The sequence below is a fragment of the Diceros bicornis genome, chromosome 10 (genome assembly GCF_020826845.1).
Source record: "Diceros bicornis minor isolate mBicDic1 chromosome 10, mDicBic1.mat.cur, whole genome shotgun sequence".
NCBI classification, from domain to species: Eukaryota; Metazoa; Chordata; class Mammalia; order Perissodactyla; family Rhinocerotidae; genus Diceros; species Diceros bicornis.
In genome coordinates, this window is record NC_080749.1 from 61,959,800 (window position 1) to 62,081,695 (window position 121,896).

Consider the following 121,896-nt stretch of genomic DNA (forward strand, 5'->3'; position numbering starts at 1 on the left):
CTTATATAATAGTAGCCATCGTGATTAAAGCCCAGGCTCTAAGCAAAACTGTCTGCATTTGAATCCTGGGCTCTGTCAATATTAGCTATATGACCTTGGCCACGTTACCCAAACACTCTGATTCTCAGTTACTTTTTTATTTGGTGAGGAAGACTAGCCCCTGAGCTAACATCTGTTGCTAATTCCCCTCTTTTTGTTGGGAAGATTGGCCCTGGGCTAACATCCATGCCCCTCTTCCCCCACTTTATATGTGGGACACCTGCCACAGCCTGGTTTGATAAGTGGTGTGTAAGTCTGTGCCGGGGATCCTAACCCGCAAACCCCAGGCCACTGAAGCAGAGTGTGCGAACTTAACCACTACACCACAGGGCCAGCCCCTGATTCTCAGTTTCTTCATTTTAAGGTAGGGATGGGGGCAGCAATAGCATCTACCTCAAAGGGTTGTTATGAGTATTAAATAAATTAATGCAGATAAAACACTTAGAAGAATGCCTGGTATGTATTAAGTGTCATATAAGGGTTAGCTATTACTATTATCTCTAACAGGGAGAAAAAATGTACGCCTAATATTTAGTATAACTATACTCCCCATATAAACCCATTAAAAATTTTACATTATTTCAAATTTAAGTTGCATTTTAAATGATTCTTGGAATAACAATTTAGTTTTAAAAGGACCTCAAACACCTTTTAATACAATCTCTCCTCTAATGCCATAGCAAAGGGCCTGGCAGGGAGTGGACTGTAGTATCTACTCAGCCAATATTTTCTATATGAATGAGTGGCATTGCTAAACGCTAAACGGTTAAAAGACAAACTGGTAGTTATTGTACTAAGTAGAGGTATGCTGGGTGCTTTGGGAACACAGAAGAGGTGGGTCTAAATCCAATGGAGGTAGGAGTAAATCTATAAAAGCTACCCAGAGGCGATGATACTCAGCTGAGTTCTGAAGGATGTATAGGACTTGCCCTGCTGAAGAAGCAGCTTAAAGCGTTTAGATAGTCCCTTTGTGATACTGTTTCTGGTCAAACAATTCAAAATAGGGCAATTAGTCAATCAGAATAATTTTATTGATATTTATACCATAATGTGTACACGGAATTTCACTTTATCATCTATTGTTCTGACTGGTATAAAATTATTCCAAATAGGCAGACATTCCTATTAGATTAAAAATATGCATCTTCAAGCTTTTTGAAAAATCTAGTAGAAAGGAAAATAATAGGTTTTATCCAGTAGTTATCACGTGCTGGCCTCATAATGAGCTCTTTTAAAGAATTAACTCATCTAAACCTCACAAGAAGAAAGTTCTCTTATTGCCCAAGTTGATAAACTGAGTAAGTAGCAGAGCCAGGGTTTGAATTCAAGGCTGCCAAATGCATGCTCTTAATTACTACAGTAAATGAAGTTTTGGATTAATTACTCACTAGAAATACTGTCTTGTTTTCCTTTTATATAATTTGAAGATATATTCCCAAAAATAACTTCATTAATGATATTAATTCAGATTTTCATTCTGAGAACTTTTGTAAACTGTTACACAAAATGTAATTTATAAGTTTCCCTTCAACACTACAAGGATGAACCCATCACAAGATTTCTTGCTGGTCAGCACTGTTCTCCAGCTGAAAGTGCTGTCACAACCACATCTTCATTTGTTTTTTCCCCTAGTGGGTGTAGAAAACTACTTGAATAGTGCATATTCCTTTCTATATTCTTTCAACAGAACATTGCATATTTAAATCATTAAGATGGATTCCTGGTATGGACGCAGAATTTTATAAAAAGGAAGAACAGTTTATTCGTAAATACCTGGAATAGTAGTCAATGACTGAGTGTATCATAGAAACCCCAAAACATAAAAAAACTGATATTCATCAAACAATATCTTTCAAATAAGGAAGTAGAGAACTCAAGTTCTTTCTCTCCGTAAAGCAGCTTCATTTTCAGGCTTCCTTCACAAAAGGAGTTGAATGCATGAGGGCCATCTGGCTATGCGATAGCCTCCCCTTAGACATTAATAGATGTAGAGATCAGGCCAGCGACTGCCTCTACCACTAGGCAATGTGACCATCATCCTCTATCATTTCAGAGATTACTCCTTTTACACTTTTTTTCAAGTCCTTTTCTTTGCCTATGTCCCTACTGTTGACAACAAACCACAATGTTGAATACCATTGGGTTTCCACTAATGTTTTCTAGACACTTCTGTATTTTTCCAAATCAGAGGATATAACTGTTTCCACCAGGAAATAAAATAGAGGTCATTGCAGCAGCAGTGACTTTCAAGCTGTTTGCTAAATTTAGCTGTCCAATACTTTCCACTCTAATGAAAACTGTGAACTACAATTATAGAATGTTGGGACAGAACAGGCGCTTAAGGTCATGGAGTCCAATCCCTTTGTTTTTCTGATGAAAGTATGGGGGCCTAGACATAGCCTGTGATTTGGTCGAGGCCACAGAGCTTGTTAATGGTAGCGATGGAACTTGCTCAGCCCAGAGCAATGTTGTCCTCACTACACCACAGACGCTCTGCCTCCCATGATCAGTCTTGCTTAACCAGATCTCACAGCATAAATGTAGCTGATGTTATTGGTTGTGGCTTACCCTCCGTGCCCATTCATCAGTTTGGTGGCTGAATGTGAAATAGCGAAGGTGTCTGACTTATAAGTTGCTACAAGAGAAATGAAATGATTCCATACCCAAACCCTGCCCCCAACTCTAAAAATTTCCTGCTTTATGTTCATCAATAATGAATAGCCTATCCCTGCAATGCTCAGAGGGAGCTTACATTGCACTTTTGAGCAGCCGGTTAGTAATGTACAGTGGATAGAGCCTTTCTTTCAAATCCCAGGACGGCGGGTCCTTCAAGGCTAGTATTGCATTATCAATTAGCTGCTGAGTGAATGCTTGGCATGTGTACTAGTGAAGAGGCACACAATTAGCTTATTGTTCCTGTCTGTGTTGTGCTGAGAGGATCCAAGGGATTGGTAGGGGAACAGGCGAGACAGGCATCACTGTGGATGTTGAAGAAGGGAGTTACTCAGACCTCAGCATCTTCACTTGCTTGCTCTGGTATTACAGCTATTTATTACTAAGCACTCTGTGTGGCTGGGTGGAGTGTGCCTGAGGAAACACATCCCAGACACCACCTGGGGTTAGTCTTGCTGAGCCCTCCACGTCTCTGACTAATTCTCGTCATTATCATGGAACCCAACAGTCCCAAAAAGATACAATTTGCTGTGCCTTTATTCCAGAGTCAGATTGCACCCGAAGCAGCAGAGCAGGTAAGTGGAATTGGGTGGGGACCAATCCTGCATATAAGGTCATAGGGACATACACTCTTGGTATTAATTGAAAGCTTCTCCACGTTTTAAATTTGCCTAAACTTTGTGACTTGTGTGATATGTGAATGAGAAATAAGTTGGTTTCCACATGACCTTGTATTTGAGTTGCATTGGGGGAACTATTGGCTGAAATGAGCATTTTATGTGATACAAAATTAGCACTCATTAGGGAAAAATGGTTATATTAGCAATTCAGATTTGGATCCAAAAATCTGTTTGCTTTTGCTTATTAAAATAACAGGTTCAAGATTTAGAGAAACTTAAAAAAAATTCTCAAAATTAGCAACATTTTATTTCATTATTTATAAAATAAAAAGATTCATTTAACAATGAAAGCATTAAATCTTGGAATAATTTCAGATTACAGGCTTAATATTTTAAAGTTTTCATTGTATACCCAAAGCAGTAATTATAAGTATATGTAATACATGGTGGATAGGTTTTGTAGTTGTATATGTAATTTAGAAAACATTTTATTCAGATATTGAAAATAGTATTTGAACATTTCTTGGATTCCTTTTCTATGTCTGATATATCTATATATCTGTTTTTCTCTGTCTTTGTCTCTCTGTCTCATGTGAGATTGGTTTACATCTGTATCACCTTTCATATTCAGATTTACTTAGATTCTTGATGCAATGGAACCACTTGAAAGATCATTTGTGGTAAAATTACAACAGTGGGGAGGTAAAAGCAAAGAAATGTATGTATTCATCAACCTAATTCATTAATTTCTTAAAACCTAAATTATCCCCGAATCCTTTTCCAAATATTATATACAAAGTCTTAAAAATACTTATTGAATCTGAGGCTCATAATTTCCTAGGATGTTTTGATAATCTAAAGTAGATCCACCCGACTCAGGCCAGGTAAATACAACCTTGAACATGTATCTATGTTGAGTGGGGCATTGGTTCTATCTCGGACAAGATGTCACTGGTAAATTTTATCCTCTATCCTACTGACATATACTTGAGGAATTTACCTATATATTTAAGAAATCAAAGACACATTAGAGATTCTAATCATAATACACTCCTGTAACTCTTAAAATAAGAAAAAGCCCCACATCGAACCTATTAGCTTTAAATGAATTATATACTCTCACAAGACCCATATTCATTCTTTTTTTTGTTGATTTGTTCTAAACATTACAGTAGAAAATAAGAAAAGCTTATGATATTAATTGAAATTTAAGACTTATGCTGTTAAATTTAACCTGCTAGAAATTTGAGTTCTCTAAGTTTTTCTTACCCTGTTTAGAAATAAGGGTAATGGATCTTGAAAGCATCCTCAATATTATAAGGCTCCAAGAGAGCCATTAAAATTAGCAAGTCATCCTCATACCTTCACTGCATATTAATTTTTAGTGTCACTATTTTATTATATTCAACTGTTTCTTTTCTGTGGAAATGTAGCTTTTTGGTCAAAGAAGGTGATACTGATATGTGACAGTTGTACTGTCTGGCTTTTTACTATTCAAAATAAAATTACTGAGCACCTGCTGTGTGCCCTCCAGAAATTTGTTTTTGTGTGTTGGGAAAAGATGAGAATGGGACAGCTTTGCAAACTGTAGAGTAACCTAGCACAGTGTCTGACTCTCGCTGACCTTAGCCGGGCCTTTGTCATTCACAGATCAGGAAAAGAAGACCTACACCAGCATCGCTTGTGATTCTCAATGAACATAATCCCCCAGGTAAGGAAGCATGATGTCTTTCTTGCTAATGGAACAGAACAGAATTATTTGAAGAACGTCAAAGAGCATGACATTGCCAAAAGATTTCAATTCAGGATTTCAGTTAGCAATAATCTAACAAGCTAGTTTATAAAACGGATCATAAACAAAATCAGAAATAAATATTATAGAAATTGTCTCAGCCAACAGCCTGCTTTTCTTCTAGAATGACACATTGGTGATGATACGCTATGAAATGTTTTGTTAGCATTCACTGTCAAGTCTTCGGGTGTTTGCATAGAATCTGGTTCGGTGCTTACTGATGAGGCCGGTGGAAAGTTGTTTAATTAGGTTCCAAAGTTCAAATTACAGCCCTAGAGATGCTTATATCTTTACAGAGTAGGTTTTTTATTATGAAAAGCTGTCATGGGGTGGGCAATGAGCCAGCATTGGCTACAGCTTTGCTGCTAATGTCATCTCTGAATAATGCAATTGACAAGTAACCAGATCAATTTTCAGCACTGCCCATTTGAGAGCCGTTCTAAAGGGCTGTATCCATTTGTTGAGGTTTTATTTTCCGTTTCCTGTAAAAAGTAAAGCTGCATTATTATTCCTGATAAAGGACTATGATCTGCAATACGCAAACATTATTTACTTATTGAATGGGGGTGATTTTAATCTCACATTTAAGTGCTGTTTCTAGAAATACAAGTAAGACAGCAAAGGTCATGGCATTAATTTGTAACTAGCCAGGACTTGGAGTTGGATTTTTGGTAGGTATAAACAATAAGAGTAGACAAAAGGAATTTGAATGGTGGAAACATAATAAGTCTAAGTATAGGTTGTAGTGAATGATCTGTTTTAAGAATGCCAGGGCAAAATAGTCTTGGACTTTTTCAGATTCCATTCTAGTTAGAGAAACATACATGAGATAAGAAAGCAAAATTCTAATACAATATTCACCATTGAACCCAAGTATAGGAAGGTGTTTAGCCGATGGGAAACAAATAAGCAAATTTATTCCTGCTGAAAACAAAAAATTATGATTTGGTCCTATACCTTTAAAGTGCTATAGAATTTTAAAATCATTTTCAAATATATCTCAGAATAAATGTTAACTTAATTCTATTTGGTTGAATAAGAGGTGCAAATGGTATGAACTTATAGTTTGCAAATAAGTACAAGTAAATAAACATAATAAAATCTCCTTAGATAGGAGGTAATTTTATAGCAATTTCCAGTCACTACTTTTGCCCATAGTGACAGACTTTTCCACAATCTCCTAGAGCTTACCTCTCTATGCCAACCTTTAAAAGTGTTGCCCAACTTGATTTCTAGGTGTCCTTCTGCCTTCTAAAGAGCAGAGTTCTGCAGGCATTGTGACTGAACATAGTGAAACCATGTAACCAACCTTTGTGGCTCTCGTTTGAGCCATTTCTTGAGTGCCAAATATGTGCTATTGATGACGAAAGTGAGCATCAGAGAGATGAAGTGACTTTTGTTTAAGACATTCCACTAGAAGTGACAGACGACACTCAGATAATTACACTCAGACAATGACAGACAAACTGAGATAGTCCTAATTCTAAAGCCCACACATTTTCTACGGCGTGATGTTACCCCTGCAAATTTCAGTTTGCATTACATAGTGAAGGAATGTGATTAGACGTTCAGGCCCTATCGACAAGCAAACCCAAACTTCAAATAAATCCTTTCTCTAAACCACTTAGCTTAGTGGATTAGGAATTATATTTAAATATCCCTGTGAACCAAACTTAGGTTTTGTCTAGTAACCTTTTTCTTACCAGATCTCCTAATCATTAGATGGCATTGTCCTATTTCCCTTATTGACTCCATCTGTCTCTCTGTTTACAAGCACCACTGGAGAGAACTTAGATGCAAATAGCATCTCACAGAGAACTATGTTATTTTAGTAATGTCACCTCTCTGCATCTTCATCCTTCTTTTGGAAATGAAAATACTTTACAAGGGACAGATCACCCTTTGGCTGTGTATATAGCAAGGTTTATGGCAACCAGAAGTTTTTGGACTAGCGATGGATTCTTGAAGCAAAAAAATCTCATGCCTGTATAGCTTTCCCAGTAAAAATGATCTAGAACCACGATTATTGGGGAAATAATCTAAGGACCCAACAAACAAACAGCAACAAAAGAACACCTCACCAAACCAAACCAGACCTAGAGACTGGTCTTTATTAGCCAGGTGGTCTTGGGTAAGGGACAACATCTCCAAGCTTTATCTTCTCATCTATAAAATACAGATTACAATAGCCATCCTTTCTACTTCACAGAGTTGTTGTAACAATTGAAACAGTTAATGTGAATACATCTTAAAATTTGCAAAGTGCAACAAATGTTAGGTCTCATTAGCTGACGTTGTGGAATACAAACTTTGCAGGTGATATTAAAGAGTTAAGATATAACAAGAAGAACAGAATCTTCATAATCTCATCTGCACTAAATATTTCTGCCCTACTCAACAATTCTTTATGTTCCGAATATTATCTGAGCACTTTCTCTCAAACAAAACAAAACAAAACAGCAACAACAACAAAAACCTCGTTAAGTGTTAGATTATCTTCAAGCAATTGCTTCTTCTAGCCCTCAAAAGCCATGTGTTCTTTGACAAATAAAAATTGGGTGCAGCTTTAAATTCTGGTAAACTAAACAGATCTCTTCAATTTATTGAAATCGCCCAGGAAACAACTGAGTGTTCTTGGAATTACCTGTCATTATGCTGTTTAAAATTCAAATCCCTGAAAAATCTTTCTTTATTGTCAATTAATGAAGCAAAGAAAATTAAATTTTCCATTATAGAGACATAATTAACAAACCCTTCCAATTCACATGATGAGATTGGTGTATTGTAATCATTGTTAAATGAATTAGACATAGCTCCTTTTTTTTTTTTTTTGCCTTTGCAGAAGTTTGCAGAAATAGTCAATTATATAGCATATTAGAAAGAATGATTTGATTTTAGATTTAGAAGTACATATGCATTCTGTTTATATTTGATAGAAGGGAAATAGAATAGAAAGATATTGCATCACGTAAATCCAGATTGCTTGATTGCTAGTTCATCGATGCTGGTCTAAACATATAGATGAGGTAAGCACCCGACTAATGGATTCCAGGGACAGCAAAATGTCCCATCAGCCCCTTTCTAACCAATGGCCTAGAATTCTCAGCAGTAAGGGCATTACGTAAACAGATATATAACCTGTTAAGGATATGTCACTCTCTCGCACAGATTAACCAGTTTAACTCAAAATAATGGGAAACAGGACTAAAAATTTTGAATTGAAGGCATATTGTCTGAAAAAATTTAATAGCAAAGGACGTATTTTTATGGTAGAGAGAGCAGAAACTGTGTTTGCTTCCAGGAATGACTCTAAACAGCCAGATGGCTAAGATACTGGAAGCTTGAGATGTGGGAGTAGAGAAGCACCAAAGACAAATTTCATCTTTTTCAAATGTTTTCTGGGGCTGCCAACGTGAGTGACCTTGTAGCAATCTGCTTATCTGTCTGTATTTTCAGTTCGTCTTCTGATTAAGGGCCTGTTTATGATAAGGTCTCTGAGACTATGCAGTAGAGCCTCATTGTCTATCCTTTACTGCGTGCTGTTTACTTTTACTCTTGTATAATCTGTAGTTAACTGGTTTGGTTACCTGTATTTTTATTTAAAGGGATGACTACACAGAAATTCTCTCTATTTAGAAATAAATGGTAATGCCACTTTCTGCAGTTTATTTCATCACATTTCTGGATTTACTTAAACATTGCTTGTCTTTAAGTAGACGTATAAGAAGACTGTACATTTGGCTACCAGTATTAGAAATCTAGAATTGGAAAAGAACTTCAAGAAATATCTAATCCAACCACACATCTTCATGAAAGATACATAAATCAACCCAAGTCCCTGAGAATCACTGCATTTTATATATCTCAGAGAAGAATCCCTAACTACCCCTAGTTTTCAATTCCAGATCCAATAATTTTAGATGCTAGAAAATATAATTTCTTAAGCCAAATTTGAATAATGTCCCATTTTATTCTAAAATAACTCTTCATTTTCTCTCTTCAATAAAAATTCGTTTATTCACCTTTTTAAATACATAAAAGAATTTTTTATTATTTTCTTTTCTGGATTGAGTATTCCCAGTCCCTTATAAGGACCTTAATGAACTCTATCCAAATTCTCCTTGTCTCGTGGCGTTTGGAGCCCAGGACTAGACACAGTCTTCCGGTAAAAAGCCAGCCTAGACCAGGCCGTCTGAATATTAATGTTCGTGGCATCCATTCTTCTCCACTTACTGTTAAGCAGAGAAAATATGGTTACAATTAGATTTAATGGACCTGAGGCCTATTAAACATGAGTGAACTGTAAGAGGCCTAGAACATAGTGAAGATTTGGCTAAGTACCCAGGAGTTTTGGCGTCGTTTAAAAGTTTGTTATACATCTAAAAAATGGAACCAGAAACATAATGTAAAATGATTTGGGGGGATATTTATTGAACTTCCTATCACAGCTGAATTTGCAGGAGATTGATTTTATCTTTGACACTTTTAGCTCCAAATATTCTTAGAGATAAGGAATAAAAACAAAACCATTTTCTCACATGGGTCAGGATTCTAAAAATTAGTTGGTATGAGACATATGTATTAAATATCACACTATCTCCTTTCAACCTTGATAGTAAGTCTAGTCAGTAGAGACAACTGGGAATCTAATTGATTGGGCCATTCAACTCTCAAACTGAAAATGAAGCCACAGTCCATTCTCGACGTGGTATATGACATTCTAAATGAGGCTTGCATTTCAGGACTCTGATACTAAGTTACTAATGACATTTTGAAGGCTCTGGATTTATAATCCTGAGACATTGGATGCTAGCTAGAGAATATTGCTGAACTCAGACTGAGTCGTTCCAAACAGAGGGGCTCTAGGAATTTCTAACGATCAGAGGTTTTGCAGGGCCAACAAAGTTGAAGTGGAGATTTATTTCCAGTGTTAGAGCAATCATGTTCACACAATCTCTTTTCATGGACACCCTGTGTTTTACAAAATTAACGATTTGTGTTCAAAAGGCAATGGGGAGCACTTTGAGTGCAAGCTTCAGGAATCACACAGAGGATTTTTCTGGGACTCTTAAGGATGAGTAAGACATCATCAGCCACAGAGCTGGAGGTGCCTGTCACCCCCACGGACCTCCAATCAAAGGTATTCAAGTAAAAGCTGTACTGGACCCATAGTCCATACAGTTTTGTTTTCTTCCAAGTTTTCTCATCTTCTTTGGGAATGTGGTTCTTATTAATTTTGACCCGTAATCCTTGTTAATTGTTCAGCATTTATTTTGCTTTCTCAGTATTAATGACAGTACAAAACAAAGAAAGGTCCAATGTTTGAAGACCATTCAACAGTTAACTGGTATTAATTTCTAAAGAATTGTCAGAGAAGCCTATTTTTTTCTCCTCATCATTTATTTGAAGAGTTATTGAATGCCAAACCATGCTGAATGATTTAAAGACAAGTGACTCATATGGCTTTCAGAGATGCATGTACTGTACAATTGATTGACTTATTTTCCCATAACTATTCCGTCTCTGCAGCCAAATAGCCCAATCAATTGGAATAATTGTGAGCCAAAGATGAGGTTCTAGTTCTCAGTAATGCCAAGGTTTGCATACTGTAAGTGTTCAAAGGAACTAGTATAATCTTCAAATTAAATGAAAGGGCAAATCATAAAACTATGAAATAGTTCTACTTCATTGCAGCAAATTACTACTTTTGCTCATTTTGAACGATAGCATATATTGCTCACCTTTTATGCTGATTTTAGTTACAAATGGTTTAGTGAAATATGACTGAATGGTGGTAGGGTCAATGCATTTCATTTTTCTCACTGTTTCCCTACTTGTGGAGATACAGAAGATGAAAATAACTCTAAGGTACTTTTGCATGACATAGCAAGGCAGTATTTGTAGTAGGTAAAGCACTGGCTTTGGGGTAAGACCTGGCTTTGAATCCCAGCTTTGCCAGTTACTTGCAGTGAGACATTGAGTGTGTACTTAACCTCTAAGGGCTGGATTTCCTCCTTTCTTAAATAAGATACTGAGGTGTGAGAAAACGCATAGCACGATACCTGGAACCAAGTAGATACTGAAGATGTGTGATCCAGCTGCGTCATACTCAAGCTGAGAAAAGCCGAGTACTCCTAAAAGCTACATTTCTTATCAGAAGATATCCCAGCTCTTTTCCAAACCTGACTTCATGAGGCATTGTCAGTGTCCCCAGAGTAGCGGGTTCTTGATAAGAGAAAAGATGTACCATACCTCTAATTCATCAGGATAAGAATATACAATTATGGAATTGTTATGTATCTTATACTGTGGCATTTGTTCAACTGAGCGTGACTTGTTTACAAATATAATTTTCATGAAATATGAGTTTTTTAGAATTTTCTTTAAAATAAGCATGTTACTGATGTCTATAAAGTTGTGAAAAAGCTATTGTAAGCAATAGAGATCTTTGTGGCAGATTTGTATTTGACCAAAAATGAAACTCATATTCTAAGTGTGTGGAGAGAAAAATGGTTGAATAGGTTTCAAAAATATAAAAATCCTTTAGAGTTGTCTATCAAACACTCATTTAGTTACTCACATTTGATTCCACTCCATTTGTTCTCACTTCCTTCCATACACCATCCCTGTGCTGTATTCTGGGTAGAGCTTTCTTTCTTGGTTCCTTCTTTTGGTTCCTTTGCCAGCTCCTAGGCTTAGTCTAGACTGATTCATTTGTATATGTCAGTCTCCATCTTTTCCACCAATTTCTCTTATTTAAATTGTAGCGCCAGACTCACTTAAATTTCAAAAATTTTCCCTGAGTAATCCGATTCATTGTTTGGCTTCGTTATTCCAACACTCTCCTCCCAACTCCAACTCTTGAAGCTATTTCTGACATTCAATTCAATTTAATAAATATTTCCTAGTCTTTATTCTAAATCCTCCATGAGCACGTGGTCTAGGTAACAGAGAATAATACAACTAGATGAACTAGGATACAATTGTAATAATAGAAATCTCAATTGCTCAGACCATGGTAAAGATTAACTCTGGCCAAGACATAGAGACACTTATTTGTCATGCTCATTATTCTGTAAAACATTTGTATGACTTATTTTGATCTTTTGGCTTTAAGTTCTTAAGGATGGGAATCAGAGTAAAAAAATTTTACTATTTAGTCCAAATTATTAGAGTAGATATATCTAGTAGAGTAGATATTAGATGCCCATGGGCTATTAAATTTAAATGGATAAAAAATAGATCGTCGAATCCAATGGCACTCCATCAAACTTTTTGGGCACCTACTCTGATTAAGGCACATTGTTAGCTGCTCTGGGGGATAAAATAGGTAAGTCATCATTCTTGCTTTCATGGAGACAACTACCTGAGACATATTTATAAGTTGACACATGTATATTGATAGCAAAGCCAACAGCATGTGGCACAAATATAAAACATATTTTAATTCAATACAGAAATGTCTACTGTAGGACATTTTTGAGGATTAGATTATAATGTTGTAAAGTACGGTATAAAGACTGGATGCTTGATTAATGACGACTATGATTTTGGGGAGGCAGGCACCTAGAACTTAGGAGTAGAGGAGTTGGAATCACTCGGGTCTGGATGTGGATCTCAGATGGCCGCTTACTGCCTGGGTTACCCCAGGGAAGGTGCTCATCCACCTAATGCTCATTGAGTAAGGAAGCTGGGTTCAGGTGGCTCTAAAATGCATGTTTTTTTTTTTTTCAACACTACTATATTTCACTAACTATAAAACATTCATTACAAAGAAGGCTATTCTGCATCCATTGAATAAATAGACGTGGGTTTTTGTGTCTGCATAGTAATAGAAATGGATCACATCATCATTAGCTGTTCTGAGGAGTTTAAGGACACGTGCAGTTTCAAATTTAAGACCGAAAAAGTTACTAACAGTTCTTTCTAATTGTTTCTAGTTTATAGTCATATTTAAGAAAAACAGTGAATTAGTGGTACTTGGTGACCTCTAACAAAAAATTTGGCCAAGCTACATAATTAACGTAGAAGAGTAATTTCCATATTTCTTTATTTTAGAACTGCTCAGGAACTAGCCTTCAAGCTTTGGGATTTTCTACCCTTCTCCCACCATTTTCTAGTCATGACTTTGATCAAGTAGTGATCTGACACTGGGTCAGCAATTCCAGACACCATTTGGTAGCAGAATTTACCAGAGTCTTAAACTGAAATGCTCCTAGGGCCCAGGCAGGCGACATAGATGAGTGTCTGGGCACTGTATAGGACATTGTGATAGGGACTATGGTTTACTTGGAGGATGCAAGCCTCATTCAAAGCTTTCAAATTAAACAGACAGACAAAACTACAACGAAAGAAAAAAACACTGTGAGGGATGGAGGCGCCTACATGGTAGGATTTTTAGAGATGCTGGAAAATATCTCCCTAAATCAGTTTCCATACTACCTGAAATTTTACCTTTTGAAGTTATTACTATTACTAAACTCCATCTTCTAGAAGACAAGAACTCTGACCAGATGTGACACTGTCCCTGACACTTTAGAGAAGTGGTCTACCTGGAGCTCAGAAGGGATCTGTGAAAGTCGGAGGTGGAGGGAGAGGAAGCTCCTGGAGCAAATGTCCCAGCTGCAAAGATTAGGGATCTCAGAATTCGTCTCCTCCCTCCCAGTCTGTTTGCTGTCCCTGCCTTCTCCATACTCTGTCCCCTTCAGATCTTCGCTAATATTCCAGGGCCCCCCACCACATGTTGGGAAGTTACATCTGAATCTATAAATCTTCTCTGTGCTATGGGTGGAAGACTGTCTCTGAATTTAACTCAATGACTTTGTATCACTTAGAGTAATTTGATATAGTGACAACTGTAGTGCTTAACAAAGCTGTTTGTGAAATAAGTTGCCAAAATCTGCATCATCAAAGGGAGATATATCGACAGTCTGGTTAGAGTACAATTACAGTTCAACCTTGGCAATAACGCTGAGGGAAAAGTACTGTGTGAACTAAGAAAAGCTAGGAAACTTCTTTTTTTTTTTTTTTCGTTCTGTGGGAGCAATTTTCCATCATTATGGGACACAATTTTCAGAATCACACTCTCTAAATATAAATACATATTGACTTGCTTGTAAAAATAGAACTGAAAGCACAAAATGGAAGAATGAGAACAACAGTTATCTTGGAATCCAATTTTTAGAATAATTTGCCTCAATGAGGCAACATCATTTTATGCTTTTGTTCCCTATCTGATGAAGAATAGACAATTAGAAAACATATACACAGATATCTACATGCACAAACACATGTACACATGCCCATCTGTGTGTAAAAATATCACAGGCTATTTATCCATGTAATAAAATCTGTCCCCACTAAGTGAGTTGACTTACAAAAAGGCCAGGACCTACCAAAGTATCTAGAAAAGCTTTGTGAATTCAGGTTATAAAAGGAATAAAACTAATAATAATTATTTAAGTGTCTAACCCTTTGAATTAAAACCAATAGATCAAAAACTAATCACATTATTTGAAAAACCATGAATAAAAAACATTGAAATTACTGGCATAGATTGAAAGGGTGAAATTTATTGAATTATTATTTTTTTAAATCAGAAGAGTATTTTAGAAAATAAGTTACATTTATGAAGTGTTAATTGCTTTAAGACTATCTTCTCATTTGGGTAGATTTCCTATGCCCATTGTCATAATTCATGAATACAAGGAGAAGTATTATAATTAGACATAGAAACTGAGCCCCTCCTGCTACCACTTGCAAGTCAATATCTAACTGAAATATGTCATCTAATTTGAAATCAATATTTAAACTCTTGACCTCAGCATTTCCATTAATGATATCCCTATTCTTCTAATTGCTTATCCACACCACCTTGGAATCATCTCTGACTCCTCTCTTTCTCCCTTACCCCCTAAACCTAGCAATGGCTTTTCTGCTGATTCTACTGTATAAGTTGAATCTATCCCTCTATATTTTTATTGCCTCTGCTCAGTCTAGGGCACTTATTGCTTTATTCCAAAATCATACAGTAACTTCTAACCTGCTTTTCCATGACTTTAACAATGGGAGGTGGTTTTGTGTAGCACTAAGAGCCCTAACCTGAGAATCAGTGAACATGGCATGACTTAGAATCAAATCATGGAGTGACTCTGAATCTCGGAGTCTTAGTTTCCAATTTCATGCAGCACAAACCACGGTAACTCCAACACTGGTTGTGCTGCTGGAATCAAGCAAGATGATGTATGCCAGCAAGACTACTGATGGTAGATTTATTCTTTCCCCACTCTGGCTGTGTGACAGGTTTTTCACAGACAATTATATAATGGGTAATTGAGTAGGGCAGCTTTACTTTTCATAATTGATTTATTATGAAGTCTAATTTGTATCCTATAATTTACCTGTCCTAGCTTTTAATTAGCTATGATAAGGTACATGAGGTCTTCTCAAAAGGAGCTCGTATATTTTATCATAATCTGTACATGATTCCTATTTCTTGCTTTAAATAAGTCAATCACTTCCTCCATAGTCTATGGAATATTTATTACACAAACTGTTGATAATTGTACTAAAGCTGAGATTTAATTAAAGGAAAGAAATGAACAGAGGAAAGGAAAATAATTGTGTTAGATTATGGTTAACATTATTGCTTTATAATTTCTTTTCCATTTCATCCTTTATTATTGGCTGAGGGCTCTAAAGCTGAATACAGGAACCTTGCTCATTTGCCATAGGTACCTTCCTATTGAAAACAACTTTTCCATATGTGCAGGGATTTCAGATCAAGCAGGATAGACTCAGACTGGATTTGCTTTCCAAAGCACTGTAAAGATTATCCACTCTTCTTTCATGGATCCTAAGCTCTGACCACTTGCCCCCAGTGATTAAAAGTTTTTCAAGAAATGATGCCAGAGATCCACTCACCATCACATTTCAGTGAAGTAAAATGTCATGAATGATTGAGCTAAAGTGGCTCATCTCAAATTATACCACAGGTAATTTTACTTGATGAATAGCCCAGAATTCTTGCTTTACTCAGCCAGCAAAGAGCACCTTTTTGCTTAAGATTTTGGAGACAGCTGAAGACATGTTCATACCCTAGTTCCCCAGTTCACAGCCGTCATTGGAATCAAGGCAAACACCAGCTGTACTGTTTATGTGGACAGTTATAGTATAAGGAACTTCAAGATATACTTTGAAATACATTTAGGACATAAAAGACAAAACATACCTCTAAGCTATAAATAAAATACTTTTAAAAACCATATAAGCTCAGAGGCAAATTTAAAGAGGTTAATAGTAATGTATCTTACTTTTGGTCATTTTATAGTTTGCAAACTTATTTCACCTATAATATATATCCTCAACAACTCTGTAAGATGAATATAATAACCTCCATTTTACAGAAGGAGGGTGATAAGGGAGCTGCTCAAGGTCAGAGAAGGTAGTAAGTTAGTAGTTTTGAAATTTAAACATGGGTCGTCTAGCCAAGGTCAATGTGCTTCCCGCTACATTAATAACACTTTTCTTTCTACAATAAACAACATCATACTCTTGTTATTTTATTTCTGTCTTCCTCATGGAAGTAATTATAAGCAAGTTCCTCATTGCAGCTTGGCCAAGTGAGATTCTATTTGATGTGATACCAGAACCTCTTTCTAGTTCAATGTAAGTAAGTTTGTTTTGGAGTGGTAATTCTACACTTTTTTCTTTTTCTTTTCTTTGATAATTTATTAGATAAGAGGACTTTAGAGTTGTTAATACTAGATTTTTTATTATATAAGCAGAAACACAAGAAATCAGATAACCAAACAGAAAAATAAGTCTCACGCATTATCCTAGTCTTAGAGTTAGATCCTGTTATTTACTCATGTCTCTCTTTGCCTACCTATATATCTACACTTATGAGAAAAATCATTGTCTTGACTTAAAACATTAGTTGGAAGGCTAACAGTTTACATTTGGATTTTAGTTGGCTCAGAACACGACCAATTTGTATACATACTGGGATGTCATCTTCCCTTCCCATCTACTGTAGTTCTTTTTATCCTCCTAGACTCAGATTAAATCCCCCTTCCTCCATGAAACCTTCATCGACACTCCAGCTGGAAATGCTTTACTTAAGTTGAAGTAACTCATTTGCTCCAACTGATTGTCTACGACTTTCTGTCACCTAGTAAAGCCCTGAAGGAATGGATTACAGAATTAATATATTTTGATATGAGTTGGAAGAAGAAAAAGATTGTCACGAGGCCCTTGCATATGTATTAGGCTTTAGTTAAGTCCTTTCTGGGTAGCAGGGCTGCAGAACAGGGCTCTGAAGATCTGGGGAAATGAGGAGGAACCCTTACTGTGGAAGGAAAATAGAGACCTCTTCAAACTAACCTGATTATTTCATAAGGTTTCCTCATCCTCACATTTCATAAGTACCTACAAATGATAACCCATTGGATCATCACCATTGTGAGCTCTTACATTAAATATTTATGAGAGTAATTTAAAGTGGCCTTTGCACACAACACACAGGATGAACAAAGTTCTTGGAATCATCTCAGCAAGGATAAATTTTAGCAGTAGAGGACCTGAGCTGGTTGGTTCGTTGTTTTAGTACAGACTTGTTCTGAAGCAAGCACCACAGGCAACTAGTGACTGCGGATACACAGCTAATTTTCCATAATGATGATTTGGGGACTTCTTATGTTCTATAGGACAATTTAAAGCCTTAGTAGGTTTTGTCTAATGACCAATTTTAGTCTTTTCGTTGTTTTTAAATTACTTGAATCTGATTTTAAAATGTCAGTAAAATGATGATGGTGGAAAACTGAATATATAATCAATTTGGTCATTGAATTGGTCAAGAACTCAATTCAATGTGACCAAATAGTTGCCATCCCTATCCCACTGAATGGCCATATACTTTCCTTCCATGGTGACTAGCATATGGCCCTGGATAAATAGGGGCTAGGTTTTCTTTTCATTTCTTTTGAATTGTGAAATAAACATTTCACCTAGTAATTCTCCTTAAACTATTTCCCTTTCTTAGAAATAAGCTATCAGGGAATAATTAGTAACCTGTAGTCAATACTGAAAATCAAACAGTTCATTACTTATCAAAAACATTTAAAATTACACAGCTTCATCCAAAATCCATTTGATTGATTTGCGGGTAAGAGTTCTACGTAAGCAGAGCTTAATGACTGCAAGAAAAATAATTTTAGAGTGGACCTTGTACCTTATCCTTCCTTTCTCTCAGTTTTTACACAAGAAAATTGTAGAAACAACTTACTTTGGCCCCAGTGAATTATTTGCAATCATATGTATATACAGCCTCACATTACAACATTCCAGCTGCTTTATTACTTTCTGACTGAGTCAGATAAGATTGTGTTCTGTGTATTTTTATTATCTGGGTACTTATTAGCATGTTTATCATTATGGGCATAGTGCTGGTATATTACATAAAAATGAGCTCATTGCAGGCATCAGCTCCCTTTCCTTATTGCTAACTTAGTTTGACATTCTTCTTGGCAGTTTTTCCAGACATACCAAAACCCACTTTCTATTGAGATTTTTTTTCCCTTTTAATATTAAAATTTTCTGTGCAGCAGCTAGAATTTGGAATTGACTTCACTGTTTTTAGAGCCATGGGCCTACATTTCACTTCAGTGAAAAGTCTGAAAGACTTTAGCATCAAACTATTTATGAGAAAATAGCCTTCTTAGATATGAAATAAACTTGAAACTTTGACATAGAATAAATTAAGAAGAAATGGAATATGACTTCCTACCTCAAATCTTACTCTGTAAGGAATATATGCAAACTGAAACAAAATAAGACAAAACAAAAAAATAAAAACAACTTAAAACATCATTTGTTCATAAGCCATCAGATTTATATTTTTATTAATAATGTAATTATTATGTAATAATGAGCAAGACTCCTTGTTCTTAAAGTAGAATACTCAGATTGTGCTTTTTATTAACAATTTTGATTGAATGTTTTAATGAAGGAAAAAAAGAAAGTGACTAAGACAAAAAGCATCAAAACAATATTTCAAAGAACTGAAAAATAAAATATTTTAACTTTTAATGTTGTTTATTATTATGCTTTATGATCTAGACTGATTCATGTGCTTTAAACACTCCAAATCCAAATTAGAAACATAGTAATATCCATACTAATTGCCACCAAACATTTGGTAGCAGAAAGCATATATGAAAAAAAGTGTGTTTATAAGATCACCCCAAATATCTGTACGTTATAAGTCTCACCTTTTTTGTCTGTAATTTGTAGAACTATTCCATGCAGGGCCATGGTAAAAAACGAAACAACAAAAAAAACCCCCAAAAAACTGCCATCGACCATTCTATTGGGACAGGATTGATCTGTATTTCTCCTAGAGCCAAGCAAATAGCAAGGAGCTTCCTTTGGTGAGGAGCAGTGGTTAATAATATCGTGACAACTATCAGCATGTTGGAATTATAAAGGAGTTAGTTATTGAACAGTTGTTGAACATCTACAGGTAGTGTGCTAAGAGCATGGACTCACAATGAAAGGTGATGAGATTTGCAGTACAGAAATATAGAATACTTCAGAAGCACACAGTAGGAGCACATAACCCAGTCAGTAAAGGCTTAATTGAGGAAGGAAGTTTGTGCTGAAAGCTGCAGGAAAAGGCAGGGAAGACTATCCAGGACAAAGGGGAAAACAGGGACACAGTCTCAGAAGTAGGGCAAGGCATTACAGACTCAAGGAATGATGCAGCATGGAGTGACATCAGGTGGGGTGGAGATTAGGAAAGGCATCACATTGGGGGCATTGTAAACATTTTTAAGGAGTCATGATTAGGAACCACCAAGTGGTTTCAAGCAGAAAGGTGCTCAGATTTTATTCTAAATAGGTCCCTGTGGCTGCAGATAAAGAATAGATAGGAGGGAGAATGTCTGAGTGCATGGAGAGTCAGTGGACTTGATTAATTGGATGGCAGAGGGGGAGACGGTAACCAAAAAGAGGTTTGAGTTTAGGCTATAGATGCTAGGGCCCTTCCTAAGAAGGCAGAGCACATTTGGAGAGAGTGGGGAATGGTGACGAGTTCAGAATGGAACATTTAGATATAGTGGATAAAATAGCTCTCACTCTAATTCCATATGAAATATTCATAATGTTCCTGGAAGTAATGACCCAATAATGGAGCCACTGGTATTAAAAACCAATTTACTAGAGCCTTTTAAGAGAAGGCACAATGTGCTTATAAAAAGGAAATGTTTACCTAGTAATAATTACCTTAATAATGTTGGCAATATATCTACTATAGACTCAGTATAACTACCTGAAAAACAATTATTGCTCTTAATCATTAAAGAACTCCAATTAGACACATACATAATTAGCCAAGCAATTAAGATTAGCTACCCACATCTCCTTATCTGCTGAGTCACTAACGTGCTGCCAAACAATCGGGGGCATGGGTGTTAATCCTACCTCTGACAGCTGTTCCATACACAGGGGCTCCATGGAGTAGGTAATTCTAAATTGTATGACCTCAGTTCAACACATCCATTTAAATTCATAGTCCAATTGGAGCAAAATAGTTTATTCTTCTTTGATGATTTGTATCCTTCTCATCTTCAGTGTTTAGCAAAGTGAGCAAGTGTGGCTGAACAAGTTGTCTGAGTATGGATCTTGGAAGTTTTGAAGATTTGTAACATCAGAGGAAGCAAATTGTTTCATTTTATAACTGAGGGCATTTGACACATCCCATATAAACACAGATATTTTCTGTCATTTATGTTATTTATACCATTATTTTCAGGTCTCAGATAAATGCCTGACTACACTATCTACTACGTCATTCTCTTGTTCTCAGCCCCTTCCACCAAATTTTAGAAAAATTATATTTCTAGAAGTATGGTACAATCAAAAGATGTAAACTTTGGAACCAGAAAGACCTAGGCCTGAATCCCAATTCGACCATTTACTAGTTCTGTGACTTTAAGCAAGTCACCCATCCTCTTTGAGCTTCAGTTTGCTCCCATATAAAGTATAATTAGTAATATTTACCTCAAGGAGTTTTTGAAGATGAAAATAATGAATGAAAATGTTTGGTATTATAGCATCATAGTATTAGAACCAGTAACAATAAAACGTTAATATTTTGGAACTTGTTGAAGCGAAGAGTATGTGCTTTTTTCTTTCCTCGACTGGAAATCCTGCCAGTCTAGTCATTGAACTTGTTGGTTATCTTTGATGGTGATTTTATGAATTGGAGGATGAAGTGTCCCCAAAGACCACTGGTTGAAATTAAGGTCCTGGCAACTTAAAAATCATTGAAAGGGAATTTAGACTAATATCTGTCATTATTACCTAGGATTTTACTAAACAAAATAAAAACCATGATATTTGGAAGTAAGTCTTTGGTTATGAAAGATCAAAGACATTTACTTTGATCTTCCCTGGAATCTTCGGAAGACTCTTAAAAAATATTCTCTTTTAATTTCTTAGTCAGAAAATAAGGATTAGATAAGAGAGACTAAAAGTAGATTTTAAGTTAATCAGATCTGCACAAATGGTCTAGAGCATTATTGGAACAAAAAGAAGGCCTAAAAAAAGTGATATTTAGGCACTTTGTCTATATCTGGTGGTGACATCCATTGGTTCTCAGGACTGAAGGATAAATGTTATTGTTGAACAAGGTTACAATTTTGAACACAATTGCATGGACTAATTTAAAAATTGTCTTTGACATGTCCTGACATCTTTTCTGTCTAATCTTTTCTTTTGTTAACGGTGGTCTTGAGTTTTAAGCAATTTCCTCTTGTAGGGCAGATGTGTTGAAACGTGCATATGCAGCCATGTGCCATTATGAGTAAAACACAAAGAAGTTGAAACCCAACCCCATACATGAGCCATTATTGAAATATTTGAGGTCTTACAAAAAAAGCAAGAAGCTTAAAGTTTTGAGCAATGATCAAAGTGAAAACCATGGACTGAAGAATCATTGCAATATCAGGACTTGAACTGGTTAACCTGGCTTCTCACTGCTTGTTAATGGTTTTCAGAGTACTCATCATATTGCTCTCCAAAATGAGGATGTAGGGTAGGAATTTGCTTATTTAAAAGGAATACTGCTTAGGGTATTGCCTATATTATCATGTTTTATCTATAGAAATTGTTTGCTTTTTATTACCTTATTTATGCAGCAGCAGCATGGGAATAGTTAAAAACAATAACAATAACCTGTGTACTGGGAATCAGGAAATCTGGATTTTAATGTCAAGTCTGCCATGATCTAGCTATATGAAAGGGTTAATCACCTGTGTCTTTGAGTGTCGTTTTCTATACCTGTGAAATGAAAAGATTTGATGAGATGACATCTTCAATCCTTTCCCTGTATTGAAATGTAACAATTTTATAGTTATTGTTGGATATATACACATATACACACACACAGTCTATCTACATAGACGTTAACACATTCCTTAACTGATTTCTCATGGTGTTCCATCATCCTATGACTGTTCATTATAGCTTATTTATTTTAGAAAATACCAGTCCCAGTACTGATGCTATTAAAACCTTAGCTATATTTTCTTTCAAATCTAAATGTCATTTAATAATCCAGTTGAAATTTCACTCAAAGCCTGAGCTTTGTAGAAGAGACCAATTGAATGCAGATCCCCAAATCTGCCTTGTATGGAATTCTATGGTTTTGAGAATAATGCCGTATTGAGGCATGTGATAGTGAAATAAAAGAATACTGGACAATAGGGGCTTTTGTCTTGACTTCTGCTAACCAAGTGACCTTGGTAAGGTACTTTGACTTTTTTGTTCCCAGTGCCAATTTTTTTCCTCAATAGTCAATAAAGGCATAGTGCCTGGGGACTATGAGTTTATCTGGACCTATTGAAAAACATAGGGCCTGAAAATTTTAAGTGGATTTAGTGTATTTAAAAATATTTCAAAATATAAATCAATGTATTTGCATAAATGTCTATAAAATATAATGTCAGCTGGTTATTTGCAACTCAAAGCATATAGTTATAAACAGATTGTATTTAATGTGAGCTATAAATGCATGGTGATATACTTGATAAGATATAGGATAGGCCCCTCCAAGTCACTGCCCGTGCCTTTGGGAAAGGTACATTGGTGAAGAGGGACGGACTCAATGCTTTCAAAGGACACTCTCATCTCTAACATTTTACAATTACATTTACTGTTTTTTAAAAAATGCTTTCATTATAATTCTTGATAGTTTTAAATCAAAGGAATTTTAGAAAATATGCTTTTGAGATAACTTTACCTTTTAAGGTGGTAGGGAAAGCACAAGGATTTTGGAGTAAGATAGATGTGGGTTGGTATCTCAGTTTTACCACTCAGTGGTTAAGGGATCCTACAAAAGTGACAATTTTCTTGAAACCCAGTTTTTTCATCTGGAGAATAGTACAGGGTATTCATCTCATGTGAATATTGAATGAGAGTTAAATGAAATAATACGGTTATTGGCACATGGTAGTTTCTTAAAATGTTAGTTTCCTTTTCTTTTTCTTTTAAACATAAAATTTGATTGACTTGGAATTTTTAAAGAAATAATTATTATGCATTTGAAAGAGAAACTGATTCTTATTCTTTATAGCTAAAACATGTTAACATTCCAGGTTCTTTAAACCGCAGGCATCATTTACTCAGACTAAGTATCTAATTTTGTCTTTATTTCTGATAAGTAACTGTAAGAGTCTCAGTTCCTGATTATATGGTCAATTGCACTTATCCCTCTATTAACTACTTAGAAGTGGTTAGACATCTGTTTAATTTTTGTGTCGTTTTATAAGCTAGGCCCTAAAATATTGTTTGTGTGATTCATAGCCAAATTTCCAATTACAGAACTAAAGTTTTAATCTCACTTTCATCCATGATCCTAAAAGAATCTTTCCTGTCATCACAAATAAAGGATAGTATATAGTTTACCCATCTTTGAAGAGCTTTAGCCATCTTTGAAGTCTTTGCCAGATACTTGGTAGGCCAACAGATTTTATAAGTTTCCACTAAAGGTAGATGTTACAGGTGGATTGACTGCATCTTTAGAGTATTTATTTATTTACTCATTTAGTATGAATTTAGCCATAAATTAATAATAAACTGAGAAAAAAGATACATTTCTGGGAGCACATATATATATATAAATACATGTATACATACATATTATATATATAAATATATATGTATGCACATACATAGATACATGTAATCAAGATATGTCGAAACACTTTGAAGTTAATAATATTATTTTGTGGACAATACAGCAATAGAGTCCTAGTCGAGGTCTGTTTCCAATTTGCTGTGGTGCTTAGCAGGTTGATAACCCTTTCTAGGCATTTGGTTTGCTCATACATAAAATGAAGCCATGTCTCATCTATTCTCCTTGACCAGTGTGGGCTTTCAGAATCAAGACCAAGTCCAAATTTGGGTCTGGCTAGGGTTTAGATGCCAGCTGAGTGTGAGGAAGATACTGGAAGCTTGTTCAACAGAGCAGATTTGAGGTATGACTGAAGTCAGATAGGAGAAAAAGCAAGACTTTTGGGCAAATGTGGAATCAAGGATAAAATATTTATGTCTGCCTGTATACGTGAGTGTGTGTGCACACGTGATCACTCATATTCAGGGGAGGACAGGATGGGAGTAAAGAAATTTTATTTGTCAATTATATCTCAATAAAGCTGGGGGAAAAAAAGAAAAAAACAACTGAAAAAAAGAAGAAAAAGGGGCGTGGTGGAGGTTTCTAGAAGGCTAAGGTAGACCTAAAGTGGAAATTGCTTACAGCTTTATTGAAGCACTTCTTAGGAAATGTCCTGCTGAGCTATAGGTGGAAATAGCAGAAATTCTTTAAATCAACTCTCAGAGTTGTGCCAAAATACTCTTGCATTTTTGACAGAACTATACGTCTTAACTCTTTAACCATCATCCTGTTACTTTTTCATATTGCTGAAATCAGTATCATCAGAATATTTTTCTCATTTCACTCTAATTTTTTTATATTACTTACTACAACATTCATACTAATTTCTCCTTGCTCGCTGTTTTTGCCCATATGGCTTCAGATTTAAGTGGTGTTAGAATGAGGTAGGATAAAAGTCTTTCTGTTGTTGAAACCTCATGACTCTAAAACAGACCTCAGTTAATTCAACTTGACTGTAAACTGCCAAAAAACAGTTTCGTGTCTTGTTCATCTTTGCATCTATTCTTCACAGAGTCCAGCTCTGCACTTGCTCATTAGAGTGTTAACATTTAAAGACTATAGGATTGAATTGAGATAATTTTTCATTCTCTCATTTATTCAATAAATTAATAGGCTTTGAGCACTGTCTGCATGTTCTCGGCACTTGGAGATGCAGTGGTGAAGAAAACGAAGTCCCCGTTCTTTTGGTACACGTTCTACCGGCAACTGGTGGGAGGAGGAGTCATTAATCACTCGATTGATATCTCCAATATGAAAGTCTCTGTGAACTTGTGTTCTGTCAAATAATAGAAGTAAGATAAAATGTATGACTTGTGTTGTATTTGGCAAAACATATTCATTCATTTCCACGTATTTAATCATAGTTTACTACAGAACACATTGTTTTCATCAAAACTATCATACTGCAAACCTTTGTAGTCTCAAAATAAATGTGTGATGCTAAAGTTCTAGATTTCTGGAATAAGTCAACAGAGGGAGAAAAATCATTCTCTTTTGTTTTGCACTGTAAAACAATGTGCTGTTTATATTGATTAATGGTCATTATTCTAAATTGATGTCCGTTAAAAGAACATGGCTATGGTTCAAGTTTTTTGAGACTTTATGTCCATTCAGACTAATCAATAATAAACATTTCTATTGATTTCCCTTAGAGTTTATCTTTGTGATACTATCTTCTTAAATATTTAAAGAAAAATTGGACAATAAGGTGAAAAAATGACTTCACAACATATAGCTCTTGGCTGTAATGATCTATCTAAATTACGCCAAAATAAAAATATTGAGAATGTAATTACTGAGTCCATGTTCTGTTTTAGGTGTGCTAGATAAAATAGATTGCAAGGATCTGATTTGTGAGCTTATAAACTAGTTTTAGGAAACAAAACAAGAAAATCAGGACAATTAATAGAGGCAAGAAATAATATAAAAGAGTTACAATAAGATAGAAGATGATTCATTATTTAATGATGTCAACAGTAAATGCTATAAGAGTTCAGAAGAATTAGAACTCTCAGAATATTGATGTTTTTAGAGTTGACTTTATGGAGGAATTGGAGTTTTATTCCAAGCATAGCTTGTGGAAGGTCACCAGAGGTAGAACATGTGAAGTTGATTGCTCAGGTCTGGACTGGAGCAGGTGGTTAACATAGGAAACCAATGAGAATTTAGGTATGAGACCAATGTGTGGAGGGGCCAGGGTGAGTAATTATGAATTTATTTGCAAAGTGGAAATTATTGGCATTATATGAGCTAGAGCCTGATGTGATCGAATGAAGACTCAGTCTTGCAGCATGCAGTGTGGAATGAGGAATGGCAGGAAGGTCAGTTGGGAGACCAGTGGAATAGTCTAGGAATGAGTGATAAGGATCTAAACAAGGGATGGCAGAGTAATGGATTGTAAAAGACAAATTTGTGAGGCATTGAGAAAAATGAATCAACGGATTGCCTGAATGGGTATGAGATGAGGAAGCTAAGAGAGAAAGCAGGACTCCCAGTATAGGAAATAGTGGGATTGGGAGACCTAGAGGAGGGAAATAATTTTGTGGTGGAAATGAAGTTAGTCATAAACGTAAAAGTAATGGTTATGTAGCTGCATTAGAACACATTAAACAAATTCGTATGGTGTATGCAACATACACATTACTGCTATTATTTTATATATACATTATAGTTATAACCATACTTATGCCATGACAACATGTTTATACACAAAAACCCAACTTCAAAAATAAAACCAGGGGCCAGCCCAGTGGCGTAGCGGTTAAGTTCTCACGTTCTGCTTTGGTGGCCCGGGGTTCACCGGTTCGGATCCTGGGTGCAGGCCTACTCACTGCTCATCAAGCCATGCTGAGGTGGCGTCCCATACAGAAGAGCTACAACTCTACAACTATGATACACAACTATGTGCTGAGGCTTTGGGGAGAAAAAAGAAAAAATAGAAAGATTGGCAACAGATGTTAGTGCAGGGCCAATCTTCCTAAAAAAACAAACAAACAAACAAAGAACAAATGATAAACTCTATTTAAAAAGGAGATTCTTTAAAAGAGTAGAGGTTTATATCATCGTAGATACAGCTTGAATTTTCCTAGGTCTTGCCAACCTAAGGATATAGGACCTTATTTATAAATATCCTAAAGTTCCCTTGTGTGGTAGCCGTTACCTGCTATGTGGGCCCTCCAGACCCGTGGAAAGTGCTTTCCCTAATCAAATATTTTCCTGGATCCCTTCGGTGAAGTGTCACATGTGTATCACTTCTCATTATTTTTACCGCTCCATTGGGCACAGCAGCTACTACTTTGAGCTGTTTCAATCACCAGGCACATCTTTCTTCAGTTTGTAGCCACCCTCAACCCTAAGCCTCTGGTAATTCAATGCATCACGCTTTGTTTGGTCAAAAATGTGTCTCTCTTCTTGGTATTAATCCACTGGTGGGGCTCTGAAATGCTTAAAAAGCAAGTTTATTAAACAGTATGGTAAAGTGTGTCTTTCAGGTTTCACTTTCAGCTCCTTGCCATTTTTTTTTTTTTTTGCTTGAGGAAGGTTCACCCTGAGCTAACATCTGTGCCAATCTTCCTCTATTGTGTATGTGGGTCACCGCCACAGCATGGCCACTGATGAGTGGTGTAGGTTGGGGCCAGGGAACTGAACCTGGGCTGCCAAAACGGAGTGTGCCAGGCTTAACCACTAGGCCATTGGGCCAGCCCCTCCTTACCCCATTTTTGGATGACAAAATGAGTTCAGAGAGATTAAGTAATGCGGCAGACACCGTATGACACATCAGTGGCAGAGCTGGGATTCAAACTCAAATCTGTCTGATGGCAAACCCTGTATTCTAAACGACAGAGTTTTTAATAATTGTGAATGTCATGTAGTCTTATAAGATGGTATTGAAATAAGCTCTGGGGGGCCAGCCCCGTGGCTTAACAGTTAAGTGTGCGCACTCCGCTACTGGCGGCCCAGGGTTCAGATCCCGGGCGCGCACTGACGCACTGCTTCTCCTGCCATGCTGAGGCCGTGTCCCACATACAGCAACTAGAAGGATGTGCAACTACGACATACAACTATCTACTGGGGCTTTGGGGAAAAAAAAGCAAGGAGGAGGATTGGCAATAGATGTTAGCTCAGAGCCGGTCTTCCTCAGCAAAAAGAGGAGGATTAGCATGGATGTTAGCTAAGGGCTGATCTCCCTCACAAAAAAAAAAAAAAAAAAGAAATAAGCTCTGGGGATCAGAACCAGAAGCTTATCAAATCATCAAGACAGAAACAGAAATCCCTGAACTGAAGCCAAGCTTAGTACTAATTTGGTGAAGTTTTCTTCCAAGTAGACAGTGACATATAGATACATCTCTGTAATAGCAGCTTGAGAATATCAGATATATTACATAATTGAGCTGCTTACTAAATCAGTTCCCTGAAAATACGAACCTGTTAGAACTGGTTTAAATAAGTTAGATGTTGTTTGATGTTTAATATTGAAGACTCATTAGAAACATAATTAGTTCTCAGATTAGAGCGTGAGATTACAGACAACCAAAGGAAAGATCAAAAGGACTACAATGCTCTATATGTATTTAAATTAAAGTAGTATTATTTTGATTTTTGATTTGGTAAATTGTTTTAATGGATTCATAAATATTGGTACTGTGAGTCTTGATAGGAAAATCTGACGTAAGTAGATTATATGTTTTAATTTCCATATTTTTATTGCATAGAATTAGAATAAAGAAGAATAATATCTTACATAATAAAAAATTATTAGTACATGAGTTCTGCATTTGGGGGATAAAGAACAAGAAAGACTCCACAACTTGTACTTTTCTCTCTCTTTTTCTCTCTGAGAACCACATGTGGGTTCTTCTTGACCACGAGGGACCTAAGGGTAAAGGTAACGTTTGAAGAAAGCTAAAGTAGAATCTGTAGTCCCTTGAGGTCCCTCCCACCCTGAACACTATTTGGCATCGTTTCCCTGACAGCCTCGGAAGAAATCACAACTCCTCCTCAACAGGTAGTTTCTCCATCTATTCCCGGGTTCTTGACTTCTCTTTCCATAAGTGTTCTTAGTGCTGATCCTCTCCCGTATCTTTATCCTCTTCCTTTCTTTGGCCTGGTAACATGAATAGGAGCCTATATCTTAAGAAGAAGAAGAAAACTCTTGTCCTGACCTTCGCCAACACTTTCTATCTGCTACTTGATTTCTCTCTGGCTGTTTACGACTCAACTTTTCAAAAGCTAGTCTGCTCTTGCTTTTAGATTCTCATTTTAGTCACTCAACCCACTTCAATTTGGCTTCACTAAATCTCCTCTCTCTAAGGTAACTATCCAAACACACTTGTTTCTTTTCTATGCTTATCATTTGATCTCTTTACTGCTTTTGTAACTGCTAACAATTCCCTTCTTGAAATTCTCTTCACCTTTGGCTTTTGTGATTCCATGCCCTCCTATTCTCTCAGCCAAGGTGACTTCTCTTTCTCAGTATTGTTGCCTCATGGCTCCCTGTCCCCTCTATCCTCAATAAGTGGTGGTTTTCCGGGGCTCAAATGTTTACTCCTTACTCTACTTCAGCATTACTCTCACAAACTACATGTCTGTCAGCTATCTCTTTATAGTTACTTTGCATCCTTTCAGGATTTACCGATTTAAATAACAGTTATCTTTAATATTGTAATACAAACAACTATATATGTTTTTGCATTTATTAAACTCACACCAATTCCCCGAGGTATTTTAATACCTGTTTTGCAGATTTATATACTGAAGTTTAGAGAGGATAGTTCAAGGTCTGTGACTTGAACTTAGATTTATCTGACTCCACATCTTATACTTCTCTTACTTTACCAAGATGCTTCCTTTGATTTGCACTTGCATGCAGAGCACCTCTACATATATTATCTCATTTGCTTTTCTTAACAGTGCTGTCAGATAGGTAAATCATGTGTTCTTATAATTTCTGTTTTAAAGATAATGAAACCTGTTCTTAGAGACCTAAATGACTTTCCTTATTGCTAGACACCAGAGTTGCTTCTCGAACCTGAGTGTTCTGATTCTAAATCAACTTTCCTTTCTATTTATCACTCTGGGACAAGGAAATATTGCTTTACGATTTTCCACGAGTTGTTTCATGATATGCTTTGTATAAGCTAATAAATATATTTATAGGATGAGATTGTTTTACACATGGCAGAGAGCTAATCACTGCTTGCTGACTGTATTTTCACTTTAAAATAATTTTAGTTATTGAGAAATCTGAACTTTCTAAATATATTTTGAATTTAAAGTTTTGTAAATGGAAATTTATAATTCTAATTGTTTTTATTACTTCTAAAATTTTTCTGGGATATTTCTGGCCAAGAGATATGCCTGAACTTGAATGATGCCCCAAAATTCATAAACACAAAATATTTTTGAAATGAATTAAAAAAAAGCCTCCTTAGTATATTTACATTGTAGACGTAATAGAATTGTATTTTTTTTTGACAATTTTCTGACAACGGCAGTAAAGATTTTGTTCTAATAAGATCAGTACAATCTCACAATTTTCCATGTGGTGAAAGTCAAATGTCTTAAGGAAAGAGCACAGTAAAAACTAGCAGTGTGCCTGTAAAGAGAAAACAAATGAAGTTTTAAAAATGCTAAAGGGAGCTCTTCTAATAATCTAAAATATGTATAATTTATAATAGCGTAAGCAAAGTATGTAATTGTGATGCGGACTGATATGGGTAGAGGTCATAGGGTCACATATTTTAATACAATATGAAGCATTTCTTCTTGTTGTTGTCAGTGCCCTTAAGTCAATTCCAACTCTTAGTGACCCTGTGTACAGCAGAGAGGAGCCCTGCCCAGTCTTTCTGGGCCATGCTCTCCTCTTCCAACACTATATCAGACAACGCTTTGCTGCTATTCATAGAGTTTTCATGGCCTATTTTTTCAGAAGTGGGTGGCCAGGTCCTTCTTCCTAATCTGTCTTAATCTAGAAGTTCCACTAAAACATATCCACCACGGGTGACCCTGTTGGTATTTGAAATATGATTGGCATAGCTTTCAGCATCACAGCAACATTATAACAATCAAAGTTTCTACCATGAAAAAGATGAACTGGAACGTAAACGAATCTTCTATAACTCAAGCAGAATCTAGATGATCATCTCTCAGAGATGTGGTAGAAAGAGTCTTCCATTGTTTAAGGAGGAGGTGAGGAGTAGACCCTTGAAAGTTTTCTTCTAACTGTAAGATTCTATTAATACAGTCCAAGTCATCGAACCTTGTCTATAGAATGAATGTTAGTTATTTTCCTAAGATTTTAGAATCTCTAATATAGGAAAGCAAATGTTAGTCATTTCTCTTTGCCTTTTTTAAACTTCTCCTGGAAAGAAGAATAATTAGGCAGACAGGAGCTAATAAGGTAAAAGGAAGTCAAATAAAGGGACAATTAGTAAGCTCTATAAAGAATCAAGAAGATATTTACCCTTTTCCAGAAAAAACAGAAAATGATCATTGCAAACAAATGGACCAACACTTCCGACATCAAAGCTACTCACCTGTGCATTGCAAGTGATCAATAATTATCTGTAAGTGAGATAGTCAGAAATAGCAAGAGGAAGAGAGACCATAGTTGAAAAGCTGTAAGTTAATATGGGTTACAATGAGGTTTAAATGATAACACAGACTCTAGAATGTGTTGTCAATGAATAACTTGTGAGTAGACATTTCTCTCAGTCTTAATCTGAATTAAATGTTTTCTTAAGAAATGTGAAACAAACTTTGTAGGCAGTGTTTAGTTAATTTATACTATTATTTAAATGAAACAAATAATTTAATTAAAGAAATCTCCACCACAATTTGTTGTAAGAAAGAAATTGATAAAAATTTTTTGGTTAATACAATCTTCACACTCAAGTTAATTTACATTTTCAATTAAATTCAAAAGTATTTTGAACCGCTGTGCTACATAACTCATAAATCTGGGTAATGACAATTTAATGAAGCTGTGTTACAGACTCTCCCTCCTCAGTTTTTCATAAAATTAAAAAAAAAAGTAAAACCAGCAAGAAATAAGATAAAAAAAAAAGCAGAACAAAAGGAATAAAAGAGTAAAATCACATGTCATGAACTTTAAAAAGTGGCAGCCAAGGAAAGAAATAGATGATTCTGTCCCAACTCAGAGCAGCTCCTTATTCCTCCTCCACCCCCAACCCCACCTCCATCCCCATAAGTAGTACGACATATCCTGTGAATTTTTATTTAAAACTTCCCACTTGAAGAAACCTCTATTCAGGGGCATCCAGTAAAAATCTTAGGGTAGAAAATAAAACTCTGAAGAGTATAAGCTGTCATCCACTACTATAAAATCTCAGGATCTCTGTAGAAGCTTGAAAATCTGTTCAAGATCATCATATCCAGGCTTCCATACTTACTGGGAAGAATGGGGTTATCTTTCTTTTGAATAATATACATTGCTAACAGGTGGAGTGAACCCTAACATAGGGAATTTAATAAGAAGTTGAAGAAATAGCAGAGCCAACACCAGTGAAGCTCTCCTTCCCTACTCCTCCCCTATGAAATCCTTAGGTTATGCCAAAGAGGCCATAAAAATACCTCTCCAATTGTAACTTGGCAAGAAGGTAAATAAGTCAAATATAAAGTGGTAATTGTATCAAGAGAAATGATCATAGTTAATTATATGGAAAAAAGAATGGCAATTTTGTAAACATAACACAGAAAAAATAAAAGCTATAATGCAGCTTGCTAAATACAGATGAAGAAGCCAGTGTGGAAGAACATACTATGCAAGGAACAGAAGAAAATTTACTCACCAGTGCTTAATGATACAAAAATACTTAGCAACAACATGAATATCATGGTGCCATAGCTAAAACTTGAGATGATAAGAATAGAAAATGAAATAAAAGGGAGACTAGAGACCAAAATGACATCACTATAGGATTGATGAATAAGTTACAAACAAATGAAACATAATAGGCAAGCTAAAAAGGGAACTACTGATATGGAAGACTAGCTTGAGATACTTAAGGTTAATGTAAAGGGAAAAGACATATTGAAACAGTTATAAACAAGATAGAGAGGGCAAAGACAATGCAGTCTAAGGACAATTGCTCTCACCTCCCCCCCTTCACCAAAGGAAAACAAAAAAAGAAACCCAAAATTATAGTAGCAAATTTTTAATTATAATAATGGAAGAAATGAATGAAGATAGAAAGGGTATCTGATGATCCAATAAATAAGATAAAATGTTAGGATTAAATTATTAAAATTCAATAATAAATGATTTTTCAGATATGAGGCCATAAAAAGCAAATTGTTCCTTCTCACAACACCACTAAATTACAGAAGATGGTAGAGGCAATATCTACATGGTCCTAAAGGAAGGTGTAACCCAACATATTTGCACCAGCCGAATTACGTTTGTGTATCAATGTACAGATATTCTCAAACATATAAGACTTCAGAAAAGAGTTTCTATGAGGTCTTCCCCCCAAAATTAATAATGGTACTAATTAACTCAAAGGGAAATTAAAACAAAAAATATTCAGGATGAAGAAACTGTGATACATTTGTGAGCATCCATATATGCTTACAATTAAGGTTAAACAACTATGTTTTGGGAGAGAATGTAAATGTTACAAATCCTGGAATATAAGAATTAGAACCCAAAATTCAGGACTTAGGGAAGAAGAAGTTTGAGGAAAGATAGAAGTACTAATTTCTTCATTTTTCATAGTACAGTCAATTGATAATAACTATACTTGAAATGTTAATTAAAATAATGTTCTCTATTACTTTTATTTCATAATGTTAGAGTGATCTTTAGAAAGGTGTTATCTCTGGTGTAAAAAAATCTATTTGAACTTTACTAACTTCTAAAATTTTACCTCAGTATTTTTTCCTCCCATTACATTAAAGAAATATTACAGTACTTTTTAAAACTAGAAAACTGTCAAACATATACTGATGACTTCCAAATCAGTGTCTTGAGCGAAAAATATTCCCTGATCTTTAGACGCCTATGTTTAAAAATTGTCTGGACATTTTATTTTGGGTGTCCCAGAGGCATATCAAAATTAATATGTCAAAATACAAATTTATCACTTCCTTTCACTTCCCCAAATCTGCCCCTTCTCATGTAATCTTTAACATCCAACCAATGCCCAATTACTGCCAATTTTATTTTCAAATGTTTCTCAGATGTAGCCCACATATCCATTGCGACCACCACTTCTTAACTTAGGCCCTTATCACCTTTGTTCTTTTGCAATAACCTTGCATGACTTGTGCCAATTTCAGTTTTATCCTTCTCTTTTCCAACAGAGTGATAGTCCTAAAATACACATCTGGCTAGATCCATGCCCTACATAAATACTTTTAAAAATCCCCCCAAGAAATGAAGAAAAATGCCCAAGGTCATTTGCATGACCTTAGAGGCTCTGTAGGACAAGACCTCTACTTATCTTTTCATTCTCATCCCCACTCTAAACTATTCTGAACCGCTTCTAGGTACGAGGCCACAGCATACTACTTTGTAAATGTGTGCTTTTATTCATGCTGTTCTCTGTTCCTGCAAGGCTCCTCTGATCTTCTTCCAGTGGCCCACTCCTTCTCCTTTGTCTAGATTCAGATTCGGAATCAGGAAGCTATTTTTTGACTCCAGGCTAGACTGTGTCTTTTTCAGGTTTTCTTTGACTCTGTGTACACATCGTATATACTTAATCATTGATTTATTCATTCAATGAAAAATTCTTGAGAGCCTACTATGTCAAGGAAACTGTCCTACTTGGGATAGAGGCAAAGTCCCTTCCCTGATAGAGTGTGCTATGTAGGAAAGACAAATATTAAATAAATTAGCACCCAAATGATTAATTTATGATAATCATGATAAATGCTATAAAGGAAGATTAAAATGTGCCATCAGAGTATATAACAAGACATATCATTTGAAGTGTAAAATGGGAGGGAAGTAGAGTGTAAAGTTTTTTAAGTAGAAGGAAGTACATGTACAAAATCAAATGCCTGAGTAAAATATTTTCACAAGGTTTCATCAGCTTTCAATAACTGCTTAACGTATTCTTATTTTTTGAAGAATAATCCTCTAAATAGTCACGTAAGTGTCTTAGTTATAAAAATAATTGCCATGAGGAATTATGTATAATTTTTTTCCGCATAGAGTTTACTTCTTGGCATTCTTGCTGCCAACTCTAAATACCCTAGGAGAAGAAAAGAAGTTTTGTTTCTGACTAGTTCTACAGTGGTTTTGCTATTATAGAGACCTATGCCATACTCATTTCATTATGCTTTTAAACACATCTCTTTTTTCACTTATTCATATGCAAGGAGTGTCCCTAAGTGGTGGAAGGGAAAATAGAGTCTCTAAAACAAGTCTTTTTAAGAAAAAGAGTTAGAAAGCTAGAGCTATAAATTCAATGCAAATTGGGTTTAAATTTGTTTGGTAGCACAAGAGCTCCTTTACCCTTCTTACAGTCTCTGTAACTCTAGACAATTTCTGCTCTTAAGGATTCAATGGGTCTGCTCAGACCTGGCTTCAAATCCTGATTTCACCATTTATTATTTGATTTGTCTCTTTTATTGCTTATAAATTGAGGATAATGAAAACTACCCAATAGTGTTGTTAAAAGGACCAAATAGGATAACATGTTAAAAGGCGTAGCACAGTCCTGATACAAAATAAGTACTCATTAAATAATAGTTATCAGATTATTATTATTTAGTGCTCATTTCCATATGTATATTTAAAATTCACTAACATTTTAAAAATGAAATTGCACAGGCATACTAATATTTAATTCTGCTTCTCATTATAAATATAATTTTTAGTATTTGGACAGTTGTAATAATTGAGTAGAATATATTTATCTAGAAGATGATCTCTAAGGTATTTCTATGCAGGCCACTATCAACATTTCATAATTCTAAATTTATTGAGAACAAAGACAATGTAATAATTATAACTTATACTGCCTGATAAAGTATTTGACATAGAATCATATACGATCTTCAGGAAATTGAATGTTTAAATCTCTCCCCAGATTTGGGAAGTCCTCCAGCATTTTTTTAAAATAAGCTTTCTGTCCATTTCTCTTTCTCTTCTCCTGGGATGTGTAGATTGTTTCTCTTAATGATATCCCATAATTCACATAGGCTTTCTTCACTCTTTTTCATTATTTGTCTTTTGTTCTCCTCTGACAGGATGTTTTCAAATGTACTACCTTCTACTTCACAGATTCTTTCTACTTCTTGATCAAGTCTGTTGTTGATCCTCTCTATTGCATTTTTCATTTCATTCATTGTGTTCTTCAGCTCTAGAATTTCTATTTGGTTCTTTTTTATGATTTCTACCTCTCTCTTAAACTTCTCTTTTTGTTCATGTATTTCTGTTCCTGATTCTGTTGAATTGTCTCTCTGTTTTCTTGTAGCTCACTGAGCTTCCTTAAAACAGCTATTTTGAATTCTTTATTGGGCATAATGCAGATCTCCATTTTTGGGGGGTCAGTTACTGGAAAATTATTGTGTTCCTTTGATGGTGTCATACCCTTGATTTTTCATGTTCCTTGGAGTCTTGCACTGCTATCTTCACATTTGAAGAAGTAGTCACCTCCTCCAGTCTTTACTGGCTGGCTTCAGGAAAGAAATTCCTTCTATCAGCCCTGTTAGAGACCCTGAGGCTTTCTCAAACCTTTTCTATGGATATGCCTGCTCTACAATTCTTGTTGCATCTTGGCAGGGTGGGGGGTTGGGGGGGTGGCGGAAGTGAAGGGGTGGGGTGGGGGTGGCGGTTGGGGGTGCTGGGGTGGGATTCTTAAGATTGTATACCTTCTCTAGATCCTGCAAACCAGGCTGGGTGCTGACAGTCTCCTATTTGCTTTCCCTAGGGCAATGATGAATGCTCAAATTTGTGTGCTTTCTCCTAATCCCACAGAGTTGGGTAGGCTTTCTGTGTTTGCTCACTAGCTATCTGCAAAATCTTGCTCTTGCTGTCCTTCAGGGCAAGCCCAGGGATCTGGCCATGAGGTGGGGGTGTGTATGGGTGAGATGTGTGGAGTGCTGGGGGTGCTCATGGGCCAGTTTGGAGGATCCACAGGGGGGAGGTGCTCCCAGTAGCTTGTGGGCAGGCTTCCTAGTGGAATCCATGACATGGTTGGTAGGATCCGCATACCTTTGATGCCCTCTGAGAACCCTGGTTGCTGTTCTCTCAACTGTTTCCCATCCCTGAGTTATGCAGCACACCTCAGTATTCTGGATGAGATGAGAAAAAAGTGGGTCTCTTTGGCAGCATCCCACATAGCTGGGGACTTACTCACAGGCTCTCACTTTCCTCTATGGGAGAAATTGTGGCTGAGAATGTCTCTCTTGGCACTGAGCTATGCTGCCTTGGGAGAGGGGTGATGTGGGTAAAGTAAACCACTCCTCTTATCCTCTTCAACGTGTCTGTTCTCAGATTTATTTTTGCTCCAACAGCACACTGGATCTTCTCTGCCAGACTCCTGGACTTTCACAAAGGCACTCTCATCTGTGTGTGATTGTCAAAATTGGAGTTCTCTGAGGGGAAGACAGTAGAAAACGCCTATATTGCCGTTTTGATGATGCAACTCTCCTTGAGTAGGAATGTGGAGTAGATATTAACTTCTCCCAAATAATTCTAAATTTCTATGTTCTTTATTTGTCCATAATATTGAAAAATTTACTTTTCTGTCTATAGAAGTATTGATCTACTTTTCTATTGTTCCTATTGAGTGGAATAAATATTACCACTAAGATTGGAAACATCAACTAGCTACTAGCCTACTTTGAATTCCTTTCTTATGTTGGTATCTTGCATTATTTCATCATAATTTTGGTTGAGAGTGTCCCAGAGGCGATCTGCAAGTGATACTGCTCAAACTAGCCCTCTGTTAGAGATTTCTTGTTTTTCCTGAATTGGTTATTTCAATCTTGCAGCAAGTTGGCAGTCTGTCATATTTTGAAATGTTTACAGCACATGTGCAGTATTTAAATAGTAGTACAGTGACACACTAAAGATTTAAAAAAGTATATAGCTACTTTTTATCTAAAGCTTTCCAAAATTTCTAAAAATAGAATGTTAATCATCAACATTAGATAAGAACTTTATACAAAACTCTTATCTTATTAACAATTTTTCCTAATGTAGACATTTGTGGTAAATAAAATATATGAGCCAAGAAAAAGTAATAAAAGGAGGTTAGAAGAAAAAGAAAAAATTTATCATAAGTAGACCATACTGGACGTGTGACATATGTTTATTCATGTGTTAATATACAAAATCTGTCTTGATATTTGCTCCTCCCTCAAATTGATAACATCTGACTATGTTTATTTCTGTCTTTGGCAGCTTCATAGTGCTTATAGTTTAGTTTACAGTATATTTATCTACATTCCTTTGATATTATGTATAGTTATTTCATATGTGTTTGTATTCCATTTTTCCAACTATTTTGTGAACGTCTGGTAGTCCATGTCAGTGCTACTCTTTCCTTTTCTATATATGTGACTCTCCCACTTACCTGTCAGCATACACTATACTTAACACAATATTTTACTGATGTCCAATTGGACTATGTATCGTATTCACTGACAACAAATTGATGGACTAGAATAAAAAGTTATGACTTTTTTCCCTACAAATTTGGTAAAATTTCAATGAAAAAATAGGAATGAATACTTTTTTATTTTTGTTCAATGAAGTCCAAGTATGTACTATTTCATGTCATAGACAAAATGCTAAACATAAACAGTTTAGTTTGGATTTTCTAGAATGCAGAGCCTGAGAAGAGGATTTGGCTGGAAGTACTTTATCTGAAATGTAATCCCAGAAAACCAGAATGAGTGAGACAGGGAAGAAAGAAGAAGAAAAAGACTCATTTTCAAGGTTGTTGCTGTGGAATGGAGGCTCGATTGTGTTGAGATCTCTTGAGAAGCACATAGAATTCCTTTCTAGAGCTGCCCACTTGAAGAACAAGAAGCTGGAGCTTTCATTCATTGTCTTTAGTTCCTACTGGTTGCAAATTGTCCCCCAGGAGCATTAAGTCTACCTGCAGTTGGTTCTCCTAGAGCCAGAGAATGCCCTAGGGAGAAAGAGGAAAGATGACTGTGGCATTCCTCTTTGAGGTAGGATACAGAGAAAAAGAGCATTATAGTCCTTTACTACAATAACAGAATTACAATGTCTTGTGCCTTGATCTGGAATGTTGTGCTTAGTTCTGCACACCAGCTTTTAAGAGGGGCATCACATGATAAGAACAAATGGGATAACATGGGTTATAGAAACCAAATCACATGGAAAAGCATTAAGGAAGCTGGAGGTATAAACCTTAAAAGAAGATAGGAGAAAAAGGTTCAGTCAGCTAGAGATGAATCTGAGCTTTTCTGGAACAGTTCACTGCAGCTATGACTGAAACCAGGGATGGGCTGATGTGATGCAATGCAGAGTGTCTGAAGCATCTGCTGCAATAAGTAATCTTTAAGAAAACTTTAACAAGAATATTTATTTTAAAAGTATCTCCTTAATCTTAAAATTATGTATGCAACTTCAAACAATGAACCACCAGAGAAATCAAAGAATTGACTAGTAAAAGATGATGGCCAAGTATTAGAAAAGCAAAAGAACACACAAATCAGCATTTTTTCAGTTCAGTTTTCATAGAGTTATATTTAGATGAGCGAAAAATGCATTTGGTCAACCACTTCATATTCAAATTCGTGTGTGTCGAAGTAAATCTGATCCATCTGTTCCTGAATTATTTTCTTAAGCCACCAACATTTTATTTTACAAGAACTGATTTCCAAAGAGTCTTATGATACCCCTGACCTCCTGCCAAACCTCCTCAAAAAGTCTAAAATATGGTTATTGTACTCAATATCCTCAAATACACTGGTTTTCTAAAATTAAAATAAGCAAGAAAACAAGCAACAAAATATTTGATTTATCTGCTACAATGCCATTCATGTTGAAATCAAGCATAAAACATGAAAAACAAGGAGAAAGATCTGTACAGTATCTATTTTTACTATTTATATGACCAGATATGGTATAATACAAATAATCCACCTAGATAGCAAGCCTTGTGTAAGCAGTTTACACATGTGCCATTTGTTTCAGTGTGGAGTGGATGGCCCAGGACAAATTCACGCCCACTCTGAAGAATGACTTAAGACATATAGGTTACCAAGGAAGAAGTTTCCCCATCTACCCCTTGGCTACTCCCTTGTCTCCTTACAGGCCTCTGTTCCTCAGTCTATCCCTTAACTGTTGCTGTTACTCAGAGTTGCTACCTAGGCCCTCTGCTCCTCTAGTTCTCCACCCTCTTCCTGGGCATTCTCATCCTTTCCCATGGCATCATTGATTACCTAGATGCTGATGACTCCTAGATCTGTATCTTCAGCTCTGTTTTCACTTCTGAGAGTGACTACTACTAAACTCTTCCCACTGGGATAGTCAATAAGCACTTCGAAATCAATAATTCCATGAGAACTCAAATTATGAGCCAGAAACTTGGTATTATCTTTGACTCCCTTTTCCTTCTTTGTCACTCCCCTTCCACATCTAATTAGTTTCCAAGTCCACTCCATTCTTTCTCTTAAACATCTCTCTAACCTGGTTCACATCACCATTTTCCATCGCCTGAATTACTGCAATTCCTTCCTCCCTGAATTACCTATATCCAGGATGGACGCCTGCAACTCTCTCTCCATAAAACTATCAGGATGATCTTTCTACAAGAGAAACCTGATCGTGCCTCTTCTTGCTTGAAACCTCTCAGTGACTTCCCATCATTTTTAGGATAAAGTCAAAACTTCCTAACATAGTTACAAAGCCCTAAATTATCCAACTCCTTCTTAAGTCCTCAGCTTCTTCTCTCTGAACTCACCACTGCCATTCTATGGCTCAAATAGTTGAGTTTTTCTTCAATTTCTAAAAAAATGTCCTGCTCTCTCACACCCCAGGGACACTCTCACAAGCTGTTTCTTCTGATTAAAATCTCTTCTCCTCCCCAGTCCTACCACCCAACTTCCTTGTCCCATCAACCTTCCCTGTCCCACCTACCTTTGCTGGCCATGTCAGCTTAGATGTCCTTTCCTCCAAGAAGCCTTTCTGGCTCTGCTGAGGCTAAGTTCCATATCCTTGATGTGTGCTTATACCACACCTTGTGCTTCCTTGGTTACAACCCTTATTTATCACACTATACTGTGGTTGTTTGTTTAATTGCCTCTCTCTTTCAATAGAGTTTAATCTCTTTAAGAGGGTTGGACCCCAGTTCCTAGCAGGATGCCCAACACGTATTATACATGCAATAAATTATTGTTAAAATATGAGATGCAGAGGCTGGCCCAGTGGTGTAGTGGATAAGTTCACACGCTTCGCTTCAGTGGCCCAGGGCTTGCAGGTTCAGATCCCAGGTGTGGACCTACGCAGCACTTATCAAGTCATGCTATGGCAGGTGATCTACATATAAAGTAGAGGAAGATGGGCACGGATGTTAACCCAGGGCCAATCTTTCTCAGCAAAAAGAGGAGGATTGGCAACGGATGTTAGCTCAGGGCTAATCTTCCTCACCAAAAAAAAAAAAAAAAATGGGATGCATTTTAGATCCGTGGTGACAGCCTTACATACAAAACAGATAGATGTTTTCATTTAATTTTCCTGTGACATCACCATTCATAGAAAAAAATGCTTTTATTTTAAGACTTAAATATAGTCTATTTTCCCTCCTGATGTACACACACGCGCACACACACAATTTTTTTTCTGTTTCCTATCTGAACCTGGTGCAAAACATATTGAATTAGTATTTCATACAGTACTTTGTTCTTTAATTGTTCGTCCACATATCTACTATAAATAATCATTGCTTTTTAGAAATCCTCAAGAAAATTGAGGAACTGCATGAAGGTTAAGATTTCTAGGACAGAAAAAATGCCAAGAGTTGGAAAAAGAACTCTATTACACAGATATTTAATCCTTCAGTCTTTAAAACTGAATGAATAAAGCATCATTTTTTGAGAAATATTACACAGAATGTGAGGTAAATATTTATAGATGATCTAATGACAAAAGCTAACTTCTATATTTTTCAAGTCTACAAAACGTTGTTATTAAAGTGGAGTAGAATTTTAAAGATATAGTTCAACTGACCTTTCTTTCCATTATTAACAAAAACACACTTACCATCAATGATAGGATGCCTTCAGTTGATTAAGCAGTGAAAATATTACCACAGTTTTTATAAGTACCCACATGTATTTAATGTGTAGAATGACATCTTGTGACTTTTAAAAATATACCTTTCATCTATAGCTAAAAGGGGGAAGTTTGCCTCTTGTTACAGAGGATTCTAGTTAAAAGGGGATTGTTGCTTTATTTTATGTCATTTTACAATGGTTTACCTATAATAGAGTTATTCAGATAAAATTATTTTGAAACTCACAATGGTATGTCTACACAATCAAAGATTCAAAAGGATTTGGAAAAAAATGTTTTTCAATGGAGGATATCAAATAGCATGATTAAAATATATGAATCTGACTTAAACTAGAAATCCTTTCATTTAGCAGTTTGATCAAGGTAGAGAAGCCTCAAAATTGTCAAATGTCCATTTATATTTGGCTTCAGAAGAGTACATTGAAACCTAATTTTAAGTTTAGTTTTGCCTCCCAGTTTTTATACATGAATTTTAGCCCCCAAATTGGTCTTCAAAAATTATGTACTAGCAATTCAAATTAGAAATACATTGATCATAATTTCAAGTTGAACGATTGTGTCAAGTAATTAAATTTATGATATATAAAGAAACATTTTAGAAGTTTACCTTTATATTCCATTATCTTTTTTAGACATGAAAATCATTACATTTTCCCTGGCTGACTGATGCAAGTCGCAAAGCAGATTTAACGTCGCTGTCAATTCTAACAGCCAGTGTGAAACAAGAGAAAACATTCTATGGAATAGAAAGGGTACTAAATATTCCAAACATTGGTAGGCAGCTAATTCTATTTTAACTCCAATGGCTCTCAGACCCATCTGTAAAGTAGGTGTTCTCAAAATTCCCTTTCATCATCATTCAGATGATTAACCTCTGTGTAATTTTCTCATGCTCTCCTCAATCATTTTCCCTACTCTTATAAGGTACCTGGTTATGGGACATCATCAGGGGACTCTGCTGACAATACCTTTGTGATAGCCTATGTGACAGAATAATTAAATTTTGGTGTATCAAATTGGGTAAAACCTAAATTATTCAAATCCTAATTATTAAAGGAATTAGGTTTATTAGGTCAAATGACATAGAGCATACTGTTGGAAAGATAAATGCTTATTAAATAATTGCTTGATTGGTCGTCCACACTGCCTGAGACATCTGATAATTATTTTAAAATAAATCTATAAAATTGACAAAAAAAGTATGATTTATAATCAATTCCCTAGGTAATTCCAAGAAAAGAAGATGAAATTTTTTAAAATTAGAATTACTGGAATAAGTGTGGCTGTTTAATCTGACGTCAGCCCAAATGAAAACCCATGCATTAAACGAATGCATTTTATTTTCCTGGAGCAAATGGAGGAAATCCAAACTCCAAATAGGCAGAAAAACTTTACCAGTGATTGACAATCACCACTGATAAGATGATGAAACCATTCTTTGGCCCGCATCTAAACTGGTTCTGTGGTAGGATAAAATACGTTTTATAAGAGACACTTAGTTTATAAAAATCGAGAATACTAATGAAAAGCAGACTTTTGAGGTTTTAACTGATCTGATTTTTCTGTTCTTCTTTTACTGTGTTTGGAAGTGGCTGCAGAAATTACGAAATATAAGCTTAAAGGTAGTCTGGAAGATTTCTAACCTCTATCACAAGACAATTACGAGTTGAGTGTTTTCTCTTGTTAAACCAACATATCCATCTTGTGTTTTCCTTGTCATGTCCTTCACTATTTCCACATAGAATACTTTGTACCTGGTTCTTATTGGCTGCCACTAAAATGAACCATTTTGTAGGGGGGTCTGAGAGATAAAAGTCTTTTTGGTAATGAGATTATGTCCCTACTTTCATCAATTAGAAGTGGAAAACAATAAATAATATTGAAAGAAAAATACAGCTGTGTGAATCTTGGCACAAGAGGGTGAAGCTATTCCTACTGTTTGCTTCTTTCCCCATGTCCCCTTTCCAGTATATAAATTATTGCTCTGGTGGTTTCAATTTGGGCCCCAGTTTTGACTGAACCTAAGAGGTCAAAGAAAAACACAGCTGAAACCACTGCCTAGTGGCTTAACTCACAGCCCCAAATGATAGACCCCCAACAGAGCCCAGCTGGCTTTCAGCAAAAAGGCTAATGACTAGAGCTCATTTTGGAAAGTAGAGAGTTCCATGACAAGCCAGAAAAGAGAGGCATCACCATAGCTGTCTTAGGAGATTTTGCAAAGCCCTACTAAAAATAAACATTGAGTATTCTAGTCCCCTGCTATATGTAAGAAAATACATGACAGGTTTCTCTGGCACTTTCAATTGACTGATTCTATGCTAGAATGCTAAGACCACAAGGAAATGACAAATTTATATGCAAAATGAAGAGCTGAGTTGTGCACAGCAATTTCTTTCACTTGTATTTGATTTGTTCTTATTCAGTTCCAAAGGTTCATGGGCCAGTGACTGTTCTTGAACTAGTAGACCTAAAGCCTTCTATGGAATTTTTGTCCTTGACTCTGCTCCCCTCTCCCCTCCTCTCATATGGCCCAACTATAGATGATTTTGTCAATAGTTGTGATCCAGGGGTCTTTCAAAAGAAAGAAGTTCTACCTGCAAATATGTTAGATACAAAATTAGAAAATCAGCTGAAATGTGATAATTTAGATTTCACTGCTGTTTTTGGAGATTTGATGGTAAATTCCTTCTAAGGCTGTCAAAGATGGCACCAATATCCTTGTGATTAAATCTCTGGAGCACCTCAAAAACAGGACTGTAAATTGCTTTTCTCTGTTGTTACTCCTCTATAGAACAGAATTAATTTTTTCCCACAAAGTAGTGCTAGAAAAAATTTTTTAAAAAGCTGATTGAAAATATACTAAGGACTTAAGATATTATCTCAGTTTTCTGCCAAGGTAGATAACCCTGTTTATTAAAAAAACAGGGTTTTTTATAATAATAAAAAAGAGTGGAACATATAACTGAAAGATAAGCTGAGCATCCTTAATGGTGTTATGCAAGTTACAACAAACTTGTCTTATCAGAAATATTTCAGGAACTAAATTGCCATTATCACACTCAAAGGGAAATTAAGAGTTATAGGCTGATTACAAAATGCACTACGGTTTAGTACCATGCAAGTCTAGCTCCCACCTGTGGCTCTACTCTGCTCCACTCCCTGGAGGAATAGACTTTCTCAGTTCTTGAAGGAGAAGAACAACATTTTCAGGATAATCACTATGTACAGCCCTTGTGGGTGGGTCGAATGAAGATTGTGTTGATGAAGAGAACAGACTAGCAACAGTATTTTTAAATCAGAATCTAAACAAGGAGACTTACCAGTTCAGTTGTGACCCAAAAATGAAATATATAAAGAACACATCTTAAAAGAGGCGTGAATCAATATTTTGAAATTAGAAATTAGACAAGGAGATTTACTACTTCAGTTTTGACTCAAAGAAAGAAATATATTTAAAAAAAACTTGTGTTTTAGAGCAGGCATGATTGATATTTCATCTTCATTTTGGAAGAATAGTTTCACTGCATATAGAATTCTGGATTGACAGATATTTTCTTTCAGTACTTTAAATGTTATCTCTTTGTCTTCTGGATTCCATTTTTTGGGCCATTTTATTGCTTTTTCAAAGACAATTTTTTTTTCAGTTGGCTGCTTTTAAGATTTTCTCTTTGTCTTTGGCCATCAGAAGTTTTGCTATGATATGCTTATATGCAATTTTTTTTTTCCTTTCTTTTTCTCCTTTTTTTCCCCCTCCTGTCCTTGTTTGGGGTTTGCCAAGCTTCTTGAATCTGTGTGACCTGGTGTCTTGTTTTTGTTTGTTAATTCTTGGCCATTATCTCTCTCTTTTCTACTTTGGGAATTCCAATTACCTTTATTTTACATCTTTGACTGTGTCTCAAGTGTCTGTTGTTCTCTCTTCTATTTTTTCCATTCATTTTTTTCTCTGTGTACTTCAGTTTGGATAATTCTGCTGACTTGTCTCCTAGTTCATTAACTTGTTTGTACCTTCTGCTAGGTCCAAGATGCCCTTAAAGCTATCCATTGGATTCTTAAATTAAGATAATGTCTGTTGAAGTTCATGAAGTTGTTTCTTTTCATGGATTCTATTTTTCTGTTAAAACTATTTATCTTTGAATCTATTTCGTTAATGTTTCCCTCTATTTTTATTGAATATATTAATCATAGTCTTTGCTAACTTCAATGTCTGAATCACCTGTGAGTCTGTTTCTATTTTCTCTTAGTTATTAGTTCTGTCCTTTTGTGTCTTGTAATTTTTATTGAACTCTGGACATTTGTGGTTAAGAAACTTTAGAGGCTCTAAAACATCTAAAATATATTTTTAAAGGTGTTTAAAGGGCTCACTTTTTCCTCTGCTAGGCAGATAGAGTAGGGGACTGATCACTAAATCCAATCATAAAGTATGCCAGAGTGAGACCAGATTTTGATTTTGCTGTGATTCAGTTTACTTATGTTTTGTATTGGTTCTAGTCCTTTCGATTAAGACTCTGCTGGTCTTTGTCTCTTGGAACCTATGTTTTGCTTTTAGGAGGTTTTCTAATTATTTATTCACCTACCCTGTATAGCTTCAGAATCTCTCAAAAATCTTATGGGCGAGACAAGTGTGTTTGAAGCCCTTCAAGGCTTCAATTTTGTTACTCTAGTCCCACGTAATTGCCAAAATCTCTTCTGGATTCTCTGTTCTCCTTCAGTGGCCCTCTGCCAGGGGCCAGATATGACTTGTTAGCATCTCACTCTGAAATATCTCTGGTCTCTGTAGTTTTCTTTCCTTCTGAAGGTCTTGATGCATTCTGTAACTTACCTTGTTTTTCTAGTTCTGGTAAATGATATCATTGGTCTGCTGTGAACTTGTCCATACTACCCCAAGCAAAATCTCAACATTTAATACTAAGGCAGTTCATTTTTTTTTTTTTTTCTGTTTACTTTCCTAGCTCTGTGACTATCCATGTGATTTCTACCCAGTCAGAATTTTAGTAGCTCTTCTTTCACAGCCCAGGCTCTCAGTGGCTGTGTGCCTGGTCTTAATGCTTGGTTTCACGAAAGTTGGTCTTTACCACCTATTTGTCATGATCCTGCCAGTTTACACTGTACCTTGAAATCCTAATTCTGGTCTTTAGGACTGAATTGCTTCTCAGAAACTCATTTCACCTGCTGATTTTGTTTCAGTTTGATCTTTTGGATACAAAATTGCTTCCCCTACCGCCTACTCCACGCCCTGCAAGCCTCTGTTTGTGCATGTGTTAACTGAACAGCACCAGGGACTACCTGCTCAGATGCCACCCTAACCTGGTTCTCTGATCATAGTGTCACACTCTGGCAATAAGTCATGCATTGATCCCATAGCCTTGCTTAATTATTTTATTCTTCTAGACCCTTGTCAAAATAAATGCTTATCTTGCCTCACTTAGTCATATCTCTCCCCCTGTCATCCATAAACCAGTGCTTCTATTTTTCCAATAAACTGGAGTGTGAAACAACTGCAAAGCTGAGAGGAAATTTTGAAAGAAAAAAATTTAAAGTAGAGGATTCTTTTCCACTTCGTTCATCAATTTGGGTGTGCTTTGTATACATTTCCTAAAGCGTGAGTCCCAGAACACATCTGACTGTAGATTCAAGCAGGTTGTATTATAATAGTCAAACATTTTCTCTTGACTAACTTTAAAAAGAAGGGAATCAAAAACATTTTCTCTTAATGTTTCAGAGAAGCTTCCCATAGAGAAGAGAGTATATTCTGCTTTTAAACAAAAACAAAACCACAAGCTAAGCCTTTCGTAATCCAGCAAAACACACAGGCTGGTTGTGAAAACAACCTATCTTCACCTGAATACTTTGAAGTTTACTGAGAAAATTTATGGGGAAAGATGCAGCATTTGTTTTAAGCACTGGCTTAACAGGATAGAAAATAAATGGGGAAAGAATATGTGCATGATTGAGACTTTTTCTGCAATTTTGTTAATAGTTTCTGTGCAAAATGTGTTATTAGTGCCTCTGGAAGGAAGGAAAAATAATTTAGATGCTGCTTAGTGTGTAAAGGCTGTGATATTGTAGTGTTCACTCTTTTGTTAGTAGATTAGGGGAGATGAAAAGGTGAGGAATTAATGCGTACTATGTAATACTTCCTATGGCAGCTGGAATATTGTGGCTTCATGAGGGACTTTTTCAGTGCAGAGCTATATAGGGCAAAGTGGTAATATTCGTAAGGATTAGTCCTGGTTTTTCTTGGTAACTGGATAGCACCAGATCATCAGTTGCAATATTTCTATTGATGGACATTTAAAAAATATATAAAAATAAGGCAAGAAATTATTATTTTGCCACCATGCTTCATAAACTTACATGGCCTCTATTTTTCAATTTAAACTTTGGTGTGGAAGCATGTGGAATTCTTACAGCTATACTGGATGAGTCTCACTGTCTTAGAAAACACTTAGAAAATATTGTTTAATCAAAAACTTGACTAGCATATAGGAGTGAATGTGGCTAGCTAAATAATGACCTCTCTCTGTCTATTCTCGCTCTTCAAATATATTTAAACCATTTGATTTTGGACATAAAATTGTATACGAGATGTTTTAGATTTAGTAGAGATGGATGCTTAATATTTTATAAAATTCTTTTAAAAATGTAATAATATAATGATTCACACTATATATTTTTCTTCTATTTTTGAGAAAATTACAAAGCATCAATTGTAGATTGATGTCTTTAGTGATAAATTTGGTAAAAAAGCAATTAATGACATTGTATCTAACAAAAATTTTAGCAATATAAATAGAAATTTTAGTTCTTTTTCTTTATAGTTTAAGGTATTCAGGAAATTAATCTGAATTTTTTCCCAGGATTGGTTTTAAGGAATGGTTTTGAATAATTACAGTTTAAGTGTAAAAGAGTCAATGTCCTCTGCTCTTGCAATCACTGCCTTGAGAAGGATCTGTCTGCAGAAGCACTGTCTTAGATTGCTTAATATGGGATGGAGGCAATAATTTTTTCAGTTATTAATAAAAACATAAAAATTACGGAAAGTTCTATAAGTTAATGGAATGAATGTTCAATTCCACACATGATAAAAAAATTTAATTGGCAGGAAATTAAGAAGCCTTGAATTAATTTTCACTCAGATTTTTGTTAATTTGACACAAGCAGTCAATTTATCACATGAAAAGCCTACACATCAGAGAGGTTGGTGGTGTCTTGGTGTGTTCGTCAGTTAGAATATAGGTGTTCCACATCCAAAATTTTCCTAAATTTTAGAATTTCTTTCACTTGGCTTTATAACAATTTCCTTAGGTAGGCTTTATTATGTACTAGTTAGAGCACAAAGGAAGTGGGTAACAATCTCAAGTTTATCTATAAAGAGACAATCCAATAGAGACCTCAATGTGAATGGCAAAGAGACATTTAAAAGAGGCCATTCCAGTGTTCATTCCTGAACTTTCCCTTGGTAGTGATTAAATTGTTGTTTTTATGACAACGCTGCAGAGAAGAAAAGCTATGTATACTGAATTTATTCCACTGCAATTAAATAACGAAGTGGACAAATTGGTTCAAATGAATGCCATTGACCATAAAAGCAATTAAAAAATGATATTTATAATAACATTTTGCGTATTTTTAGGTGACCGGTCATGGCTCCATGCCGAAGTGGTCAGATAAAATAAGTATCAGTGAAAGCAAACCTGTAGACTCCGCCATGGAAAGAAAAGAATATCGGGAAATCTCAATTTCCTTCCTCTTTTTAGACCAGGTGTTCTTGGCTCTAATCTTATCAGCTAATAGTTATGTTTGGACAATGCCAAAGGAATGCCTTGATAAATGAAATAATCAAGCTGGTTTCTTTTGTGTGACCTGTCATCACACACAGTGATGGTAGATTTGTGAAATTCAATCCTATTTTAGTGAATTCTACTGGACTGGTTTATGAGTGGCCACACTACTTTCTCCTCTGACACTCCCCTCACGTCAGTAAGACAAATGTGATATCATTGCAACAGCACAGTAGGGTATCCACTTCATTGCTTCAACCTACCATTCTGTAAATTGAGGAAAGGAAATTATCCACTGCATTTTGGGATTACTATTTCTGTTTTGGTCTTTTGGTGTAAAACTAACTGAAATCACAAAATATGAAGCTTTTATTAATGTGTTCCAATATTTTCAGTAAAATAAATGATTATATGATTATATAACAAGCATATATGATTATAATTTGTTGACAGGTGACTAAAATAGACTAAATTCCTGTCAGCTAATTAGAACAGCTCCCAAATGAGTGAACTGGAAAAAAGCCATACATTTGAAGCCTAAATAAAATGTAATAATAAGTTTCCCTTTTTCAATACTCCTGCAAAATTTAGTATAGGGAAGAAATAGAAGTTATTTTGGAATCACGCAAAACAGGCTTCCCTTTATCCAGTTTTTCCCAATGGTAACATCTTATGTAACCATAGTATGACAATAAAACCATGAAATTTACATTAGCACCACATGTGTTTATAGTTCTATGCCATTTTATCATGTGTAGATTCCTGTACCTACCACTGCAATCAAAAAACAGAACCACAAAAATCTCCCTCTTGCTCCCCTTTATAGTGATACCCACCACTTTCTCTGCCACCATCTCTAATCCTGAGCAACCACTTATCTCTTCTCCATCTCTATAATTTTGTCATTCAATAGTGTTATATAAATTGAATCATATAGTATGTGACCTTTTGAGATTGACTTTTTTTCACTCAGCATATTGCCCTTGCGTATAATTAAGTCATTTTGATTTTTATCCACTATGCCAATCTCTGTCTTTTAATTAGTGTATTTAGGTCAATTATGTTTAACATAATTACTCATATGTTGGGGCTTAAGTCTGCCAGTATAGTTTTTTTTTCTGTTTTTTCTCTTTATTTTTTCTTGTTTTCTTTTTTCTACCTTCCTGTAGGTTACTGGAACATTTTTTATAACTCCATTTTGATTTATCTATAATGTTTTTGAGTATATCTTTTTCACAGATTTTTAGTGATTGCTTTATCTTATATATATATATATAATTTATCACAGTCCCCTGGTACTAACATTTTATCAGTTTGAGTGAAGTATAGAAAGTTTATCTCCCTTTAAGTCTCTTTACTTTCTCTCATTTATAACATGATTTTTAAAAAATATTTCCTCTACATACATTGAGAACCATATCGGGGCAATGTTAAATTTTTTGTATCAGTTGTCAACTATAACGTAGAAAACTCAAGATCAGAAGCAAAGTCTATGATATTTACCCATATTTTTTCTCTTTCCATCATTCTTCCTTTCTGATGTTCCAAGAATCCTTTTTGAATCATTTCCCTTATAATTAGAAAACTTCTTTAAGCCATTCTTTTAGGATAGGACTACTAGTGACAAATTCTCTTAGTTTTCTTTCATCCAATGTTGTCTTTATTTCCTCTTCACTCTTGAAGCATAACTTCACTGGATGTGGAATTGCCAAGTTGACAGTTTTGTTCAACACTTGAAAAATGTTGCGCCAATTCCTTCTGGCCTTCATGGTTTCTAATGAAAAACTGCTGGTATTCAAATTGTTTTTCCCTGTTGGTAAAGTGTCATTTCTCTCTGGCTGCCACTAGATGGTTGTGAAAGGGCCACCTTCCCCTTTGGCTTCCACAAACAAGAAGGAAGAAGAGCAGTTAATATATAAAGGTTTTCTGTCTTTTAGAAAGTAAATGTCCTTTTCCCGGTTGATTGGTTAGAGAAAGTAAGCTTTCTTGGGAGCTTCTTTTTTTTTTTTTTTTTTTTGGTCTGTTGCTGTTAGCATTTCTGGATTGTCAGCTTCTCTGGCATCCAATCCAGCATATATGAGTCAAAAGGAACCTAGAGAACTCACTGTTGTGCTGTTCCTCAGGTAAAAGTTCCTAGCTGGTCTGCTTTCTTCTCTCTGCCTTTTAGGGTCTCCTGATATTTGTTTTATATCTAATGCCCAAGGTTTCTAAGCAATACTTGCCTACCCTAGAGATTTTCACTTTTATTGAGTTTTTTATGTCCATGACTAAATTTTATATTTCTAATTGTTTCTTTTTATATCCACCTGTTCTTTTTTCACCGTAGCTTAATTTTGTTTCAACATTTCTTGATTTTTAAAAAAATGGATATACTTTCTTCTTTCTCTCTTTGTAGGTACCAAATATTAAAGGCATTTTCAAATTGCTCTGAAGTTTTCATTTCATCTGGAGGGAATTCATCTTCCAACTGCTTTTTTAGCAATCATCCTTTTTTTTTTTTTTTTGGTGAGGAATATTAGCCCCGAGCTAACATTTGTGCCAATCTTCCTCTATTTTGTATGTGGGATGCTGCCAAAGCACGGCTTGATGAGCAGTGTGCAGGTCCACGCCTAGGATCCAAACCCGCAAACCCTGGGCCGCTGAAGTGGAGTGCATGAACTTAACCACTACACCACTGGGCCGGCCCCTTGGCAATCATTCTTAAATGTTCCTTTTTGTTCTTGTGTTTTGAGATTTTAATTTTCAACTCATCATGAAGAGAATTTCCCCTTCTGTGCTTATCTTTGCTTGTTAATGTTCTCGAGTCTGTCTCCATTCAACACTACAGAATTTTAATCTAGAATCAGGTCTTAATTTGGACCTCAGGACTCCTGTCCCATGGTGATATTAGAAATAGAGTAGATGTAGCCACTGAGCCCACGGTGGCTGTCCCAAGTTACCCACTTTCTCCTGTCTCTCCAGTTACATAGATCAGTGCCTTTTCTCAGCATAGCATATACCCTGTGTATATTAAATTTGACTTTATCTGCCACTTATTTTTAATTTCTCTTATGATATACATTGTCCTTGACCCAGATATCTCCCCAATCTCTAGAAACCAACAGAGCAAAGTCACATATCCTTGTTTTTCCTCCAAGATTCACTTAAGCAATATTTATAAGCATTTGAGGTCCTGTACCATGAGTCCTGCTTTGGTTCCAATCAAAAGCCTGGCTTTTGTTCCTTCTTTCACATGAAGTCAATCTTTTTACTCATGGATAAGAATTCTCAGCTGACTCTGTCTGTTTCTAGATCCAAAGTCTTTCAGGCTGTGGTTTCTTACCTGATTATTGCATTTTGCTTTCTCATGTTTATGGTTCATAGAGATGTTTGACTAATTATTGACTATTACTGCATCATTTTAGTCATCTCTTTTTATATTTAATCTGTCATTACTATTGCTTTTGAGCAGAGGAGTCTTCAAGCATGAACTTACAACATTCTTTTTATTGGAAGTACTCCAATTTCTGTCAAGTCAGTCTCTAAACTGACTTTTTCTCTCACATTTCCCAAATAATTGCCTAAAATAAAGACTCAAGTGACCCTCTGTTATCTTAATTCATCAAAAGTCTGTATCTTTTGGTATTATTCTAAGAAATTGGATCACTCTTTACCAAAGCATTCTATTTATATGGGTCAGTGCTCTTCTGGAGCCAATATCCTGAAAAAGCCATGTATTTCTGTGGTTTTAGTTATTGCCTGAGGCTGATATCTATAAAAGCATGTATTAAATTTGACTGTATCTGCCACTTATTTTTAATTTCTCTTATGATATATATTGTCCTTGCCCTAGATATCTTCCCAATCTCTGGAAACTTTGATCTGTAGATCAAAGTCATATCCTTGTTTTTCCTCCAAGATTCGCTTTTGAACCACCTAAGCAATATTTGTAGGAATTTGGGTGCCTGTACCATGGCGCAAGAATTTGAGTGCCTTGGACCTAGTAAACGGATTTAAATAAATAGAGGTTATGACCTCTTCCTTCACAGGTTTGCAAACCAAATAATTATTTGTTAAAACTATTTATTTAATAGTTACTCACCTAGTATGAGTGAGTAATTGCCCTACAATTGTATTTTGTAATATAGAGAAGCAGAAAACAGATGGTCTTATTTTATGAAACATAGGCATTAAGATGTTTATTTGATAAACTGTTATGTGTCAACTATGCTACTATGCTAAGAGCTGTGGAAGAATTAAACATGGAGGAAGGAATTAAACCATTCCTTTAGCAGTTATTTGAGGAGATGAAACACTAATGACCACAGTAAAGGGTATATAATGATGACTACTATGAGCCAAACATAGGGAAAGTGCTATGGGTGTAGGGCGGGGGAGGATAACTTTTAGTTGGGAATAGGGGAGGCATGAATTGGAAAAGATTTCCCAGAAGAGATGACATTTGAACAGAACTGTGAAGGACTGTGGTATCTGGTATGAGGGAAGGAGAATTCTGAGTATGAGGAACAAACACACAGAAGCAGAAAGCTGGAGGATATATATAATCAAATAGGTACTGTTAATATTTTCTTTTATACTTTGTTCCTTCTCTTTCCACATTTAATCAGTAAGTAAATCAAAGTAAAGGGTTCTCATTATCATTGGACTTGTTTAAAAATCATTTCACTCTTCATTTTTCCCACTAACAACATATCTTTGCTTGCATCAGCTTTCAACAATTTTAAGTGAACTTTAAAATCTTCTCTTCATAACCTTAATTCCACCTTTTTTTCTCTCTCTTTAATTGACCCCCATAACATTTTTTAAAATTGTATATTTTTTTTATAAACTTTTCAGTTACAGTGCCTACTTTCTAATAATGACTATATGGTGTTCTTCAAATCACATACAGAATCCTGACAGTAATAATAAAAACATATTCATAGGGTGATTTTTATTTGTGTTTAGTGCTTTTCTTTTCTTTATGTTTGCTTTAGTTTTTATTCACCATTTTTTTGGAAGAGTTTTAGATTTACAGAAAAATTGAACAGAATTCCCCTTTTAATGACATATTACATTAGTCATTAAAGTGTTTCATCATTACAATTAATGACCCAATACTAGTATATTATTTTCATTAACTGAAGTCCATAGTTTATTCAGATTTTCTTAGTTTTTACCCAATGCCCTTTTTCTGTTCTAGGATCTCAACCAGGATTCCCCATTACATTTAGTTATCATGTCTCCTTAGGCTCTTCTCGGCTATGGCAATTTCTTACACTTTCCATGTTTTTGATGACTATATTAGTCACGGTTCTCCAGAGAAACAGAACCAATAGAACATATAGAAAGAGATTTGTTATGAGGGATTGGCTCTTGTGATAACGGAGGCTGAGAATCTGTCATCTACAAGCTAGAGGCACAGGAAAACCAATGGTAGCTCCAGTACAAATCTAAAGTCCTGAATACCAGGGGATCCAATAGTGTACATCTTGATTCAAGTCCATTGGGTCTTTGGACTTGAACCAGGGCTTATATCATCGGACGCCCTGGTTCTCAGAACTTTAGATTTGTATTTAGTTTGTTCCTTTTTTTCTAGTTCCTTAAGTTTTAAAGTTAGGTTGCTGATTTGAAATCTTTCTTGTTTTCTAAAGTGGGCAGTTATAGCCATAAATTTTCCTCTTAGCATTACTTTCCCTGTCTCTCTTAAGTTTTGGTATATTGTATTTATGTCGTTTAATTTCCACAAATTTGTGAATTTTGCAGTTTTACTTCTGTTATTGATTTCTAACTTTATCTCGTTGTGGTTGGAGAAGACACTTTCATGATATCTATCTTTTTAAATCCATTGAGACTTAATTTGTGGCCTAACATATAGAAAAAAGAGTGCCGCCTCTCTTAGAGTCCAAGCGACTGGGCTGAGTGGAAAAGGAGGTTTGTTCTGCTCAGCGGTAAACTTGAGGAAATTTGACAGGGGTTACAGTCAGTAGACAGTGGCAGCAAAATCCATGAGAAGAGGCAGTTGTTTATCCTTAGCACTGTGAGGTTGAAGACACCAGCAGTTGTTCTAGGAGTCATGTCCCTGGTCCCTTTTCTGGATTGCTGGAAGGTGGGCAGTTTGGGATTTCAGGAGGGATGCCTCCTTTATTGCCTTTTTTAAGCCTTTGGAAGAAGGTTGTCTCAAAAGGAAACAACCCCCTTGTACCTTCCTTTTCCCTCTAAGCCATAAGACTAAGCCATGGATATTACATAATCATAAAGCAATTATTAAATCATTTTGATCTGTGTAGTTGAAAATATTAATATGCATATTTTAAGGAAGAATATCACCTTTCTAATAAATTACACCTACTTCTCTTGCAGAAATAGATGACAAGAGGGTGACCAACACGCAAGCCGAAGTAAGTTTTCTTACATTTTGTATAAATATGTGTTCAAATCAATTAAAAACACAATTACTTTGATTTGATGTGATACAAAATATGATACCAATATAACCATGATTAAAAACTATTTAGTTTGCTTTTCCTGACTGAAAAAATAGTAAAATGGTGTCATTAAATCTCTGCCTCTAGGTTACCTTTGATTCTCTACCTGTGAAATACTAACCCCTGAAAAAAATTCTAAAATAAACCAGTGACTTTAGAGGCAAGATATAGTATTGATAATTTTAATTGAATGACTGGATCTATATGACCACCACAGGCTGGGCCAGCCAATGTTGGAATCCTGGAGAAATAAGATGGGGAAAGGCACCTCATAAAGGGTCTTCTGGGGTGTGGAGCCAAGAGCAGACCCTGAGGCCAGAGTCTCCACATACACATGTAGGAGTTCAGATAGAAAATATGAACCTGGGGAAGCTAGGGGAGCTGATAATGTAGAATATATAGAATACAAGGAAGTGAGTAAATTTGCACCCAGAAATGAAACAAATATTGAATAGGAAGTGTGCAGATTTAATAGCCAATTCCCATGGCCACATGACTGGACATACAGCAATACTCAGAGGAAAATGTAGAAAGAACAGAATACCAAAAAGTGTCTCTGAAGATTTTTCTAAAAACTTAATGAGATTGTAAAAGTGAAAATGCTTTGAAAATTAAACTCTTACATAAATATAAAGTAGTTTTTGTTACTTAATAAGTTTTACCACTATGTTAAAAAAGTTTGAACAAACAAACTTCTCTGTAGAGTTAATTTTCTACTTGAAATTAATTTTCTACTTGATCTTCTAATATGCGTATGGAAATAAACATATAAGAAATCCCAGAAGTGATTGCTTCTCAAACTCAGCCAGAAGTGACTGAATTTCAACTGAGTGACTGGATGTATATGTATAATACAGTAGAGGTACAATAGAAATATCAATCATCCACATGTTTACGTTAATGTAGAGTTGCCTGCCTGTGCCTGTGCATGATAGAATGGTACGAAAACGTTGTATTCTGGAGAAATTTCCTTGTACCATATGCTGGGTTGATATGGATTTGGCAACTATTTTGTTAAATTTTTTACTTTTTAATAGATTGTTTTAGCATCCAGTAAATATTAACATGTTGATGATCTGTTTGACGGCAATTAAGCTTCAGTATGTAGGAGGAAAGATGCCCCAAGTTCTATTTACAACTCCGTAAAACAGTTTCTAGTTTTTATCATACTGTGCACATTATGTTCTCCCTAATGTGCGTGGAAAGCCTAGAACATCCCCCAAAAGTAAGTCATAACTATTTATACTTGAGCTTTTCAAAGCAAAAATAATTGCTCCATACACTAAAACCCATACCTTTGCCACCTTGAAATATAAATCAACACACTATTAAAAAGGAGTCTTTGACATAATCTGATTGGAGTATTGACCACATATATATACATGCATACATATATTTATACGTGTGTGTGTGTATATATGTATATATATAGAGAGAGAGACAGAGACAGAGAGAGACAGAGAGACAGAGAAAGAGAGGTCCATATTATTATTTGCTGTTTTCACCCTGAAATATCTTCCTGTGTTCCTATTGGTATCATTTTTAATGCAAAAAATCTCTCCTTCAATAAATTAATCCTGATTCAGTGTGCTTAGGTAAGAATATTAAATAACAGTTTTGTTAGGAAAGGGCTTATCTTTCGAACAGAGAAAAGAATATTATCTCGACATTGTAATTCCGAGTAAATGAAGATATTAGATTGAACATATCAATTCCAGGGGGTTATAGATTAATATTACTTACCAAGGATCCTCATTATCCCTCCAGAACCACTCAACAATCTTATGAACAGGTGTAATTATCCCATGGACATCACTTTTTGGAGTACATTTTGTCCTGGCACTCATGCTTTTCTTTCAAATGGAAAAGATTAGTGTTTCTTTTTCTCTTTCTTTTAAAACTAAACTGCTACTAGATAAGAAAATAGAATAATTCCAAAACTGCAATGATGAAGAGTTTTATGATAAAATAGACCCCTAGCTTCATACAGCTCTTAAGACTATGATATCAGTGAACCTGTATATAATTTCTCATTGATTAGGGTTCTATTTCATGACGGAGAAATCAGACAGCTTTTTGAAATATGGCGGTGTTTATTTCTCTCACAGGGCTGATGGCATTGTACTTTTTATCCAAATATAAGACTCTTACTTTTTTCTCTTCGTCCACAGTCACAGAATGCATCCCCTAAGCAAAGGAAGCAGAGTGTGTACACACCACCTGCCATGAAAGGTACTGTTCAGGTACTTTTTTAGGTTGTTGTGAGTATGGAGTTCATGGCTGGCAAGCTGTCTGTTCCCAAGGATCATCTGCTTGATTATAAGCTAGATCCTGTCTCAGCTCTACAACTTAATAACGTTTCTTTCAGTAAGATATTTTATCTATTTAATATTTAGTTTCATCAAGAGTAAATAGGTGTTTGAAGAAGAAATAACTAGAGAGGTCTCAGAATCTCAGTCTGGAATTCAGATTTTCCAAAATAATGACAAAAGTTTTTGTTTTACTCTTCCTCACACATTTTCCTTGAAGAGATTTTTCTGGATTCCCTAATTACTCTTGCCAATGTTGGCAGATGATTGTTATTTTTTTCTTGGCTTAAGCAAAGTAGAGTAACTTGAATTTGGGGCAGATTTAATGTAAAGTGTTGCCTCGTTGCCTTGTGTCAGGAGCAGCTCTAAGAAACCCAATCAAATAGCTGTTAGCTCTACATCTAACAGCTGTTGAAATAACAATTAAGAATGCTAGCTCGGATTCTGGCGTTTTCCCAGAATTTTCCTCCAAAATTGGAACTACTAAAAGAACATCTAAGTGTATCAGAATTTTGGCCAACATCAATTCCAGGGAAGGCTTTTTTTATTTCTCACACAAAAATGTTCCTGACATGAGGCAGTGTGTCCAATCCAGTAGCTCAAGTTCCAGTCTGGCGCTTGGGCCGTTGGCCCCGTGGTTCATCGTGCAATCATCCAGCTTGATTTCAGCTACAGGAGAGGCCGGCTGAGCAGTTTCCTCTGGAGTCTGCAGAGATGTCTAAATTAGGAGTGAAATTTTCCACTCTGTCCTCTCTCTAGATTTGGGGCCTTTTCAGGGAGATGGGATATAAATGGACACATTAATAGCTACTTTCAATAAACTTCCTTCCTGTGCAGCTATAAAACACCATGTTTGCTTGTTCGTAAGACTGCAGTACATAACGTGATCATCAGCATTGTAGTTTATTGCAGGGTAATTATTGAGACTATCAGGCACCCCTCTGCGAAGATAAATGTAATCATTTTGAAGATATTTTCCCTATTGTAAGTCATCTTGGACTTTTAAGACACATCAGTTTTGGCATGAATGGGAAACAATGAAAGATATATCTTCACTCATTTAATGATTTCCTCTGTTTTATTTTGGGTTGGCTTAACCAAATAAAGTAATACCATTCCTATGTCCTCAGAGAATAATAGTATTATTTTTAAAGGAAAATCTTAAAATCAAGGCCCCAAGGGCTCCTGGTTTTCATTATATTTAGCTCTCAAATATCATAAGAATGTGGGATCCTAACATTTAGGGAAGTTAGTCACATTGCACATTTTTACATAAACCCTTACTACTGTTGAGCTGTCCAAGAAGGTCATTCAGTGATAATCGTCTTTGGTCATGAGTGAAAGGCTTGAGAAAGCACAGTAATTCTTTCAAGAGTCTATCGGTGTTATTACAAACCACTTAGGTCCTCATTTAAAAGCAGTAAATACCTAAGTAAGTCTCCTGCCTCTGATGAAAGAAAAGAGAAAGCTAAATCCACATGTTTTATTCAGTCTACCCGTCCCTTAGAGCGAGAAATGAATATCTCAAGACAAAATTAAGCAATGGTAACATACGGTGTATTGTGAGCGCACAAAGAAGCTTCAATCATAAGAAATGTGAATTAGCAAAGGAAATGTTATTGAGATGCTAAATACAATAATACAATTGCTCTGAAATGTATGATTCTTCAAATTGCAGTAGAACATGCAATTATCGAGTGTTAACAAAGTTTGCCGGGAAAGCAAAGCAGCAACAGATATGATTAATAGTCCTGAAAAAGACTGTTCTGACAAAAAGGCCAATTAGAGCTTCCAAAAGGACCCAGTGAGTAACTGGTTAGTAAAACAAAACAAAACAATCCAAAAACAAACTAGCCAGACTCCTCCTTTCTCCTCTCTCCTTAGGTTGGGGGGAGTTACTGGGTACAGAGGCCAAAGGAACAGGGGAGAGATGCTGCATCTCACCTATGCCATATCAATTAATGCGTAGACAGATGAGTCTCCTATCTCCTGTGGTCATTTATTTTTTCCTCTTTCAGTTACCATGGTACTTATGGCTCCACCAGGTTTCAGGAAACAGAGACATGTCCAGGTTACCTCTCGTGATGAGGGTTTTAGATGAAGGTGCAGGGGGGAAGAAATAGAGCAGAGGAAATCATTTTACCAGGCACACTGATACGCTCATGACTCCCCAATTCGGATCTGCAGTCCCAACGTATCTCCTGAACCTCAGACTCCCATTTCCAACGAGCTGCCAAATTTCTTCACTTGCATGTTACTAGGCTTCTCAAATTGAATATGTTCAAAACCAAACTCCTTGGCTCTTTTCTGGTTTTCTTCATCTCAAGAAATTGTATCCAGCTGTTAAGAACAAAGACTTGCGTGTAACCCTTGACTCGTCTCCCTTACCCAACCTGCTGTCTACTCTTGTGAGCTCTAATTTCACGTGCGTCCCTTATCTGACCACCTCCTGTACCTTCCACCGCTACCACTTGTGCAAGCCACCGTTCTTCCTTGCCTGGACTGCTGAAGTAAACTTCTCGCTGGTCTCTCTGTTTCTGCTCTTAACCCTCTACAATCTAGTCTCCACACAGAAGCCAGAATGATTCCTCCGACTTACAAACGTGGTCACGCCATCCCCTCTTTCAAAATCCTCAGTGGCTTCTTGTCACATTCAGAATGAAAATAAAATCCAACCCTGGCTTCCAAGTCCCTCCGTGAGCTGCACGGGCCTCCCTGTGTGACTCCATCTCCTTTCGCGCTGCCCCTTGTTCACTCGGGTCCAACCTCATGGAGTTTTTCACCATTTTTGAACATGCCAAGCAGACTTCCATTTCAGAGCATTTGTACTTTCCATTTTCTCTGGCTGGAATGCTCTTTACCCTGTGGCCTCACAGGTGGCTCAGCTAATGTTCCCTCCTCAGAGAGGCCTTTCTTTCCTGATAATTGCCCTTCCTTCCATCACTACCTATGTCCTTACACGCTGCCTTATTTTTTCCATAGCACTCATCATGATGTACCCTGAATCAGGTGTCCATGACAGTGGTTTTGTTTATTTGAGTATCCCCAGCACCTAGAGCAGTGCCTGGCACATAGTAGGTGCTCAATAAATACTTGTTTTTATTGCGGTAGCATTGGTTTATAACATTATATAAATTTCAGATGTGCATCATTATATTTCGATTTCTGCATAGATTACATCGTGTTCACCACCCAAAGACTAATTACAATCCATCACCACACACATGTGCCTAATCGTCCCTTTCGCCCTCCTCCCTCCCCCCTTCCCCTATGGTAACCACCAATCTAATCTCTGTGATTGTTTCTTGTTGTTTTTATTTTCCACTTACAAGTGAGATCTTATCGTATTTGACTTTCTCCCTCTGACCTATTTCTCTTAGCATAATACCCTCAAGGTCCATCCATGTTGTCACAAATGGCCGGATTTCATTGTTTCTTATGGTTGAGTAGTACTCCATTTTGTATATATATCACATCTTCTTTATCCATTCGTCCCTTGATGGGCACCTAGGTTGCTTCCAAGACTTGGCTAGTGTGAATAATGCTGCAGTGAACTCAAGGGTGCGTGTATCTTTACGCATTGGTGTTTTCTTTGGATAAATACCCAGCAGTGGAATAGCTGGATTGTATGGCAGTTCTATTCTTAATTTTTTGAGGAATCTCCATACTGTTTTCCATGGTGGCTGCACCAGTTCACACTCCCATCAGTGTATGAGAGTTTCTTTCTCTCCACATTCTCTCCAACACTTGTTGTTTCCTGTCTCATTAATTATAGCCATTCTGACTGGCGTGAGGTGATATCTCATTGTAGTTTTGATTTGCATTTCCCTGATAGTTAATGATGTTGAAGTTCTTTTCATGTGCCTGTTGGCCATCTGTATATCTTCTCTGGAGAAATGCCTGTTCAGGTCTTTATTTTTTTTTTTTGAGGAAGATTTGCCTTGAGCTAACATCTGTTTCTTCCTCCATTTTTCCTTTTTTCTCTCCAAAGCCCCAGCAGATAGTTGCATGTCATAATTGTACATCTTTCTAATTGCTCCGTGTAGGATGCCGCCCTAGCACGGCTTGACAAGAGGTGAGTAGGTCAGCACCTGGGATCCAAACCTGAGAACCCTGGGCTGCTGAAGCAGAGCTTGAGAACCCAACCACCATGCCCCTGGGCCAGCCCCCGTTCAGATCTTTTGCCCATTTTTTAATTGGGTTGTTAGTTTTTTTGTTGTTGAGATGCATGCGTTCTTGATATATTTTGGAGATTAGCCCCTTATCAGACATATGGTTTGCAACTATCTTCTGCCAATTGTTAGGTTGTCTTTTCATTTTGTTGACAGTTTCCTTTGCTGTGCAGAAGCTTTTTAGTTTGATGTAGTCCCATTTGTTTATTTTTTCTATTGTTTCCCTTACCTGGTCAGACATGGTGCTTGAAAATATGTTGCTAAGACCGATGTCAAAGAGCATACTTTCTCTGTTTTCTTCTAGAAGTTTCATGGTTTCAGGTCTTACATTCAAGTCTTTAATCTATTTTGACTTAATTTTTGTGTATGGTGCAAGATAATGGTCTACTGTCAATTTTCTCAATAAATACTTGCTGAATAAATGAACTGTAATGAACTGGGGAATCCAGCCACATTGTCATCTGCTCAAAAGTAATTATCCCTTGAGGCTTGTTCTGCTAGTTGTCATATTTGTGACTCTGCTCCTGTTTCTCTTTGCTTCTCTCTCTGCCTGATTGTCCCTTAATTTTTGTGTTTCTACTTGTCCATATGCTTCTCTTTTTCTAGTCATAATTTTTCCCACTACCGTCCCCTCTGGTCAAAGAGAAAATCTGAATCAGCAAATTAGTTACCATCCAGAATGGCACATCACTTGGGCTGAATTTTTAAGAAAAGTCATCTCACAGACCACTGGAACCATTAGGTGATGGTCTTTGGCTAGGGCCTGGTTCCTGGGTCAACTAGTTCATGGCCAAGGTGGCAGAGTCATATGACATAAACATGGCAGTGTAAATAGAAGGGTCTAGATATGGCTTTCTTCCTCCAGAGGTGTTTCATGCCTTGTCCAGCACATTTACTCCTAGAAAGTAATAATAGATTTAATACTTGATCTGGCCATCTATCTATTTGTATCATTATAGGCACTTAAATTTGTCAAGGAGCTTAAAGGTTAACTAGTACAACTATCCAGTGATGACTGAATTTTTTCTAATGCATCTAAACTCAGGGTATTAAATTAGCCATGCTCTCTCGAAGACACTAATGTATTAGGCCTGGGGTGGAGCCAGATAATCAAAAGTTCCAGGTGATTCTGCTGCAGAAAGTCTAAAGATTCACCAGACTCAGATATCCAATCACCTACATAACATGTCTTTCTTGTGTCACAGGCAGCTATCTCGTGGAGATCCGCGAGATCATAAGATCGAAATTAACATGTTCAAAACTGACCTTTTGATCTTCTCCACAGCAAATCAATTTGGCCTGCACTGTTCCTTTTCTCAGGAAGTAGAATTTTCGTCTGCCTGGGAGCTTATTCCTGAGTTCTGGGAGTCTCCAGGGACCTTCTCTCTCTCCTTCACTCTCTTCCATAGCAGACCACCAGGTCCTGCCCCCATTAGTATCTCTCTACCTTCCCTCTTCTTTTATCTCCAGTACCACCACCATATTTCAAGTCACAATCATTTCTTTGCCAGGATATAATTGTTTACTCTCCATCCACTCTTTCTCCTCTCACTTCCCACCTGTTTTCTACACTGTAGCCAAAGTGAACTTTCTAAAACACAAAAGTGATTATGCCACTTCCTTGGTTAAAGCTCTTTAGTAGCTCCCAATTGCCGTTAGATAAAATCCCTATTTCAGAGCAAAGAGTTCAAAGCTTACTGCTCTGTGGCTCCAATCTTCCTTTCCTGTTCTCACTCACTAGGCGTCCCAGCCACACTGGCATTCTGGCAGCTTCTAAATGCACCAAACTCTTTGCTGATTCAGGAGAGTTTGCATACGTTCTTCCCTTCACCTAGAATGTTCTCCCTTGCTTCCTCTTTGTCCTCATTCTTCATTTGCCTAACTAACTCCTACTCATCATTCAAGTCCTGTTCTTAAAGGTGAGTTCCTGAAAGGAACTTTCTATTGTCTATTCTAAATTCCCTATAGCTATGACTCTCTATTGACAGTTATAAATTCTCTATAGTTCTTTCATTGGAAGTAATCACAGTGTCCAATTATTTATTTAGTGTCTGTCTTTCCAACTAGACCAGAAGTGATCTATGTGGCAGCGGCCACATTGTCTATTTTGTTAACCCTCATATCTGCAGGGATTAACATAATGCTTGGGACACAAGCAGTGCTTATAAATATACTTTTAAATTATAATATAAGCATTTAAATTTTATAAATAATAATATAATATAGGTATTGAAATTTTATAAATTTTGTAGTATATGTATTTAAATTTTAAATTTTAAATATACTTCTAAATAATTTTTAAAAATATACCCAACACTAGTGTTGGTGAATGAATCATTTCCTTAGGATATCCATGTTCTCTCTGGTCTGTCTGACTATTAGGAAGATCTTTTCTCTAGTGAGGCCCCTAGAAATTTGTATTCATGGATTCTTGTCCTATATCTTGTTGCTATTTGTGGCAAATTTTAAAATGGCAACTATCTAAATATTTTAAGACATCTATCAGTCCTTAACTCAGCCTTAATTTCCTTCTTTCCAGGTTAAAACATCTCGATGCCAGTTATGCCTGCCGTTTACTCCTTTCACATTCATTCTTGATCTCCTACTAAGCTCCACTTTGCCTATATCATTCTAGAAGTCCATCATTCAAAATCACCCTAATAGTTAAGATGTGGTCTGACCAAAACAGAGTAGAAACCTCAATTATGCCTGTCACCTCCTTGATCCCAGATAATTTAATTCTATTAATGCAACCCAAAATCTTTTTAGTTTCTTTTGGAAGCCATGTACATTGGTGACAAACAGTGAGCTTACTGTAAATTCAAAGCTTCCAAGCCTTTTTCATGTATTGCTTTTAAGTCATATTATTCACTAAATGCATTCCCCATTTTAAAATTATGTCCTTTTTTTTTAACGAAAAAGCAAGACACTACTGTCATTTCAATTGAATTTCTTCTTGTTAGAGAGAGGCTGTCATATGAACGTGTCAGGTTTTGTATTGTGATTCTATCATCCATTCTATTTTCTGTTAACTCAATTGTGTGTCATCCATAGATAAGATAAACTTATCTCTGGTATTTTTAGCCACCTCTGTAATAAACATATCAAATATAATAGGGCAAACAGAGGACCCTGCAGCACACATATCTTCCTCTAGTTGACACTGATCCCCCCGAAGGCCATCATTCAACCAGTTATCAAAAAGGCTAATTATATCAGGATTGCATCCCTTAAAATTGGAGGATATTATGAACACTCTTTTTAAATACATTGTTCTATTTCAGATATCTTGTGCTGACCACATTTTTTCATCTATACAGATGAGTCATAGATTTATAATATATATTACACATACAAATGACAGAAGCTGAAGTTTGCATAGAAAACAGACTTACTTTTCCATTACTCTGTGTAATATATTGCTCTATAATTACATAAGTAGAAAGTTCTGAAGATTATCAGAAAAATGATAGCTGACTACTGAATACCCATGTGCACTTCTCTGGTGTTTATATGGTGGTCTGCCCTGTAATTTACAGAACAGCCAATTAAATTATTATTGGATAGCTTGAATCATGATTTCAGAAAAGCAAAGCAGGTTTGAATCTTGGGACAGGAAATGGCTGACTCATTTCCACCCCCATTTTGTGTGTGTGTGTGTTTTACTGGAATGCAATTTAACTAAGAGAGCAAAGCAAGTGCTATTGATTTAAAAGGAAATCTGAACATGACACAAAGCAGCTGACTGAGAAACGGCTTTGTATAGCAGGGCCTCTTGGTATTACATTACCGTTCTCAATGCATAACAAGTCAGATTGTTCATGGACTTCTGAAAAACACGTTCTTCCTCTCATTCTTCATAATTTCTTTAAAAGAAGAGTTTAGCTACTTCAGTGTCCAGAGATTGTTCTGATATGTGAAATAGGTCTTCTTTGAATGCTTGTGGCATTATAACTCCTATGTTTTTTCCTCCAAGGAGGGTTGTGTTCTTGATATTTTATCTCAATTTGGCCTCTTCTCGTAATAAGGCAATAAATGCAAATCAAGAATAACCCAGGGAGGGAAATCTATCAAACTGGCTCAATAAAAAAGCTAAAAGCAGTTGTTGGAGGGTGGTAGAAGACAATGGCAAGGATGTGACGTGATATTAACTGAAGGAGAATTTTCAAAACAGGGAAAGCTGTTGATCATAATAATTTCATGGGACCCAACATAAAAGGATATGGGGCAAGTGATCAGGGTTCAAACCTCAGCATTTAACTGTTCAACTTCAGCAGGTCAATGAGCTTAACTTCTCTTCTCTCATTGGTACAATGGAACCTACCACACAGGATTGTTGTGAGGACAAAATGAAACAATATGTGTAAAGAGAATGCTTAGAACAGGCACGCAGTCTGGGGGAAATACTTTGAATAATTATTTTGAACCCTGGATTAAGAGTCGGGCGCAACCCTCCTCGATTTCCACTGAGCTCTGCAGAATGTTGGAAGGAACCCTGGGGGAGAGACCGAGACCAAAGAGAGATGAAAGGATTTAGAGGAGAATGAATTATCTGCCAGAGCTTTGCTCTCATTCCAGTAGGAATTGGAAAAGCAGGGTCAGAGGTGCCTGGTCCTGATGAGCATGTGGATTACCAAGCCTTACGACATTCACTCCATGTTTATTTGCACCACTGTCAGGTAGATTCTTGAGATTAATCTTTGACCTTTCACTTCCTTTTCAACAAAATCCAGCTTTTGCTTCATTTCACCTCACTCCTCCCCTCAGACACCATGTCCCTTATTTCTCAGCTAACTAATAACCCTTTCAGGGGTGTTGATATTCAAATTAATAAATCTTGTATTTCAAAAAAGCTGAAGAACAAAGTCATGGTTAATGGTGAATTTGGGAGTGCTAAAGATTACACAATAAATATTTCTAGCCAGAGGGATGAGCAAGAAATCACATCATGTAAATTCAGCCTATAATTAAGCAATGTCAGTAGATTAAGGATAATTATATCACATTGTGACCGATTCACCCTTCCTGGTTTCAAGCCTCTAATAATTGTGGATAAAAAAATACTCAAGAGGAATAGACTAGCCTGTTCTCATCATCCCCTGCACGTTGAACATGGAAGGCAGGGAGAGAAGGTAGCAAGATCTTTTAGCTTCTCATCAGGCCAGTCTCTCCCACATGGCACTCCTTCTGTAAAGACTTCTGTCCGTCTGTGGGTGATCCCCAGGTGGCCATCACATTTGCCTTTCTAAATCTTGGCTTTCTGTTTGTGCTGGCTCAGTATAGTTACTGTGTCGGGTGGGGCTTATTTCTGAAACTCAAGAAAACTTTTAACAGATTTCTAGATAACAGGGGACATTCTAAATATATACAAGTCTTGTTTATTTCTTTTTTTTAAAAAAACCAAGTATGCTTCTATTTCCAGATCCACTTCCTTCACTTTTGTTTAATTCCTTTCACTAAGTTTTATGTTTATCTTTCCTCATATCTTTGAATTCAGAGGGCAGGTCAGATTGGAGACCTGATCTGAGAATGTACCTCTCTTGAAAGTCAATAAGATGTCTTTTTTTCTGAGATCAACATTGAGAGAGAGTGAAGCCAGAGGAGAAGGCTAGCGAGTATGAGTGGACTTGATATTTTATATCGGTTTCACGGATTATGAGGTTGAAAGGTCTAAAGGATCTTGAGATGGATTAAATTGCAAATTTGAAACTTAGGACAAGAAATTTAATCTCATGTGGTGCTGCTGACACTTTGAAAAGGAGACCGCTATTTGTCAATATAGTGCCATTCACGTGTCTATATGTATATACCTATTTTAAAATTAATCTTTTAAATTTGCATCCCTCTGTATAAATAATAGACAACTTTTAAAATTGCTTCCTATCTTAGAAGCAGGGGAAGAGATGAACTTTTGCATTTGATGAAACCCAGTGTCTTTAGGTCTTTTCCAAATATATAAACGGTAAAATTCAGTTGTGTAAGCACTAACAATATACCACCACAAATCACACATGAGCCTCCACTGTGTATCAGGCGCTGCATTAAAGTGGTGCAGCTCCAGAGAGGAAGAGCGCAGTCCTTGCCTTTTGGAAGACCCATCTAGAGGAAGCAACACACAAGGAGACAGAGCACACCATGGTAAGTCCTTGAATAGGGATTTGACAGAGTTATCAGGGGATGTGAGTAGTTTACACATGTGTCTGCAGAGTAAAATGGACCGAGTCGTGGAAAAGCAGAATGCACGGCCCACCATTTTCATTCCTCCTGGTCGCATGAACTTGCGAAGCACCTAAGATGACGCCATAATGTAGACAGTTAAATCCTGCATGGATCAGCAAAAAGACTTGCTACCGTGCACAGTCCGAATAAGTCCCACTAATGGACTATATAGACATCACTTTCCAAAGCATTTGGAAATCCTTGTGCATTTGATTCCATTTTAAAAGTTCTGGTTCATATCTTTGTCTTTTCTCTTAATAATATTACTTTTAAAATAGAGTAACTTCCAGCTCAAATTACACTTTTAAAAAATAAACTTTATTTTTCAGAACAGTTCTAGATTTACAGAAAAATTGTGATGATAGTATAGAGAGTTTCCATATATCCTGCATCTAGTTTCTCCTATGATTTATATCTTAGATTAGTATGGTACATTTGTTACAATTGATAAACCAATATTGATACATTTTTATTAACCAAAGTCCATGTTTTATTCATATTTGTTTAGTTTTTGCCTAATGTCCTTTTTCTGTTCCAGGAACCCATCCAGGATACCACATTACATTTAGTTATCATATCTCAGGCTACTCTTGGTTGTGATAGTTTCTCAGACTGTCCTTATTTTTGATGACTTTAAAAGTTTTGAGGAGTACTGCTCAGGTATTTTCTAGAATGTCCCTCTATTAGGGTTTGTCTGATGTTTTTCTCATGATTAGACTGGGATTATGGGTTTGGGGGAGAAAGATTGCAGAAATAAAGTGATCTTTTCATCAGATGGTATCAAAGGTACTATCCACACGACTTATTACTGTTGATGTTGACCTTGGTCACCTGGCTGAGGTGGTGTTTGTCAGTATTCTCCACTATAAAGTCCCTCTTTTGGACCCCCTTTCCCTATTGTACTCTTTGAAAGAAATTCACCATGTGTATTTCATGCTTAAGGAGTGGGAAGTTATGTTCCACCTCCTTGAAGGAAATGTATCTACATAAATTATCGGAATTCTTCAGCACAGGAGAGTTGTCTCTTTGTTCCCATTTATTTATTCATTCAGTAATTTATTTTTATCAGTAAGATTCATGGATATTTATTTTATACTTTGGGTTATAACTCAATACTACTTTATTTTGTTGCTCAAATAGTTCCAATTTTGGCCATGGTTGATTTTTCAGTTGACCCCTGTGTCTCTTTGATATACCTCATTATTGTGGGGTTTTTTGTTTCTTTGTTTTAGCATATCCTTAATTTCTGGCACTGCAAGATACTCAAAGCTCATTTGTATATTTCCTTCCCCAGTCCTAGAATCAGCCATTTCTCCAAGGAGCTCACGAATTACAATTTTAATTCCTATTTGAGTCACTATATTGTGAAATATATGTTTGCATCAATATATAGTTACTAAAAATAGAGAAATCTATCTTTTGTTCTGCAGAAATGTATGCACATTTTATCCATTAGTGTTTAGGAGGGTTAATGCTACATTATCAGCATGCTAAGATGTGCACACTCCACTCTTATTAATGCTAATGGCAGTTCCAGGAAGAAAAACAATGCCTAATAGTAGAGTAGACAGATGCTGTCTTTATGGGCTTGCCTTCCTTCATTTAATACCTAATACAGTGTTCCCTGATATTTTCTGGGATGAGATTTGTAGTGTTCCTTTATAGATGTGAAATTAGTAATACGTTTGCAGACTTCTTGGAGATTGGCTGTTTGCTTTACTAAGTCAGAGATTTAAAAAAGTAATGTTTATAACACCTTAAGCTTTGGTAGTGCTTCCACATACGCAATGTGTTTTTGTATAATTTATTTGTTTTTTTTAAAAAAACACATAAAGTAAGTAGGACCTCTTGTTGTAGAGGACAGTGAGGCTCACAGAAGACCAGAGTTACTGTGTTAAAGGTCACTCTCCTTTACAAGGCTAAATTGTGATGTGAGCCTCTTTTGCTTTTCTGTTGGAATAGTAATAGGCCTCATTTTTTCCATTTACCCATCTATCCTGTTTGCCCTAATTAAAATCCAGAGATCTTTCGACCTTATAACTTAGTGGAAAGTTTTTACAAGATCTTTTATACCAAAGTTCCTACAAAATGCTTAGTATCTCTGTTTTCAATCATTTTTGTATTTTAAACTCACATTATAGATCCATATGTAATAACAATTTTGTACTCAAACCAGGCTTGCCTTTAATCTTGTCTCTCTCCAATGTGCCTTCCTCCGACAGCTGAGCACACAAATCTGACCCTGTGACTTTTTGTTTTACAACCCTCCAAATGTGCACCAATTCCTTTAGAACAAGGCCCTGAAAATAAATTGCAGGACTGTTGACAATCTGGCCTCCTCATACCTGTCTAGCCCCACATCCCGCCACAGCCACCTCTTATTTCATGCTGCAGAAATGCTGAGTTGTGTTTTGTTCCTTGAAAATAACACGTGGTTTCTCGCCTCCAAGTTTGTCTTGTAGCTTCGTTTGCACAGAAGTCCTTTCTCTGTCCCTCCTACTTCTAAATCCTCTGAGCTGTGCTGCTTTGAGACTCGGAATGCATTATACATCCCTATTTGTGTGTATCCGTAATCCCCTCTAGCTAGGCTGAGTTCCCTGAGGACAGGACTAATGTCTTATTTGTCTTCCAGGAGCATTCTTATTTGTCTTCCATTTGTATTGCAGAAAGCCCTTAGTAAATGCTGAATGAGTGGGTGAATAATTTTCCTGATTTAAAAATGTGAGTTTAATGGCTTAATTTTAGCCATGTTGAAAAAAAATTATAAATTTCTGGTGTGTGTTTTTATTCTCTCATTCATTCATTCACTCACTTGTTCATTCTACAAACATCTATAAAATGCTTACTATCTGCCAGGTCATGTGTTAGGTGCTTTTAGTTTAAGATGAGCTAACTGCAATTCTTGTCCATAGGAAAAATGTAGTCAAATGGAAAAGAAAGTTGTGTAAAAAAATAAGTTCCATAAGTTGATGTGGACAATGGTATTTGAACGCAGAGATGGAAATCACTAGCTCTGCTTGTCACAGCAAAGACTTCACAGAAAAAATGAACTTTATCTGTTGGTTGAGGTTAAGTAAGATTCTCATAGAGAAGCCTGAGGGGTGGATTGCAGGTGAGTAGTTGAGCAGATCCAGAGGCAAAGAATGTGAAAGGGCATGTAAACCCAGAACACTGGGAAGCTGCGGGTAGAGCCTGTGGAGGAGAGAACCCTGGAGTGATGGTGGGGACTTGTTGAAGGTCCTGTGAGTCATGTGCTCAGGAGTTAGGATTTTATCTAGAGACATCAGAGCCCTTTTGGGCAATTTTTAAGATTACTTAATATGTTACTATGTTCTCTTGAGTGCTTTGAAAATATGGGGAATGGGAGAGGCACAAAGAAGTTGATTCCCAGAGTTAATTTTTAAAGATTAGTCTACCTTAGATTTTATTTGCCTCAGTTCATCTGCCTGTTTCCAGTGCTCTTATTTACGTAAGAATGGCTAACTGCTAGTGCCAGCCTCACTTTATCTTTAATGTGTTTAGACTTTTTAAATAATATTTATGACTTGTGAGAAGTTGAAATACTCATCATATTATCTTTCAAAATAAATTAATGGAAATCCAATTAGAAATGTATTATAATATAAAAATGTCAAGATAAATTGAGAAATTGGTTCTTAGTGGGGCAAATTTAAGATAGGATTACACTCTTTACAAATTTATGCCAGTCTATAAAATTTTTCTAAACATTTTCCCTTTTAAAACCTTATATTCCTGTCTGAACCTCAACAAAAGGTCTGATCCACAAGATAATTTTAAAAACAGTTTCATTAATTCCTTTCACAATAGTTCCTCATGACAAAATACCCCACATTTCAGTTGCCAGAGCAAGCTGCACTCCTTCTGTAGAGAGTTTATTATGGGATAGTAAAGGTATCAGCATTACTGTCAATCAATATACAAATATTTATTAAACTCAAACTCTTTGCAAAGCTCTGAGCTGTGTGTTATTTTAAACAAATGAACTACTAAGTTCTAAAACACCCTAGGTCAAATTTTGAGGAAAGTATGCAGTTTCGTTTGTTTTTTTTCATTAAGACACAAAGTACCAAGTAGAAGGAAGAGTGTCCAAAGGTTAGTTTCAGGAAATTACTAGGCCCACAGATAAGAATTACATGATAAGCATTGCATTTATGATCTGTGTTCTACATCTCTTCCTTTTTGGCATAATTACCCAAGGGAGCCATATTGTGTTTTTCTTATTTTTGATAGGTATGCCAAAGGTATCTTTTTTTCCTTTTAACAGAAATTTTATTCACCTCACTCTTGAGTAACTTTGTAAGATTTTATTCTCAAAACCAAACTTCAAATTATCTTATTGACTTCCAACAAGCTCTCTTAGAGCAAAGTTGTCATATGTTTCCATCAATGGAACAAACAAAGACAATCTCAGCTTTAAATACAGCTGGACTAGAATAGATAAAGGATTTTGAGAGTTTGAAATGGCGTTCTCCTGCCTCTTCTGAATCTGAGGCCGTTGCTCAGTCTATTAGTAAATATTTAATTCTTAAAAGCTTTAGGTCCTCCTAGAGCTGGGCAGTCTAGAGGCAAATGAAAAAAGGAAGTAAGCAGGAGAAGGAACAAGTACAATGACTGCGGGAGATGTGAGAGCTGGCTGTCTGAGGAGGGAAGAAGCAGAAACACTACAAATTTACACAACTACATCACTGCGTGAGACAAAAGATGATCAAAACAATGACCTCGAGTTACTCGAAAAAACAGTTGTACTATTTCATTATAATATGTATTTTAAAAGGCAGGAAAGTGAAAGTATACAGTAAAAGATTTAAAATCCCACTTTTTTTTAGAGTTTCTACTCAGTGTGGTATGTACTCCACATCACATGAAAATACAAGTGCTCATGCCCTCTCATTCTTTCTTTTTCTGAAGCTTTGATGCCCACTCTTCCCATCTTCTACAGTGGCCACTCGGTTAACGAGGGTGTGAAAAGACAGGAAATGGGGAGATGTCTCCAGCTTAGTAGCTCATAAACTAGTTTTCTAGTCATTCCAGGACATTAGGAAGGGTTTGAAAACAAACCTGGACTGGTTAGCAATTTTGCCTAGGTCTTACCTCCTAAATGCAACAGAAATTTCCTTTAAAAGCTTTCTCAGAGGGGCTGGCCCAGTGGCATAGTAGTTAAGTTCATGTGCTCTGCTTCAGCAGCCTGGGGTTTGTGGGTTTGGATCCTGGGTGCAGATCTACACACCATTCATCAAGCCATGCTGTAGCGGCGTCCCACATACAAAATAGAGGATGATTGGCACAGACATTAGCTCAGGGAACATCTTCTTCACACACACACAAAAAAAATCTGTCTCAGAAGTCTGAATGTAAAGACCAGCTTGCAAGATTTCTTCCATTCCCTGTAAAGCATTTTGTCTGGTTTGGACAGTTGAAAGGGTCACTTTGAAACAAAAGAAGATGTTTTTATTTTTCCTTTTGGAGTGGTTAGCTCTAGAGCCAAATTACCAACGTCACTGTGATTCATTGTCACAGATAACCACATTGAAATACTCTTTTTATGGACTATTTCAGAAAATAGCTAATAAGTAGAGTAATAATAAATCATCATTCCATACTATGATACTGGGAGAAATATTTTACCTAATTTAAAATTCTTGTTGACTGTTGGTCCTATGCAATACTCTGTCCATTTCATGTGAAACTATGAAGTCTAAGCATCTTAGTTCAAATTTTAAAGAGAGTTTCCATTTTGGGTTCATTTGATGATCTCTAGATTATCAATTTCACCTCTTAATTTCCAGTAGTTCAGTGAAAAATAAATATATTTCGTGAATTGAAAATTACCACTGAATGATTGTGCTTCCCTTGTGTAATAATAGGTCTCAACACAGATTTTTGTATGACGAAAAAAGAAAGTTTTGAAAAGTGATTAAAAACGTATTTTATTTTTAAGTATGTATTTATAATGAGTGATATTTTATTTTTAGATTTTAAATTAAGTTCCACTACTTATTATTTTGATGTTTGCCTTGAAAAAATGTATTTTATTATTGTGGGAATAAGTCTGGATCTTTTGGGACAGTTCTTACATCTCTAAAGGTGACTACAAAATCAAGGATTTTGAAATTCTAGTAGAATGGGGCAAGAGAAGTCCTCTCCTTCCATCTGTTCATCTTTTTTTCTTTTTTTTTTTGAGGAAGATTAGCCCGGAGCTAACATCTGTTGCCAATCCTCCTCTTTTTGCCTAGGAAGACTGGTCCTGGGCTAACATCTGTACCCATCTTCCTCCACTTTATATGAGATGCCGCCACAGCATGGCTTGACAAGCAGCACGTCAGTGCGTGCCCGGGATCTGAACCCTGGGCCACTGCAGCGGCACACATACACCCAACTGCTATGCCACCAGGCTGGCCCTGTTCATCTTTTTTGAAATTGCAGGCAAAAGCTACCTGTCTCTACCTTTGATGCTATGGAAGGAATAATATATGTAAAAATTCGATCAGGGGAATGGAGAGAAGGAGTATTGGATCTGAGATTTCCTACACTGCTTCTCTTTCATGCTTTAAGCCCTGATGCTTAATGAAGTTGATCAGAGCTCTCCCAAATCTTCTAACCCTATCAGTACTTAACATAGCTCCTCCTCTAAACAAAAATTAATTAGCACTTGTGCAGTAATTTCCTCAAAAACATTTTTCTATTGATCTTTCCCAATTATGTATGCCTGTAGTATCTTGCTTATGCTGTTTTCTTCATTACAACTTTTCTACTATTAAGTAATTCAATTGGATTTTAAATAACACACTTGTAAATACTAGCGTGAAGAAATATCAGAGAGAGATTTGTTTCCAAGGATTCTTAGCTTATTTGATAATGTTGATCTCTACATACTCCTTTGTACCAATCTTAGTCATCCTAAACATTGTGAAAAACAATAAAAATAGAATTATTTTTACTTCGGGCTTTCTTAGAAGATGGTAGGCAAAGTGTCATTTGATTCTTATTTATTTAATCTTCTATAATTTCCTGGGTATACAGATGCATTCTAGAAGTACTGAAAACCTAAAAAAAAATCCCAGTCTATTTTCAAATTTAAGAAGAAGTATGATATGAATACACATTTGACAAATGAAAACTGAATCTCTCCTTTATGACCTCAATGAACCCCAAAGCATGGGAAAATATATTTCAAGTTTCATATAACCTAAACATTGCTACAGTAAGCTATTTGCCTTTGAATAACTGGAAATGTCATGAACTTATACGAGTTTTTTGGATTAAGATACATTTTCTAAGAGCTAAACCAAGATAAAACGGAGAAACACTGGTGTATCTTAATTTTAATGCAAATCAATTTTAATTAATGTATCAATTTATTGAAATTAGCAATGAAAAATATTCCAAAAAGAAAATATCACAGCACCTTGTTGTCAATGCCAAAGCTTTCTTCCATCTTATTAAGATTAATTAATTGTTGAATCACCACAGGTCCCATGTGTTGCTTTTAAGGCCAAACCAAAGAATTCTTTGCATTTATATCAGTGTCCCTAGTTTCCCAGACAGGCATTTTAATCCCTTCTGATCTCTGGGATAAATATATTTTTTCATGTAATATATAATTACTCAATAGACCAGAACAGATCCCATGGAACCACTCCAGTGTGTGCTGTATAAATAATGTTCTGTTCTACCCCTTGTAATTGGCCAATAGATCTCCCTAAGAGTGTTTTGATCCCTTAAATAAACACTATATGGGCAAAGGGGGCTGTATTTTCTTCGCTGGCGATGAAACCAGAAAGAAGAGCTTCACATTCAGTGCTTGTTATATCATTTCAAGAACAAACCGCTTGTGACCGCATAGCTCCCTCTGCTGTTTCACAAAGTGAAAAAAGTACAAGCAGAAAATAATGCTTATGAACTAGATCCTCTTAGGAGAAAAATGTGTCACTTAGGTATGCAACAGGGTTAAACTAAAAAAATAAGCATGAAAAAGGCTGCTCGTTTTTACGTTTCTTAGGTTGTGAGCCACCCAACTCATACTATCTTGAATCGTTTTACCATTGTGTATGCCTGTTGTACTATCTTACTTTTTGCAATAAGAAGCAGGCTCTACAACAATGGCTAGGTAATTTTTCTGGAAAACTCCAACTAAAGTAAGCTTCATGAGTCTATCAGCTCCGTTTTAATAGCTCCATCCCTCCATAAGGCAGGGGACTATTCATCTGGGGCCTTAAATTACCTTTGCTCCATCTACAGGGGCAGCAAATGAAAGATGTAAAGAAATGAACGTCTTTTTCAAACTGGCCAGTTAAACTCCCGTGCATCTCATCTTTATGACATTGATGGCCACCTCCATTCGGTAGAGGCAAAAAGTAGCCAAAAAAGAAAAGACAGGAATCCGAGAAACATGGCTTTGAATCCCAGCTCTGATGATTAAAATCTGTGTAGTCTTCTTCCAATTATTTATCCTCTCTGCTCTTTCTTGTTCACGTCTATAATTTGGAGACAAAATTCTCAGAGAGTTGTGAGGGTTAAATAAAGTAATGTGGGTATGGTGCCTGGCGTGTAGCAGATTATGCATTAATTGTAGTTAACACTATTCCTGAGAATCTGGGTTTCTGCCTCAATGAACCAAATGACCCACAGAGTACTGAAGAGAAATAACTTCCTTTCCAAAAATTCTGAAAGTGTGGCCACATAAAAACATGCTCAGTCACGTAAAACACATATTTTTTACTGAAACAAATTAATATGATTTGAGTTCACCGTAGTTACACAATCTACAATCCAATGCCATTTATTTTTTGATATGGAGATAAGATCAGAAATATAGTTGACCCTACAGAATTGTTAGTGCCAGAAACCTATTAAATTGGGCTATAAAGGAAGCTAGGTAAACAGTATATTCTGATGAAGAGGATTTGGCTGATGAGTTGTAGACGTTGTCATAGATTATTACAAATAAATTCATGTCTTTGATAGGTCTCTTTTGCTATGTATATAGTAAATGTGTTTATTTTAGTATATTAGCTTTTGACAAGACAGTAAACAATGGTTTTATAATCAAATAGCTAGATAGGGAAAAGTGGTTTTAGTCTAACATTTAAATATCCTGAGCAACAGTTTGCCTCCAGGGAATGTTGTGTTATCCTTAGTTCTGTGTACACAGGCTAGGTCACTCTTTATTATCAGATAATAAAAAAATAATAGAGGCAGTACAGGTAGTGATTAAGTGCAAAAATCTGAAGCCAGAAAATTCGGGTTTGAAATCCAGCTCTATTTAGCTGTCTGACCTTGAGAGAGTGTATGGGGTACCTCATGTGTGCTTCACTTTCTTCATGTATAAAAAGCTGGTATAAAAGTGAACCCTTTGTATCGGTTTCCTAGGGCTGCTTAACAAATCACCACAAGCTTGGTGGTTTAAAAAGACAGACATTTATTTTCTCACACTTAGGGAGGCCAGAAGTCTGAAATCAAGTTATGAGCAGGGCCGTGTTCCCCGCCAAGGCTCTAGGGAAGAATCTTTCCTTGCCTCTTTCAGCTTCTGGTGGTCCCAGCTGCTCCTTGGCATGTGGCAGCATAACTCTAATCTCCACCTCTGTTTTCACATGGCTTACCCTTTGTGTCTCTGTGTGTCCTCTCTCCATTTTATGAGGATCCTAATAGATCATTGGATTGAGGATATTGGATACCTAATCCAGTATGACCTCATCCTAATTACCTCTTCAAAAGCCCTATTTCCAAATAAGGTTACATTCTGAAGTTGCAATGGGCACGAACATTAGGGGGACACTATTCCACCCACTACATACCTCATCAGATAGTTTTGAGGATTAAATGAGTTACTGTAAATAAAGCACTAGAACAACACCTGTCACAGATGCTTTAGCTAAGGTGACTTCTCAAATTCTATCTATAGTTCAGGCAGTTACACCCGTTACAGATGCCCAGTTGTGAATATCTGCTAGATGGCTTCCCCCAACGGCCCACTGTACCTTAAACTCAAGCCATCTAAAACTGCCTTCATTTTCACTCTCAAATGAGAACCATTGGACCCCCCAATTCTTGTAAGTGGTATCACCAACCCCACTTGCCCATCCCTCATTTCCAAAGATTCAAAGCCTCAACAACATTTATAACTCTTCCTTCTTTGTTGTCTTATCTAATCTACCACTTGGTCCTATAGAGTTTACCTTGAAAGCAATTCACTTGTTATATTCTTGTTTCTTTTTTATCAGGGCAGGCTTTCTTTACATTCACCCAAATGAGAAATAGTATGACACAGTCACACAGTAAATCACAGTAAATATATACACACATATAAATACACATACACATGCATATTTCAAAGAGCAGAAAAATAAATATATTTCCTTTAATTTAGACAATAGGTCTATTTAATGATTTAATGAAAAAATATAGAATATAATATACAACAAGGTAGCCTTATTTAGTGGCTCTGCATGTAAACTGACTCTATCATAGAGAAAAGAGAAGCTTTGAGAGGAAAAAAAAAAGAAAATATTTACTATGCTTCTAATCTATAAAATGTAAACAAAGGCGTGGAGATCTGGCCTGGATTCTGTCTTGACATTTTACAGCTCTGGCCTCCCTTTCCTTATTAGTAAAATGTGACCTTGAGAAAGTTATTTAAATTCTCTAATCCTACAGATGATGTTTTATCATTTGTAAATTGAGGTTATCCCTATCCATGAGGTTGTCATAAAGATTAAAGAAGAAAACTCTATGTAAAATGTTTCAGCATGGTACTCTGTACCCCTAATACATGCTCAATAAATGTCTGCTATTAGATATAATTTGAGGATCATATTGACATGAACTCTCTAAATTCTTGCACTGATTTTGTTGCTGCTTCATTTGAGGGCTTATTTCATTTACAGTGTATTTTCCAAATTCTGTTGCATTGTAGCAAGGCAGTGTGGTTTGGGCGTAGTGTGTGCAATTGTTAGGAAGAACTGGCTTCTGAGTCCTCAGCTGCTGCTGGATAAATCCTTAGGCAAGGGCTGTACTCTAGTAGAGCCTAGTGCCCTTTAGAAAAAGGCAGTAAAATGTGTTGTGAGAACTAAACAGTACACAGTAGGCACTTAATGGATGGTGGCTAACAGTATTATATTAGTTTTTTTCAGGTTTGAGATTCTAGGTGACTATCAATGCGTGCTCTTAACCTCTTTTCATTCTTCTTTCAAAAAGGTGATGCAATTCATTATGGTGCAGAGGTTATATGAGGTATCTGGACAGAAAGCACTGGAGCATTGTGATAGAAACTCTTGAAATCTTTATATTTCTAATGCTAGAATAATCAACGTATGTTAGCACCTACTGAATGTTGATATTCTGAAGAGCATTGGATCAGATGAAAGTGATCACTCAGTAAAGTGAATGAGAGAGCCTTCATTCTGAGATACAACTAGCAGGGTTAAAATAGAGATGAACTTTCATAACTTCCGGGTGGCTTCTTTTAAAAATATCGTGCCATCAATAAAAACTGCACTTAGCAGCAATTACATGCGCTGAGTCTAATGTGTGTGGTTGAAAAACCACTTAGACAACTTTTCATATACACCTCACATCCTGTGTAAGACCATGCCCATTTCACTATGGCTACAGATTTTATTCTCCATATTACCAGTATCCCACATATTAAGTCATAAATATCAGAGAGAGAGGTCTTATATGCAGAAAGTTCATAGTTAATGGGAAAGTAAATACCAAAAATTTTAATGACGTTCACACTTATCCTTTTTTAAAATGCCTTTTTTTTTAGCTTAAAGAAATAAACACAGAGCTATTACCCGGATAAAGAAGATACTAACATATTGAGATTTGCACAGGGTTATATATTGCTTTACCTACCACTCTTTCCCATAAGGACACATGAAGACATGTTTTGCTCATAAGAAGCTTATGAGCTGGTTAGGAATTCTCATTACACCCATGCAAAGGATAAAAACACACTCATCTAGCAACAGATGAATGCACATCTGTGATATTGGAAGTCATTTGCCTTTAAAGTGATAGAGAGATGATCAGAGGGAGTACAGTTAGGAAAATATTTTGTAGCAAAGGTCTCACCTGGTTTTTAAGTAGAATTCAGATGATGTCTGACAAAATCATGTAGCATTGTCTCTAAAACATATTTGCATGTGTTTGGCACAGAAATCAGGGTTGGAAAGTTACCCTGAACGACAAAGGGACCAGGCTTACTGAGTTTCAGCTTGACCTGGTAAGAAAGCCTTAGTCAACGGGAGGCTGATTCTGAGTACAGGTTTCATTCTATCACTCACACCTGCTTCCTGCTCTGTCTTTATTGGCCCTGTGTCTGAGTCCTAGAAGAATATGGGCTTTATAAGTGCTGAATATACGTTGACCACACTAGCAATAGACATATAGGAGAGACATTGGACATTGAAGGTCTAAGTAATATTGTTAGGGGACCCCTCTAATCAACTGCAACATGAAGGGAGAAAGGGTATTCTTTTCTACTTTGCCCCAAACTATCCTTTGCCTTGGTGTCAGGACCACCTTAGCTGACAACACTTTATGGAACAAAGATCTACCTGATGGGAAGCTGCAGCACTGAGTGGAGTCTGGTGACACCCAGTGGGAGACCACGGTATCTGGTGGGACAGAATCAATACAGTCCAACTGGAATACACTTATGTGTGAACACCGTTACATACTTACACCCTGAAAAATCCTGAATGCCTTGGGTCAGGACCAGGGCGGAGTGGATTTTTAAATAAGCCTTAGGTGGTTCCAAGAGTCAAAAAGAGATTTGAAGTGTTGCTGATATTAAGATCCCATTAGTCCCTCAGGTTGCTCAAGTCTAGAAAAAAATCAAGTTATAGAAGTAAGATTAAATTTTCGTATTTCCAATTATTTATAGGTTTTTGGTTTGAGTCTTCCAATTGATAGAGTTGAATAATCACATTAAAGGTAAAAATTAATTTTCCCTTATGTATCATATTTTGCAGGTTTTCCCTTATACACACTCATGTCCATGCATGTAAACACACATACCTCTCTTAAATAAAAGTCAAATGTACTGAATATTTGTCCTTCAATTGCAGGAAATGGGTAGTTACTAAAATTGTTTTCTAAAATGTTCATCAGTATTTTATGTAGCTTTATTCCCCAGTCCCCATGGGAATATAAACATGAATGTGGGCGCCAAAGATGATAGTTCTAAGAGATAATTAAATTCTGGTTCAATTCACCTTAGACAAAATGGGAAATGTCTTATATTTTATTGCCTCTAGCTTCTCACACTAAAATCAATCCCTACAGAATTTGCTGCGTGGAATGTTTTTGCTGCCTAAGGCAACTGTCTGCTCTGACTGTATGACAGGATCAACCCCAGTTATATCTGTTGAAGTTCAAATATTTGGTATTTCTTCAATGAATAAAGTACACTGCAACATGCCACAAGGGAAACTGTTGTAAAACAGTAAAGGGACAGATGAGAAAGCTGATAACATAACACGCATGTTTGGTCTAGTTTGCCCTTCAGTATATTTTACTTTTTTGGTCAAATGAAAGTGTGTTGATAAATACATAAAAAATAAACTCTAGATGGATCATAGAATAAAAATTTTAAAATGATACTGTAAAATAACTTAGAAGACAACGTGGATACATATGAAATATTGAGTCTATAAATATAAATATATTTGCAAAATATATTTAAGACATGAACACAGAGTAGGAATTTAAGGAGAAAAATATGAGAGAGAGGATTATATAAATAAATTTAAAAAAAATTCTGAAAGCCAAAACGTTATTGAGAGATAAGTGGCAGACTGGAAAACATGTCAGATAAAATGTTATCATCATTATATCAAGAGCTCTTGTAAATCAAGAAAAAAAAATGCTAATACTTTAAAAGGAAAATGAATAAAAGATGTGAACACGTTTTATAGAAAAATACTAATGCCCCCAAACAAAAAAAGAAACATTCATACATTGTTATTGGAATATAAATTGGTACCACTTTTGCAAGAAACAGAAAAATACTCAAAATTCCTGCTATAAAATTCTGCATTTATGAATCTTTTATAAATATGACGTGGGAAAATAACCATCGTAAAACATTAAGTAAAAAAATCTGTACATACAATGATACCTGTCTTATCTGTTATACAATCTCAATTTTGTAGTGAAAATGGAAGAAAATACAGCAAATATTAACAGTTGTTACCAGTATGAGAGACTGTTTTAAATCAAGATAGGAACTGAAAGATTAAAACAACGGAGTTCTACATTATATCAATGAATATATCTATCTCTATATCTATCTTTCCTTACATATCTCCATGATATCATACAAATGTATAAATTCATCAATCAACTCAGTAATTACCTATTTAAGACCTACTGTGTGACTGATTTACATGCTGATGGATGGGGTGATATTTAGGGAGTAAATTTTTCATCTGTTTTTCTTGTTCTGTAAAGAATATAGTCTTCTTCAAGCAAACTGGAAGGTCCATAGTGATATAAAAATTGTGTAAAGAAGCTGTTTCTCTCTCGCTCTAGTGAAGTGAGTTTAAATAGTATTAACTGAGGATATTACTATATTTAACACTATACCTTCTGAATTAAGATTAGGCCCTTAAAGTTTATATATGAATCAGTGAAAGAAATGGTGAATACCACACAATTTAATATTTGTAGAATTAGAAGAAAATTTATTACTAGCAGGTGATCAGCTACTACATATCACCAAGAAGAGCTATTAAAAATGGTCTTTTGTGTCCTTAATCATATTTTTGATGATGTTTTAGGTTTTTCCCTTACTATGCTAAATCTTGTGATGAAGTCTTACTACAAGATTTTTTTTTTAATTGTTTTTTTTCTTTCTTTTTTTTTTTTGTGAGGAAGATCAGCCCTGAGCTAACATCCATGCTAATCCTCCTCTTTTTGCTGAGAAAGACCGGCTCTGAGCTAACATCTATTGCCAATCCTCCTCCTTTTTTGTCCCCAAAGCCCCAGTAGATAGTTGTATGTCATAGTTGCACATCCTTCTAGTTGCTGTATGTGGGACGTGGCCTCAGCATGGCCAGAGAAGCGGTGTATCGGTGCACTCCCGGGATCCGAACCCGGGCCGCCAGTAGCAGAGTGCAAGCACTTAACCGCTAAGCCACGGGGCCGGCCCTTACCACAAGATTTACTTGGCAGGATTTGACACAGTTGATCACTTCTTCCTCTGTGAGGTACTTTCTTTCCTTGGCTTCTAGGTACCAAACCTACCAGATCTTCCTCCCATCTCACTGGTTGCTCATTCTCAGATTCTTTTGTTTTTCCATCCTTCTCTCTCAGACTTCTCAGTGGTGCTGTGATCAGGGATTTGTCTGGGTCCTCATCTCTATATATTCACCCCCGTGGTAATCTCATCCATTCTAGTTGCTCTGAATACCTTTATATGCAGATGATTCCCAAATTTTTTTTTTTTTTTTTTTGGTGAGGCAGATCAGCCCTATGCTAACATCTGCCAATCTTCCTCTTTTTTTTTTTGCTGAGGAAGACTGGCCCTGGGCTAACCTCTGTGCCCATCTTCCTCCACTTTATATGGGACGCCGCCACAGCATGGCTTGCCAAGTGGTGCATCGGTGCACGCCTGGGATGCGAACCAGCGAACCCTGGGCCACTGCAGCAGAGTGCGCGCACTTAACCGCTTGTGACACCAGGCTGGCCCCTGATTCTCAAATTTTTATCTCTTAAATTCCATATTCACACATCAAACTATCTTAGAAATATAAAGAATATTAACTTGGATATGTAACAGACATCTCAAAGTCAATATGTCCCTAACAGAAATCATGATCTTCTCCTGCCCCCTACCAATTCCTTTACTAAGGAAATAAATCACATGTTTCTCCTGCAATCTTCTTCCTCCCAGATAATGACATGTCCATTCTTCCAGCTGCTCAGACAAAAACTTTAGTCTTCATTGACTTCTTTTTTACTCTCACATTTCACATCCTATCTATTAGGGAATCCCCACTGGCTCTACTCTCAAAAGATATTTAACCACTTCTCACAACCCCTATTGTTATCACTCTTGTTTGAGCTATCAATATTTTTCACCTGGACTACTGCAATTATCTCTTAATGGGTCTGTTTTTACCTTTGTACACTACAGTCTATTCTTAATATATCAACCACAATGATTTTTTATAGTCCTTATAAGGCCTACAAGGCCCAGGATCTGGATCCCTGTTACCTCTCTGACCTCTTTGTCGGCTAGTTTCCCACTAGCTCACTCTGCTTGTAGCACACTGACTTTTTTGTTCCTAGAAAATGCCAGTCATCCTCTTGCCTTAGGGCCTTTGCACTGTCGGTTCCCCCTGCCCTAGTACTTTCTTCCTCGAGATATCTACATGGACAACTCCCTAGTTCCTCCAAGCCTTTTCTTAAATGTGTCGCTTTCTCGATGAAACTTACGTGAACCACCCTATTTAAAATTACAACCACTCAAACTGAGCCCCTAGTCCCACTCCTGTTCTATAATTTCCCATGATTCTTTTATCTTTCTAGCATATTTTATCATTTACTTATTTATCATGTTTGGTGCTTATTATCTGGATTTTCCCACTAAAAATAAGCTCGATAAGGTCAGGAATTTTTTCTTTGTTGTTTACTTGCATATTCCAGTACACAGAAGAATACCTAGCATATAATAGGTACTCAAGAAATATCTATTGAGTGAATTAATGGATTCTGAAGGACTGTAAGTTCCGTGAAGCAGTGATCATGTCTATGTTGGTCACTACTGGATCCCCAGAGACTAGCACGCTGTTTAACACTTGGTGTTCTATGTGAATATTTGCTGAATGAATGAAGGAAAATGAGAAATGAGTTTATCAATCATGATAAAACCTTTTGTTACAAGTCCATAGTTTGTGATAGCATACGTTTTTCTTTGTTGCTCAAAATTAGAAATGCATACAAAGCTTTATAAGCTACACAAAGGTAATAAGTATTTAATGAGCCCCCATAGGGCATAATGATAGACTAGGAAACGGAGCAATGGTAATCACTTGGTGCTGCAAATGATGCCATTAAAATGACCTGGTCCAGGTGCTGGCCCGGTAGACTAGTGGTTAAGTGCACATGCTCCGCTTCGGCAGCCTGGGGGGTTTGCAGGTTCGAATTCCAGGAGCAGACCTGTGCAGTGCTGGTCAAGCCATGCTGTGGCAGGCGTCCCACATATAAAGCAGAGGGAGATGGGCACGGTTGTTAGCCCAGGGCCATTCTTATTTAGCAAAAAGAGGAGGATTGGCAATAGACGTTAGCTCAGGGCTAATCTTCCTCATAAGAAAAAAAAAAATGACCTGGTCCAAATGCTATCACCATCCTCGAGGGGCACAGTGATCTCTTGTTGGCTATCTTTTAAGTAATAAAATTCTTCCTACTAGTTCTCAGTAGTTGTTTTTAACTTTTATGGGGGTTTTTCCCCTAACTTTTATTTTGAAAATTTTAAAACCTACATGCATTGTCTAATTTTAGACAAACATTGCATGGAAGATTTAAAGCTGTAAAGACAGATCTCTTAGGCTATTGCCTTGAACATTTTCTCTCTGGTTTCCTGGGATAACCAGGAAAGAGGCAAGCAAACCTTGTTACAACTCCCCATTTTGTACTCAGGGACTTTAATATCAGTAGATTGTGACCAATATGCTCCAAAGATTAAAAATCGATAGTTTGCACATGTTTTGGAGATTCTTGCTGTAGAAATTTTCCAGTCTGCAATTAAGTTTCAAGAGACTTCTAAACTGTCACTAAGCTGGAAACCAATGTTTGATGAAGTTTGGAAGAAGGTTATTGATGTTTATCCAAGCAGCCCTGTAACTGGTGTTTATCTGCCCGCTTGATCATCAAAATACATGGATAGCAGTCAAGGTCATAGAGTGAGGCTATAACCAAGGAATGTGTGTGATTTCCCATGACTAGGTAGAGACTGACAATCAGGTCAGGCTGACTGAGGGCTTGGCAGTTTTCTTATCACTCCATTCCTCTTGCTCTAAAAAGTTGCATGGATATTTCAACTACATTGATTATTTCTTTGTCTTTACTCCTTTGTAACGTGTTCTTTCCTTAGCTCTACATATTTAGTTTAATGTCATCAAGGCTAAGACAAACAAACTTGCTAATAGGATTACTAGTAGCAATCATGCTGTAAACATGCTTTACCTAGATCAATCAGAATCATTCCTTGGTGCACACAACATTTGTTATTTAAATTCATTTACACTATCTTAACAAAATCCTAATAGGAACTAGACCTCTAGGCCTTTTTAATAGACTTAGACAATCTCAAATGCTGGAGAAAAAGAATGAATAAGCAGTTGGGCTTTCTTCTATCTAGACAACCAGATCAAGCCAGTTCTGTGCAGGAACACCATTATGTCTTGCTTTTGTAAACTAAATTCTGTGATTACAGTGAAAATCCAGCTCTGAACAAGAGTTCTTTTTCAAAGGCATGTTCAGTTGGAGCCAGGCAATTCTGAAATAGATCCCAGCTGTTTAGATTATCTCTCCCCAAGAACAACTAAATACTGCCGCGGAAAGGACTATCATAGTAAATTCTGGTTTGAAGTTCCAGGTACACAGAATGCCACATCCTTAAAGACCACTCCCACTCAGCAGTAGCTTGGAAAGGGCAGAAGGAGGAAGAGATTAATTCTCACTTGTGGTTGTAACTGGCCCAACTACGACAAATCTCTTGGTACTTCAAGTTGTTCCAAATATGAGCATGAACATTTGCTAGATGAGTACATTTCCAAGTTGGAAAAACTAGCCCTTGTTCAGGAAATTTTAAAATTACCCAGTTTTGAGACAAATGTTTCATGTATTTCTTTAATAATTATAATTATTTGAGGATTGTGTATTTTGCCTTGCATTTAGCTTTTTTGCCTTTTAATAAATGCCAGCAAGTATAGAAGTTTCTGTAGATAAAGTCTCATTTTCATTACACAGCACAAAGCAAGTATTATTTAAAGCATACAAAAATGCTCAAAGAGTAACATGGTAGATAACCAGATGGCAGTTTCCTTTAATCACAATAATCATCACTATATTGCTAATTAATTTGGTAGTAATTTTTCTTAGTCATATGCTTTGTTACTAATAACATGAATAATAGTGCACATCAACCTCTGAAAATTAGTTTGAATAATTTCGTTCTCTAGGTAAATAAGTCTTCTCAGTTTTACTTTGCCCAGCATTATCTTCCAATAGCATAAATATTTTACAATAGTTTGTGTTTAATATAAATTAATAAATATAAATTAATATAAATCATACTGGCATTTTTACATGCTTATAGCATATTTTCTCAATACTCAGATATTCATAAATTATACATTTGAATTTGGTTTTTGTTCGAACACCTGACCAGAAGCAAATCATGTCAAATATAAATATTTAGTCTCTCGAGAAGAAAAGGATTCATTTTCCTTTACTATACGTGCTGTATACTTTGTTTGGACATTCTTGTCTATGGAGACTTAACAAACCTATCCAATAAAAATATTTTGTATAAACATATATACTAATTCTGATTGGGTGGCGGTTCAGAACCAAAGCCAAAATTCATTTTGCCACCTGATGTTATGTCATATGACTGTTCAACAATTCTCTTGAACTGTAAATTTGTGTGTCTGTGTGTATGTGTGTGTGAGGTGAAGCTGTATAGTTGAATATACTTTCTTAAAATAAGACTACAGGGAGTTAATTGGGGAAGGATGTTTTTTCAACCTTAAACAAGTAGTAAATTGAGTGACATTTGCTATTTATAACATATAAAAGCCAGACGAGAATTTCCTTCTGCTCTGACCTCTGATGGCTAAATACGCTTAGTTTCTTTAAATGCTGTGCTTGATGTTTAAACTGAATCTTATTTGAAAAGATAGTCTAGAATGAATAGACAAAAATATTTCAAATGCGATCTTTCAGAAATAACAACAAAATCTTAATTTCTCTAAGTATAAATTTAGGCAATATGTAAGGTTTTGAAAGTCAAATGCCTTTAGATGATAACTAGTAAGTTTCTCATAACACATATTTCAAACTAAGATTTTAATACCCAAATTCTCTATTCACATATCCATAGTCTTTACAGTTATGTGGGAATATAAAACATTATTAAAAAAATAAAAACTTTTAAACTTGAATAATAATAGATAATCTGTTTCCCAGAGCTGGTGAAATTGTCGAAAAGTTTTACCTTCTTTTCCCAGAAACAAATACTCAAAACAGTTGACCAAGGTCGGGATTAAAAGAGAATAAATGAGTGTATAGTTTTGGACGTGTTGAGTTTATGATGCCTGTATTGGTGACGGACTTTTTTCCAACCTTAAAGAAGTAATAAATTACCTGGAGAGAATACTAACATTTAAGAAGGTAGTAAAAGCAGAAAAACAGAACACAAAGGAGTTGGAGAAGGAGGATTAGTGAGATACAGTAGGGGGACCACCAGTATGATTATATCTTAGAAGCCAAGAGAAGTTTAATCTCTTTACCAAAACTGTTTATAGATGACCTTTGATTGGCCTAATCCAACTGGCTTTCCCTAAAGTTTAATCTTATTTCACCACTCTTCAGCCTTTGCTGTTGTTAAATGTTCAGTCTTTCTTAAGGATTCGAGTGCAAATCATATCGGAGTAGGCGGTTGAGTGAACAGGAGGTGAGAAAGTGGGACCAGTAGTTTAGACAGCTCCCTTCTTAAAGGATGAGACACAAGCAAGAGGAATGTGCACAGTTAAAGGAGGTTTTTGTTTGTTTGCTTATTTTTAGGATAGAAGATACGTATGTTTTATAAACTGAGGGGAAGAAGATAGTATAGAGAGGATAGAATAAAATTCTGGACAGAGGGCAGAGGCAAATCTCTAAGGAGACTGGAGTTGGGGACGTGTGTGGAAATCCTCCCGAGACCATCAGCACTCCCAATCCCCCTTACCCTGCTCTATTTTTCTTTTCTCTACAGCATCGATTACCTTCTATAATACTATATAATTCATGTATTTCTTACATTCATCACTTGTCTTCACCTCTCCACCCTCAATCTTCTCTGTGCCCTTTTCATTTCTTACTATTCCCATTTATCCCTTAAATGTAAGCATCCTCCCCAGGCTTTGTAAAGTTCACAGGGGCAGAGATCTTTATCTTTTGTTCATTCATATATTTCAGCCACCTAGAACATGGTGGGCACTTAATAACTGCTTGTTGAGTGAAAAGATGTTGGATTGTAGAATAAAAAAAATGTTGGGATTAGCTTGAAAGATTTTATTTTTTTACCTGCAAAGTAGGAATAATTAAGCTGCAATTTCCAAGAAAGGTAAGGTGAGGAGAGATTATACGTACTGACAGTTAATTATCGACTATATAGATCAGAAGTTATTCGTGGAAGCCCACAAGACCCATTTAAGTTCATAATTCGTTTATCATACATAACAATTTATTTCTTTTTAGTTAGCTGCCATCATTTAAACATTAAATTTAACACGAAGTTTCAGATGTATGGCTTGTCTTGGAAAGCAAGAGGATCTGGCAATACTTGACTCACATCTCGGCATGACAACAATCACCTGGATCTGATTTTAGGCTGTCCCCTCACCACCACTCCTAGTACGCAGGCTCACAAGATAAAGCATGTGATCTTCATTTGCCAAAGTCCTCACCATTCGCTATGGTATCCTTAACCCTCAAGTCTACTTTCAATTGCCATTTACTACTGAATTTGAGCTATTGTTTTTTATAGTATGGCTGCTTCATCCTGCCTGGCCTCTTTAGGCAGATGTGTCTGCAATTCATGATATTAATAGTATTCAACTAATGAGTAATTTGTGTTCCAATAGGGTTTTCCAATATCCTTAGAAATAGATTAAACTCCTCACTATGGCTAATCAGGCCCTACATGACCTGGCTGTTCCTATCCTCTGACTTTCCTTCGCAACTCCCACTTGGCTTTAAATGCACTCCTATTTTCTGTTCTCAGTGGCCCTCTTCTTTTTTCTTAAATATGTCAAGTTTCTTCCAGCCTCTATGCCTTTATATTTTCAGTTTCCTATGCTGTGATTTGTTTCCTTCAGATAATCAGCATGGCTGGCTCCTAATTTTGCTGCACATGCAGACATTTATTAATAAGCAGCTCCTTCCCTCAAAACCATACAAGTTGTTCTGAAATCAGAATGCATCTCGGCCCTCTGCCCTTTTAAGTTCTCCAACAAACAACTTGCACGAAAGGTTTACTCAATGCAATGGGGACAATTTCCTAGTGGTAGGATTAATTTAAACTTCTGGTCAGAATCAGGTGACAGATATTGCACAGAACAGACTGGAATTCCAAGACTAGATTCCACTTTGAAGAATGTATGCTATTAGGCTTACTAGATTTTTCAACTCTATTCATGCAAATGCAAGGGTGCCCCATTCAATATATCTAGCCAGTAGACATATCTTGAATATCACTCATTTCCCTGAAGGAAAATTATTTCTAGCACATTATATGCTAATTAATAAACTTTCTGGTATTGATTGGAGTTACAAATGGTGCTCTTCTGAAGTAGGTTTTCCATTAGGGTCCTTCAAATGCTAACTAACTCTCCCTGGAGTGTTAGCCCTGATTAGTGTACTTGAAATATTAGTCAACTATCCCCAAGAGGTAGATAAAATTTATATTCACTGCTGTACATGTACACTCACACATATCACATTCTCTATTCTGATGAGTTTTAAAGTACATCATAGGAAACATAACAATTAGGAATCAATCACTCACACAGAGAACAAAGCCGAGAATCTTCTCCTCCATTGCCGTCCCCTACCCCAAGCCAATTCTGAGTGAATTGACATGAGAATAAAAAGCCAGTTTACTACTAGGACTAAAAGTGCCTGGTTCACCCCTTCACTCTTTCCGTGGAACCAATGAGATATGAAGAAATTGTTTCTGGCACCTCCCATTGTAACCTGAAATGTGTTTGGTCACAAATAAAGGCCAGCCTTGATTTGGTTTAAAATGGATCTGTCGGTTCCGCATTTCTGGATCTTTATGGGTTAAATAGGCATTGCAGGCTTCCCTGAATAACTAACTATTGTGAAACCCAAGCCATGCTCCTCCCATTTTTCTCTTCCTGCTCCTCTGAATAAGTAGCCATGTAGAAGTGACTGACAATTTGACAAGATAAACTGAGGAGAGGGTTTAATATCAAATATTTCAAGGTAAACTCTCTTAGAACCTTCATGAGACATTTCTCTTCTTTCAGGTCTCCTCTGCCTCTTGTGTGATCCAGTAGACGTCCTCTCTTCCGCTTCCCTTCCCTCGGACGCTGCCCAGCTCCTGCTGATTTCTTCCCTTCTTCTCTCCAAAGATTTTCTTTCACATGCATAATAACTCTACCATTTTCTCTGAATCCTAGATGCCAATTGATAGCACGGGCCCCAAAGCCCCAGCCTCCACTATAATGAGTTTACAAAAACAGCCAATGTACGTCTTCTCCTCCTAGAAAAATAAAACAAAATTCCCCACATTTTACATCTATCCTTATAGAAAAATAGATTGAGTTCCAAACACCTCACAAACATATTTTTGGAACACAATCTCTTCTTAATTTGGAGTCTTCTTGAGTAATGGAAATAAAACAAATGCTCATTAACTTTGGATTTTCTTCAAATTTGATGGATGTGGCTTTTTATGATGGTATTTGGTACATAACAAAAAGGTACAAACTGTTCTGTCTCAACACTTACTAATCTACAGTTATTTGCATACAGAGTATTAACCTCAGAACAAATATCTAAAAATAATTGGGAGATCATAATAAGCTCCCTAAAATAACTTTGTTGAAAAAAAACACAAAAAATTTGATTCTAATAATTGACTCTTCAACAGATGGAATCTGTCTCTCTACATTCTTTTGATGATCGTATTTTCCAGGAAAAAAAAAATTAGGTCATTTGCAATTTTGCAATAACATTGGTACAGGAAGCAGTTCAGGAGATGTTGGAATTCCTAGGACATTTCCATAATTTATGAAAGAGGTACTTCAGAATATTAGAAAAATATCTTTCTAAGTAGCATCGGCCTTACAAATAGACCAAGAACAGGGACTTATCTAAACATTATGATGTAAGGAGTAGTACAAATCCTAATTTCCTGAATCATCCCCAGCTATCATGATCTTTCTTGGCACCTGAATTAAAATTGCCATTACTTGAACCTTTCTTCAGAGGTATAAGAAAAGAATTCGTATTCTTCCGGAAAAAAAAATCTTTAAATGATCATCCTACTATATTACAAAGCAATGAGGAAGACCCTCCATTAGGAATAGCTTGTGACTAAAAGAATGAGATCTTGGCCCAAAGGGAATGAGAAATTAGATGCCACAGTGGGAAAAGAACTAGATTAGAATTCAGGAATTTTGAGTTCTAGTGCTAGTTCTGATACTGACTTGCCAAGGGATCTTGGGCCACTCATTTAATTATTGGCAGATACAAGTTCTCCAACTGTGAAATGGGATAATAGCAGAAGCCTTTCCTGCTTTACAGTGTCACGTGAAGGAAAGAATGATATGTATGTTTTTTGCCTTGAAACTTGAAAACTACCATAACAATATGTTATTAATATTATTAAACAGGATGTTAGAATCAGGAAAATAATAGGACAGCAGAAGGAAGACCCTTTTAGGTTAGCTAGTGTTAATCATAAATATTGATAATATAGAATGAAGGTGAAAAGGAAGGAGAGAGTATGAAACTTCCAAAGTAATCCTCCACTCCAGGACAGATTGGATGTCTTGCAGTGAGGTTGGGGTAAGCCATGCTAAAACTGAACTCACTTTTACCTAGAATTGGCTGTGATCATAAGACAAGAATAAATTAGGCGAGTGGGAAAATATAGATGAACACACAAAAAAATGTGTGGCATCAAGAATTATAGATCCTATTTACTTGTATTTTCAAAGTTAAATTGAAATGATGAGGAGGAAGCACAAAAGCTAATTTATGTGGGGATTTTTAAAGAGTTTTCTTTGCTGTGTTTTCCTAGAGTCTTCAGGAGATGGCTTTCAATGTGTTATGATGTCATGTCTGTCAATATCTGGTATGTCTTCTCCACAATTTACTGAAGTAAATGTTTAATCTGAGAAAACCGACAAATTTTAAGCATTGTAAAACCTAGATTGTGACAATTCTGGGCAAAACACTTCTTTTAGAATCACTCAAATTTTGTCATCTGGTTATTTACAAATTCACACAATGAAAGCTGACCATAAAGGTTCAGGGCTTTGCAGTCATAAAATTATTGCCTTAGAAAGCATGAAATCGGTTGTAATGATGTTGACCTCTGACCTGCAAATCCATGATATTCATCTTTCAAAAGGTGCCTTACCTCTAGGAAGACAATTACTCATTTTGCAAAAAATGTCCTAAATTTTCTCTGTTACTTTAGTTCTAATAACGAGTCTAAGGTTTAGATTTAACTTGAAGGACATTCCTGAGACATAATGAAACGTTTCCCATGTTTGTCTGGTTCTCAGTGCATCATAAGTTTCATTCAAAGCTGGAGGCATAGAAAAAAAAAAAAAGAAATATCCCAGTTGCCTTTCATTTCCCCTTTCTGTCTTCCCTCCCAAAAGGAGATTCCAGGGAAGATGTAAGACAGAGACAATAGACTGTTCAGGACACTTTGGGTTTCACATGTCAAAACCAAATCTAATTAGCTTAAGCAAAAGAGAAATTTATTGACAGATTACTTGGTTACTTCATATTATTAAGGGCAAACAAACTATTAGGAAAGGAAGGAAAGGAAGCAACTGAGCCTCAGGAAACAAAGAAAATCAAAGGCTGCTGTGTCTTCCATTTCCTTCATTTCGCCTGTCAACTTCATCCTCCCCACGGTCCCCTGCAGACCAGCTGTCTCCTGAATTAGGAAACATGGTCATCAAGAGCAAAGAAGTTTAACGTCTTGCACCATCTATAATTTAAATACTCTCTCATAATGACTTGGTTTCAGACAGCAAGATCATAGGGGAAGGATTAGGATCAGCTCAGCCTGGGTCAGGTACCCCTGGCCATAGCACAATGGCCAGAGGGCAAGGTGATGTCAGAACCAGGAAGTGCTGATTGGTATCCAGTGTTTGGATTGGGGGGTAGAATGATCCCTGAAGGAAGGTGAGTGGTGAGAATAGTCATTCCTATAAGCAAGGGAGGGTAGAGAGTATTGCTGAAAAGACTGAACAATAGATTCTCATTATAAAGAACGAATCAGAAATAGCTGGGGGATAATGTTACTTGTTGAGAAATAAACAAATCTTCCTTAGAAACGTAGAAAATTATACCTCTTATTTCTGCCCACTTCTAATCATATTCTGGTAGTCCTGTTGGTGAATGTCCAGAACATGCAGCCTCCAATTACAAAAAAGTTTGTCTTCCAAAAATTGACTTGTAAGCGATTTGGATCTGAGAATGCATAGAATCACTGCTACTAGTGGTATTTTTTTTTCACATCAGTATATAGAAGCAGAATCCATAATATGCCTAAATTATTATACTAACAGTCCATTTCAATGTCACCAAACATCCATTAGAATATCTTTCTAAAGAGCCCAGTTTCCGCATACCATGGAATACATTTTACCTCTTAGTGGTTTTGCACAGGCATCAGGTAACCAGGTTGTGATTGGGCGAGAGAAAGCAGGAAAGGGAACTCTACTGGGACTTCCAGGCACCAACAGCTTATTCACTCTCTCTGTCTGGTGTGGAATGATGCAGAGAATATGGAATAAAAGTCTGACAACCTGTGTTATAGATGAATGACTGCTCTTTGCTGTGGGGCTTCAGAAAACAGGCCTTGCTTTCACATCTTAATATGATGCTGCTGGTGATGGTGGTAGTGTGTGCATGTGTGTGTGTTGCGAGATAGTTGGATTGTCGTTTCTATTTAAGACTACCTTTTAAAGTTCTTTAAACCTTAAAAGGTCGTGCTTCTATGATTGAGAAAAAGGACTTTCCCACAGCACAATAGCTACTTAAGGGAAGGCAGCTCTCTAGGCTAATAGCTATGTGGGGTGGAGATTAGCAGGGAGTAGAGCAGGAACACAGGCTATACTCCTTCTGCGTCTGTTGGTTTATATGGCTTCCTTACTAAAGCCTTCTGGAGGACAAGGGACAAGCCTTCTGGCCACTCTCCTTTTTTGAGGTTCCCTGTATTAACAAATGAAGGAATACCAAAAGAGGATTGCAAAAATAATAGAATTCATTTGACATAACAAAATTTACAATATGATATAATTGAACTATTCATAATCATGATATTTATTAAAAAAATAATTCATGGTACAATCCAGGTAGTATGGTCTAGTAATCAGATGTATATGTGAACTTCATGAGAAATATTTTAAAAAATGTTGTCAATAAATTTGTCAATAAATATATCTGTTGTTGTATATATGAACTCATTTGGAGATAACATCAAAAGTCTAATTCATGGCCAGTTTTGCATAAGAGGCCCTAGCCAAATGACCCTTCTGGCATCTTCTGTGGGTGACCCTGCTCCCTTGTGTTAGTAAATTGGAGACTGTTTCTAGTTAGTGTATCATACCAGAAATAACAGTGCTGCTCATTCTCAATAATTTTCTTTTATCCTCTAAGTCTGATGGTTACCTTATCAGTTATATATTTCTTTTCCTCAGAGTAGTTACTATTATTTGAGGGAGAAATAAAAGAGTAAATATCTAAGAAAAAAAAAGGTAAGAAGACTAGATGCTCAGAAAGTTTGGGGAACAAATTAAAATGATTTCAAGTCATTTGGGGTGTGATAAGCCATAAACATACTCCAAGAGAAATTTTCCCCTCAAACTGTGAATTTAAATGAAATTCAACATGGGTTTTTGAAAAATCTTACATTAATTTTTATTAACAATTTTAGGAGTTTTCTAATATAAAGGTGATTGGAAATTTTTGTAAATTGATTGCAATGCCTGTATACTGAGAGTAAGATTGTTTTCCCTTTCAAGAGAAGAATTTGGAAATTCAAAAGCCATGATTTTAGAGCAATTAATTTATAATGTCTGAAGGGGCCAGGGGGGTTCCAATTTTGGTATTGAAAAAAAATTTCCCAGGTAAGTGATACTCATGTATTGAGAAACTAAGTAAATTAGGTAAGTAAACACTTTTTTCCCCCTAGTTACTGCATTTGAATATTATAGGGTAGAAATAACAGAAAATTATCATTTTAAGCAAAAATTTTATTAATATTTTTCTCCTTCATGTAAACTATATAAAATTGCTAATCCCTGTGGAATTTGAAGATATAATTGCTCCTTTGCATCAAGTATTCTCAAGAAAATAAAAATTTAAAAAGAAATGGTATCAGCTCATCCAAGAAGAGTTTGTTAAAGATCTCTGTAAAGAGAAGAGAGGTGGTGATTTTACACGTGGGAGACAAGTAAAACAGACCAACTGTAGGGCAGCAAATCAAAGAAGAAAGTAGGTCAGCAAGCCCCACGGTGATACAATGAATTGCTATTATTTAAAGAGATGGTCAGAGAGCAGAACTGCCTGCGAACAAGAATGCTGCTGAGAACAATGGTAACTCTGCGCAGAAAAGCAGAGGCAGAGCAAAACAGTGACACAGCTCAGAGTGTGAACTGCATGTCCTTGGGTCAGGCAGAGGATGAACCAGCAGAACAATCTCCTCATTCAGAAGCTTCCTGGCGGCCAGTAAGCTGCCTAATGAGAAGCAAACTGAGCTGAGGCCCTCCACAGAGAAAGTGGAGGAAAACAGCCTCAGGATATGGAGAGAGCTGAACAGATTTTGAGACTGGATGTAACTATCAACTCACCAGGATTAGCACTTTCCAATAAAAGAAAATTTTACGTAGCAGGATCACTGAGGGGACCAAAATACTTAATCAAATCCATTTGTTGTGAAAGGCATATACCCAATGGGATTAATTAACTGTGTTTGGTGATCAGAGCAACATTATACACTAGGGAAAGTACCATTTCTTGTTTCCATCTTCAAGATTTACTGCACATTTTCTTGAACTAGGTGGAATTTCAGAATGATATCTGTTAAGTGAGGCTAGATTCGTAATCTAAAATTGTGTAGGAGATTGAGAAGATCAAAAATGCTCTACATTTTCTACTTATCAGAGGAGATGTGACTTAAATTGATTGAGCAGAAGGTCATTCATCTGAAAAAAAATGGAATGGGTTGAAAAGTATTTATACTCTGAATAGGAAATATTTTTCATGAAAGTGAGATTGAAGTTAGTCATTTCTTCGCTTGAAAAGCACCGAGCATGTATGATGTTAGGCATTGTTCTAAGGCTTTGCTGATCACTCTGTGAACTGCTCTGATTTCAGTGCTAACATTCTGGTAGAGGGACATACCACAAGTCCATAAATGAAAAAATATGATACCAGGGAGTGATAAGTACTCTAAAGGAAGGAAAAAACAAGGTAAATCATGGTAAATGACTAGAAAGTAAGGGAAAGAAACATGGGATGCTTTAGATGGGGTGTTCAGTGAAGTCTTCTCTGAAATGATGACATCTGAGCAGAGACCTGACTGGCCAAATGAGGTAAAGGAAAAAGACGCATAGATCCTCAGAGGAAGAGGAAACCAGGGGAGAGAGCAGAGGAGGACAAGGCCCTGAGGCTATACAAGGCCTGTGTGTAAAAGACCAACATAGCTAAGCAAGTGAGGAGAGGGTTGGAAGGAGGTGAGGTCAGAAGGAGGTGAGGTCAGAAAGAGATGGAACCTAATCATGAAGGATCTTAATGATTAAGAGTTTATGATGAGGCATTTGAATTTCATTGTTAGGATAATGAGAAGTCATCAAAGGTTTTCGTTGGAGGAGTGATGTAATATGTTTTTGTTTTTGTTTTGTGAGGAAGCCTGGCCCTGAGCTAACATCTGTTGTCAGTCTTCCTCTACCTTATATGGGATGCAGCCACCGCCTGGCCTGATCAGCCGTGCATATGTCCACGCCTGGGATCCGAACCCACGAACCCTGGGCCGCCAAAGTGGAGCATGCAAACTTAACCACTACACCACCAGGCAGGCCCCATAATTTGATTTGTTTTTTAAAATATTATTCTATAAGTTGGGGAATTAACTACAGGGTGAAAGGAGAGAAAGTGGGGAGACCAGTTAGAAGGCTATTGAGGTCCTCTAGGTAGAGATTAGTGATGGATTGGACTAAGGTGATAGTGCTGAAACTGATGAAAAATGATTAGATTTGGGATATAATTTTGAACATAGAGCCTTCAAAATTTGGTCATGCACTGGAAGAGGAGTATGAAAGGAACAAGAGGAAGTAAAGAATACATTGGGCCTGAGAAAATTCTATTAACGAAGATGGGAAAGATTTGGAGAAGAGTAGGTTGGTAGGGGGCAGGTGCTTGTTTGTGTTTTTTTGAAGATGGGGGGCAGAATCAGGATCACATTTTGGATATACTAAGTTTGAGACGCCTATTAAACATCCAAAAGATATAGTTAGGCTGTTGGTTATACAAATATTAGCTCACATGAAGGATTGGGACTGATGATACACAATTGGAAGTGAGTATAAATAGAGAAAACAATCAATAACCAAGTCCTGAAACTGACTGGCACGTAGGGGTAAGAATGAATAAGGTTGTCCAGCAGAAAAGACCAAGAAGGAGTAACCAATGAGAAAGGTGGAAAAATAGGTATGCTTGGTCCTTCTGAGGTCAGCTTAGTGTTTCAACAAAGAGGAGTGACCAATTGTGTTGGATGATGTCAAGATTTTATCTAAAATTGGTGTGAAGCTGACCACTGAATTTCCCCTAATGAAGTTTGTTGGGAAACTTGACAAGAACTATTTTAGTGAAGAGATAAGCATAAAAGTCTGATTGGAGTGGGTTAAGGAGAGGTTATAAAGTGACGTAATCTGTTTAGTATACTATAAGGAGTTTGACTACAAAGGGGAGGAGAGAGAGAGGGGAAGTGGCTAGAGGGGAAAAGGGAGTCAAGAGAGAGTTTCTTGAAATAGGAGACATTAAAGTATGTTTTTGTGGTTATGGGAATATTTTAGTAGAATGGAAGAAATTGATGATGCAAGAAATAGGGGTTATAATTTTAGGAGCATTCCTTGAAAGGGAAAAGGATATTGTGAAAAATGAGTCATGAAAAAAAATGAGGCATGTGTCTTATGAGAGAAGGCAGAGATATGGGTACAGATGCAGATTTATTGGAAGATTTGGCCATGCTGATGTCATTTCATTAATGACTGTTTCAATTTTCTCTGTAAAATCAGCTGAGTGTGAGGGGGGTATGGGATTATTGGAGATTTGAGGAGTGAAAAAATTTAAGAATGATTTAAACAGGGAAATTAAAGTAGATCTTTCAGGAAATGTTGAAGACCACTTAAGAAATATGGTTAAAATTTTTATGTGAAAGCAGTATTCATGGTTGTAAGCTTTTTATAGTTGTGTTTCTCTATCAAGTTTCAGGCAGTATGATTATAGAGAGTTGGGTTTCATATCCATTATGATTTTGGCAGGTGTAATGCCCTTCTTCATCTCTGATAACTTTCCTTGCTTTGAATTCTGTTCTGGCTGAAAGTAATATAGCTACTCCTGCTTTCTTTGATTAACGTTAGCAAAGTATATTTTTCTCCACCCATTTAATTTTAATCTATATATGTCTTGATATTTAAAGTGAATTTATTGTAGACAATCTACAGTTGGGTCTTGTTTTTTGATCCACTCTGACAATCTCTGTCTTTTAATTGGTGCATTTAGACCACTGACATTCAAAGTGATTATTGATATATTTGGATTAGTAAATACTATGTTTTCTATTTGTTGCCCTTGTTCTTTGTTCCTCTTTTTGTCTTCCACTCTTTTTCCTTTTTTTGCCTTTTTGGGTTTAATTGAGCATTTTATATCACTCCATTTTCATTCCTTTCTTAACATATCAGATATCAGTTATACAACTTTTTTTTTTTTACATTTTTTAGTGGTTGCCCTAGAATTTGCAATACACATTTACAACGAATCCAAGTTTACCTTAATATAACATTATACCACTTCACAGGTAGTGTGAGTACCTTACAATAACAAAATAATCCTATTACTCTCTCCTGTCCATTGTATGGTTACTGTTATTCATTTCACTTATGTGTAAACATACATAAGCATATATACAACATATGTGCATAAGCATACATAATTGAATACATTGTTTCTATTATTATTTTGAACATCTGCCATCTGTTAGATTAATTAAGAATCAGAAAAATTAAAAGTTTTTATTTTACCTTCTCTTATTTCTTCATTGATGCTCTTTCTTTCTTTATGTAGATCCAAGTTTCTGACCTATATAATTTTCCTTTTGTCTAAAGAACTTTCAACATTTCTTGCAAGGCAAGTCTACTGGCAACAAATTCCCTCAATTTTTTTTTTGTTTGAGAAAGTACTTCTTCTTCACTTTTGAAGGGTAATTTCATAGGGTACAGAATTCTAGGTTGGTGGATTTTTCCTGTCAACATTTTAAATATTTCTCTCCACTCTCTCCATCCTTTCATGGTTTCTGAGAAGAAGTTGGATGTAATTCTTATCTTTGTTCCTCTACATGTAAGGTGTTTTTTTCTCTGGCTTATTTCAGAGTTTTTTTCTTTATCTTTAATTTTCTGTAGTTTGAATATGCTATGCTTAGGTGTAGTTTTTTTGGCATTTATCCTGGTTGGTGTTCTCTGTGGTTTGGTGTCCAACATTAATTAGAGGTGAATTCTCAGTCATTATGGCTTCAAATATTGCTTCTGTTCCTTTCTCGCTTTCTTCTCCTTCTGGTATTTCCATTACATGGATGTTACGCCTTTTGTAGTTGTCCCACGGTGCTTGCATTTTCTGTTTTGTATTTTTGTCTGCTTTCTGTTTGCTTTTCAGTTTTGTAAGTTTCTGTTGTCATAATTCAAGCTCAGAGATTCTTTCCTCAGCCGTGTCCAGTCTACTAATGAGCCCATCAAAGAAATTCTTCATTTCTGCTACAGTGTCTTTGATCTCTAGTGTTTCTTTTTTATTCTTCCTTAGAATCTTCATTTCTCTGTTTATGTTATCCATCTGTTCTTGCATGTTGTCTATTTTTTTCCATTAAAGTCCTTAGCATGTTAATTATAGTTTTAAAAAATTTCCTGGTCTAATAATTCCAACATTCCTGCTATATCTGAGTCTGATTCTGATGCTTCCTCAGTCTCTTCACACTGTTTTTTGCCTGTAATATGCCTTGTAATTTTTGTGGAAAGGTGAACATGATGTACCGGGTAAAAGGAACTGCGGTAAATAGATCTTTAGTAATGTAGCAGCAAGGTGTGAGGAAGGAGAAGTGTTCTATAGTCTATGATTAGGTCTCAGTCTTTTAGTGAGCCTGTGCCTCTGGACTATGAACTTCACCAGTGCTTCTCAGTCCCTCCCCTTCTTAGGTGGGACAGGATGGCTAGAGGGGGTAGAATTGAGTATTCCCCCCACCCCAGGTAGGTTAGTCTCTGATAAAACCTCGGAAGGTAAAATAGTTTCCCCTGAGAGCAGACCTTGTCAAGAAGAACAGAATGCCCTATTTTTTAAAATAGCCACTGTTCCCCTTCTCTGTTGGAAGCACGAGGAGATTTTTCTCTGATTTTCATTGTGAGAACCTAGTAGAGCTCCAGGAGGTAAACTTTACAAAAGTATGAGAGCCCTCTATGGCTGCCCCCCACCCCCTGGAGTTTTTAATGTCTCAGTCTTGCCCACGCTGAGCCTCCAGCCATTCATCAATTACCATTTAGGTTTTTCTTACCCTGGCACTGGTTGCTGCATAGGTTTCTGCTCCAGTAAGTGGTATTTCTCTGTATCCACCTGTCTGTCTCTCCATACTTTGGCAGTGGTTTGGCGTGTGACCTTACTTCTCTAACAGAGATAAAAAGAGTTGATTTTTTTTAGCTTGTTCCACCTTTTACTTGTTGTGAGAACAGAGTAGTAACTTCTAAACTCCTTGCATCCTGGACCCTAGAGTCATTCTTTGAAAATGTAGATCAGATCATGTCGCTTCTCTACTCAAAAAAAGTCTGCCAGTGGCTCCCTAGGGTAACAGCCAGACTTTATACTGTCCCATCAGGTCCTATGTGGTCAGGCTCCTCCTCCTCCCCGCCTGCGTTCATCTCTCTGAGCTTATCTCCTGCTGCTCTCCATCATTCACCTCATTCCTGACACTCCAGGCTCATTGCTTTCCTTTGACTGTGGCAGGCTTGCTCCAGACTTCAAGCCTTTGCAATTCTTATTCCATCTGCCCGGGACAGTCTTTTCCCAGACAGTTCCGTGACTCATTTCTACCTTCTTTAAATCTAGTCATGGTCTTTTCTCCTCGTGAGCAAGCTCTGTTGGTATCAGAGGGTTTTCGGCAAGCTTAGAATCAGAGCTGGATGATTTGGTTCTGTGATTGGGCATATACCGGCATCAGGCTATGGTAGCCTGTAGTGACTATTGCTTCAATAGGAAAGTACCCTGCCTGGAAGACAGAGCCTTCTAAAATGCCAGCACGGGGCATCCTCCTGTGGACACACTTAAAAAACACAGACAGCATTTGCTTCTGTGGCTGTAAATGCAACTCTCCTTTCGTTATTTTATTTTTAGTGCTTTCAAGGCTAACCACTGACTCCTGCTGATTGATGCATTCTTTATTTTAGATAGGCTATTGTGTTCAATCAATGGCAGTCGAGGCTTGCAGACTAGGGAGCCATTCTGTCTCTTTCCAAAGTGAAATTGCCCAACACCGTTTAGCTCCATTATGTGTAGGCTTAAAAATTTCACTTTACTTCTGAGTTCATGGGGAATGCATTAGCTGAGAAGAAAAAGAGGGTATTAGAAGGGCACTTGACTGTAGAGGGCAAAAGAGGCACTCACTCTATCAAAGTAATTCTCATCGTAGGCTGAGGAGCAGGATCCTCGCAAAACTTAAAAATATATGTATTCTTGCCTGGCCCCAACATCAGACTTACTGATAAAGATGTGGGCACTTTACATTCTGATAAGTGAGACTAGATTACTCTCCAGAGATATTATTTGAATTCACGCTTCTAACAGTAGTATGTAAGTGTACCTCGTCCCCTACCTTCTCCTCGGGATTTAATGCTAAACCTTTCACCTAGCATTTACTCTTGGGCAACAGCTTTGGTAAAATATATAATAGGTAAAAATATACATAAAATACATAATACTTATGAATATCACATAAACATGCTGCTCCTATTCCCACGTATGATGAAGAGAGAAGCATATTACACATTTATTCTTCTGCAGGGAAATGCTTCCCTAAGTAATGGGGAGTTAAGTGAAATGATCATGTGTTGATGTGCAGTTTATATTAACTGACCAGTCACTATATGAGAACAGAGATTAACTGTGCTGTGTATATATAATTACTTCAAATGAAGTAGAAAGGGATAGATTTAAGATGAGTTCAGGACACGATACGTGTTTAGCTTTAGAATGAAATCAACATGTCACTTGATCTCTATGACCCTCAGCATATTATATAGCTATTCATTATAAATGAATGACAAGAAGATTTAAACAAAATACATGTGAAAGCATTTCGGGAAATGTAAAGCACATTTTCAATCTGAGATATGATGGGCCTTTACTGAGGAGTCTTGCTCTACCATATTATAGGTTAAGTTATATTCCTCAAGTATATCTAGCATGCTTATTTTGATAAAATTTGAAGGGTCAACACACAAGGAGCCATTAGAAAGCCATCTTCTAGGGCCACTGAAATCACTCTTTTGTATATAGTAGACCTTCAGAAAACTAATGCCTGTTAAATATATTTTGCAAATAGTTTTCTCATACAGAAGTCAGACTTGCTGTTTCCCTTAATCTAACCAGTGTCTTGTTCAACAAATGGCTGTCTTAATTACTACCTCCCAAGTTGGAGCTCTTCTTTCCCATTTCAGAACTCTCCAAATGCACTATTTGTTCTACCAGTCTGTAACACATTTTCATTGCATTGACTCCATTTATGTGTGCACCATCACCCCTTGACCTACATCCCCATCTGATTTGTAGTTGTGTTTCTCTCATGCTCAACACACAAGTAGGGGCTTTATTATATTTAGCTCATATCACTTGATGACTGCTATGTCTCATCTCCTAGACTAGACCATGATATATTTTCTGTGTCTCCCAGAGTCCAGTCCCAGGTCTGAGCACAGCAGAGAGAAAGGCTACTTCTTTTCTAATAACCTGAATATTATTTGTAACTTGGTTCTATTCTGGGCAGGTCAAATTCTACATCTTTCTAATTCCAAATTCTATTAAAAACAATAACAACAATGACAACAAAGACTGAAAAGTTACATCTAAATCTGTCAGCTATGTAAAGTCCTTTGAAAGAATTTAATAATGAAAAGGTCTTCATGATCTTCAATCACCATATTTTCCTTCAGGTTTTCACTTTGAAAAAGGTCAATAGCAGTGGAAGATTGAGTCCTGGTGACCCAGGTAAAGAGCCTCCAATAGGAATTAGGGGCCCAGGTTTGTGTCTCAGCTCAGCCAGTGATTGCTGTGTGAATTTAAGCAAGTCACTTTGACATCTGAAATTGTTCCTTCAGCTTTAAACTGAAGAGATTAGAATAGTATTCACATTCACAATTATTTGTGAGTCAGAGACCTCTCTGAGATTCTGCTGAAAACTATGGACCTTCCTCCCCCCAAAAGCACAAATACAACCATAAATAGAATTCCAAGAGGGTCAGAGTTTCTTTAAAATCCACCCACAGATTCCCTAGAGGACTTTAGAATGATTTCTAAGCTCTAAAGTATGTGGTTGAAGAAAAATGAATCCATTTACATTTGCTACTCCTGATGTGAATTAGTTTTAAAATGTGGATTTGGGCCATTTATATCATTTGAAGTTAAGATTACTTTTTTGTATTTTACAGTACTCCCAGCAGAGCAAATTTTTCAGTAGAAAACAAGATCTCCTTTGTGGATTACTAGCATCTCAGCATCAGTGAAGTTATTAGTTCACTCTGCCACTCAATGCAGGGTTCCTTCTATAACTTGCCTCAGAGATCGAAATTTAGCTTTGACTTGAACACACACAGTGATGGGGAGCTCACTCACATGTTTACTGCTGGGCAAACACGAAGAGTTTAGAGATTTTCTTCTTTATATTGAGCTATAATCTGCCTTCACCACATAAATGTCAGCTGTTGACCCTATTTCTTCTCTAAGGAGCTACATAGACACATTTTATTTCTTTTTCCGGTCTTTTAGGAATTCAGTGGCAGCCTCTTTTGTCTTCTCTTAATTTTCTCTATGCTAAACCTTCTAGTTTCACATACAATTCTTCCAGAAAGGTGATTTTATAAGACTGCTTTTAATCCCACTTACCTTCTTCAATGGAACTCTTGAAACACAGAGCCCAGAATTAGGCAGCATAATCCAAAAAAGGTCTGACCAACACATGGTTAGAGAGAAGTTCCCTCTCTTAGACTGCTGACTCTCCTGTTAGGAAGGCCGTCAAGTGCCCATCAAGAGCTCAGTTCCTAGAAACGGGTGACTCTACTGGGCCATGTTGAAATTGTGGTCACCTGAAACCCCTCACTATAATCAATTTATGTTGCCCTCGTTGTCTATGTTTTAGAACCAACATAATCTTTCTAAAAAACTCCCTGTTGACCTCTACCATAATTGCTTAGGCCATCTTTCCAGCTCTTGAAACCTTTTGGAATATTAGTTTTGTCATTCATTGTATCATTTTTTCTTCCAACTTTTGTCTCATCTACAAACGTAATAAATCTGCCTTTTTTCCTCCAAATTAATTGATAAACATATTGACCTGTCATTTGCCAAACATAAGCCTTCCTCTATGGATTCATTATTAATAATTCTTTACTCAGTTGCTTCACAACTTCATCCAACTCACATTTAACCTCCTGATCTACAGACTGGAGAAGAGCACGAGTATGATGTTCTCTTTGGGGACAACATTTATTTCTTTTCCTTTTCTTCTTTTACTCAATCTACTTTCTTTTCCTCAAATTCTATTTTTTTCTTGCCTTCACATATTCATACTGCATATCCTGGTCTTATATATGATCCACTCCCCCCTGTGCTCCTTTTGCTGTGGAGAAAAGAACCTCTGTTGTACTTTCTGGGGTCCCTTTGCCTTCTGCTGCCCGCAGGGCGGGCCGAGCCTGTGTGTGTCCAGGAGGCCCTGTGCCGCCTGCCAAGAGTCAGCCCCTGTGCAGCTGAGGTGTTTTCCTATGTGCTCATTAGCATTTGGCAGAGGAGGAGGCTCTGAGCATTTCATCCACACACCAGACCACGTTATTCTCCTCCACCTCCAGAATTACTCAAATCAAGTGAGCATTTAAAGAGAATTTAAACACAAAGTATATGTGTGGTTGGGGATACGAAGAGGGGGGTAGGGAGAAAGAAATGCTTAGACAGTCCTCACAGACTTCACACTTTAATCTCAGCATTATTGCAGCTATGACCAAACGAACATTGCTGATAGGAAAGAAGAAAGATTCAAAACGCAAATTAATGAACCATCCATTATCCAATAGAAAGATGACATTAGTGTAAACTGCTTTGGGAACCAAAGAACTTGTGGTTCTGTGGAGGTGGTAATGTGTTACCAGCTCCTGCCTCATCAAAGCCTTTCACCTGGAAATAATGTCACACTTGAATAAGGCTAGGAAAAGCACCTTCCAAGGTTTGCCCAATTGATTGGTTTTACTTTAAAAAGGGCTTTTTCATATCACTTTATGACCATTATTATTATAAAATAAATTAAATGTGGATCAGGTAAGCAAGAGACCTATACTCAAGGATGGGAAGTGGTTGATTAATGGTTTAATAAGATGGACATATTGGTTACTGATTTTTTTAAATGTTTGACCCAGTTATAGAGACAAATCAATGTTGACATTAAGTTATTAACCTTAATTTAAGGAAAATTGTCTTGAACACAACTTCATTACTCTGTAGTCTTGTGAATGAGGTCTGGAGGCAATAGAACCTTTGCAAAACCAGGGAGGTACAGACAGTTTGAGCTTAGGAAAGAGAGTGGCTGGCAGCTGAGATTATTGGCCTTTAATACTTCAGAGGGATTCTGAAGATCATCTGAACCAGGTACTGTTCAACTACTATTAATAGGTACTGTAAACCTATGATAAATCCTAGAGAATAGTAGAAAAGTCTAGATCAGCATCCAAAAAGCTAAGGGTGAAAATGAGTTGGAGTCTCCTGATAATGGAACTTTATGCCTCATTCACTCATTCATTCATTCACTCATTCAGTCAGTCAATCAGTCACTCAGTCAGTATATATTAAGGGACTATGACGTGTCAGAACTTCTCTTAGAACTATACTATCCTTATAACCTTGAACACAGCGCTTATGTTCTTGGAGTCTAACTTTCACCATCCAGGTATTTGTCTCATGGAGTTGTTGTGAGCTTTAGTGATTCAGGTATGTAAGACTCTAGCAGAGTGACTGATTAGATGCTCATTGATCTCCCTTCCCTTCTCCCTAGCATTTAGGTCTCTTATTTCCCATGTAATTTATAATAATATGAAATAAGTTTCATTTGTTAATAACAAATGTCTCTCTACAGTCTTGGGTCAACAGGAATTGTGAGTGATCTGTGTTTGCAGATGAAATTAAAGTACTTAAATATTATTATAACTGATCAAATATTTTTACAAGATAATCCACCATGCCCAAGGATGTCATTCTTTGCCAAATAGCCCTCTGAGGCTTGCTGACTACAGTACATGAAAATCCACACTTTTTTTTTCAGTTTCTTTATTTCATAGCAAACATGAGCAATAATTTCCTTTCATTTATCAATTCTAAAAGTGGAATGTTTTTCAGTAACACTCAGAAAAAATCTCATAAACTAATTTTCTAAAATATAAAATAAGTATAAAATTTTCCATGCTAAGCATCACTATACTCACGGAGTGTCAGCTAGTCTGATGTTTTAACAGAAGAGACTCAAGTGAAATGAAAGATAATTTTGTAGATTGAGTATGACTATAGTAGTTGCCTTCTGATTTGAATTAATTTTGAAAGAAACCGAATATACATTATTGTGGAACTGCCAAAGACATATACCAAATTGTTTGTTACTTCATTAACTCCATCAATCATTTATGCAATCAATATTAATGAGCACCTACTGTTTGCCAGACACCATGCCAGACTCCAAAGTGAAACCTAGCATAATCCTGACATCAAGAAGTTTGCTCTAATGAGAAAGACATGTAAACAAATACGGTTCTATAAGGTAATTGATGCAAGAGAAAGTGATCCAAGAGCAGCAGGGAAATATGAGAAAGATCAAGCTAAGTCAACCTGGGGCATTATGGGAGCCTGCACAGAGGAGGCAAGCTGAGACCAGAAGGATGAGTGGGAGATAGTCAGGTGGGTGAGTAGGAAGAAGCTATTTGGCAGGGAGACTAGAATAAGAAAAGCAAGGAAGCTTGAGGGAGCCTGCAGTGATCAGGGGATGTGGACGTGTAGGTTGGTGTTGTTAAAGAGTAAATTACTGTGACGGGGGAAGCAGGAAGGGATGGTGAAAATGAGGCCATCATGTAGGGAGAGGCCAGAGCCCATAAGCCTATAGAGTAGACAAAGGTGTGCCAATGTTTTTCCTCTCTGTAGGTTGTGGGGGAAGTTATTGAAGAATTTTGAGTACAGAAGTTTCATAATCAAATGGGTATGTTCCTATGCGTAAAGAAGACTAACGATATCATGATTCTTTTGTTGTTTACAAGTTACAGAAGTGGCACACACACCCCTTTGTTCCTAGGGGTTTCAATGGCTCTCGTTGTAATGGAGTTCAGGAGTGCCAAAAGAAATATTTGAACTAAATAATGTATCAGAATTACAATAAAAGCCTGTGAGCACATTTTTAGTTAACAGCTTTTTAATAGGCTGTGATGCAATTCGTAATGGAGAAGATTTAATTATAAAAGATCGCCTGTCTCTAATGGAAATTTGGCTGGCTGTGTCTTTATTCTTCAGTGAATTAAAAGGTTTATATAGGATTAGGTTGTTGAGATTCTTGGAGAAAACACATATACACCGTTGAAAACTTTCCACTCATTTTCTTTATCTCTTGCAGCAAAGCAGTGTATCTGCCAGAAATAAATTTCACTTAAATTGAGAATAATTTTTATAATTTCAGGGGTTAAGCATCTGAAAGGCCAGAATGAATCAGCATTTCCTGAAGAAGAAGAAGGCGTAAACGAAAGGGAGGAGCATTGGGACCATTAATTATGAGTCTGCAGCAAGAAGGCTTCTTGGGAATAACTGAACTATTAACTTTTCTGAATATCCCATGGAATGCCACTGCTTGATTTCCAGAAGCATTCTCCATCTCTGCTCTTCACACTCATACAGTATAATGCACCTCCTGGGAAGCCCTCCTTGATTGAACTTTAGAATTAAGTATAGATTGTTCCATATGACTTGCAATTAAAGGATAAGCATTTATTTTATGGTGATTTTTCTTTTTAATGACATAGAAATTTGCAAACCTGTGTGTTCTAACTTTAATACTGCCAAGCTTAATCCCTGATGGCCTACTGGGATGGTTTGCCTTCGAAGGTCAAATGTAAATAGCATCACTTTAAGAGTGAAAAATAAATATTAAATACATTTAGACATGAGTGTGTGTCTGGGTTTAACTTACAAAGGAATGTTTAATGAAACTTTCAAGTTAAGACCTGCATTTATCGTGTTTCTGTACATAGAACAGTACACAGTATTTATTTCAAAATGACAAAGAAATGCCAGATTTCTTGATTCACAAGACCACAATATATTAGTCTTTAGATATTAGACATCTTTTTTCCTTCCAACAACACACTAATGGTTAAAAGACTACATAATTGTCCTCATTTTCTAAGTTGTGAGATATATTTCCCACACTTCCACTAGTTATTAAAAAATAAAAATGCTAAATCTAAAATAAAATGTCAATTCTCCCCTGCCACTATTTTTTTGGCTATTACTTGAAATGTAAGCTATTTCTTATTGCATTTTAATGAATCATTAGCATTTTATAAATCTTCTATTATCATAAAATGAGAAATTCCATTAATTCATACATATAGTCATTCATTAATTCAATAACTACTTTTTATGAGTTTATCTTTAGGAAGTCACTTTGCTGGGGGTTATGAAAATAAAGGAAAGATAATTTCTCCCCTATAGAGCTGGCAGAGAAGATAAAGCACCAGTATAAAGCAAGCTTTTCCAAGACCGTATATATTTATGAATATGGCTTGTGATAATTCCAAGTTCTGCCCCTCTGAACGATATTAATTACTGATGGCATTTCAATGTAAAGTATCTACACAAAATTTAGTGGGGATGGAGGAATGCCCAATTTATTTCCCAAATTGATGATATAAGTGAGGTTCAAATGTTTCACGGATGAAAAAAATGAAAAGATTTCTCAAAAGTCAGTAAAGAGGGAAATTGAGACAAGAACAAAAAATCTAATGTGAAATCACTTTGGGATCTTAATATCAACATTCAAAGAAGTGAAACTATTGTTTTAAATTTTGAATGTGAGTTTTATAATATAGAAATTAAGAGAAATGTGTGAATTTGCAAGACAATAGAGATAACAATCATTTTCTTTAGTATATTTTCCCCAAGAAAATAAATGCAAAACTCATCGAGAAATAGTATCATCAGTATGAATGAAATTCTACTTCCTACTGTCTTTCTTCCTTCCTTCTTTCTTTGCTTCTTTCCTTTTTCCCTTCCTCCCTTTTTCCCTTCCTACCTTCCTTTCTCTCCTCCTTCACTCCCTCTGGCATTTTTTGTTTTCTTCTTTTTTGTTAAGTCAATTTCACCCAAAATTTCTGGAGTTTCTAGACCACCTGCTGTGACCGTTTGTTTGCTTTCCTGTTTCCCTCCACTTAAAATCTGATTAAGGCACATATTTGTGTTAAGTGATTTTGAATTACTTGTGTTTGGAAAACATCTCAATACCCTTTGAGATTATTTGAGATACCCTGAGGTGCTAAAAAATAAAATTGCCCTTCCCTTTCCTTGAACGGACAGTTTTATAAATGTTTTTTCAAAAGGATTCAGAAAAACAAAAGAAACTAAAGGTTTTGCTGATTTTATAACATCATTTGGGGAAATAAACAGCATGGCTTCTTGATTCCTCCATTCCATTCTCCATTCTTAAAAACACAAAGAGATCAAAATTAAAAGCATAAGTTTTCCTTAGGAAATGTTGATTTCTTCTATTCTGTTCTCCACTCTCAAAACACAGAGATCACAATTAAAAACATAAGTTGTCCTGGGGAAATGTGTCGGCTTTCTCAGAAATTTGAAGGAAACCAGCCGAGATAATGGCTTTTCAGTTTCCTTTTCACACAATTATAGTTGACAACAAAAGTTTTTCAAGAAGACAACTTGGCCTCAGTGTGGCTGAATGGGCAAAGAAACTTTCTGACCAAAACAAAATGGAAACTTTATCTTTCCCGGACCACATTTATAACATAACACAATCCACTAATTTCGAGTCACTCGGACTTGGATTCAGACTCAACTTCTATCAGATTTTAGACTCAGTTTCTCTGTTGGTAAAATAGGTACAATCATACCTACCCCTATTGGGTTACTGTGAAAATTAAATAAGACCTACAAAATGCTTAGCCCAGCATAGTGAGCATTTAATTATCGGTGCCTATTATTATTATTATTATTATTATTATTATTATTATTAGAGTGAGAAAGGACCTGAGGCTATCTATCCAAACCTTATCTAATGCATGATCCTCTTGAATATCACAGACAAGCTATTGATCACCTCACCGCACTTATTCTTGAATAACTCCAGCTGAACCCCAAACCCAGCCAAAAGCTCTAATTGTTCTCTGCGTGTTAAACTCTCTCTTTCTCCTACACTTTACCTCCTTTCCTATGTCGCAGCCGTTCAGATACTGAAGAACACTCTGTGTCATCATATGAGGTCCAACCTCTGTGATAAAACATCACCAGTTCCTCCAACCTTTTCTCATCATCCCAGCCACTCGCTTTAGGATCCTCTAATTGTGTATACTAAATCTAAGAAAGGTTGTGTCAGGTGCACAAGTTAAGGATTATTTTTTTTATCCCCCTAAACATGAGAAACTGAAGCACAGAGTGTGGCAGGGCAGAGCAAGATTCTAGACCAGAGTTCTTTCTATTAGACAATAATTTTGTAACTTCTTTTTCTTCCTAAGATTGACCAAGGTAAGAGACTTTGTAAAAAAACAGAATTCTGACTATTTTCTGTTCCTAAAAAAGTTTTCACCATCCATTTTTAATTTTAATTCAGTTATGCCAATGCTGTCTACACTGTGGAAACAGATTATTTTAGGTTGGCCAGGGACAAATTATTTTTATCTTTATTCTTATAAATACTATTATAATATATATTAGAAAAGATACATAATCAGCAACCCCAAATCCATGATTTTATAACTATTGTTGCTTAAGATGAGGCAAGCTTAAAGTGTGAATATATTTTAAATCAATTTAAAGAAAAACATTAAATAACTATAGTAGAGGTGCTACCTCAATCACAAAAGTGATACCTAATTGAAGTTTTGGAAACACTGGTTTTGGGTATTGTCATAGCAAATAACTTAAGTATTGTAGAGTTCATTTAATTGCAATATGGATTTGTGAATTCACAAATAAACCACTTATATTGCATTAATTTAAAAATTCTCTGTTTCTTCACCTACATCTAAAGCAACCAGTGTAAGTGCAAACTGAATAATAGAAAAAGCATATCTAACTACATTAAAGTGTTTATGCTCATACGTAATTTTGAGAATTTGCTTTCTCTGAAGAAGGAGGATGGGGGAAGAAATGCTCTTATTTTTCTAAGTCCCTGATTCCAAAAACCAGTCTTCAAAGCTCCAGCAGGTATATTAATTATTAAAAATGTCTCTGTTGCTGAAATGTGAAATCTGTTAAAGAAATTAAGTTATTGGATTTCATAACATCATAACATTCTGAAGAACTAAATATTAGAGGAAGAACAGCTTAAGGAAAATGATAGAGGGAATCTTTGGTTTTAAGTGACATTGTAAGTAAGCAAAGCTCTTATCTTTGCAAGTGTCTCATTTAATTTCCACAGCAATGGCGGTAAAGGTTTCTACTTTGCAATGTTGTGTGAATTAAATGAAATAATCTACAAAATGCATAGGTACCCGATTGCATTTGGTAAAGAGGCTACCATCCAACTCTAGAACTTTCTTTGACATTTGTATTGTGAGGCCCTTTCATTCTGTGGACACAGGCAGTAGTGCAGCCACTTCCCTCATTGTATTTCACACTTAGTTTATGCAGATAATGGAGACTTGGTCTACAGAGGGAAGATGAACATGAGAGTGGATTACAAAGAAAAGTAGGCGAAGGAGGGAATTCAAAGAAGCCTGGAAACTTAGAAAAAAACTGGGGAAAACTGATTAAAATGGTATTGGATTCATTACCATTTTTTGTTTCTCACTCTACAAATATGACTTAGCATTTTCTCTCATTTCTCTGACTTTTGGTAACAATAAGGCTAATTTGGAATGAGCACAGTGAACTCAGGGATATAAGACACTACCATATTAGAATCCTAAAAGTAACAGAATATTAGAGTACGTTCAGCAAATGATTCTTCATTATTATTCAGAACAAGAATTTGGCAGCAAATAATAGAAAACCCAGCAAACAAGGGCAAAGAGGTTTGTTTGTGTCATGCAACAAAATGTCCAGGACTGGAATTGTGGCTCAAGGCACCAAAGGGCATCCAGATGTTTTTCATTTTCGTTAACAGTCTCAGAGTTGTAAATTCATGGTCCCCAGAGAGCTGCTGCTCCAGGCTTCCAGTGTGTTCCAAGCAGGAAGACCAGTGGGAAGAGAAAGAGAAAGAAGCTATAGCAGGGAAGCAAAGCTATCCCAGAACCCCCCAACTACTGTCTCATGGGCCAGAACTGTATCGCGAGACCATCCCTTGATGCAAAGGAGTTGGAGAAAGTAAATATTTTTGATCAGGTACCTTGCCACCTTCCAACTAAATTAAGGCTCTCTTTGTAAGGTATGAAGTGAATATGGATATCAGCTGAGCAGCCAGCAGTATCTGCTTTCCAAATGAACAGAATTTGCGGACTTGCTTCTTCCCTGGGGCATCTAAAGGAAGCAAGGCTACTTAGACGTGTCAAGTAGTTGAAAACATTAATACTCACTAGATATTTTTACTAGTTAAAATGCATAAATGAAGTGAATGTTTATGATAGACCTGTAGCTAGATAGAATAATTCAGATATCCTTACTTATTCCATGCTATTTTTCATAGGATAATTTGGAGTAGTTTATAAAAGTATACTTTAGAAACAAGAGACCAGTATTCTAGTTTATTATTCAATAAATATGTATGAATGCCTATGACATGCTAGACATTGTTTAAGTGCTGAGGATACAAGTATTAACAAGTAATTAAGGGCCTTAAATCCATGGATGTATGTACTAGTGTTTGTAGACTGTCAATATACATGTAAATTAACGAATAAGTGAAATCATCTCAGAGAATGATAAATTCCTGGAAGGAAATAAAATAAGGTGATGTGTTAGAGGATGGCAACTCCTCTTTATCGTAACTGTGTGACATTGGGAAAGTCCTTTAATCACTCTGGGGCCCAATTTTCAGTTAGTAATACGTGGAGAATGATATGGGGGGTAACCAGATGATGATGTAAGGCTCCTTCCAGCTCTTAAGACCTATGTTTCTCCTCCCTGATTCTCTTTCAGGAACTACAGGCAAGCAGCAAAAGAGAAAAGAAGAGATGGGAATAGACAGAAAACAGCAGTATTAAGGGAAGATGGGATCAGAAGAGAAAAGGGGTATCTTTGTATGCTTGTATGACAGCCAACAGAACAAAACTGTTTGAGTTAGAAATATACACAAACGTATGTATTACGTTTGTATGTAACAGCATTAGCACTGTAACACGTTATGTTTTCCGTCTTTTAAAACTTCTTAGAAAACAATTGAAAAAATGGTGATCAGTTTTTTTGTTTGTTTTTTTATGATTTAAAAGTCCTTTCAGGAAAAATTTCCGCCTACAAATCACTAATTGGGTAATTTACTCTATCCTAGCACACAAGCTTTGTTGCTATTAAGTGCTGCATACCAGATTTTTTCCTTCACAGAAATTTATGTGACATGGTGTTAAATTCTCTGGAACATTTCCACTCTGTTCTGAAGTAGTTGTTTTCCTTTTTCTCCACCAGGTGCAAAATGGGTTGATAACAACCAGAGGCAGCCTTGTCAGTGCTGTGCTCCTACTTGAGCTTGGAAAAATACCAACACAAACACCACCAGCACCACCTCTGACTCCACCACGATGTGTTATTTTCTCCCCACAGGATTGCTTTCTGAAGCACTTCAGATATTTCATACATAAATGTCGACAGGTTTTTCAGAAATTGTTCCTTCATTTTATATATTTTTTAATCATTTATGCTATGCTATTTGCCAAGTTCTTTTTGATTTTAATTTATTTCTCTCTGCTACTAAAAGGGAGATCTTGAATTTGGGTAAATTATAAGTGATTCATTTTTAGTTTTTCTGATTTTGAAATCTGAGCTTTCTCATATAACGGGGAGGCTTTCAAATATATTTGCTTTTTTTCTTTTCAAATTCCATCTTATTTATTTATTCCTTTGTTTCTTTTTCAAATTCCATTGGTCCTGCTTCAATTTAGTTCCACAAATACATGTTGACAGTCTTTTACACGCCAGCTAGTGGTTTAAGCATCAGAATCATAAAAATGCAAAGGCTATTATTGTTGCCGCCCTTCTGCTAGTAAATATTGGTTCAGTTCTTTACAATTAATAGTGGCCTCTCCTATGTTTCTAAGTTAGTAAGCACATTAAATATGTATGACAAGTAGGATTCATTTTATAGATCAGGAAACTAGAGTCCAAAGAAAATAAGTGGCCCTAAGTGAGCCAATAATCCAACAAACCCTTCCACCAGTTGATGATCCATTTGAGAAGCTGTGATAGTTTTTAGGATGGAAAAGCCCATCCCCCTTAGGCTTTTGCGTTTTCTTACAGTGTCTTATAGATTGCCTTGGAACTAAACTTTCTGCGTTTCAGACATAAAGTATAGGGGTATAATTTTGCTAATGAGCCTGGAGTGGGAAGGAGAACCTGGGTTCTACTTTAATTCTTTGGCATTGACTTCAAACTAAAATGCCCTATGACCAGCAAAAGAAGCAAATTTGAAACTCTTTTTAAAGTACTTGGCTCCTTTAAAAATATTTTTTATGTTTAAATCTATACATACTTAAAAAAAAACAAAAAACAAAAACAAAAACCCTTTAATACCTAAAACAAGGAGACAAGGGCTGGCCCGATAGTGTAGTGGTTAAGTTCACGCACTCTGCTTTGGTGGCTCAGGGTTTGCAGGTTCGGATCCTGGACACAGACCTACGCACCACTTATCAAGCCACTCTGTGGCCCACGTCCCATATATAAAGTAGAGGAAGATGGGCATGGATGTTAGCCCAGGGCCAATTTTTCTCAGCAAAAAGAGAAGGATTGGCGACAGATGTTAGCTCAGGGCTAATCTTCCTCACCAAAAAAAAAAAAAAAAAGGAAATAATTGCCGAATTTTTGACAATCTTTTTGACGAGTATAATCTTTTCTTAAAGAACAAGGCAAAAATCTTAAGTTGTTTCTCTTTGTTGATTTCTAATAAATTATAAAATAAAAATAATTTCACAAGTTGCTAATTTTTATTATTACCTTTCCCTTTCTCTGCACCCTCTGTCCCCAGGATTTGAAGAATGATAATTTTCACTTACCACTCCCAGACTTCGTATTGCTGACAAAGTAAAAATAATACAAACAAGCATAATTGCTCCAGACTTAAATGCATAATAGTGGAATATACTATAGATATGATGGCATTAAAAAAAAAACAAAAACAACATGCTACTTAACAAGGACCCAAAGAGAACATTTTAACTGCTACCCTCCTCAAGGTAACTGAGGAATGAGTTTCATTGGAATTTCAAAATACCATTCTTCTTCAAAGTAGTGATGGGTTCAGGACATGCTCCTCCAAAATATAGCACCTTGGCATATTGAATATTTTAAGCTGCAGGAGTTTGAGAAAACAGCAGAAAACCTCAACTCTTCTCTCCTGAAACAGGCCATAAAACCCACATGCCTTCTCTTTCCCTGGAGGAAAAGAGCATCCTTCTCTCTGAAGACAAAAGGACACCGAGAAGAATCTGAACACACAGGCCTTGCTAAGTTTCCCCAGTTCATTACACTTACCTCATGCTCCTTAACTTATCATACTCCTCCACCACTGTCTACTCTTCGTCATTCCTTGCACAAAACTTCTCAGGTCTGTTTCTTTGGATCTTCATTTCCTTACGAAGGCTCTCGTGTCATGTAAAACTTATATTAAATAAATTTGTATGCTTCTTTCCTATTACTTTGTCTTTGTCATTTGAATTTTCAGACCCAGCCAGGAACCCTAAGAGGGGCAAGGGACACTTTTTCCTCTTCTACAGTAGCAAGGGCATCACATGGCTTTATATGAATCAAAGCAATGGAACAATAAGAACTTAAAATAGTTCCCAGATGGTTGAACATCTCTTTAATAATGACAGGAGATTTCTTCTGTTTCTTCTTTATTTTGCAAAGTGACTAGGCATTGTCAAGGCATTGCAGTAAATTGGAGGGTTTCCCATTACATTTCCCCTGCATCACAGATTCTGTGGATGGGTTTCCCTAATCATACTAATGATATTACCATATGTTGCTCTCATCTCTGTGCTTTTCCCCTAATGGGACATAGATTTCCTATCGTGAAATTGTCACTTATTTGTTCTATTTGTCAAGTGTTTTAAACTTTATATGAGTCCTTTATTTGCTTTTGAGAACACTCAGTAGTCTAAAAATTAAAACTTGACGTGAAGGCCAATGATGACTGAGACAGGAATTACACTGCTAATTATACTATACTAACTATACTAGACAGTGTAATTATCCTGGACTTCTATAGGATGCTAAGCTTCAGCTACCCATTTTCATTGTCAGTATAAATGGAGTTTTCATAGGAAGTAGTTCAATGAAACTGGTTGATATCTAAGCAAAATTTTTAAAAATAATAATTTTTATAATACAGGCAGAAATGTATTAAAAATTAGACATTTTCATCATAAACTACCAAAAGCTGTATTGGTATAAAAAATTCAATGCAATATTTTGGGGAAAACATAATTGCCAAAATCAATAAGTTCTGATTTGAATCATAAACAAATTTGTATGCTTTTTTTCTATTAATCTATTAATTTTTTAAACTCTCCTTTTTTTCTTTCATTGTGCTATGTAGAGTTGAAATTTTTTCTATTGAGGAATGTGTGCGTGCAGAATCTATATACATAATTGCATGTACATGTATAAATACATACATATATATACAATATGTATATGTGTACAAATGCGTGTATATACGTAATGAAACGACACTAAAATAAAAAAGGAAACTTTTTGAAAGAGAGAAATTTAACCCATTTGCCATTAAATTAAGCACAGAAAATTAAAGCTTTATTAAATAAATACTTCCCTAAGTTATCACTTCCATATTATCTCTTCTATTAAGGAAAAGCTAGGTGAGATTGGAAGAAGACACCCAGAATAAACTAGACGAAAGAAAGAAAGTGAGGCCATCCCAACAACACAGTGAAGAGCTGTGGCACAGCAAGGGATGGAAAGAGAAAGGCAGCCAGAAGGAGAGAGCCTGAGGGAGAGGCAAGACCAGCTCCTTCCCTCTCCGGTCCCTGGCCACACAACTTGCTCTCAATAAGTTCCTGCTCATGGCTGGCTGCCAAGCCATATCCATCTGAGTGTGTCTTTTGCACCCTGGCTATTGCTAGCAGTCCTTTTCTCTCTAGTGGGATTGAGGATGATGGTTTCAGTGTTGACCCCCTTGGTCTCTAGATTGCATCTGACTTACCGCATTTCGCGGACGCGTCCCTTCTCACACCGGCAATTTCCACATTATGAAAGGTCCTCTCCTTTTTCTGTTTCCTCAAGAGAAAGCCTTTTTTATTTTGCTGATGAAGATTCTGTGAAATCGGTGGAGTTTGCTGGAGTGTGTATCTGTAGTTTTCTTTTTTGAGAAACTGCTATTGTTGCTTCTAGGTGCAGCTGGATGTCTAATACTGTGTTTTATTTAACAAGCCACCCAGGAAGGCTAAAGGTAATTGTTATTTTATCTTTACACTGATATTTTTCTCTTTAATGTTTGCATTAAAAATTTTCCCCTAAAATTAAATGTCTACATGATATATATCAACATATATATCAAAATGGCTAGCCGTCTATCTCTCTATACACACAATATATATCAATTTATATCTTAATCTATCTATATCTATATCATCTGTATCTCTATCTATATATGTAATTTTGCCTTTCCGCTCCTCAAGCAAGGACATAAACGCTGAAGTCAATGATAATATGATGTCTGTATAGAATGGCTGGCCTACTCTTTACATGGAACAACCTCCCCATCATGTGGACTGTTATAATATTGCTACTGAAGTTAAAGCCATGCTATGTTCCTACAACTCTCAGCACGAATTAATTTTGAAGGAAAAGGATCAAGCTCCTGGTAGATTCTTGTTTTTGTAGCTCACGCTATTTCAGTGTTTTCTACATGTCAGTCAGTAGTCTCAGCACCTTACGCGGGCCATTTCATTTAATAATTCCAACAATCCTATAAAATAAAATAGGTACTCTTACTGTCTTCATTTCACAGATGAGAAAATGGAGGCTTGTCCAAGATCACAGACGTAAGTGACAAAGTCTGAAATTGACTAAGGGTCAAATTCAGTCCTTGGATGAGATATTTCTTGCCTCAGGTCTTCCACATAAAATTTAACAAGAAATAACAGCAACTGGATATATATAAAATAATAATATTAATTTATGCTAACTAAGAACCAACAATATGTCAGGTAATGTCTAGATCCTTTAAATATTCTTCATTATTATTTTACCATCCTAGCAAAGTCTTCATGGTGAGAGGTTAGGAAATGTTAATGTCAACAGCTACCAACCACCAAAGACGTGCTATGAATTGAGGTCATTCTTGCTCCAAAGCTTGTATGGTTCCCCCTATTAATCACCAAGGCTACAGGAAGTCAGCTGGGAAATGAGAGCTCTTCTTCCTAGCAAAGTTGGTAAGATTAGCTACAATTGAT

At 36.4% G+C, this 121,896-nt stretch overlaps 1 protein-coding gene across 2 annotated transcripts; it reads left to right on the forward strand.

Moving 5' to 3' along the window:
- Positions 1-3,206: 3,206 nt before the first annotated feature.
- Positions 3,207-110,875, forward strand: PPP1R1C (protein phosphatase 1 regulatory inhibitor subunit 1C). 2 transcript variants are annotated; one of them, XM_058549367.1, is made up of 5 exons: positions 3,207-3,287; positions 4,962-5,043; positions 56,726-56,763; positions 59,022-59,082; positions 110,787-110,875. In XM_058549367.1, exons 1-5 carry the CDS (start codon positions 3,207-3,209, stop codon positions 110,873-110,875), a joined length of 351 nt encoding a protein of 116 aa, XP_058405350.1. The 2 variants fall into 2 exon arrangements, with proteins under 2 accessions (XP_058405350.1, XP_058405351.1); XM_058549368.1 differs by having other exon boundaries at positions 4,983-5,043.
- Positions 110,876-121,896: the final 11,021 nt, after the last annotated feature.

Excerpts from the sequence above, each read along its gene's own strand:
- PPP1R1C (XM_058549367.1), top strand. The coding sequence starts at position 3,207 with ATGGAACCCAACAGTCCCAAAAAGATACAATTTGCTGTGCCTTTATTC. Across the intron at positions 56,764-59,021 it reads TGACCAACACGCAAGCCGAA|TCACAGAATGCATCCCCTAA; the intron begins GTAAGTTTTCTT and ends CTTCGTCCACAG. Across the intron at positions 59,083-110,786 it reads CACACCACCTGCCATGAAAG|GGGTTAAGCATCTGAAAGGC; the intron begins GTACTGTTCAGG and ends TTATAATTTCAG.